Consider the following 144,179-nt stretch of genomic DNA (forward strand, 5'->3'; position numbering starts at 1 on the left):
TGTCATTAGCAGGGGTATAGGCTTCCGGAAAGGCACACCCTAATGGCTAGTTCTCCAGGTGTCTGACACAGCTGTGTGCCGACGACGCACGTGCAGGTGGTCACTTTCTTACGGAAATATTTACGACAGCAGTTTCCGCTACAGAGACAGTCTCATATACAAAATTTCACGGGTCGAGAATTTGCGTTGCAAGTGTGTAGAAACAAAATCCTATGAATATAACAGTGTCCAAAAAAATTTTCGCCGGCGTTGTGATACATTCACGCATTTACACACACATTTCATAACCCTTAAAGTACGATTCTCGGTTTCCAACATCCTTTTTCAAAAGTCAAGAGTCCCTAACCACTATTCATTACTCCTTACCTTATTCGTCGACACTTCTTCAATATTGCATCATAACAGATAAGTAGCATAATCAAATAACTCATATAGCATCAGTCTATTAATCATAAACATGCCTCAGCAGCATAATACACATCGTCGTCGTAATAATAACATCATAACACCTCAGTCAAATCTCAAAATCGTCGTAGCTTTCTGCAATAATTTCAAAACCTAAAGAAAATTCTCTGCTCATTTCAGTAGTGTCATCTACCTCAAACGTACTTTAAAAATCATGATCCCATACCAAATACATCATTCAAAGCTCTCATAGTATCACAATGATTCCGAAAAAATATAAACAGTGCACAAAGTACAGACAAAATACAAATTCTTAAGTGTGAAGTAATCCAACTCTGTAATTGCATAAACATGTGTCACTGACGTAGTAAAAAGATGTTTGTTTCTCTGTTAAATGATCAGATAGCTGTGTAATTTATGTGTTAGAGAAATATGGTACCGATGTGTTAAATTGTATAAGCAAATACCATATTAGCTAGGGCTCCTTGTGCTTGCCAAACACATGGTACACAAAGTAGGCGTGTACCCCCATGAGGATTAATGTAATTATACCATCAGGTGTTACAGATTACAGCAATGGAATGAAATGTATCACGGAAAACTTTCTTTGTAATTCAAAAATCTTTAAAAATAAATGTTTTAAGTACAAAATTAATCACTGAAATGCGTGTCCTGTAGCGCTAAATGTGCGTCTTGTTGCAACATAATCTGTGTGGAAGTGTAGTAGTTATCGTCCTCCGAAAGCTAAGTTCTGCATAAGTCAATGTACTTACCTCATAATACACAAAAGTGAAATGCTTTGCGTATAAATGTCTTAGTTATTACGCTTATTGCCGTGATGAGGAAAGTACTGTGCTGTAACGTATTGTTGTGCTACGGAAAAGGCAGTCTCATTGTAGCTATACCACAAAAGTTACTACTAAAACCTGTTTTACTTTCCAGAAGAATTCAGAAAAACTGTGCAGATATAAAACAGATACACCGCAAAAGCAACATTGTAAATTGTCACTCATTAGTAGCGTCGTGATAAAATCGTGTAGTTGTCACATAAACTAACCACTGTGTCGTCTGGTATCTCACAGAAAGTACTTTAAATCCAGAATATATTTTCAAGTAAACCAAAATGTTGCATTAAAATCTCATTAGCAGTACTGGTAAATGTTCTAAGTATGTAAGCCTTATAGTCGTTCCATAATCGTGCAACTAACAAGCAAGAATGTACACACACAATAACACTGTGACGTCTGTTCACTATAACAATGCATTCTTAATTTCTGTTTAAATAAGTTCTCTTGGTCCTTGACTGGATATTTAACTTCAAACATGGTTGCATATTAACAGTTTCTTAAGTCTGACAAAGCATACTAGTAATGTGAAGTGAAAAGTTTTATGGCAAAGACAAAGTTAAAAAGCAGATTATCTTTCAATAAACGGTTTTACATGTGAAATGTGGTGTAAACCTTTACTCTTCCTAGTACTCAGAGTTTGAACTTGAATGCAATTGTCAGGCGATATACGTCGGTAAAGAATACTGGAATATTTCTCAAGGTTAGCGTCTTATGTTATTTTTCTCGGAGCCAGCGGGCGCACGCGGCTGCCTGCTGTGCGAGTCATTGTCTGTTCCTTTGTTGGCGCGCGTCGTTATTGGGATTTGGAGACCTAACTTCTACAAATTCACCATGACGAGAGGGCCCTGCTCTGTTTGAATCCCGCCAGTTCTGATGCAATTCAGGTCTGTCGTTACGATCATATCGTCTGTCGTCATGTCGGTAGATTCCATAGTTTCTTTCTTGTCGGTCATGTGGTGGACAATTTCTTCCTGAATCGTAACTACACGCTGAACTGTTGCGTCTGAAAGTATTCTGTCTCCCTTGATAAAAATAGTTCTGGTTACCATATTGTCTGTTTCTATGGTTATCTCTGTCATATTCATTTCTACGGAAATGCGATCTTTCTCTGTAACTATTACTGCTCTGCCAACGGTTGCCATACGGGTGGTGTCTGTTTTGGTCACGATTTGCGTTGTGAGAATAGCCTTGTCGTGTCCAGTTATTATTTCTTTCATCGCGGAATCGCGACGGATGTGACCTGTAATTGCTGAGTTCCTGGTTTCGCGTTCCGCGATTGTCAGTGTCAATTTCTAATTCTTGTAAGAGTCCCTGAAATGCTTCAATGTCGTCTTTGCAACGTCCTGCCAAAATAATATGTCGTAAATGTTCAGGCAGTTTGATTAAGCAAATGCGGATGAGTTCTGAGGGGGTGTATGGGTTTGAAAGATATTGATTCTTATGCAACATGTCTTCAAAATATTTGACAAGACTGGAAAATTCAGATTGTTCAAAGTGTTTCATCATCATGATGTTATGTTTTACGCGGTCTTGTGTGGCTTGAGACCAATATGCTGAGAGGAAGGCATGGTAAAATTCTCCTTCACTGTGGCAATCGTGAATGACCGATCGCATTCTTACAGCTGGTTCATTCTCTAAATAGCCACACATGAATTCTAATCTGTGTTCTAACGACCAGTTGGGAGGAAAACAATGAGAGAACTGATGGAGCCATGCTTGTGGATGAATGTCGTTGCCAGAATTCTTAAGTGTTTTGAATTTACGTGTAGTAATGAACAGCTTATAGTCAAAATCGTCATGTCGGCGAGTCGCATGTCGGTCATTGTTACTTCGTTTCGGCGGTTCCATCTCAAAATCCAATGCGCCTTGCCAATTTCTTTCATAATTTCCGAAGTGTCCTGTGTTATTATTTGGTGGTTGTACCTTATTTCTATGTCCCTCTTCCCGTATTGGGGCGCGAGTATCCTCTGAAATACGTAATTCTTGAATTACCTGTGTCAGCTGATCTTGTACTTCCCGGATTTCTCGTTTGTACTGTGTATTGATTTGATTTTGATTCTGTTTGAATTTTCTAATTTGTTCATACTCTTCTGTGTCAGTGAAGGCTACAGGTGTTGTGTTATTCAGATCATCATCTACCTTTGTAGATAAGTTAGTGAACTGATCTGAAAGTTCAGCTACTTTATCCGATAGTGAAATTATTTCCTCTGTATGTTTTTCTGAACCAAGTTTCAGAGTATCTACTGTGTCCTTTAAGTTTTCCTGAGTTTTTGCAAGTTGCGTAACCGAATCGGTAGATGCAACTGAGTCAATTTTAGCTTGCAAGGTGTCGTGATTTTCATGAACAATGGTTTGCAGTTCTTTTATGGCTGCTTCGTGATTCTGTAATACATTTTCATGCCGCGAAAAAATAGGTTGAAAATGCTCACAAATTTGTGTTTTTACGTCATTACAGACTTTTTGACATTTCGATTCAATGTTATGTAACTCAGTAGTTAAATCTTCACGTGTTTGTTCAAGTGTGGTGTCTAACTTTTGAAGATTTTGTTCCATTGCGTCTAACTTTTTAAGATTTTGTTCCATTGTGTCTAACTTTTGAAGATTTTGTCCCATTTGTTTCTGATTTCATTCAAGTGTTGTGTCTAACTTTTGTAGTTTTTGTCCCATTTGTTGCATTAACTGTAATAACAATGCACTGGTGTCTGAAACATGTTCCTCAGTGCTTTTCGGCAGTGAAGTTGCACCGGCAACATTCACATTTTGACAAGCGGAAAATGTGTCTTGACTCATTTGGGAAAACGGTGAGGACCCAAAACCTGAATCTACAGTATTTGCAAAATTGTGTCCTGTCATTTCGGATTCCTGAGGCGAGCTGTTGCCGAGCGATCGATCGATAATGCTTCCCTGTTCACTACCTGTTTCACTGTCTACACCATTGTTTGCAGCCCGCTCCATTTCCCTAAGCACAATTACCAAATTACTACTTTGAACATCAGTTAATTCATTACTCGGTGGCGCTAACACACTGCTTTCATTTTCACTGTCATTTCTCAGTTTACTTTGGAGCCTAGTATTACGTTTTTCACACGCCATTATTGTCACAATATTTCACACGACAACACAGAAAAGCACAATTTGAAGAGCAAAAATAAGAGAACACATTAACATAACACTGAAAATAATATCTAGTTAATTGCAGCTGCGAAATACTTGGTGCAAATCTACATGCATGCCACAACTGTTTTACTGTACAACAATGAAAAACTACAACTACAAAGGAAATTCTCTCTATAATTACGCGCTAGCAATAAACAAAATCTACACTAATTACACAAACTACAAGAAAAAATCAGAAGATTCCAGTGAGGTATCCAGGCAGGGTCGCCATATGAAACGTCCCCTTTGAACAATTTATACAGGACTGTGCTTAACCTGACACACAATATTTTGTTAGCGCAACGCAATCTGACTTTCAAAATTCCCTACAAAAGAATGGCCCTGACTAACATTAAACTATACCTTTCACAAATCACTTACCTCACAAAAATCTTCGCTGCTCAAGCTACTGCAATACAGCGAGCGCCACTACTGCCAGCTAAATAAAAGATTCAAACTATGGAAGGCACTAACTACTGATAGGGATAGTTAGCAAATGAAAGATATTAATAGAGAACAAACAATGTATTTACCTTGATATCATCATATATAAATATAGCAGTTCATGACAAATTACAAATCTCCACCATCTCTCTCCCCACATCCACCACTGCTGGCGGCTCACCTCCAACTGCGCAACGCTACGCGCTGTTCACATCCAGCTGCCGCTGCCCAACACTACAATGGCGAGTATTACAACAATGCAAAGCAGACACAGACTGCCCACAGCACAGCCAGTGATTTTCATATTGAGCGCTACGTAACGTTGCCAACAAGAAAACATAAACAGCCTACTTACATAGAGAAAACATAAACAGTCTACTTAACGTTGCCAACAAGAAAACATAAACAGCCTACTTACATAGAGAAAACATAAACAGCCTACTTACAAGTGTTTGATCTCTCGCCATAACAGCCCTGACTTTGCTTTCTCACTGACGGCAGTGTGCGGCTGTGTCGGATGCCTCCCTGAAGTCAAGGAACACGTCACCAACCTGGCCACCAGTCCAAGCATCGTCGTGGGCCTCATGGAAGAACACAGCCAGCTGACTATCGCAAGATCTTTATATGCGGAAACCACGTTCATTTTTATAGAGCATGTTTCCGTGAGCGTAATACATATTCCATAATTCTCCATTGACGTCAGCGATACATGCGTATTATTATGTGCACTTGTCCTGTGATCCTTCGTGAAAATGAAAATAACTTGACCTTCCTTGCAGTCGCTAGCTACTCTTGATTACTCCATGCGACCTACGATAAACAGCTCTTTCCTGCGACGACACAAACAGGACATGGGTGTCTGCTCCGGACGGAAATTTCACCGGGTGCCAAGTTCGTATTCTAGAAGAAAAAAACATTGTTTCACAAAGCGCCTTAGCATCCAGCGCGTGTTGTCTATCGATCATTCATATGACTTTAAAACGCATCGCAGTTGTTTTTTGAACATTTTTGAACACATTCAAAGTTGATTTCTGAACGAATCATAAGTTGTTTTCGAATGTGTGCATAGTCTCTGTGATGACTAGAAATAAAAAAAGCGGGACGGTGCTATACGAGCTGAGCCGAATAAACCCGAAAGGGTGAATGCCAATCGCTGTTTGTTTATGTGGTTGATTGATGATGAATGATCAGCGAAATCCATAAATTCAGAGTACCAGATTGAGAATAACAGGTAAGAAAGATTAGGTATTATCTCCTGCGTGTATCCAAGAAAATAAAATTTTTACAGAAAAATTTTAGCCAGTTCCCTACATTACATTAGCAGTTGCTCACTCCCCAGTTAGCAGTCGCATTAAGTTCTGTTCTCGGTAGAGTGCGGAAAATGCGTCGTACGAACACGTAATAGCGCCTAACCGGAGAATAAACGCGAGATAACTGAACCTGTGCTGCTGGCAGGGTTACTGAAATTAACCAGAGAAGTTTTTACAATGGCAGCAATAGTTAATAGAATTAGTGATGAAAGGATTGTTTGTTAGAACGAGGAAAGAGAAGAAACGGGGACACCACACAAATTATATGGAAGAATACTGCGATTTCTAATTTATATGATAAATTTTGTACTACTACTTTTCGATCTCATGCTTGAGACATTGGAGCGTATGAACGAAATGTGAAACAATTTCTTAACGGTTCAAATGGCTCTAATCACTATGGGACTGAACATCTGAGGTCATCAGTCCCCTACGCTTAGAACTACTGAAACCTAACTTAACCTAAGGACATCACACACATCCATGCCCGAAGCAGGATTCGAACCTACGACCGTAGCAGCAGCGCGGTTCCGGACTGAAGCGCCGAGATCCGCTCGATCACAGCGGCCGGCTATTTCTTAATACAAGACTTTTTGCTTGTAGTATGCCCTAATAGGCGTTTGATATTAGTACTTCGTGAATTATATACTGACATGTTATTTATTTGAATGAAGAGCATAAAAATCATCATTTCTGCCAAAACAGTGTCACTTATTTGGTGTGTGTTACAATTGCTGCAACATTACAAAGGTCTATTTCGTTTCTTCTAGAAGACAGTGGCAAAATGTAATCAAATCGAGAAACCACACCAGTCTTATGTACTATTCGTATTAACAGCTGCTTCGGTATCAGACAGCAACATTTTGATTTCTCATGTGATAAAACGTTGACGGACTGTGATCAGGTAGTAGAGTGTTTCGCAGAAAAGAAATCGCGCCTTTTAAAGCTGCAGCGAGATTAGAGAGAAAAAAATGCGGGACTAAGGGATGAAGAAATGTGAACAGTCTTGATTGTCTATTGTTTTACTGGTTTTATGTTTCCTGTATTTAACATTGTCACGAAAACGAGAAAGTTATTAGCTATTAGATTGTTTGCAGATGGATGCTGTCATTTGCCGTCTTCTAAAGTCATCAGATGACCAAAACGAATTGTAAAATGATTTGAGTAAGATATCTGTATGGAGCTAAAAGTGGCAATTGACCCTGAATAAAGAAAGTCACAAGCATCTGACGGCTGTAAATTCAACTAAATACGCTTAGAAGGGGCAACAGGTCTACTTAAGAGACTGCTTACAGCTCGCATGTCCGCCCTATTCTGGAGTATAGCTGTGTGGTGTGGGGACCGCATCAGGTGGGACTGACGGATGCCATCGAAATAATTCAAAGAAATTCAGCTCGTTTTGTATTAAAGCAGAATAGAGGAGATAGTGTCACACACGTGATAAGGACTTGGAGTGGCAATCATTAAAACAAAGGCGTTTTTCGTTGCGACGGGATATTCTCATCAAATTTCAGTCACCAGTTTTCTCCTCCGATTGCGAAAACATTCTGTTGGCACCCACCTACATAGGGTGAAAAGATGATCAGGATAAAATAAATCAGGGCTCACATAGAAAAATGTAAGTGCTCGTTTTTCTCGCCCGCCATTCGAGAGTGGAATGGTAGAAAGACAACTTGAAGGTGGTTCATTGAACCCTCTGTCAGGGACCTTATTGTGGATAGCAATCACGAATATGTAGAAGTAGGTAATAAAGAGTGCCAATTTTCTGAAGACTTGTTATTCTCCCTGTCACAAATTACGCCACCCTGTGCTAATTGCAAGTTTTTTTTTTTTTTCTTTTTTTTTAAAGAGAGGGTTAGGATGTCAAACCGGCCGACAGTGAGCAGAAGAGGCACCACTGGACTTTTCAACTTCCACTGTCCTGAATATAATCTTGGTGGCTTCCAATACAAAATATACACATTTGAATTCCATAGAGCGAAAGACAGTGAGGTGCGATAGAAGAATACTGTGTGAAGAGGCGTGGCACTCCACTTTGCAGACGTACGACCGAGTAACATGTATTACATATCCTCGAACGTATATCTTTTATATTTGGAACTCATCAGAAAGATGCGCGCTACAAAATGTTTCAAAAATCGATTTTTTTTTAATTTTTGATGCCCGATCTCACACAGTCGACGGGGTGGATACCACTATCAAGTTTTTGCCCCACTTGGGAAATATCGTAGATCGGGGGCTGGAAAACACAAAGAAGAAACGAGTGCAGTACAAGACGAATGAACCGCTACGTCCTTGCAGCTCTCGTCATGTTGCACGGCTGCGAACTGGAACAGCCTCTGCAGTGCACTGTGGACGCGTCCGCTTTATCGGTGTGACGTAAGAAGGCGTCGATTTAAGGAAGCCGAGGCGCCCCATATCGCTAGCGAACCACTGCCCCAGACCGCTAACAGTCGCTATCAACGTTTATTTTTTTTTCTTTCTCTGATAAGTAATAACCCACCAGTGCAGCTGAGCCACAAAAAAACTGTGGCCCAATGATTTGTTGACTGTTCTTCCAAGAACAGGGCTGCACAGGAGGAAAAGGATGTAAAGGGCCACTCTGTTTGCGAATTTATGATATGTTCAATACTCAGGTTCACGTCAAAATATTTCACCGTTTTACTTATACAAGGTGTATCACAAATAATAATCCTATTTGGCAAGTCTAAATTTTTTAATACTGATCCTATGACTTACCTGAGAAGGTAGGTCAAGGAAAGGCAAATCTACATTTCTAGCATTTGTAGACATAGAGAAGGCTTTTGGCAGTGTTGACTGGAATATTCTCCTTCAAATACTGAAGGTGGCAGGGGTCAAATACAGGGAGCGAAACGCTATTTACAATTTGTACAGAAACCAGACGGCAGTTATAGGGGCTAAGGGACATGAATGGAAAGCAGTAGTTGGGAAGGGAGTGAGACAGGGCTGTAGCCTAAACCCGATGTTATTCAATCTGTATATTGAGTAAGCAATTTAGGAAACAAAAGAAAAATTTTGAGTTGGAGGTAAAATCCATAGAGCAGAAATAAAAACTTTGCGGTTTGCCGATGACACTGTAATTCTGTCAGAGACAGCAAAGGCCGTGGAAGTATAGTTTAGCGGAATGGACAGCGTCTTGAAAGGAGGAAAAGCAAAACGAGGATAATGGAATGCAGTCGAATTCAATGAGATGATGTTGAGGGAATTAGACTAGGAATGAGACACAAAGTAGTAGATAAGTATTGCTATTTGGGAAGTAAAATAACTCATGATTGTAGAAACAGAGAGTATATAAAATGTAGACTGGCTCTGGCAAGGAAAGCGTTTTTGAAGAAGAGAAATTTGTTAACATCGAGTATAGATTTAAGTGTCAGCAAGTCTTTTATGAAAGTTTTTGTGTGGAGTGTAGCCAAATACTGTAGTCAAACATGGACAATAACTAGTTTAGACAAGAAGAGAATAGCAGCGTTGGAATGTGGTGCTACAGGAGAATGCTGAAGATTAGATGGGTAGATCACGTAACTAATGAGGAGGTACTGAACACAACTGGGGAGAAGAGGAATTTGTGGCACAACTTGACTAAAAGAAGGGATCGGTCTGTAGGACATGTTCTGAGGCATCAAGGGATCACGAGTTTAGGGTCGAAGGGCAGCGTGCAGGGCAAAAACCATAGAGGTTAAGAAAGACATGAATCCAGTAAGCAGATTCATAAAGATATATATTGCAGCAGTTACTTGAAGAAGTTTGTGCAGTATAAAGTAGAATGGAGAGCTGCATCCAACCAGTCTCTGGACTGAAGACCACAACAAGAACAACATTTTTGAAACTAATATACATATACGAGGGTCGTTCAATAATTAATGCCCCACGTTATTTGTCTCAGAACATATTTACTGTTTAGAGTCAGAATTAGGTGACAATATACATCAACATGTCTTGTCCATGTCCTATATTTCTACGTAGACTCCATCACGATCAATGGCCATACGCCAATGTGGAAGAGCATTTATTCCCTGCAGGCGTAGCCATGTTTTCACTGCATCACTGACACTCTCGTCGTCTTCGAAGTGTGTTCCCCATACAGAATCTTCAAGTGGCCCAAGGAGATGGAAGGCCGAGGTTACCACGCCTGGACTGTAGTACGGATGATGCAGTGATGTCCCACCTAAGTTTCCCATATGTTCACGTGTTCTCTGCTTTTTGTGCGGGTGTGCATTATTGTGTTGGAGCAATATTTCTGCCGGATTCTTGTCTGATCGAGCACGTCGGAAACGGATCTTGAGTTTGTTCAGAGTCGTTACGTATGCCTCTGAATTAATGGTTGACCGTCTAGGCGTCACATCTATGAGAATTACGTCATTACAATCCCAGAAGACTGTCACGATGACTTTTCTGGCAGAGGGCATTGTCCTGAATTTCTTCTTTTGTGGTGAACGAGGGTGATGCCACTCCATGGACTGCCTTTTTGTTTCAGCTGCAAAGTGGCGCACCCAGCCTTCGTCCCCAGTAACGATCCGTGACAGAAAGGCCTCTCTGTCGGTCTCAAAACGCTCCTACAATTCAGATGAAAAGACCTTGCTTTGAATCTTGTGGTCCGCTGTGAGCACTCGTGGGACCCATCGTGAGCGACTCTTTCAATATCCCAGAGTGTCGCTCACTGCAGACGCGCTTTCAATGCTAACCGACAACTGTAGAGCCAATTGTCGAGTTGTGATGCTCCGGTCTGCACGAATAATGGCATCCGCACGATTCAGCATGTCTGGAACAGTGGCTGTGGCAGGGTGTCCCGAGCGTAGCTGACCATGGAGCTCTGTTTTTGCATTTCCTGAGGCTGTAACCTTCTTTATCCATCGCCCAACTGTACACCTATCAACTGCAGAATCGCCATACACTGCACATAAACGCTTATGGATGTTCACCACGTTTCTTTTTCTGCAAACAAGAATTCAATAAAAGCATGCTGCTTGTAACACGAGTCGTATGTAGACGCCATTTAGATGCTGTACTAAGGCTGCGACATCTGCCACAACTTCATCGGCACACTGAACAAACACAAAATGTGATGCAGCAACAAGGACGTTTGTTTACTTATATTAATGGCTTTTTTTAAATAAAGTGGGGCATTACTTACTGAGCCGGCCGAAGTGGCCGTGCGGTTCTGGCGCTGCAGTCTGGAACCGCGAGACCGCTACGGTCGCAGTTTCGAATCCTGCTTCGGGCATGGATGAGTGTGATGTCCTTAGGTTAGTTAGGTTTAACTAGTTCAAAGTTTTAGGGGACTAATGACCTCAGAAGTTGAGTCCCAAAGTGCTCAGAGCAATTACTTACTGAACTACAATGTTACGAGGTGCATTCAAGTTCTAAGGCCTCCGATTTTTTTTCTCCGGAATGGAAAGAGATAGAAACATGCACATTGTTTTAAAATGAGGCCGCGTTCATTGTCAATACGTCCCAGAGATGGCAGCACTGTACGGCAGATGGAATTTTACCACCAGCGCCGAAAATGAGAACTGTTTTAAATACTTAAAATGGCGACGTTTTCCTTACTTGAACAGCGTGCAATCATTCGTTTTCCGAATTTGCGTGGTGTGAAACCAATTGAAATTCATCGACAGTTGAAGGAGACATGTGGCGATAAAGTTATGGATGTTTCGCAGGTGCGTTCGTGGGTGCGACAGATTAATGAAGGCAGAACATCGTGTGACAACAAACCGAAACAACCTCGGGCTCGCACAAGCCGGTCTGACGACACGATCGAGAAAGTGGGGAGAATTATTTTGGGGGATCGCCGAATGACTGTTGAACAGATCGCCTCCAGAGTTGGCATTTCTGTGGGTTCTGTGCACACAGTCCTGCATGACGACCTGAAAATGCGATAAGTGTCACCCAGGTGGGTGCCACGAATGCTGACGGACGACCACACGGCTGCCCGTGTGGCATGTTGCCGAGCAATGTTCACACGCAACGACAGCATGAATGGGACTTTCTTTTCGTCGGTTGTGACAATGAATGAGACGTGGATGCCATTTTTCAATCCAGAAACAAAGCGCCAGTCAGCTCAATGGAAGCACACAGATTCACCGCCACCAAAAATTTTCAGGTAGCCGCCAGTGCTGAAAAAATGATGGTGCCCATGTTCTGGGACAGCGAGGGCGTAATCCCTACCCATTGCGTTCCGAAGGGCACTACGGTAACAGGTGCATCCTACGAAAATGTTATGAAGAACAAATTCCTTCCTGCACTGCAACGAAAACGTTCGCGAAGGGCTGCGCGTGTGCTGTTTCACCGAGGCAACGCACCCACACATCGAGCAAACGTTACGCGACAGTTTCTTCGTGAAACTGTGTGCCCGACCAAGACTCGAACTCGGGACCTTTGTCTTTCGCGGGAAAGTGCTCTACCATCTGAGCTACCGAAGCACGACTCACGCCCGGTACTCACAGCTTTCCTTCTGCCAGTACCTCGTCTCCTACCTTCCAAACTTTACAGAAGCTCTCCTGCGAAACTTGCAGAAATAGCACTCCTGAAAGAAAGGATATTGCGGAGACATGGCTTAGCCACAGCCTGGGGGATGTTTCCAGAATGAGATTTTCACTCTGCAGCGGGGTGTGCGCTGATATGAAACTTCCTGGCAGATTAAAACTGTGTGCCCGACCGAGACTCGAACTCGGGACCTTTGCCTTTCGCGGGCAAGTGCTCTACCATCTGAGCTACCGAAGCACGACTCACGCCCGGTACTCACAGCTTTCCTTCTGCCAATACCTCGTCTCCTACCTTCCAAACTTTACAGAAGCTCTCCTGCGAAACTAGCAGAACTAGCACACCTGAAAGAAAGGATATTGCGGAGACGTGGCTTAGCCACAGCCTGGGGGATGTTTCCAGAATGAGATTTTCACTCTGCAGCGGATTTTTCGCTGATATGAAACTTCCTGGCAGATTAAAACAGTGTGCCCGACCGAGACTCGAACTCGGGACCTTTGCATTTCGCAGGCAAGTGCTTTACCATCTGAGCTATCGAAGCACGACTCACGGCCGGTACTCACAGCTTTCCTTCTGCCAGTACCTCGTCTCCTACCTTTCATGGACACACTCCGCTGCAGAGTGAAAATCTCATTCTGGAAACATCCCCCAGGCAGTGGCAAGTGCTAGTTCTGCAAGTTTCGCAGGAGAGCTTCTGTAAAGTTTGGAAGGTACGAGACGAGGTACTGGCAGAAGGAAAGCTGTGAGTAGCGAGCGTGAGTCGTGCTTCGGTGGCTCAGATGGTAGAGCACTTGCCCGCGAAAGGCAAAGTTCCCGAGTTCGAGTCTCGGTCGGGCACACAGTTTTAATCTGCCAGGAAGTTTCATATCAGCGCACACTCCGCTGCAGAGTGAAAATCTCATTCTGGAAACATACCCCTGGCTGTGGCTAAGCCATGACCCCGCAATATCCTTTCTTTCAGGAGTGTTAGTTCTGCAAGTTTCGCAGGAGAGCTTCTGTAAAGTTTGGAAGGTAGGAGACGAGGTACTGGCAGAAGGAAAGCTGTGAGTACCGGGCGCGAGTCGTGATTCGGTAGCTCAGATGGTAGAGCACTTGCCCGCGAAAGGCAAAGGTCCCGAGTTCGAGTCTCGGTCGGGCACACAGTTTGAATCTGCCAGGAAGTTTCATATCAGCGCACACTCTGCTGCAGAGTGAAAATCTCATTCTGGAAACATCCCCCAGGCTGTGGCTAAGCCATGTCTCCGCAATATCCTTTCTTTCAGGAGTGCTAGTTCTGCAAGTTTCGCAGGAGACCTTCTGTAAAGTTTGGAAGGTAGGAGACGAGGTACTGGCAGAAGGAAAGCTGTGAGTACCGGGCGTGAGTCGTGATTCGGTAGTTCAGATGGTAGAGCACTTGCCCGCGAAAGGCAAATGTCCCGAGTTCGAGTCTCGGTCGGGCACACAGTTTTCATCTGCCACGAAGTTTCATATCAGCGCACACTCCGCTGCAGAGTGAAAATCTCATTCTGGAAACATCCCCCAGGCTGTGGCTAAGCCATGTCTCCGCAATATCCTTTCTTTCAGGAGTGCTAGTTCTGCAAGTTTCGCAGGAGACCTTCTGTAAAGTTTGGAAGGTAGGAGACGAGGTACTGGCAGAAGAAAAGCTGTGAGTACCGGGCGTGAGTCGTGATTCGGTAGCTCAGATGGTAGAGCACCTGCCCGCGAAAGGCAAATGTCCCGAGTTCGAGTCTCGGTCGGGCACACAGTTTTAATCTGCCAGGAAGTTTCATATCAGCGCACACTCCGCTGCAGAGTGAAAATCTCATTCTGGAAACATCCCCCAGGCTGTGGCTAAGCCATGTCTCCGCAATATCCTTTCTTTCAGGAGTGCTAGTTCTGCAAGTTTCGCAGGAGACCTTCTGTAAAGTTTGGAAGGTAGGAGACGAGGTACTGGCAGAAGGAAAGCTGTGAGTACCGGGCGTGAGTCGTGATTCGGTAGCTCAGATGGTAGAGCACTTGCCCGCGAAAGGCAAATGTCCCGAGTTCGAGTCTCGGTCGGGCACACAGTTTTAATCTGCCACGAAGTTTCATATCAGCGCACACCCCGCTGCCGCGTGAAAATCTCATTCTGGAAACATCCTTCAGGCTGTGGCTAAGCCAAGTCCCCGCAATATCCTTTCTTTCAGTAGTGCTAGTTCTGCAAGTTTCGCAGGAGAGCTTCTGTAAAGTTTGGAAGGTAGGAGACGAGGTACTGGCAGAAGGAAAGCTGTGAGTACCGGGCGTGAGTCGTGATTCGGTAGCTCAGATGGTAGAGCACTTGCCCGCGAAAGGCAAAGGTCCCGAGTTCGAGTCTCGGTCGGGCACACAGTTTTAATCTGCCACGAAGTTTTATATCAGCGCACACCCCGCTGCCGCGTGAAAATCTCATTCTGGAAACATCCTTCAGGATGTGGCTAAGCCAAGTCCCCGCAATATCCTTTCTTTCAGTAGTGCTAGTTCTGCAAGTTTCGCAGGAGAGCTTCTGTAAAGTTTGGAAGGTAGGAGACGAGGTACTGGCAGAAGGAAAGCTGTGAGTAGCGGGCGTGAGTCGTGCTTCGGTAGCTCAGATGGTAGAGCACTTGCCCGCGAAAGGCAAAGGTCCCGATTTCGAGTCTCGGTCGGGCACACAGTTTTAATCTGCCACGAAGTTTTATATCAGCGCACACCCCGCTGCCGCGTGAAAATCTCATTCTGGAAACATCCTTCAGGCTGTGGCTAAGCCAAGTCCCCCCAATATCCTTTCTTTCAGTAGTGCTAGTTCTGCAAGTTTCGCAGGAGACCTTCTGTAAAGTTTGGAAGGTAGGAGACGAGGTACTGGCAGAAGTAAAGCTGTGATGACCGGGCGTGAGTCGTGCGTCGGTAGCTCAGATGGTAGAGCACTTGCACGCGAAAGGCAAAGGTCCCGAGTTCGCGTCTCGGTCGGGCACACAGTTTTAATCTGCCACGAAGTTTCATATCAGCGCACACCCCGCTGCCGCGTGAAAATCTCATTCTGGAAACATCCTTCAGGCTGTGGCTAAGCCAAGTCCCCGCAATATCCTTTCTGTCAGTAGTGCTAGTTCTGCAAGTTTCGCAGGAAAGCTTCTGTAAAGTTTGGAAGGTAGGAGACGAGGTACTGGCAGAAGGAAAGCTGTGAGTACCGGGCGTGAGTCGTGCATCGGTAGCTCAGATGGTAGAGCACTTGCCCGCGAAAGGCAAAGGTCCCGAGTTCGAGTCTCGGTCGTGCACACTGTTTTAATCTGCCACGAAGTTTCATATCAGCGCACACCCCGCTGCCGCGTGAAAATCTCATTCTGGAAACATCTTTCAGGCTGTGGCTAAGCCAAGTCCCCGCAATATCCTTTCTTTCAGGAGTGCTAGTTCTGCAAGGTTCGCAGGAGAGCTTCTGTAAAGTTTGGAAGGTAGGAGACGAGGTACTGGCAGAAGGAAAGCTGTGAGTACCGGGCGTGAGTCGTGCTTCGGTAGCTCAGATGGTAGAGCACTTGCTCGCGAAAGGCAAAGGTCACGAGTTCGAGTCTCGGTCGGGCACACAGTTTTAATCTGCCAGGAAGTTTCATATGAGCGCATACTCAGCTGCAGAGTGAGAATCTCATTCTGGGAACTTTGAAGTGATTCCTCATGCTCCCTACTCACCTGACCTGGCTCCTAGTGACTTTTGGCTTTTTCCAACAATGAAAGACACTCTCCGTGGCCGCACATTCACCAACCGTGCTGCTATTGCCTCATCGATTTACCAGTGGTCAAAACAGACTCCTAAAGAAGCCTTCGCCCCTGCCATGGAATCATGGCTTCAGCTTTGTGAAAAATGTGTACATCTGCAGGGCGATTACGTCGAGAAGGAACGCCAGTTTCATCGATTTCGGGTGAGCAGTTAATTAGAAAAAAAATCGGAGGCCTTAGAACTTGAATGCACCTCGTACAATAAATATTCTTTTTTAATTAACGGGAAACTCACAAAGTCTTTTCTTCATTCCTTTTCTTAGGTGTTCATTTTACACCCCTTAGGTGAATGGTGTATGTCAATCCGGTATTCAAATTGTTCCACACTACAGCGAGCGTGTCCTGAGTTATAGCTTCCACAGCTGCAGTCATGCGATGTCTCAGTTCATCCACTGTTGTTGATAACCGAGGCACTTAGTCTATTATAAATCCCCAGAAGAAATATCACATACAATCAGGTTCGTTGACCTTGGAGGACTGTAATTTGTGGCTGGATCATACGGTCCATCGCGACTAGTCCATCGTTCGGTGATTCTTTTATTTAAAAATTCCCGCAGTGTAGCAGTGCCCCATCCTGTTGGTTAATGAGGTAGTTTGAATATGGGGTACGGAACAACCACATGAAGTTGTAAAACATGAAAAGAATTCTCCAAAATTTTATGTGTTTTGTGTAGGTCCACAGGAAAATGTGTACAGTCCATTTTTCTTTGCCGAGAACACTGTTAACTCAAGCACGTATCTTGACAGGCTTCAGAACTTTCTTTTCCTACAGTTTGAGACTGTTTAGGATGAAAGGGAGGGATGTTACAAGTCACTATTGGTGTTTTTATTATTTATTTTCATTGGTGGAACCCGGACAGCCTACCAGAATTCGATAACAGCGATGTCTGCGGGTATATAAGAAACAATGTTTTGTCATTCAGTAGTAAACAAAAACATGCTGAAGAAAGTGGCTTACAACAGGAACGGAAACGTCGGTAGTTTTATGCATATTGACAATGCGGTCACAAACCCACAAAAATGTTGTTGAATGTGACCATGGCCGCGAAAGCCTACGTTCATAAATGTACCTGAGTACAGGCGTACGTGAAAGGTGGAACTACGAGTGCACTGGGTTTGTAATGGAGGTGGATTGAAAACGTAGCTTTGTAAACAGATGGCGGATAAGCAAATGAATATAACGGGAAAAAAATCTTGAGGACACCATTACAGAAAGACTAGGAGAAGTAGGAGGAGGTGTGATAAGAGACACTATACTGGGATAACAATTTCACAGATCTGTGGATGTCCTAAACTCTAAACAATGAACCTAGCGTAGACGTACATTACTTCTGAAGTATTGAGGCGCGTGGGAGAGCCAGATATGACCAAATTATTCCACGTGGTGAGCAGGACAAATGAGACAGGCAAAATATCCTCAGACATCGGAAATAATGCAGTAAATGCAATAATAAAGAAAGCAGGTGATGGTGTGAATACTATGGAACCATCAGCATGGCTGCAAGATATGACAAGAATTATCTTCTGAAGAGAAGGCCACCTCGGGAAATATCAGTCTGGACTCCTGAGAAATGCTGGAAAACGTAACTTCAATAGAGGCAGCGAATCTATTTGAAAGTGCACACCGTTTTGTATGGAATTAGCACAAGACGGTAGGTCGATGTTAGGACGTGGTAAATTGGCAAAAAGGTGCTATCGTCTTTGTACTTGCCTCTGTCCGTACTTTGAACCAAGCTGGTTTATTTGTACATAGGTATGCAAGAGGAATGGTACATTACACGGAGCCACGCGTTAAGGCGCAAGGACAGTGCTCGTAACAGGGTCCTAACTGACTGGGACCCAACAAGAGGACCACACGTCAGTGGCAGTCGGTTTCACAGCCCACAGGAGTTGCTGTTGTCAGTTAATACGCACCATTCTCAAAAAGTTTCCCAGAGAACATAGAGAAGGGGACCGCACAGAGAGGACAGTTGGAATCTGACACTTGCCAGTACAGACGTGTCATACAGCAGCACTCACGACTGGACACCTCCTGTTGGCCAGCGACCACAGCGATCGGGCAGCTGCTGCCTGGGGCCGTGCAGTGTGCTCAGGCGTCTCGCCGTTTGGCCTCTTGTCAAACGATGCGTAATGTCCGTCCAGTCAACCGACGGCGCAACGTGTGGAGGATGCAGAAGAGAGGGCAACACTGCGTTGAAATAAACACCGTGGTTTTTGTTCGCATTAAAAAGAAAAAAAAATTGTGTCATCTCGGTTCCTGGGAGTTCCACATCCTATAGAGAAAATTGGGATAGACATCAACATAAACAACATTTCCGGCCTTTTTATAGCTCATGAAAACCATACAATGCATGTTGTACCACCATACAGCGAGACCTTCGGAGGTGATGGCTCCTGATTGCTGTACACACCTGTACCTCTAATACCAAGTAGCACGTCGTCTTGCATTGATGCATGCCTGTATTCGTCGTGGCATGTTATCTACAGGTTCATCAACGCACTGTAGGTCCAATTTGCCCCCATCCTCAACGCCAGTTCGGCGTAGATCCCTCAGAGTGGTTGGTGGGTCACGTCGCCCATAAACATCCCTTTTCAATCCATCCTATGCGTGTGCGATAGGGTTCATGTCTGTAGAACATGCTGGGCACTCTAGACAAGCTATGTCGTTATCCTGAAGGAAGTCGTTCACAAAATGTCTACGATGGGGGCGCGAATTGTCGTCCATCAAGACAGATGCCTCACCAGTACGCTGCCGATATGGTTGCACTATCGGTCGGAGGATGGGATTCACATATCGCACAGCTGTTACGGGGCCTTCCATGACCTCCAGCGTCGTACGTCGGCCGCACATAATGTCACCCCAAAATAGCAGGGAACCTCCAACTTGCTGCACTCGCTGCACAGTGTGTCTGAGGCGATCAGCCTGACCGCATTGCCTCCAGCCACGTCTGCGATGATTGTCTGGTTGAAGGCATATGGCCGGCCGCTGTGACCGAGCTGTTCTAGGCACTTCAGTCTGCAACCGCGCTGGTGCTACGGTCGCAGATTCGAATCCTCCCTCGGGCATGGATATGTGTGATGTCCTAAGGTTAGTTCGGTTTAAGTAGTTCTAAGTCTAGGTGACTGATGACCTCAGATGTTAAGTCCCATAGTGCTTAGAGCCATTTGAACCATTTGAAGGCATATGCGAGACTCGTCGATGAAGAGAACGTGATGCCAGTCCTGTACAGTCCATTCGGTCCACCTGTACTGCACTGCATGGTGTCGTGGTCGGAAAAAATGGATCTGCTATGGACATTGGTAGTGTAGTTGTGCATCATGTAGCCGATTGCACACAGTTTGAGTGGTAACACAACGTCCTGTGGCTGCACAAAAAGCATTATTCAACATGGTGGCGTTGCTGTCAGGGAACTTCCAAACGATAATCGATAAATGGCGGTCATCCACTACAGTTCTTCAGGTTAAGGGGGGAAAGCACATTAGGAGGCTGTTTGACACTGATTGTTTGGAACTTTGTTTCGGGTGGGAAGAATTAATTACAATTTAATCAAATTTTGACACCTCTTAATTCATATTTCGAATCGTTTTTGTGATTTTTTAAAATAATTTCAGTCAACCTTAAGAAAGTTACGCTGTGATGTTCGCTGAAGGTTGTGAGTGTAGTTCTCCAATTCCGTGCAGTGCAGCCATTCCGATTTTCATCTGAAATCAGGAAGGTTTTTATTTTACATTAATAACTTATTTAATAAGAATATGAAGCTCAGTGCAGGTGAAAATAATGAATATTAAAATGTCTGCAGGCGTTGGAACAATTTACTTCGATTTTCTGGATTATTTTCTTATTATGCAAAGAAAAATACCCTTAAAATCATGATATCATCTGACACGTTGGTTCATATATTTCGTAAAGAATCATACTATTAGTTTTCATAATGTTCGTTTCTGTACTTTTTGAGTGAGACTGCACGCAAATGTGAAAAAAGTCATATCGATCGGAACTGGTTTGAAAGATTAATTCTCGGAAACTAGAAAATCAAGGAAGTTAACATTAATGTAAAATGCTTACCGATTAATCTGCGATTCCAGCAGACTATAGTAATCCTTCTTCTTCTTCATAGGCTTCGTTTTGCGCTTGCAGCGCCACTTTCCGACCTTTCCGACTTTGCTTTGACTCCAATGCAGTAAGCGTAAAATCCGATGATCCGATGAAAATGCAGTGGAGTCACAGTCACATCTTCACCCGTTGAACTGTCGAGTTTTTCTCGCACTAGCACTTCGAGCTTCGTTTTTAGCACTCTGTTTATCGTCTTGCTGGTTCTCGTGGAACTTTCTGTCATGCGGCTTACTACGGCGTTCTTTACAAATGGTCGCCTTTCGGATGCGAAGACAGTTCTATCTCAGCCATCAATGAGTGTCTTTGTAACTGAGACAAAAATGACTCCAAGTGAGGTACAGCGACGATCTAACGAAATATAACCGAAATAATCCCTTGTGCCGATGCCTCTATTACCTTCTGTACCATTATTTGAAAAGAAAGATACGAAGGCGGAGTTCCGTTTCCAGGCCACGTCAGTACGCAAAGCGCCTGTCGGGGTTGAGGCGGTCAGGACTACCTCAGCCTGCACCCCAAGAGCACTCGGTTCTGTGCTCATAAGCTCTAAACGAATGCGAATTTCGCTTTGAGGGTATTCTTGGTTAGTTAAGCTAACTATTTATGCAATTGTACCTCCTAATGTGGTTTCTCCCTCAATATCAACAAGAGTCGCGACGTTATATTGAAAACTATAGTTGTCCAAATGTCACCTTTTCTTCTGTATCTTCATGGTAAATATAATGTCGGAACTCCCGTTTGCAAAATGACAACAGCCGTGATTACAGGGCTGCACGGACCGTTCCCAGCTTGGCGCACTCACAGGCACCTTATCCCGCCCCGACTGGCTGCATAACGCAGCCACGCCAGGAACTGAGTCCCACTCGACGTCACACAGAGAACTCCACGTAGAGGAGCACAGAGGAGCACAGAGGTGACCAGCTCAGAAGTCATGCCAGGGTGCCCCAGAGAGCTGCAACACCAAGAAGAAGCGCCTCTCCACTTTTGGCAAGATCAATGTGTAATTCTTTTATTTAATATACATCAGAATAAAGGACAGGTAACAGAAAAGGCACTTTATTTCAGTTTCTGCAATAATGTAACAACTTCAATCTTACTACAGTTTAGAGCAACTTTCACCCATACTGACACAGACTCCGACTCGTTTCTTTTGTGACGGTTCCTGGTCCTAACAACTAACGGCATTGTAGACATATAGTAAGATGTAGCGATATCTCTGTTGTACACAACTCTGGAATTTCCGATGACGAATAATTTCTCGACTGTTGAAAGAGTCTACTTTAGGACCTCGTACTATGCCCACAGTAACCCAACCATTACCGTGTTGTGCGGCATCATTCTTTGTAGCCGTACACATCCACAGAACAGTGAAGGGCCAAGCAAAATTGCTTGTGCACCTACACAAATCCCTTTTAAGTGGGGAAACCACATTACGAGCTTCAAAAAATCCAATTCTTTAATTCCATAAATAGTTAGCTTAAATACCCAAGAATAAGCAGACAAAATTTCAAAGCGAAACTCGCATTCGTTTAGATTAGAAGGAAATTCTTCCAATATATGAACATTTATCAAGCAATGAATTATTCGAGAGATGTTCCACTATTTGGCGATTAGCTCCTAAACAGTTGCACTCGTTCAACTGGCATCGAATTTAGCAGCGGGCTTAGTCAGTGAAGCAAATTCATCCCATCTGATGGTCGTGTGCGAGGCAGCAATTGCGGTAGGCACACAAAGCTCCAATTATGCCGAACAAGTGGATAACCAGCACGTGGGCCGGCAGAAACCGCGTAGATCACTGGAATCGAACGAAGTTCCGGAGGCACGGAAAGCGCTGCTGCAGGCACAAAACGAACCCTATGAGGAAGCAGAAGGATGATTATACGGTGCTGGAATCGCAGATTAATCGGTGAGCATTTTACATTTTTGTTAACTTCCCTGAATTTCTAGTTTCCGAGAATTTAATTTCCAAACGCGTTCATCACGAAATGACTGTTTTCACATTTCCATGCAGTCTAACTCAAAAGTATATAACTGATCATTATGAAAAGTGATAGTATGACTCTGTATAAAATTACGAATTATGTGAACCAACTTGTGAGACGATATCACGATTTTAAGGATATTTTTCTTTACATAATTAAAGAAAAAAGATCGTGAAAATCGAAGTAAATTGTTCCAACGCCTGCAAAATTTTTAATTTTCATTCTTTTCACCTGCATTGAGGTTCATATTCTTAGAAAATAAGTTATTAATGTAAAATCAAAACCTTTCTGATTTCAGATGAAGATCGGAATGGCTACACTGCACGCAATTGGAGAACTATACTCATAAACTTCAGTGGACACCACAGCGTAACTTTGCTATTTTTGGCTGAAATTATTCTAAGAAATTCAGGAAAACTGTTCGAAATATGAATGAGATGATGTCAAAATTGATTCAAATCCTAATTATTTCTTCGTACCCAAAAAAATTCCAAAAGATCAGTGTCAAACAGCCTCTTAATACGGTTTCCTCCCTTAATCACAAGATTAACCACAGCTTTATACACTTTCGGGCGCGAACGCCTACTCCTCTTATAGGAAGGCTCTAACAAACGCCTAGGACCATTTGGAACAGCGAGTGAAACGAAGCAGTCATCTTCGCAATCTTGTAGCTGTAAAAAACTAGTCATCAATTATGTGGCGCGTCGCTGGATAGGGACCACTGTCGTGGCTAGATGCAGTGCTGACAGAAAGTGCGAGGCGGCTCCTGAGGGAGAACAATTTTCTATCTGGGGTGCGTATCTCAGAGAAGGAGAGAGAAAGGCCACTGAAATGAACACCTCGTGGTGGGCAAGTACGTCGCTGTCGGGGAATGCAGTGGGCCGAGGCTGAGAATGAACATCATCTGATGTCGCGCACAGGGCTTTCTGCTAGTAAGCGGTTCCAGGTACTCTGTTCCGCGATCGCTTAACTCAGTATCTCCAATTTCAGGCTTCGTGCGATGATTGAAAAATGGTTCAAATGGCTCTGAGCACCATGGGACTTAGCATATGAGGTCATCAGTCGCCTAGAACTTAGAACTACTTAAACCTACCTAAGGACATGACACACATCCATGCCCGAGGCAGGATTCGAAACTGCGACCGTAGCGGTCGTGCAGTTCCAGACTGAAGCGCCTAGAACCGCTCGGCCACACCGTTCGGCGATGATTGAAAGGCGGGCCCTATTTCGCTGTGAAAGACCGAATGCATGATGTTCCATTACGGTGCCAGTATGGCCACTGAGTGACAGAATACGGGACTTCAACTGACTTCCTGGTTTTACGTAAAAGCAAGATTTCTCAATGCTTTGGCTAAGACCACATGGCGGAAATACTTCGAACGTCAGACCTAAGCAAGGGTTATCGTTGGCGGTGCGGAGGGTTGGAGGGAGGAGGAGTGGGGGAGGGAGGGGGTCTCGAGGAAAACTGCGGACCGAGTGGGTGGGAGGCGGCAGCCCAGTCCATGACAAGAGGCGAGTCCCGCTGCCGACCACCACTGCACTGGCTGCCGCGGCGCCCGACGTGTCTGGTGAGTCTCCACGTACTCCCTCCATCAACGTACAGTTTATACTGTGCATGTAACTTCCCTCAATTTGACAGTCTCCCGCTGTCAGTGTTATCCACACTTAAAAGCAGTGGCTATGAAAACGGGGGAAAACTAATGGAAGACCGAGATGTTTTTCTCATTTCGCAATTATATTCCGTGACTGTAGCGCGACAGCTCTTATTATGAGCTCCTATATTGGCTCACGTCAGCTATGAACTTTAGTAAACACTGATTTGTGCTATTTTTAAAAGTTGCATGGTTTTGAAACACATTACAGAACTAACGTTGCTTTTGTTGTACACTTGTTGGATTCAAGCAGGTGAGAGTTCCGAATGAAATTTTCACTCTGCAGCGGAATGTGCGCTGATATGAAACTTCCTACCAGAGCACTTTCCCGCGAAAAGCAAAGGTCCAAAGTTCGATAGTCGATCCTGCACAGAGGTTGATATGCCAGAACGTTTCAGACGACAGTTGCTGGATGACATATGTAGAGCGGTAATGTACGTAAGATCTGTGTGACAGCTGGAAGAACTTCAGATGCTCTGGCTTCATAAATGGTTAACTAAACTAAGAACATGGAGGAAAGTTGGATGACCCATTTATTTCGATGTAGAGGCTGGTTCCAGATGTTTGCAAAGATAATACTGTTTACTCAAAAACGTTGTACACAACAGTAGGTGTTCAGAGCAAATTGGTAAGAGATGGAACTGATCCACCATGGTGCACAAAAGAGCTCCGAACGCTGTTGCAGAGGCAACGGAAAAAGCATGCGAAGTTCAGAAGAACGCGAAATCCCGAAGATTGGCTAAAATTTAGAGACGCGCGAAATTTGGCACGGACTTCAATGCGAGATGCCTTTAATAGGTTCCACAACGAAACATTGTCTCGAAATTTGGTAGAAAATCCGAAGAAATTCTAATCGTATGTAAAGTACACAAGCGGCAAGACGCAGTCAATACCTTCGCTGCGCAGTGCCGATCGTACTGTTACCGACGACTGTGCCGCTAAAGCGGAGTTACTGAACGCAGTTTTCCGAAATTCCTTCACCAGGGAAGACGAATGGAATATTCCAGAATTTGAAACACGAACAGCTGCTAGCATGAGTTTCTTAGAAGTAGATACCTTAGGGGTTGCGAAGCAACTCAAATCGCTTGATATGGGCAAGTCTTCAGGTCCAGATTGTATACCGATTAGGTTCCTTTCAGATTACGCTGATACAATAGCTCCCTGCTTAGCAATCGTATACAACCGCTCGCTCACCGATAGATCTGTACCTACAGATTGGAAAATTGCGCAGGTCGCACCAGTGTTTAAGAAGGGTAGTAGGAGGAATCCATCAAACTACAGATCTATATCATTGACGTCGGTTCGCAGTAGGGTTTTGGAGGATATACTGTATTCAAACATTATGAATCACCTCGAAGGAAACGATCTATTGATACGTAATCAGCATGGTTTCAGAAAACATCGTTCTTGTGCAACGCAGCTAGCTCTTTATTCGCACGAAGTAATAGGCCGCTATCGACAGGCGATCTCAAGTTGATTCTGTATTTCTAGATTTCCGGAAAGCTTTTGACACCGTTCCTCATAAGCGACTTCTAATCAAGCTGCGGGCCTATGGGGTATCGTCTCAGTTGTGCGACTGGATTCGTGATTTCCTGTCAGGAAGGTCGCAGTTCGTAGTAATAGACGGCAAATCATCGAGTAAAACTGAAGTGATATCAGGTGTTCCCCAGGGAAGCGTCCTGGGACCTCTGCTGTTCCTGATCTATATAAATGACCTGGATGACAATCTGAGCAGTTCTCTTAGGTTGCTCGCAGATGATGCTGCAATTTACCGTCTAGTAAGGTCATCCAAAGACCAGTATCAGTTGCAAAGCGATTTAGAAAAGATTGCTGTATGGTGTGGCAGGTGGCAGTTGACGCTAAATAACGAAAAGTGTGAGGTGGTCCACATGAGTTCCAAAAGAAATCCGTTGGAATTCGATTACTCGATAAATAGTACAATTCTCAAGGCTGTCAATTCAACTAAGTACCTGGGTGTAAAAATTACGAACAACTTCAGTTGGAAAGACCACATAGATAATATTGTGGGGAAGGCGTGCCAAAGGTTGCGTTTCATTGGCAGGACACTTAGAAGATGCAACGAGTCCGCTTAAGAAACAGCTTACACTACACTCGTTCGTCCTCTGTTCGAATATTGCTGCGCAGTGTGGGATCCTTCCCAGGTGGGATTGACGGAGGACGTCGAAGGGGTACAAAAAAGGGAAGCTCGTTTTTTATTATCACGTAATACGGGAGAGAGTGTGGCAGATATGATACGCGAGTTGGGATGGAAGTCATTAAAGCAAAGACGTTTTTCGTCGCAGCGAGATCTATTTACGAAAATTCAATCACCAACTTTCTCTTCCGAATGCGAAAATATTTTGTTGAGCCCAACCTACATAGGTAGGAATGATCATCAAAATAAAATAAGAGAAATCAGGTCTCGAACAGAAAGGTTTAGGTGTTCGTTTTTCCCGCGCGCTGTTCGGGAGTGGAATGGTAGTGAGATAGTATGATTGTGGTTCGATGAACCCTCTGCCAAGCACTTAAATGTAAATTGCAGAGTAATCATGTGGATGTAGACAACGAGTAATTGGAACGCCTGCACCCTAATATGTGCAAGTATGTGATGTACACGATGCCACATATCCCAGTGACTGGATAAAATGGAGAGGCCAATTAGCATGGCTCCTTCGCTCCGCTGATCGGATGCCTCTTAGTGTTTTTATCTCGGCTCATACACTATGTGATCAAAAATATCTGGACACCTGGCTGAAAATGTGTTACAAGGTCAGGGCACCCTCCATCGGAAATGGTGGAATTCAATATGGTGTTGGCCCACCCTTAGCCTTGATGACAGCTTCCACTCTCGCTTACATACGTTCTATCAGGTGCTGGATTGTTTCTTGGGGAACGGTGGCTCATTCTTCACGGAGTGCTGCACTGAGGAAAGATATCGATGTCGGTCGGTGAGGCCTGGCACGAAGTCGGTGTTCCAAAACATCCCAAACGTGTTCTGTAGCATTCAGGTCAGGACTCTGTGCAGGCCAGTCCTTTACAGGGATGTTATTGTCGTGTAACCACTCCACCACAGGCCGTGCATTATGAGCAGGTGCTCAACCGAGTTGAAAGATGCAGTCGCCATCCCCGAATTGATTGTGGGAAGCAAGAAGGTGCTTAAAACTTCAGTGTAAGCCTGTGCTGTGATAGTGGCATGCAAAACAACAAGGGGTGATATCCCCCTACATGAAAAATAACACCACACCATAACACCACCCCTCCAAATTTTACTGTTGGCAAATGAAGTTTACCGGGCATCCGCCATACCTACACCTTGTCATCGGATCGACCAATTGTGTATCGTGATTCGTCACTCTAGACAACATATTTCCTCTGATCATTCGTCCAATGTTTACACTCCTTACACCAAGCGAGGCGTCGTTTGGTATTTTCCTGCGTGATGTGTGGCTTATGATCAGCCACTCGAGCATGAGATCCACGTTTTCTCAACTCCCGCCTATCATAGTACTTGCAGTGGATCCTGATGCCGTTTGGAATAGCTGTGCGATGGTCTGGATAGAAGTCTGCCTATTATACATTACGATTCTCTTCTAATGTCGGGGGCCTCTGTCAGTCAACAGACGAGGTCGGCCTGTATGCTTTTGTGCTGTACGTGTGCCTTCACATTTGCACTTCGCTATCACATCTAAAGCAGTGGACTTAGGGATGTTTAGGAGTGTGGCAATCTCGCGTACAGACGTATGACGCAAGTGACATCCAATCACCTGACAATGATTGAATTCCGTGAGTTCCACAGGGCGCCCCATTCTGCCCTCTCGTGATGTCTAATGACTACTGAGGTCGGTGATATGCAGTACCTGGCAACAGGTGCCAGAACAATGCACCTAATATGAAAAATGTATGTTTTTTGTGATTCCGGATACTTTTGATCACATAGTGTATCAAAAACACCGTCTAAAAGAAACGGTGTCTGTAAACGTTCAGTTTCATTAACAAATGTTGCCGTAAAATTATACAAATGGACGTATTTCTTTTACAGTCCATCACTCACGTTGGATGGCATCACTTTATTTGAATTACCACTTTTGATAACGGGTATTTGGTCCTCACATTAAATTATTTGGCAATACTCAATGAGTTTAATACTTCCCGTTCTCTCAAGCACAAAGTCGGTACACGCTCACGCTTTATATCAAAGTCTGCTCCATCGCTGTATTTCAGATTCTCACTTTGTTTCTCAGACGAAACACCGCTCTTATTTACTACACATTATCTCTTAGTGTAACGTATGCTCGTGTTCTGTGGTGACTATTCGTTCCCTCTCGTACTTTCGTTATCTTCATCCTTTTTCTTGATAATCTTATACCGTCCGCGTCGATGCGCCTCTGAAATTTAAGTTCTTGGATCCTGACTCTTTTCTCGTCGTTCTCTTCTGACTTCTCACTTAACCTTTTCCTTAGTCTCTGCGTGCTCAAACAGCTTCCACTGCCCGCGGCTGTAATTCTTTTCCCTGTAATGCACACTCCGACTATTAGTATAAATTTTGAGTAAAATCATTACTTTTTCTACCAATAAAACAAGACTTCCCTTCTCCCCACCTTTACACAACCACATCCCAGATTCAGCTAACTCGCTTTCATCTTAACAAAATTTGCACAGATTAAAATTCTCATACCGGACTATTCTCTTTGACGCACAAAGCAATAGGAATTTTATACACACTGCATTTAATCTAGTGTACAATCAGTAATGCCTACTTGTGTTGGAAACAGGTCATTATTGCTTGTCTGAAATCTCACTTTAAAGTCTCTGGAAGGCAACATATTTTTATGTGGATTAACAACAAGTGTGTGCCCAGTATTCATGTCTTTATGGGACCTCGCACGCCATTTTCCCCATTCTGAGGTCAGTTTCATTCTTGCGACACCGTATGATTTCTATTACGAAGGTCAGACTCCACCAATGGGAAAGGATGCTGTTAATGCCACAGCTAATTGTTTGCCCTCTAGAAGTTTGTGGCCCACACAGTGAAATACTTTCGCAACTTCACAAAATATACAGCGGGATCTTTAATTTTGCTTACCTCTGCATTCATTTAATTTGTGAGGTTTGGTACTGCTTTCACTATACAAAACTCTTTGCGAAAGGCAAACTCAGTGGCTGTTAAGTTCTGCTCAGTCACACGAGCCCGTACTCTATCCGAGCCATTTTCACATAGACTTTTGAAAAGAACTGAAGGACTCTAACAGATCAGTAACTAATTTTGCTTGTCTGCATTTTTACTGATCTCTGTTTCCACACGTCATTGAAATTTGTCAGAAGTACGGCCCCAGTCATTAAGTGATTACATAGAGGCTTAATAATCTTCCTATTAACTCAGCACCAGATTAAAATAGAAATAAATCTATTCCATCTGTATTGACTTTGTTGGCGCTTCGAAGAAGCAACCAGCGTCGGCTATATAGCAGAGATTGACACTGTAGTACATGGTAATCAGGCTGCTTTGCACGGAGTTATTTATTTTAGTGGGCACCTACTACAAAGATGTGGCACTGATAAACTGTTCACTATTCTCTAGTTTCACATCGTAATAAACTGTGCTTCATTTTCTCTGCACATTCTCCATCCACAAAGTTAGTAGGAATTGCACCTTAGAGAGATTTTCTCTGCCTCGTGATGACTGGGTGTTGTGTGTTGTCCTTAGGTTAGTTAGGTTTAAGTAGTTCTAAGGTCTAGGGGACTGATGACCATAGATGTTAAGTCCCATAGTGCTCAGAGCCATTTGAACCATTTGAATTGCACCTTATCTGAGATACTGGGAACAAACTTGGGAACAGCAGTTATAGCTGTACGGAATGCTACTTAGCAACTACGAAAGGTCGACCATTATCTGTAAAAGGCAAGGAAGGACTGAAAACTATACCTCTGATTGCAGATAAACTGAGGAAGGAATGAGGTAACAAGTCCGCATGAGTATTTTAAACAATGTCCAGAACGTGATCACACTGCCATGCATACATGAGCAGGTATGTAAGCGAATTTTAGCATTTGTGTGTTGTTGTAGTAGTAATGGTATTAGTAGTAGTAGTAGTATATCGGACACGTCTTGGTATTACAATTTTAAAACGACAAATTAAGTTAATTCACATATAGAGACCTTTGCAGATTTACAGGTCCAGAATGAAAAGAATAGGACCAGTAGTTATTTGTGGCCTTATGGTAGGACTAAAACTGACATATGCATGAAATGATTTTGGGATATCTCGCGTCCGTCGGTCGTCGTAATTTAATGTATATATTATTATTGTTATTATTATTTTTTGATTGTTGCCGACTTACGTGGTGGGCCTTCATAAAAATGATATTTAAGTTGAACAATGTAATAAACTTTTCATATAAATTTCCTCGGCTAGTCAGTTGACGTTAAAGCAAAAGATCTTTAGTTATTAATTACAATTGCGGCCCACACACGCGCGAGAGTATTTTCTTACCTCCGTTAACCATTGTATTGTAGTCAGAGTCCTGGCTCTGGGTCTCGGCTATGCTACTGAAAATAAGAATCTTAAAGCTAAGTATTTCTGCAACTTCGTGCGGCTGTGGAGAAAAATTAATATTATGCTAATAGCGGGCGAGTTTTCCGCTTCCGCTAATTTTTCATAAGTTAATATCGCCACGTAATGGCGTCGTTGGCTGCATCGGCCGCTGCGATTGTTGAGCTGTAAATTACTTGAATGCAGGTTAATTCAAGGAAGGCGGACATGAAATCGGGATCACCTCTTACAAATTAAAAGTGCACAATAATATTAAATAGTTATATTATATGTTTAACTCATACAAATGTGCTTACATTTGTCAGCACACGCAAGATGTCCCTCTAGACACATTCAAGACAAAAGAAGAAGTATGGTCGACTAAAAAATTAACAAAAGAGTGTAACTGGGCGTCTCTTTAGATCATTCTGTCATAAATTATTTCTTTGCAATCTAAACCTACACAGAGAAATTATTATTTTACGGCTACATGAAAAAAAAAAATCTCTTACAAATTATGAATGTCTTCTTTATAAATATTGTCTTTTCGTAATATGGCACTGGGGACGCTATATTGCCCCCCGAAATGTTTATGTCATAAAAAATGTTCGTGTTTTTTGACATAAATATTTCCACTTTCATGTCCACAGTGTCCACACGCAGAGTTTTCTTTCATAGTCTATATATGTCACATCGTATGTTGTAATTACTGAGGTGTGTTGCACACAAAGTGTAATACAGATGAAGTTATCTACATAACAATATAATATACAATTGGTTACGTGTGCAGTCATGTACAAAAGGACATAGAATACAACTAGTTTTATTTTGGTTGCTTCTTCTTAGGGTTGCAACTTTTGCAGTGTTCAAAGGTATACAATCACGAGTTAGTCCATAAACTTGAAGTCCCAGGGGTGTCAACTGTTCGCTCCCCATTTGGCGCGGCCGTAGGGAAACCTGGGGAAAACCTCGGCGGAGCGACAGACTAACTGCTTTGGTCACTTTCACTTAATTGTTTCTGGAATGTCATTGGAGTACAGAATGTGCATACAAATATTTTTGTTGCACTATGCAAAAAATGAGGTCATTAAAACAATTGATTGCGGTGTCGTTGATGATCTACGCCGCGACGTTTGGCTCGCGACGGCGTCGGTTGGTGTGTTCGGTGCTCGGCGTTCGCGGCGGCTGCGGAGAGGTCAACGCCCGCTCGACGCCAGCGTGTGCCTCGCCGTCGCGGAACGTCAGAATCAGCTGATCGGCTGCACCGTTGGCGATGCGCTTCTGTCTCGGCCGGGCGTGGCGGAGTGGGATGATATCCGCCCCCCGCTCCTGTTGGCAGGAGTCAGCTCTGCTACGCATCTCCGACGTAGTACATGAAACATACACACAACCAACGTAATATTTGTTTCCCGCCGCAGATGGTTACGCTAGTGGGAAAGAAGAATTTATTAGTGCGGCAGAAGTTGTTAAGTTTTCGCCAGTTTCCGAGTGTCAAGCCAGCACTGTCTTGCAGAATACATGACATGGACCTTCTCCCGTGAATGCAGTTTTGATGCAATACTGTTTCCATTACACGCCAGTTTTTGTCTTGACAAAATTATTTGTTTTCGCCGCACTCGCAGGCACTGGTGAGTGTCCCAATACGAGCTTAGCACAAACATTCGCCGTTTCTGCGGTCGCTGTTTTGCAACAGTCCACGCATCGCATTCCAATCTCGCATTATTGTGCTCACTGAAACTACAGTCTGTCCCAAAAATATTGACTGTGGGTTCACTTCACGTTAACAGTTCACATTTATAGGCAAATTCACAGTTTTTCGTGCGTAATATTGGCGTTTGGCGTCCTCACCGCTGTTGAACGTTCAATACTAGCACCTCACTGTCCATATCACAGTTTCACCTTCACAGTTTTTCACACTGCTTAAAGTAACTGTTTCGATTAGTTCACAAACACTAATGTATTTCATTCAGTCTGAACTGGATTTTGGCTAGTGCTGGATTTTACCAGTCTCTCGCACTAATTATCTCTTTTTATTTTCCACTTAGAGTCGTACTTGCCTTCAGATTTTTTTGACTATACAATTGTATTTCCGTCTCATCTGAGGTAAGTCCCCATGTCATGTCTGCCCACTCATTGCGTACTTGCCCTCCAGAGCCAGGCTCGACTTTACAAAACTTTGCCTCTCGCATTATTGTACACATTTTATAATCTAGGCCTAGCGTGCAAGTTCCTAGATTAGTGTTAGATTTGTGACTTTTGTTTACACTACAAATTCGTGCAAATCTCTGCCTTAGCAGATGGCAATATATTTTAACAGTGCTTAGCGGTAGTCGCGTTTACTGATTTGCTTTGTACTTTGTCCACAACACATGAGGTACCTTGGGTGATGTACACCCTGCACTCATGTTGTTTAGTAAATTATGATTGAGCATATTTCAAGATCGGTATAGACATAAATACATAGAACGACTTATACACTATAATATTGAAATTCATAAGTTGCATTACTACTACAGTTCAAAAATATTCATGACACACTAATGAAAAATTCTTTCATCATTACATGTTATTGATTTTTTTTTTAAATATTTTTAAAGCATTTTTCAACATGAAATTTTTAACATATTCTTAAACCTACGTTCATTTTTTTTCTTCAAAATGCAATTGCTTAAAAATACTATTATTCCTTAACATCTACAAAATTGAATCGCACTAATCTTGTGTGCCTCATTGTCTTTAAATGTTACACTAAAATCGGAACATTTACACACAGAAAAAATACACTATAAACTTAACCTACTACACACAAATGTAAACGTTGCTCTACTGAGCGAACTTCTTTAAGTCTTTGTAAGTATTTTTTTCTTATTTCCTTGGTAACTGCCTCCTTATTTGACCACGGAATGGTGTAGTTTGCGTGACAGAAAGTATCATGAGGTACCACTTCGATGTTATAGGTGTAGCCCTCGATAACACCGGGTTTTTCCGAAAACACATTCTCATAATCTGTAAGTAGCTGAGTCAATTCGTTTTGTTGTGCTTCAGTCAAATGTTCTGACTTGTCTTGTACTTAAGTCAGAATATAAATTCATTACCTGTATTCCTTCGAATCTCGATTGAAAGCTCCGGCAATATTTACCGTGCACTTCCCGTGTCCTCAACAACGGCAAAATTACACGTCTATCCTCATTCATAAGGCTTACTTCCCCGCACAAGAGGTCGATTTTTGCGTCCCTCTGGCGTAAAAATTCCATGCCCAGGATGCAAGCAACACCTAATCCCTTAACTACTAGGAACGAGCTTTTCATTGCTTCATTTCCTACCGTAAACTCGACTTGCACCTGGTGCTTTATGATATGAGATTGTGCACCTATTGCACCTGTTACACGACAATTCTTCACTGGCAATACTGGTATTCTATTATTTTGACTCAAGTACTTGTAAAAATTTGCACTCATGACATTGGTTGACGCACCGGTATCGACTATTATCTGTGTTGGTGCTCCATACATATCTGCTTGCAATATAGCCTGCACAACACTTTTGTCGGTTCGGTTACATTTCTGCGGTATGTCTACAAGTTCCTTTTCTATTTTTATTCCCTCATTGTATCTCAGCATACAAAGTTTATGGCTGTCATCCGTGAATGTGCCCTCACTACCCCATCCTGCAGCCAACAACGGAGAGCGTATTGTGGCTGTCTTTAGTTTAACGGATGAGCATTAGTGGGTTGACAGCTGTCTGTCACTTCCACTAACCTCACATTGTGGTTCTGGTTGTTGTTGTTGCTACTGTTGGGTTGGCCGCCCTGCCTCCCCGATGGTGTATTTTGATATTGTGTACGGCTCTGGTTTTGCGGTGGTCGGTTGTAACTTCCTGACATGTTCTGTGATGGACCTGGGTTGGCGTTCCATTGTGGCGCTGTGTTTTGTTGCCACTGTGGTGTCGGTTCGTTACGACCACGCCACTGGTTTCGGTTGTTCCGCCATTGCGGATTGCCGTTACCATTATATCCATTACTCATGCGTCCATCATGATGTCTCTTTCGATTTTCACGATTATAACCGTTGCCGTTATAACCATTGCCATTGTTTGTGCCTTGATTCTGTTGCCGGTGCTCTTGCCTATTCCCGTTACCATTTGGTACTAAGTTACTACCGTTACTGTGGCTGCTATTGTAATCGGCTTTGTGTTGATTATAGCCTGCATGGTTCCACTTGTTTTCGGTTTTCATATCTTCGATCAATAGGTCAACAGAATCCACTATTTCCATGAATTGTTCTATATCGTATTCCGGCACATTGATGAAATATCTTTTAATTTCACTGGGCAACTTCATTTTTATTAATCTGATTATGTCACGATCGGACATTGGCTCGTCCCAGTACCTGGTTTTGTTTATATACTTTTCGAAATATTTGCGTAACGTTCCCATCTTAGGATTGTACATTTCTGAACTGTACAACTCCTTTCGTAGTCTTTCTTGGACGCTATCGGACCAGAATTTTTGCAAGAATGCACCTTCAAACTGTTGCATCGTTAGACATTTTTCGGACACGTCGGTGGCCCACAGTGCCGCGTCACCTTGAATAAAGGAGACCACGAACTGTATTCTTTGTCTTTCCGTCCATGTCCTGGGAAACACATTCCTAAAGCTCTTAATAAATACAACAGGGTGGACATTTCGTTTTTCGCTATTGAAGGGTTGGAATGTCCTGTGTTTTATTACATTGTCCTCTTTTTTGCACATCTGATTGCTACATTCTGGGACATTCATCACTTCGTGATGTACGCTGCACGGTATCGCGTGTTGCTCGTGCTCATAATTCGCATTAGGTTGCGGTTGCGCACTCGCACCCTGGCTACCGTCAGCGTTATTACAGTAATCAGTACGCGGAGTCTGATTCATGATCTGTCCGCCACTGTTTACATTGCTTTCCAACGCAGACAGTCTCCGCGCGACCTCCTGTTGCCAATTTGGCAACTCCGCAGTCACACGGGACTTAATCTGTGTTAATTCGGCATGTAGTGCGGCAGCGCTGGCGTCAATATTTACACTCGCGGCCGCAGTCGCTTGTTCTACAGCTGTTTTTACGTCGCTTTCAATCTTTGCAGATATCTCGCGATCCTTTACTTCTAGCCATTCATTTAATTCTTTTTCTACTTTTTGAGCTTGCACTTCCAAATATGCGTCAATACTTTTCCGTGCATCTATCTCCACATTATCCACGCGGTTGGTTAAAGTCTGGACATTGTCTTCAAGCCTAGCCTGCGATATCTGTAATTTTTGCATCTCTCCGGCTAAGCTTTTCACAAGATCGGGGATCTCTTTGCACGCATCCCGCATCTCGGCTAGTTCGCTTTGGATCCTATCTAGTTTCGCTTCATTGCGCTGCTCTTGCTCACGTAGCATCTGAGCCAGTTTTTCGTCTCTTTGTTTTTCCCTCTGTTCTGACATTCTTTCCTTTTCCCTTTCTTTCAGTTCTCTTTGTTGCTCTTGCTCATGGAGCATCTGAGCCAGTTTCTGATCTCTCTCCCTATCTCTTTCTTCTAACCTGCGCAGAAATTCTGCAAATGGGTCTGCAATCGGTGAGCATACTGGTGCCCCGCTTAATCTAGCACTCGATTGGCCCCCCTGCCCAGGCACTGGAGTTGTTACTCTATTCCCATTCTGCTGTGGAGCGTCATTCACCGTCCACAGATCCTCGCCCCCCGCTCCGGAAATTATGTTATCCGAGGCGGTGGCTTGGGATTCGCTTACGTATTGCAAATGATCCTCACTTTCCATATTAACAGAATTTTGCTCTTTTGGTACGGATGCTTTAGGTTGTCCTATCTTACCCATACTAAATTCACTTTAAGCCACTGACAAATCTTTAACACTGATACACACACAATTAATTATCCCCTCCAAAAATAAACACATAAATACACGAAACGAATAATTATCCCCTCCAAAAATAAACACATAAACACACAAAACACCGAAGGTATCTCATGTGCACATGGGTTCGATATTCCGCACAGAGCTACACAGGATGCTTGCACAATAGGCCTTACCTTACTTATTTTTCTTTCTCGCAATCCTTTTTCTTTTCTACACTTTTTCCTCTCCAGATCTCCTCAGGGTGTGGTTTTGTTGTTGTACATGTAAAAGAATTCATACAAGCATTAATATTTTACAACAATTAGACACATACATAATTACATTCATTACAATAGAATCATATTAATCGGGCCCCAAAGTTGCGGCGCCAATCTCGCGTCCGTCGGTCGTCGTAATTTAATGTATATATTATTATTGTTATTATTATTTTTTGATTGTTGCCGACTTACGTGGTGGGCCTTCATAAAAATGATATTTAAGTTGAACAATGTAATAAACTTTTCATATAAATTTCCTCGGCTAGTCAGTTGACGTTAAAGCAAAAGATCTTTAGTTATTAATTACAATTGCGGCCCACACACGCGCGAGAGTATTTTCTTACCTCCGTTAACCATTGTATTGTAGTCAGAGTCCTGGCTCTGGGTCTCGGCTATGCTACTGAAAATAAGAATCTTAAAGCTAAGTATTTCTGCAACTTCGTGCGGCTGTGGAGAAAAATTAATATTATGCTAATAGCGGGCGAGTTTTCCGCTTCCGCTAATTTTTCATAAGTTAATATCGCCACGTAATGGCGTCGTTGGCTGCATCGGCCGCTGCGATTGTTGAGCTGTAAATTACTTGAATGCAGGTTAATTCAAGGAAGGCGGACATGAAATCGGGATCACCTCTTACAAATTAAAAGTGCACAATAATATTAAATAGTTATATTATATGTTTAACTCATACAAATATGCTTACATTTGTCAGCACACGCAAGATGTCCCTCTAGACACATTCAAGACAAAAGAAGAAGTATGGTCGACTAAAAAATTAACAAAAGAGTGTAACTGGGCGTCTCTTTAGATCATTCTGTCATAAATTATTTCTTTGCAATCTAAACCTACACAGAGAAATTATTATTTTACGGCTACATGAAAAAAAAAAATCTCTTACAAATTATGAATGTCTTCTTTATAAATATTGTCTTTTCGTAATATGGCACTGGGGACGCTATAGATACCACGAAAATCTAAATTTAGATTGGTAGTTGAAGAGTGGAGCTGTTTAAGACAGTTCTGCCTCATTCGGTTTACTCCCTTGCGTACAATACTTCAGGCGGCAGGGAGCTAGATTGGAGACGTAAGGTGCTGGTGGACAAATGAAACACTCTAGTACACAATACGTATTCATCAAAGAAACTCGATGTCTTCAAAAATTACAGAAGTCCGCCATGAAAGAATTTTGCATGTTACATGATCCAAAACATATCAAATGGGCACGCTGAAAGGCGCAAAGTCTCGACGGTAATTAATATTTCTCCCAGAACACAACGAAATAGTTTTGCTAATGTAGAGATTAAAATATAGGATCAACAATTGTACCTGTTGTCATACAGGCTAGCAAGCTGCAGAACTAATTTTTACGCTCTCTCGGTTTCTGCAACTTAGATAATCAAACATCTGCCCCAGAGCAATGGTCTACCATGCGTTTAAAACAATTTCGTCGTAATTCAAAGATGTTGTTTTGGTCTTCAGTACGAAGACTGGTATGATCCAGCTCTCCATGCTACTCTATCCTGTGCAAGCTTCTTCATCTCAAAGTACCTGCTGCAACTTACATCCCTTTGAATCTGCTTAGCGTATTCATCCCTTCGTCTCCCATTTTTACCCCCCACGCTGCCATCCAATACTAAACTGATGATCCCTCGATGCCTCAGAACATGTCCTACCAACCGATCCTTTCTGCTACTCAAGTTGTGCCACAAATTCCTCTTCTCCCCAATTCAATTCAGTACCTCCTCATTAGTTACATTCTCCATAATTTCAGCATTCTTCCGTAGCACCACATTTCGAAAGCATCTATTCTCTTCTTGTCTATTTATCGTCCGTGTTTCACTTCCATACATGGCTACACTCCATACAAATACCTTCAGAAAATAATTCCTACACTTAAATCTATACTCGATGTTAAAAAATCTCTCTCCTTCAGATACATGTTCCTTGCCACTGCCAGTCTACGTTTTATATCCTCTCTACTTCGACCATGACCAGTTACTTTGCTCTCCAAATAGCAAAACTCATCTACTACTTTAAGTTTCTCATTTCCTAATCTAATTCTTTCAGCATCACCTGGTTTAATTCAACTACATTCCATTATCGTCGTTTTGCTTTTGTTGATGTTCATATTATATCCTCTTTTCAAGGCACTGTCCATTCCGTCCAACTGCTCTTCCAGGTCCTTTACTGTCTGTGATAGAATTACAATGTCATCGGCTAACCTCAAAGTTTTTATATCTTCTCGATGGATTTCAATTCCTGCTCCTAATTTTCTTTTGTTTCCCTTACTGCTTGCTCAATGTACAGATTGAATAACATTTTGAATAGTCTACAGCCCTGTCTCACTTCCTTCCCAACCACTGCTTCCCTTTCATAGCCCCTTGACCCTTGTAACTGCCATTTGACTTCTGCACAAATCGTACATAGCCTTCGCTGCCTGTGTTTGAGCCCTTCAGAATTTGAAGGTGAGTATTTCAGTCAGAATTGCCAACAGCCTTCTCTAAGTTTACAAATGCTAGAAACGTAGGTTTCCCTTTCCTTAGACTACCTTCTAAGACAAGTCGTAGGGTCAGTATTGCTTCACGTGTGCCAACATTTCTACAGAATCCTAACTGATCTTCCCCGAGGTTGGCTTCTACCAGTTTTTCCATTCGTCTATAAAGAATTTGTGTTAGTACTTTGCAGCCGTGACTTATTAAAGTGACAGTTCGGTAATTTTCACACCTGTTAACACCTGCTGTCTTTGAGATTGGGATTATTATATTCGTCTTGAAGTCTGAGGGTATTTCGCCTTTCGCTTACATATTGCTCACCAGATGGTAGAGTTTCGTCAGGATTGGCTCTCACAAGGCTATCAGTAGTTCTAGTGGAATGTTGTCTACTCCTCGCGCCTTGTTTCGACTTCGGTCTTTCAGTGCTCTGTCAAATTCTTCACGCAGTATCATATCCCCAACTTCGTATTCATCTACGTCCTCTTCCATTTCCATAATATTGCAGTCAAGTACATCGACCTTGTATAGACCCTCTATATACTCCTTCCACTTTTCTGCCTTCTCTTCTTTGCTTAGAAATGGTTTTCGATCTGAGCTCTTGATATTCATACAAGAGGTTCTCTTTTCTCCAAAGAGCTACTTAATTTTCCTGCAGGCGGTAACTACGTTACACCTAGTGATATATACCTCTATATCTTCACATTTGTCCTGTAGCCATCCCTGCTTAGCCATTTTTCACTTCCTGTCGATCTCATTTTTGAAATGTTTCTATTCCTTTTTGCCTGCTTCATTTACTGTTTTTTATATTTTCTTCTTTCACCAACTAAATTGGGTATTTTTTCTCTTACCCAGGATTTTTACTGGCCTTCGTCGTTTTACCTACTTGATCCTCTGCTGCCTTCACTAATTCATCTCTCAAAGCTACCCATTTTTCTTCTACCGTATTTATTCCTCCCATTCTTGTCAATAGTTCCCTAATGCTGTCTCTGTGACTCCCTACAACCTCTAGTTTTTTCAGTTTATCCTGGTCCCATCTCCTTTCATTCCTAACTTTTTGCAGTTTCTTCAGTTTTAATCTACAGTTCATAACCAATAAATTGTGGCCAGAGTCGACATCTGCCCCTGGATGTGTCTTAAAATTTAAAACGTGGTTCCTAAGTCTCTGTCTTACCATTATATAATATATCTGAAAAGATCCAGTGTCTCCAACCTTTCTTCATGATTCTTAAACCATGTGTTAGCTATGATTAAGTTATGTTCTGTGCAAAATTCTACGAGTGGTTTCCTCTTTCATTCCTTTCCCCCATTCCATATTCGTCTACAACTTTTCCTTCTCTTCCTTTTCCTACTATCGAATTCCAGTCCCTCATGACTGTTAAATTTTCGTCTCTCTTCACTATCTGAATAATTAATTTTATCTCACCATAAATTTCTTCAATCTCTTCGTCATCTGCAGAGCTAGTTGGCATATAAACTTATACTACTGCGGTAGGCGTGTGCGTCGTGTATATCTTGGCTACAATAATGCATTCACTATGCTGTTCATAGTAGCTTACCACGCTCCTATTGTTTTTATTCAATATTAAACCTACTCCTGCATTACCTCTGTTTGGTTTTGTATTTATAATGTTGTATTCACCTGACCAGAAGTCTTGTCTCTCCTACCACCGACCCACACTAATTCCCACTGTATCTAACTTTAACCTATCCATTTCCCTTTTTAAATTTTCTAATCTGCATGTCCGATTAAGGGATCTGACATTCCACACTCCGATCCGTAGGACACCCATTTAATTTCTCCTCATAGCGACGTCCTACTGAGTAGCCCCTGTCCTGAAACATACAACACAGTAATTACCGAGCTATCCAAAATGCAACGGTACACATTTTTAAAATGAAAAGGAGCAATTTAGTACACAAATGTCTAACAGCAAAGGCTTTCTCTAGAGTACAGGAACTTGACAAATCTTTAACCTGTTACCTTGTCTGATCATGGTACATACCGAAACCTTTGACTAACAGACACAGTGAGGTATTCAGATTCAGCGACGCGGCCCACGCGCCATTACACGGCATAATAGAGAAACCCTACATGACACACAGTCTGCTTACAACAGAAATAGATACAGCATTAAATTTCAATAGTATAATATAAAAATCCGAATGCACACGGTGAGAAGACGTCTGGATTGAACCACCACTGACAGCATAAACGGTAATGACACATTTAAACGTTAACTACTCTGTCCCATTAGCAGGAAATTAAAGTACAACAGTAATTACAAAATGAAAGTCTGAACTCTCATAGGATAGGACTACAAGACGCGCGACCGACCAACGCGTCAGTTCGGATCACACTGTAGTTCAGTGGATTTGTGGTAATCTAACAGGTACGACAAACGGCCTAAATGCATGCAGCCCAGCTCGCAGGCAAACGATCATCACAGCACAAGCGCTTCGGCGACACAAACATCAAAACCCGCCTACTGAACAGACGCTGGGACGCTCACTGTAAGGTCCAGACTGTAAAGCGCCTACTACACGGTGCGCCTAAACTGTACACCTATGCTCCAGCGCCCCAAGCGTGCATATGTGTAACTACAGACTGGTTCAAGTAGACCTATTACAGCATCCACGAGGAATGTACAGGGTGTTTCAAAAATGACCGGTATATTTGAAACGGCAATAAAAACTAAACGAGCAGCGATAGAAATACACCGTTTGTTGCAATATGCTTGGGACAACAGTACATTTTCAGGCGGACAAACTTTCGAAATTACAGTAGTTACAATTTTCAACAACAGATGGCGCTGCAAGTGATGTAAAAGATATAGAAGACAACGCAGTCTGTGGGTGCGCCATTCTGTACGTCGTCTTTCTGCTGTAAGTGTGTGCTGTTCACAACGTGCAAGTGTACTGTAGACAACATGGTTTATTCCTTAGAACAGAGGATTTTTCTGGTGTTGGAATTCCACCGCCTAGAACACAGTGTTGTTGCAACAAGACGAAGCTTTCAACAGAGGTTTAATGTAACCAAAGGACTGAAAAGCGATACAATAAAGGATCTGTTTGAAAAATTTCAACGGACTGGGAACGTGACGGATGAACGTGCTGGGAAGGTAGGGCGACCGCGTACGGCAACCACAGAGGGCAACGCGCAGCTAGTGCAGCAGGTGATCCGACAGCGGCCTCGGGTTTCCGTTCGCCATGTTGCAGCTGCGGTCCAAATGACGCCAACGTCCACGTATCGTCTCATGCGCCAGAGTTTACACCTCTATCCGTACAAAATTCAAACGCGGCAACCCCTCAGCGCCACTACCATTGCTGCACGAGAGACATTCGCTAACGATATAGTGCACAGGATTGATGACGGCGATATGCATGTGGGCAGCATTTGGTTTACTGACGAAGCTTATTTTTACCTGGACGGCTTCGTCAATAAACAGAACTGGCGCATATGGGGAACTGAAAAGCCCCATGTTGCAGTCCCATCGTCCCTGCATCCTCAAAAAGTACTGGTCTGGGCCGCCATTTCTTCCAAAGGAATCATTGGTCCATTTTTCAGATCCGAAACGATTACTGCATCACGCTATCTGGACATTCTTCGTGAATTTGTGGCGGTACAAACTGCCTTAGACGACACTGCGAACACCTCATGGTTTATGCAAGATGGTGCCCGGCCACATCGCACGGCCGACGTCTTTAATTTCCTGAATGAATATTTCGATGATCGTGTGATTGCTATGGGCTATCCGAAACATACAGGAGGCGGCGTGGATTGGCCTCCCTATTCGCCAGACATGAACCCCTGTGACTTCTTTCTGTGGGGACACTTGAAAGACCAGGTGTACCGCCAGAATCCAGAAACAATTGAACAGCTGAAGCAGTACATCTCATCTTCATGTGAAGCCATTCCGCCAGACACGTTGTCAAAGGTTTCGGGTAATTTCATTCAGAGACTACGCCATATTATTGCTACGCATGGTGGATATGTGGAAAATATCGTACTATAGAGTTTCCCAGACCGCAGCGCCATCTGTTGTTGAAAATTGTAACTACTGTTATTTCGAAATTTTGTCTGAATGAAAATTTACTGTTGTCCCAAGCATATTGTAACAAACGGTGTATTTCTATCGCTGCTCGTTTAGTTTTTATTGCCGTTTCAAATATACCAGTCAATTTTGAAACACCCTGTACCTGCCGCACATGCGCAGTAGACTGCAGTAACGGGCGAAACGCAAATAGAACTGTCTGTTCTCTTGTAAAGTCGTCCTTTCTACCACGGGAAACACAAGGGGAACAGTGTAAGATATTGTAACATCATTCGTTCAAATTATTTGAGGTCAACGATCCTGTTTAATAACAAGTTGTTTTCTTCTTATTATTTATTAATTGACTGGTATAGATTACTACTGTAGATTATGGTCTCAACAGTTAGTTTTATATTACGACACTTGGTTACACAAGTATAGGTGTATCTAAATTTACATTTACACTGCATTTTGCACATGGAGGACGCGCTTATTTTCGGCCGGAGTGGCCGAGCGGTTCTAGGCGCTACAGTCTGTAACCGTGCGACTGCTACGGTCGCAGGTTCGAATCCTGCTTCGGGCATGGGTGTGTGTGATGTCCTTAGGTTAGTTAGGTTTAAGTAGTTCTAAGTTCTAGGGGGACTGATGACCTCAGAAGTTAAGTCCCATAGTGCTCAGGGCCATTTGAGCCATTTTGAAAGCGCTTATTTTAGGGGCTATTGCCCAGGTAGTGACCGTATTTGTTCGGATTAAGGAACAACGGTGAAAACGAAAAGCCAGACTTTGTTCGACTGTGGGCCAGGGTTCATGCGTTTCTTAAAAGTGTTTAAAAGCCAGTTGCTGAAAGGAAGGAACGAAGGAATTGGAATATATTCACTGCTAATGAAAGAAGTGAGGCCTGGAGATCCGCAGGAATTCCGGAACTTCGTGGGGATGGGCATGGCCTGTTTCTAGAAACTGCTCCCTGTGATAATAGAAGATGGAATTAGCAAGTGTGACTCAGAGATGAGGGGGACTATCTCACATTGTCGAAAGAAAGAATTAAATCATATGTTTGCAGGTTTCGTGACCAGCCAAGATCACTGATAAAATAACGGTACATGCCCTGTTATGTTGAAGGCTGGTTGTAACATTGTGTTTTCTGGAGACTGGGGTATCTTTTCAGAGTTTGGCTTTTAGCCACAGTATAGCAGAGTGCATCACTTCAAAAATGGCTCTGAGCACTATGCGACTTAACTTCTGAGGTCATCAGTCCCCTAGAACTTAGAACTACTTAAACCTAACTAACCTAAGAACATCACACACATCCATGCCCGAGGCAGGATTCGAACTTGCGACCGTAGCGGTCGCTCGGCTCCAGACTGTAGCGCCTAGAACCGCACGGCCACTACGGCCGGTATCATCACTTCAAAAGATCTTGTGGATTTACGCACTGCCATTTTTTAAGGCCTAGTAATTATAGACGCACTTGCCTTATGTTTCCGAGTCTGGAATATCTATATTGCGGTCAATCTGAGGTTTCCAATGAGATTATCTGAAAAACTATACATCGGGTAAAAATAGTGGATTAGACAAGTTCCTAAGCTCAAAGGGGGACATCAAATGATACTACACGTGACCGCCAGCAACCACCCCTTAGGTCGTGCGAGGGGAAACTTTTAAATCTGAAATGGAAACACCCATTTTTATTGCAGATTCCGATTCTCCATAAAAAAGTAATCCAGTTTTGTCTGAATTTCTTTTTTAAAACCATTGACAGATTGCGCTGAAATCGAGAAAAAAGTAAAAAAGTTTAGAATCCTAGAAAGACGCATCAAACCAATAAAAAATATACACCAATTCTTTCGTTACGACAAATTAAGGTACATGGACGTAATAGAATGATGTTCCCGTGGGGTGGTTTATTACTGTGAGTCCCCTTGTATCTCAGTTTGGGGTGCTTAATTAATGCAATTAGCCACCAAGAAATTGTTCAAACTTACCCCCATTTCTTCAATGCATGAAGTCAATCGTCTGCGAAAGTTGCCCACAGTTTTGAGCAGCACATCCCTTGGTATGGCTGCACACACGAATGCGTTGCTCCATACCGTTTCTGGTTGTGGGCTTCAAAAACAATACTTTTTAAATAACCCCACAAAAGAAAATGAGGAGATGTTAGGTATGGTCAACGTGGAGGCCACTGAATTCATCCGCCGCGTCCTATCCACCGACTAGGGTACCGTAAATTTAAGAAGTTGTAAATAGGATACCTCAGTAACATTTCGGTTAAAAAAATACGGTCCTATCAAGTAGCCTTTTAAAATTCCACACCAGACCATTATCGACCATTTGTGTTGATTGTCAACTTTGTGGATTGGCAGGGGACCAATAATGACAACCATGGCGATTTAATTCGCCATTGTTTTTGAATGTGGCTTGGTAGGTCGACATAACGTATCTAAAAAAGTGATTGTCACCTGTTATCATTTCCAAGGCCCATTGGCAGAAATGCATATCTTTCGGCGTTAATCCCTGTGTCAGTGTGATATTTATGTGTCTTCAAAATCCTGAAAACAGTTGATTTCAGTAATCCAGTTTGTCTCCGAATCGCAAGACTAGTAATTTCGGGATCCAGTTGGACACAGGCAAGAATGGTAAGGCTACGAGCGTCATTTTCATTTTATTCGCGATAACGAGGTGGATGGTGCATGTATCCATTCCGGGATAATTGAGTGCAATTTAGAATAACGGTTTCTCTTGGATGTCGTCTGTTTGGGAAACGATCCGCATACAGATACGCAGCTGGTGCGTAATTGTTATGACATTCACCTACAATTAGCATCATATCAACAGTCTCTGTAGGAGGCTAGTGAGCCATGTTTCGCTAAAGAATAATTTACTTTAGTCACTTGATGTTTACGGTTCACAATGTGAAAGTGAAGTGACGTCTGATCGCAGTGCACCTACCTTTACACTGGGCCATAGTTACCAGTTGGGCCACGGAATCACCACAGTCGTGGGAGTAATACAATTGTGAAAAGTTCCCTAACGGGATTTTAATACCATTCCGCCTCCTTCCATCAAAAACTGTGGCGAGTAGGATACATTTTGTAAAAAAATAGCTGAAGTTGGCTTAATGAAAGAATTGGTGCACATTTTTCATCGGTTTGCTGCGACCTCCTCGGATCATTCGAAATGAGAGTTCTTCCCCAATTTTACTTGTTTTAAGATTTCAGCGCAATCTGTCTACGGTTTTAAAAATGTTTCACACAAAGCTTGATTACTTTTTTACGGAAAATCGAAATCTGAAATAAAAATGGGGGTCACTTCTAGAATCATTTGATGTCCCCCTTTGAGCTTACGAACTTTTCTTACCCCCTACTTTTATCCAATGTATAGTTTTCGATGGACCAGGGTGGTCCATTGATCGTGACCGGGCCAAATATCTCACGAAATAAGCGTCAAACGAAAAAACTACAAAGAACGAAACTAGTCTAGCTTGAAGGGGGAAACCAGATGGCGCTATGGTTATCCCGCTAGATGGCGCTGCCATAGGTCAAACGGATATCAACTGCGTTTCTTTAAATAGGAATCCCCATTTTTATTACACTTTCGTGTAGTACGTAAAGAAATATGAATGTTTTAGTTGGACCTCTTTTTTCGTTTAGTGCTGGATGGCGCTGTAATAGTCACAAACATATGACTCACGATTTTAGACGAACAGTTGGTAACAAGTAGGATTTTTCAATTAAAATACAGAACATAGATATGTTTGAACGTTTTATTTCGGTTGTTCCAATGCGATACGTGTACCTGATAACGCATGCTGATTACCTGTAAATACCACATCAATGCAATAAATGCTCAAAATGATGTCCGTCAACCTCAGTGCATTTGACAATACGTGTAACGACATTCCTCTCAACAGCTAGTAGTTCACCTTTCGTAATGTTTGCAGATGCATTGACAAAGCGCTGATGCATGTTGTCAGGCGTTGTCGGTGGATCACGATAGCAAATAGCCTTCACTTTCCCCCCAGAAAGAAATCCGGGGACGTCAGATCCGGTGAAAGTACGGGCCATGGTCCCTTCGACGACCTATCCAACTGTCATGAAATATGGTATTCAATACCGCTTCAACCGCACGCGAGCTATGTGCCGGACATCCATCAAGTTGGAAGTACATCGCCATTATGTCATGCAGTGAAACAGTTTGTAGTAACATCGGTAGAACATTACATAGGAAATCAGCATACATTGCACCATTTAGGTTGCCATCGATAAAATGGGGGTTAATTATCCTTCCTCCCATAATGCCGCACCATACATTAACCCGCCAAGGTAGCTGACGTTCAACTTGTTGGATGCATCGTGGATTTTCCGTTGCCCAATAGTGCATATTATGCCGGTTTACGTTACCGTTTTTGGTGAATGACGCTTCATCGCTAAATATAACGCATGCAAAAAATCTGTCATCGTCCCATAATTTCTCTTGTTCCCAGTGACAGTACACGACGTTCAAAGTCGTCGCCATGCAATTCCTGGTGCATACAAATACGGAAGCAATCGATGTTGATATAGCATTCTCAACACTGAGATTCCCGATTTTCGAGCAATTTGTCTGCTGCTGATGTGCGGATTAGCCGCGACAGCAGCTAAAACACCTGCTTGGGCATCATCATTTGCTGCAGGTCGTGGTTGACGTTTCACATGTGGCTGAACACTTCCTGTTTCCTTAACTAACGTAACTATCCATCGAACGATCCGGACATTTGGATGATGTCCAGGATACTGAGCAGCATACATAGCACACGCCCGTTGGGCATTTTGATCACAATAGCCGTAGATCAACACGATATCAACCTTTTCCGCAATTGGTAAACGGTCCATTTTAACACGGGTAATGTATCACGAAGCAAACACCGTCCGCACTGACGGAATGTTACGTGATATCACGTACTTATACGTTTGTGAGTATTACAGCGCCATCTCTCACAAAGCGAAAAAAGTGGTCCAACTAAAACATTCATATGTCTTTACGCACTGTATGAATATGTAATAAAATGGGGATTCCTATTTAAAGAAACGCAGTTGATATCCGTTTGACCTGTGGCAGCGCCATCTAGCGGGCCAACCATAGCGCCACCTGGTTTCCCCCTTCAAGCTAGACTAGTTTCGTTCTTTGTAGTTTTTTCGTTTGATGCTTATTTCGTGAGATATATGTGCCACTCACAGTTTTGCAGTCCCCGTTCGTCGCACTGGACAAAACTGCACAGCCTTTCTCGCCTATCACTGCCTGTTTCTCTTTCCTGGCATGCTGCAATAAAGAAACAGATTCAATCAGATAAACCACGAATATTCGTAAGCTGCGGCATTGTGATACAAATCGAAAATCAATGCGTAGCGTTGTATGTATATTACTCAGAAATAAACGACTGCCAATATTCCTTATTATAATACAGAGGGTTGTGTGAGCCACTCTTACACATTTCTTCGTTGTGTGCCTAAATTAAGACGCTTAGCGCCTCTTTGCTCCATTCCATTTCGAGAATACGATGCAGTCAATTAGCAAAAATGTTTTCACATGCATCTGGTATAAAACGATTTCTACAGGTAAAAAATATTGTTTTTTTACTGCATTTATGAAAATGTGCCAATTTATTATTGGAGGGCTGCGTGGAGGGTAAAAACCGTAGAGGGAAACCAAGAGATGAGTACACTGATTCAGAAGGATGTAGGTTGCAGTAGGTACTGGGAGATGAAGAAGCTTGCACAGGATAGAGTAGCATGGAGAGCTGCAACAAACCAGTCTCAGGACTCAAGACCACAACAACAACAACAATGAACATGTGCTTACTGAAAAAAATGCGAAAAATCCCGAACACGATAATCTGAAACTAGCCACTAGACACATAACAATAAGCAAATAACTAGGAGGATGCACTGCAGTATCCTCATCTGCGCATGCGCGAGGTATCGCTGCCTAGTGCTCATGCGCGGACTGACTGCACTCGTTCTAGCGGACGGGTAATGCGTCTGGTAATTTTCGTAGCTTCACCCCCTTCTACCGCTGGATGGCTGTCGCGCTGGACCAGTACCGTCCGCGGACCGACGTCACCACGGCGACCGGTGAGAAGCCGTAGCACACCTGTACTGGTGTTGTTATGATCTTGGAAGTAGGTCCTACTTACGTACTGGATATATTATTACTAAGTAATGTTAAATAAAACTTTAACGTATTCAAATGTATTAACAGCCATCAATGTCTTTGTTAATCATGCTTTATCTACGTGAAGTTTATTTCAAAAATCGTGAACGGTCACAGTCTGTGTACTGTTGTGCTCTGACTGTCGTGCTGTTAATACGCAGTATGAAAATGACTGAGGCTGCTTCCTGCTCCATAGTGAAACTCGCGTGTCGAACACGGTCAGAAAGCGCCGAGAAATAGGTTGTTCTTAATGTTTGCCATAAATCTGCAGAAAGAGACTGAGCTTTGACGCTTTCCGAGGGACTGCATTTGATACAGTATAAAAACAAATAGACATTTGCCGTATAACTGAATCGATAGTGTAGTACTGATGACCTGCCGCAGTTCATGGACAGCTCGTTCAAGTCTCACTTTCATTTTTGTTTCGTTCAATTTCAAGCACCTACTTCTTGTAATTGCCAAATTAATCGTCATTTTTATGAGTAATGCACCTCGTCTTTTTCAAATTACATATTCCACGCGAAATTCCTGTTTTCATTTGAAATATAAATTCTGAATTATCGAGTTTTATGAAAGATTGTTAATGAAGGTAGCTTAAATTAACAATACATAACAATTTAATTTTTAGGCCTAAAATAAAAACCGAATACTACTTATTTGGACTATCCCCATTGTTTTACAGCACAGATGTAGTCTCACACGAACCAGAGTGATGAGTGTCGTAGAAACGTGAGAAACAATTTTCGCAACACTGAGAACGCCATAAAAATTCTGCATACTTACATTTGTCGCTGATGCATTACATTATGAACCCAACAGCAGTGATCTGGAGCCAAGTTAAGGGATTTGGCCTCAGAAATAACAAGACCGTTCAACTGCCAGACTGACGTATTGGAACTAACGCACGCAGCTTTTTCACAGTCATTGCCGAACGCTGGCGGGATATAGACTGGCGCCTCACAAAAGATGAGGATTATATGCGGCGGCTGGGTGGCTTCGTGCATTCCGTTGTTGATCGACTCGTTATCAACGTACCAGGTGACAGTTGCAGAACTGAAATGTATCTCTCGGATTCGGATAAGGAAGGAGCTAAGAGATTACGAGACGACTGACTGTAACTAATACTTTCAGTGGCTTCAGTATCCAACAGTACGGTGAAATCCCTGCAGTATGCTTTTGTATCACACATAACTCGCTCAGAATGTTGACCCTGTGTTTAAGTAAGGGATTTTCATCACTCTTGTTTGTAATCAGAATACTGCGTGACGTGAGAACGAGAGCATTTTATGCTTTCCGTCAGATCAGCTATAAAGCGTGAGGTAGTGCTGGAGTTTTTCCGAATATTATTTAGTTCTCTTTAAAGATTAAATGACTTTCGAAGCTACATTGTTTCTCTGTTCGTCTCTTTTTACATCTGAACTGCAACTGCTCACATCATTGCAGGTTAGTTGGACCAGATGGCTGGGCCGGACGGAGTGGCCGTGCGGTTCTAGGCGCTACAATCTGGAGCCGAGCGACCGCTACGGTCGCAGGTTCGAATCCTGCCTCGGGCATGGATGTGTGTGATGTCCTTAGGTTAGTTAGGTTTAATTAGTTCTAAGTTCTAGGCGACTGATGACCTCAGAAGTTAAGTCGCATAGTGCTCAGAGCCATTTGAACCAGACGGCTGGCCAGTGCTGCCCAAGTTTAATGCGCCGCTAAAGCTGTTGTCCCGCATTATCGCTCAGTCTATGTGCAGGTAAAGGCACCATAAAAAGTATCCCTATTATCTTACTGGACTGGACTGTACTGGACACAGCTTGACTTCCGCTCCACGAGACACGACATGCAATGAGATTCAACCGAGCACTGGAGAATATATATCGTGTAATGTTTACATCACGTTCATTCTTACGATGGACGGAGTACACCACACTGTCCTCGAGGTGTAAACACGGCTGAGCTCGGCTCACGCTGCGCGGAACTCTACAGCCTCGTTTTCGGCAGCCTCGCGGCCTCCTCATCGCGGCAAGTCCCCAGGCCGGAATCAGGAAACGGCGCCCTGTTGGCGGATGAGCCGGCGCCTCGGCAGGAAACTTGCGTGCGTGCCAGGCGCAGTACTGTCTCACAAAGGGGTCACTTCACAGTGATCAAACGCTAGTGCTACACTGCCCATTCACTTCTCACTGACACTCACTTCACACTCCAAACACGCTGTACACACGTTGTTTCACAGCACGCACCGTCAGCTGACGTCACGACCACTTAGTGCACCGCAGCTTCGCACCTGCTAACCTGGAAAGCAGAGCCTGCATCCCTCTATAACGAGTGGGGTGCTTAGCTCAGGAGGAGGACAGCGTCTCACTGTTATACGGTGCACAACATTGGCAGGAGCAATCCCTCCAGAAAAGTAAGGCAAAAAAGGAGGTAGGGGAAATGTGGTGTGAAAACGTTTCCTCGAATGTTAGGATTTTATTATCGTTATTTTCTGTGTTACATTTTTTATCAGAATATTCTCTGCATTATCTAAGCAACCCTCCAGTGTATAGACTGTTGGGATTAACAGATACATTTCTATTTTCTGTTTTCCTTAATCACCTTTGGAACTTATTCCTTGATTGAAAATTCTGATCATTTTTTCTTGGTAAAGGCAAGTTCAGTCTAGGTCTTCTTCCAGCTCTTTGTGCAGTAATAACGAATGTTACTTTTGACGTGTGCAACTGATTCGTAAATGTAGATACACGGAGCATTTAAAATCCCCTGTGTTTTGGAAAGATCTTTGCAATGACCTCGAGTACTACCCTTGGTTAATGATGTCGTGGCACTTTTATGCAGTCTGGAAATTGCGTTCCCATTTTTTACATTTAATCCCCAGAAGAGAATACCATAACTAAGAATTGGGTTTATATGTGAACAGTACGTACCTAACAGATGCTGGCTGATTTACACTAAAGAAGAAACTGGTACACAACACGACGTGGCATGGAGTCCACTAATGTCTGAGGCAGTGCTGGAGGGAATTGACACCATGAATCTTGGGGGGCTGTCCTTAAATCCGTAAGAGTAAGAGGTGGTGGAGATCTCTTTTGAACAGCACGTTGCAAGGCATCCCAGATATGCTCAGTAATGTTCGTGTCTGGAATTGTCCTGATGGAATTGCCCAAGACCGTCAGAATGCACAATAGACATGTGTAGATGCAGATGATCTGACAGGATTCTTATGTATGTGTCACTTGTCAGAGTCGCATGTACATATATCAGGGGTCCCATATGACTACAAGTGCACACGCCCACACTATTAAAGAACCTCCACCAGCTTGAACAGTCCCCTGCTGAAATGCAGGGTCCATGGATTCATGAGCTTCTATCTACACCCATTCATGTCCATGCGCTCGATACAATTGCAAAAGAGACTCAACCGACCAGGCAACAAGTTTCCAGTCACAATGTCAGTGCTGAGAGACCCAGGCTCGGCGTAAAGCCTCGTGTCATGCAGTCATCAAGGATGAGTGGGCATTCCGCTCCGAAAGCCCATGCCGATGAATGGTGCGTTCACTGACACTTGTTGATGGTCCAGCATTCAAATCTGCAGCAGTTTGCGCAAGTGTTGCACTTCTGCCTCGTTGAACGATTATCTTCAGTCCTTGTTGCTCCTGTTCTTCAAGGATCTTTTTCCGGCCGCCGCGATGTCGGACATTTGATGTTTTACTGGACTCCTGATATTCACGGTACGCTCGTGGAATGGTCGTACGGGAAAATCCCTCGGAAATGCTGTGTCCCATCGCTGGTGCGCCGTCTACAGCAACACGTTGAAACTCACTTAAATGTTGATAACGTGCCATCTAAAACTGCGCCAGACGCTTCTTGTCTTATACAGGTGTTGTCGACCACAGCTACGTGTTCTGCCTGTTTGCATATCTCTGTATTTAAGTACGCAGGCCTATACCAGTTTCTTTGGTGCTTCATTGTATAATGATGGCGGGTCTATAAGGGCATAGCATGCTCAATACATTGTGTTTGCAAGTACCTTTGCGTGTTCAACTGAGAATCAGTATTCATTCCTAGAAGTTTTCCATTGGTTGCATTGTCTATAGAGGTGCCATCTACATTTAACTGCATAGGATCACTTTCACTCTTCAATCTGAAATTCCTGGCGTTTGTTCTCTTTATTTTCACTGTCACTTTATTGCTTATTGTCCGATCGTAAACCTCCTTAAGGGTCTTGTTTGCTTCCTCTGCAAGGAGTTCCCTAGTTTTCTCAGTGAATATAATGTTGCTGTCTTCAGAAAAGACATTTTTTTCTCCTTAACTATCACTAGTGAGACAGCCTTAGATGTATGTCAGGAAGGGTATTGTTCCTGTATTAATATGTTTTGGCGCTGTTAAATGCTTTACTAACACCTTAGACTTATTTGAGGTATGTGGTATCTGTACAATTCGTACCCTGTGTGCTAGGTAAGAAGACCAGAACCAGTCGTTAGCTACTGCTCTTATCGCTAATGCTTCTAACTCATTTAGTAGAATGTTATGGCCAACAGTGTCAAAATCATATGAAACATCTAAAACCTGTGTGTGACACACTCACCTTTGTCAAGAGTATCAATTGTGAATTCCCGTATGGCTGATTCTGTACTCCTACTACCTCGAAAACCAAAAAAAATGATTCACTCAAAATTTTGTATTTATCCAAGTAACTCATTAATCTGCTTTTCATAAGTGTTTATATTATTTTAGATAATAGAGACAACAGGGAACTGGCCACTAATTTTCTATGCCTTCTGGTTACCTCTCTTTACTAGGGGTACAACTCTTGCCTGTTTTAAACATTCTTGAAACTTCCCTGATGTCAAGAATTCGTCTCTTGTGTTTATTAACGGTGCTTCTGTACTCTCTACGCAATGTCTTAGTACACAGATTGTTGCTACATCTAGTCCTACTGACGCTTTATATTTTAGTTATTGCAGAGTTTTACCAGCTCCATTCTCTGTTGTTGTAGCAACAACAGTGTACTTACGACTTTTTGCTGCAGTTAGCAACTTTTTCTAAATCTTTTATCACCCACGATAGAAATTTAATAACTTTGGCTCATTATTACTCTTTTTAATGTGACTGTGGTACTGAAGGATTTGGAAGGACTTCTTAATACTTGCGGTTATCCGTTTGTTTTTGTAAGACAATTTTACTGAATTGGGTGATTTTCAAGATATCTTTTCAAAATTAAATTTAAACAATGTTGCGAATTTAGAGGATTTTAGATTTACCTTCGTTTCTCTGTACACTTCATCCTCTGTTTGGTTTTCTGGTTCTTTTCGAAAATCTTGTATTTTGATTTCTGATAAATGTGTTTCATAAGCTTGCAGTATACCGAATTTTTCCACACCCAATTTTACTGTTATTTGACAGAAACGCTATCACAGTCCAAGATGTTGTACCGCTATATCACACTACTCTCTGTCCATACTTTTGGCAACATAGTCAATCACGGATGCCGTCATTGCAGTAACCATTTTTCTACTACTTACCAACTGGGACATCCCAAAACTCTGAATGATATTTATGAGGATGCTACCAGTTTCATTAATGATACCCGTGTTTATTTTTATGTCTTTACACAACAATATGTAGACTTGTTTACTTGAGATATTAGCTAGTACTTCTGTTAATTTAATGATAAAAATGTCCACACTATCACTAGGAGATCGATACACACACGTGGTTGTTAATTTCTTGGCGTCATTAGGCCCTGTCCATTCAATAGAGGATATATGAGACAGTTTTTCTTCACTTAGCGTACTAAGTCCATATCTTGATTCGAACTGTGATGCCTTTCTGAAATAATTTCCACAAATTTCTACAATTTGTAGAAGCCATACAATAACTCTGTCCTTTCAGGCAACAAGAATACTACATGTTCGATTTCTGAGTCTCTACACCAATGCTCAGTGACAGAGTACTGTGTAGTTCAACGGCTGAAACTTGAGTTCAAATTGCCCTATTTTATTTTGTATCTATTGCATGTTTTGGTGAACGATTGTTAAGTCTGTGAAGTGTCCTATATTACTTTTCTCAGTGGTCTCTTTTTCCTTACGATGTGTAGAAGGTGTGTTAGAATCTATCTTGTGCATGGTTGATTCGCAATTTTCTAAATTTCTGGAGATAGTATTTAGGCAGGGGAACCTTTTGTATGGACTTACCTAACAAAGACCTATTTCTGCTGCCAGTGACAAGAGGTGTTTCACAACGCGTCGCATCGCCCAAGACCCATCGGTTATACTGGGTGGTCCATTGATCGTGACTGGGCCAAATATCTCACGAACTAAGCGTCAAACTAAATAACTACAAAGAGCAAAACTTGTCTAGCTTGAAGGAGGAAACCAGATGGTGCTACGGTTGGCCCGCTAGATGGCGCTGCCATAGGTCAAACGGATATCCACTGCGTTGTTTTAAATAGGAACCCCCATTTTTATTACATTTTCCTGTAATACGTAAAGAAATATGAATGTTATAGTTGGACCACTTTTTTCGCTTTGAGATAGATGGTGCTGTAATAGTCACATACATATGGCTGACCATTTCAGACGAACGGTTGGTAGGAGGTAGGTTTTAAATTAAAATACAGAACGTAGGTACGTTTGAACATTTTATTACGGTTGTCCCAATGTGATACATGTACCTTTGTGAACTTATCATTTCTGAGAACGCAAGCTGTTACAGCGTGATTACGCCTAAATACCACATTAATGCAATAAATGCTCAAAATGATGTCCGTCAACCTCAATGCATTTGGCAATATGTGTAACGACATTCCTCTCAACAGCGAGTAGATTGCTTTCCGTTATGTTCGCACATGCATTGGCAATGCGCTGACGCATGTTGTCAGGCGTTGTCGGTGGATCACGATAGCAAATATCCTTCAACTTTCCCCACAGGAAGCATTCTCAACGTGCTTCGACAACCAATCCACCTGTCATGAAATATGCTGTTCAATACCGCTTCAACCGCATGTGATCTATGTGCCGGACAGCCATCATGTTGGAAGTACATCGCCATTATGTCACACAGTGAAACAGTTTGTAGTAACATCGTTAGAACATTAAGTATGAAATCAGCATATATTGCACCTTTTAGATTGCCATCGATAAAATGGGGGCCAATTATCCTTCCTCCCATAATGCCGCACCATAAATTAACCCGCCAAGGTGGCTGATGTTCCACTTGTCGCAGCCATCGTAGATTTTCCGTTTCCCAGTAGTGCATATTATGCCGGTTTACGTTACCGCTGTTGGTGAATGACGGTTCGTCGCTAAATAGAACGCGTGCAAAAAATCTGTCATCGTCCCGTAATTTTTGTTGTGCCCAGTGGCAGAACTACACACGACGTTCAAAGTCGTCGCCATGCAATTCCCGGTTCATAGAAATATGGTACGGGAGCAATCGATGTTGATGTAGCATTCTCATCACCGACGTTTTTGAGATTCCCGATTCTCGCGCAATTTGTTTGCTACTGATGTGCGGATAAGCCGCGACAGCAGCTAAAACACCTACTTGGGCATCATCATTTGTTGCAGGTCGTGGTTGACACTTTCTGTTTCCTTAAATAACGTAACTATCCCGCGAACGGTCCGGACACATGAATGATGTCGGCCAGGATACCGAGCAGCATACATAGCACACGCCCGTTAGGCATTTGATCGCAATAGCCATACATCAACACAATATCGACCTTTTACGCAATTGGTAAACGGTCCATTTTAACACGGGTAATGTATCACGAAGCAAACGAATACCGTCCGCACTGGCGGAGTGTTTCGTGATACCACGTGATTATACGTTTGTGACTATTACAGCGCCATCTATCACATAGCGAAAAAAGTGGTCCAACTAAAACAGTCATATTGCTTTAATTACTACACGGATATGTAATAAAAATGGGGGTTCCTATTTTTAAAAAGCGCTGTTGATATCCGTTTGACCTATGGCAGCACCGTCTAGTGGGCCAGCCATAGCGCCATCTGGTTTCCCCCTTCAAGCTAGACTAGTTTCGTTCTTTGTAGTTTTTTCGTGTGATGCTTATTTGCTGAGATATTTGGCCCTGTCACTTATCGATGGACCACCCTGTATATTCATGAACCAGCTGTACCAATCTTCTCGTCTCAGTTCTGTTCAGGTGTAGGACATCCCTAGCGAAACCCAGTCTATTGATAATGCTGGCAGCCACCAGAACAACATGTGCAAAGTCATCTGTCATCAGTGCAGTCTCTAAACCCATATTAATCCACTTCCCAGCAACGCTGAAGTGTAGCCATGGCCTTAAGCCTCGATACTGACTGCTTCGATGCTGCTCTCCACGCTAATCTGTTCTTTGCAAACCTCAACACGTCTGCATAACTCTTCTAGCCTACATTCGTTTCAGTCTGCTTGCAGTATTCAGTATTAGATTTCCCTCTACAACTCCTACCTCCCACACTTCCCTACGTTAGCAGAGTGACGATTCCTTTATGCCTCATTTTTTATCCTATCAATCGATTTCTTCTTCTATTCAAGTAGTGCCATAAATTACATTTTCTTGCAGTTTGATTCAGTTACTCCTTATTTGTTATTCCATCTACCCACCCAATCTTCAACGTCCTCCTGTTGCATCACATTTCAAAATGTACTATGATGTCCTTGTCTGAACTATTTAACGTCCATATTTTACTTTCATTCACAGCTGCACTTTCATTCACTAACTGACACTTAACTTGTTACCAGTAACTAATACTTAAACTGATATCAGATCTTAACCGATTCCTCTTTCTCAGTAATTCCTTTCGTGTTGTTTCCAGTCTGCGTTTTATATCCCACCTATATCGCGAATCAACAGTTATTTTCCAGTCCGTATAACAAAGTATTTCAACTACGTTGACTGACTCATTTCCTAACCCAATTCTCTACTTATCACTTCACCTGATTCGACGACATTTCAAACTGTTGTCACACCTTTACTGATGTTCGTTTTATAACGTCTTTTCAAGACTGTATCCATTACGTTCAACTGATCTTCCAATTATTTGCTGTCTCTGACATAAATAGAATTTCATCAGATAACGTCAAATTTTTTATTTCTTCTCCCTCAGTTTTTGTTTCTTTTACCAATTTGTCCTTGGTTTCTTCTCAAGACGCTCAATGTGTACATTCAATGACGTACGCTATAGGCTTCAAAGCTACCGTTTCATGTCCTTATAACTGCAGTCGAATTTCTGTACAAGTTGTAAATAACGTTCCATTTCCTGCAAAGAGACAATTTCAAATCTAGGAACGCTTCGCTCCTGAAATGACATACGGTACATTGCTTCTAGAAGAGGGTGACATTCTATCAGATCCAGTGGCTAATCCTCTGTTGAGTGATTTCAATAGTTTTTGTGTCCAATGGACATTTATTTCGATACCTGTCATTCAGACGTTCGCTTGACGAATTAAATAAGGAACGACTGTAATATCTTCCTCAGCGAAACAATTTTGTAAAAAAGTTTAGTATGTCGTTTATCTCTGTCATCCCCCATTTAGATGCCATAATGTGGGGACATATCACTTCATCACTTTCACTGTCTTACCCGAAGGAGAAAACTACTTAGCATTTTATTTGAAGTCAGCAGATGTAATGTATCTTTCCAATTCGTTGAGTCATACAGCTTATTTTCTTTTGTCCACAGGACTTGCATAGCAGCAGAATTGAGTTGCTTCATTAAATAATTTATTTTTCCAATTTTGGAGTTCTGTACTGAGAGTAGAAAACTTGGTATTATGCTACTGTCAAAAGAATTCGCGAATTTACGTTAACAAAGCTTTCGGTTCGATGTTCAAAAGAGCTAAATAGTAAACTGTACATTTTATTTACAAATTAGTCTCTTCCCTACCTTCTGGCAGCGGTATCTGCCCGTCGCAAGGCCAGAATATCAGACCTGCACTACGGGCTGGCTCGCCTTTATGTGTCACAGAGGTTGGTCGCACACCAGCGTTTTAATGCGCCAGTACGCAGATAAGAGATGATCCATTTGTCTAACAATTTATAGATTGGTTGGCGAAGTAATGAGAAATGAAACCATAGGGCTAATAACACTGACAAAAATAATAAGACCATAGTTCAACATTCATAAATATTTATTTATATTTCGAGAATGAGGTTTTCACTCTGCAGCGGAGTGTACGCTGATATGAAACTTCCTGGCAGATTAAAACTGTGTGCCCGACCGAGACTCGAACTCGGGACCTTTGCCTTTCGCGGGCAAGTGCTCTACCATCTGAGCTCCCGAAGCACGACTCACGCCCGGTCCTCACAGCTTTACTTCTGCAAGTATCTCGTCTCCTACCTTCCAAACTTAACAGAAGCTCTCCTGCGAACCTTGCAGAACTAGCACTCCTGAAAGAAAGGATACTGCGGAGACATGGCTTAACCACAGCCTGGGGGATGTTTCCAGAATGAGATTTTCACTCTGCAGCGGAGTGTGCGCTGATATGAAACTTCCTGGCAGATTAAAACTTTTATTGATATTAGTGAGAGATCAGTGAATGGTGATCTCACTTCAGTGTGGATTCAAAGCAAAGTTATTAACAAATAATCATAAATAACGAGCAGACGTACAGCATAAACGCAGAACATATGCATGCAGAGTTTTATTTCTCAAAGCAGTGACTCAAAACCTATGTGCAAACATGTGAAGAAATTTAATTTCCTTCACTAAACACGATGCATAACATCGTTCAGTGCTGAAGTTTGGAAGGTAGGAGACGAGGTACTGGCGGAAGTAAAATTGTGAGGACAGATCACGAGTCGTGCTTGGGTAGCTCAGTTGGTGGAACACTTGCCCGTGGAAGGCAAAGGTCCCGAGTTCCAGTCTTGGCCCGGCACACAGTTTTTATCTGCGAGGAAGTTTCATCGTTCACTTCTCTTCATCACATGTAACCAATAACATCAGCTGTAGCAACATAATCTACAGGATGACAATTACTGGACTATATGACAAAAGTCGTAAATTGCTCGCAAACTACTGGCCGTGCACGCACTTTATTCAACATGTAAACGTCACTACAGGTATTCGAATTTAGGTTATGACATGTTAGATACGCCTTCCATCATTGGCGGTGATGTGGTGCACACGAATAGCGAAATTCCGCATGACACGCTAATGTGTCGGAACGTCGATGCTGTCGAAGACCTGAATGGTTGTTTTGAGCTCAGCAATAGTCTCGGAGTTACTTCTGTAGATCTTATCTTTAATAAAGCCGCACAAAAAGGAGTCCCATGTGTTGAGATCGGGAGAATGTGGCACCCAATCGAGGCCCATGCCAGTGGCCTCTGGTTACCGCAGAGCTAGAATGCTGTCGCCAAAGTGCTTCCCCAGGACACCAGACACTCTCCAGCTTCGATGGTGTCGAACTCCGTCTTGCATGAACCGCATCTTATCGAACTCACGGTCACTTTGGATAATGGGGGTGATATCATTTTCCAAAAATTTCATGTACCGTATGATAGTCACCAAACGAATATCACACCGATTATTCTGTGACTGGAGACCGCACATCACACAGTCACCCGTTGAGGGTGAATAGACATCTCGATCGCCAAATGTGGATTCTCGATCCCCCAAATGAACCAAATTTGGTTATCGATGAACCCTAAAAAAAAAATGTTCAAATTGTGAAATCTTACAGGACTTAACTGCTAAGGTGATCAGTCCCTAAGCTTACACACTACTTTACCTAAATTATCCTAAGGACAAACACACACACCCACGCCCGGGGGAGGACTCGAACCTCCGCCAGGACCAGCCGCCCAGTCCATGACTGCAGCGCCTAAGACCGCTCGGCTAATCCCGCGCGGCGACGAACCCATCCAAATGAAATTGGGCTCCGTCGGTAAACCAAACCAATCGTGCCCTGCTGCCAACCGTGTAGTTTGAACGTCCTAAGGCAAACAGTTCATAAGTAATGGCTATTTTATTTCATGTACTTCAATAATTATCACCTTGCAAGTTCACTTCTGCCTTGATGCTCACAAGTATGAAGCTAAAGTTCCAACACCTACTCCAACATAAATGAGATAATTGTGTTCAGAGTATTCCAGATGATACACGAAGGTAAAGTGTGGGGCAGAGCTCAGTAAATTAAGGGAAGTCCAACGCTCTGCACCCAGAAACAGTTCGCGTTAAATCGCACGGCTATATCGCCGACCAGATCTCTTGAGATTTACCTCTCGTGAGATCACCGGAACGACCCTCCAAGACAGAAAGCTGCCGAAACTCAAAGGACGGAATGCCGAAGACTGAAAGACGCAAAGACAACACGCGCAGTGATTCATGCCCTTACTTATTCTCTGTGGCATCGCGTAACACTGAAAAATATTCAGATTTACGGGATGTCCCATATACACACCTTACATTACATTCAAAATAATCTTAAAGTCATCACGGTCATTTTGTAGCCATGAGCTGTGCAATATTACATAACATATTAACGAAAATGTAAATCATATACAAGTAAGTTCTTCTGTACAGACAACAATTGCGCTGAAGCTCTCCTGCGAACCCGGCAGAACTAGCATTCCTGAAAGAAAGGATATTGCGGAGACATGGCTTAGCCACAGCCTGGGGGATGTTTCCAGAATGAGATTTTCACTCTGCAGCGGAGTGTGCGCTGAAATGAAACTTCCTGGCAGACTAAAACTGTATACCGGACCGAGACTCCAACACGGGAACTTTGACTTTCGATGGCAAGTGCTTTACCAATTGAGCTACCCAAGCACGACTCACGCCCCGTCCTCACAGCTGTACTTCTACGAGTACCTCGCCTCCTACCTTCCAAACTTTACACAAGTCGTCCAAAGCAGTCTCGATCTGTGAGATTAGAACGTTTTCAAGCTTATCGTGATATATATACTTCTTGTAACAGAATTATGGGCAAAGAAAACTGCACCGTATACCTTTTCCCGTGAAACTGCACGAAACACATTCAATTTTGGACAGTCCCTCTCATGTTGTACAATTTCATGTGGTTGTTCCGTACCCCATATTCTCACATTATGACGGTCCACCTTTCCATTTAAATCGAATGTTGCCTCGACACTGAACACTTAGTGTGGAAGAAAACAGTCATCCTCCATCTTGCCATGAACGACATTACAGAACTCCACACGTTGTCGTTTGTCACCTTCACGAAGGGCTTGCAGTAGCTGACTTTGGTACGGTTTCGTGTGTAAACGTCTACGCAGCACACGCCAGACGAACATCGGGGTCATGTTGAGCCGTCGAGCTGTGCGACCAACAGACTCCTTGTGAAACTATGGCGGATGCGCTCGACGTCTGTGTCAGACACTCGGCGACGACCCGGTAATTTGCCTTTACACACGCAACCTGTTTCTTGGAATTGTTCACCCCGTTGTCTAACGCTCTGTGGTATAGGATGTTCCACACGAAAGTCGCGCTGAACGCTTGTAACTGACCCGCAGTCCCCAAAACGTAGAACGCAAAGCGCTTTCTGGTGTCCCGACACCATTTTTACTAGAACTGTGAAAGGTGGCTACACTGAGCCACAGCGCCAAAGATCGCGCCAACTGCTTGCCGCTACGTCTCAATAATCACTGCCAGTGGAGGCGGTGGAACAATACTCTCTGGCGCGATCTTTGGCGCTGTGGCTCAGTGTAGCCACCTTTCAACTGTAATGGGCGCACACTGCTGCTTCCCAGCTGAAAGCGTGTCTAACTCGAGAGTTTGCTCTTTCCACTAGTAAGTTGTTCATACACATACGTCAAATAACATAACAGTCACGATAGTTTTGAAATCGGATGACGCATTTTGATTCACCCTATGTTTTTTGGAGCACAGTTCCCGCCAGCACCACACTCGGAAGCACACGCTGGCGTGTCTCTAGCCGCCTGAGGCTCGTCTAGCTGGCTAACGCCCCTGCTGTAGGCGAGACACAGCCCCGTCCTTCTCTCCCTCTGCATACCAGATCACCACGTATAGACATACACTATGGTTTCACTTGAATAAGCGAAGTTGATCCCCGTCTCCTACAATTAATATGAGTATTACAACGGACTACGTCGCTCATACAGCAGTTTCTCGCAATTAATCAGGTGCAAACATCATAACGAGCTCTTAAATGGTTTCGAAAGTGTTTGTCTTAAACAGTGCCGCTGATCAGCCAGTATACATGGTGGTTCTCGAAGATATGCAAATATTTCAATACGTTATTCTACAAGTAAAACTAAAGAAAAAGTCCATATGAACACTGTTCCGCAAATGTTAGTTACGGAGCTACGGCTAATGAAGGATTTTGCCTGAAATTTAGCATCTTCACTAAGACGAAGCCATCGCATGATTTCCATTTCATTCGTAGTTATTGATATGATGAATCTAATAAAATATTTTCCCAGCACGTGTAACTGGCGAGACGTACTTATAATTCCTTCAAGAAGAAAACCCCGCTTGCTCGAAGATGTTCCACTTGCTACGCGATTGCAGTTGTATTTTCAACAGGTCGGCGCGCCTACATTTTCGCCAGCCCGTCAGTACACATTTAAACGAACATTTTCGCCATGAATGGATTGGTCGAGGTGCTACACGTCTGTGGCCACTCAGATCGCCCGATTTAACACCAATGCATTTTTTTTGTATGGAGATGGGTGAAAGACATAGTTTATGAGGACAAAGTCAGTACACGTGAGGCATTACTTGCTCACGTTGTGAATGCAATAGGCAAAATTAACAACAACTCTGTGAAACTGAAACGAGCAACAAAATCATTTCATACATGTGTAGCTAAATTCATTAAACTCAGTGGATACGTTTTTGAACATTTATTGTGAATGTATTGTGAAATTGTATGCGCACTGTACAACTTCCTTAACACTGAGGTTTGTTTTATCCACTGTAACATGAATTCACGTGTGATATGGTATTAATAAAAGCAGATTATCTGACAAATTCATACAGTTTCAGTTAAAGTTATTACCATCATTATTTCAAAATTAAATTCTCTACAAATTCTGCTGAAAACTTTGTGCAGTCGCCTCGAAATTAAAAAACAAATCGGGCCAAGTATAAATTAAAAATTTTGCGAAATTACTTCTTTGCTTCTCTGGATGTTCTGAAAAACTACTGCAGATACACGTCTGGAGAATCTTTTATTAGTTTCACCAGATGAATAACAACAAAATAAATGGAAATCGTGCTTTACTGTAACCTCGTGCAGTTTTGCGATGGCTTCGTATTAGCAAAGTTGGTAAATTTCATGCAAATTTTTTTATTAGCCGTAACTCCGTACCGAAATATTTGCGGACCTGTGTTTACACGAACTTTTTTGTTTAGTTTTACTTGTAGAATAACTTATCGAAATATTTGCATGCCTTCGTGAATCACCCTGTATATTCGGAATAACGGAATGATATCCATCTTGTAAAATGGTGTAATTCAGATTAATTTACGCTTCTTTATTTACTATACAGGTAGTTGCAAAAATTGTGTTTTGTGATTACACTTGTTTGTAAAATTTCAGGTTCTTCAGCAGACTGCAAGTTCGCTGAAGTTATTTTGAGGGAAAACTTTTTTACTTGGCCCGACACCTGCGACCTTCCATGATGTTCCGCAGAGGCTTTGGTTGGTTCATCCGCATTTTTGTGGCGGTGGTCATATGTAGTGACTACAGTCGCCCAGTTTCCGTTACAGGTAAATATTATATTTTTTCGATTCCTATGAGGCTGGGTATGAGAATGGACAGCAATTTTTTGTGAAGTAATGAAGTAAATGTTTAAGTTTTACGTTGAGATTCTTACGAATTTATTTTCCGGAATCGTATACGGAAGTCACCGTACATAGTTGAACAGCCGACAACTCAGGTAAGTGTTTCATCCGCTACTCATGGTCCAAGTGGTTCTTTTTGTGCTAGTTTATTTAATCACGGTAGTCTTATCTCTGGTTTGAGACGTCACCGCCGGCGCCGTGTTGCGGCGAGCGTGTGCAAGCTTCCCTCCAGCTGCCTTGGCCACCTGTTCCCTGCTTGTCTTATTCAAACACACTAGAGTAGTAGCCTACTTGAATATATCGACGTTCTATTTTTAGAACAGCGAGAGAAGATATAAAATAAATATACCTCATTTGTTCAGAAATCTCTCTCGTCCAAGGGCAACACAAACTTGTATTCAGTACAGTTCGTTGCTCCTGCATGATAGGCCATACGTTCGTCAGACGTTATTGCTATGCAAGTAGCATAACTGGCAGAGTCGGACGTGACCCACCCGTGGTACACACCGGCGTGATCTTGTACGGGTAACTGCTTTGGGTCACAGAGCAGTCATAAGAATACTGCGAGGGAACTACGTAATATCGTTGGGTATCAGTGTATCATTGCCTTTGGTATTGCAGAAAGCTCCAGTTGGAATGCCATTTGGTCATCATGTTGCGTAGACTGGGTGATTTTTAGCATCGTGTACAGTCTCTAGGGATTGATCAATGACAGCATACGGAACAAGAAAGGTCTAACGAATTTACGTCCGGAAATGAATGATTTCCTCGCTAGAGACCATTTATTCAATCATACACTGTTACGAAGACTGCAGTCTATTACTCGCTGTATCACGCACCGACAACTACAGTATGTATTGAAAATGGTTTCCGTGTGCCTCAACGCATTCGTGTATAGGCGCCGTAGTGTGCTCTGTCTCTCACGTTCAAATCGGCCAGGCTGCATACGAACAGGGCCATAGGCGGGATGAATACGCTGCTCCAGTGTCTCCACATCTGGAATGTCCTCTGCGTACACGATGCTTATGAGGTGGCCCCATAACCAGAAATCGCACGGGTCGAGATGCGCTAAACGAGCAGGCCATGCAACTGGACCACCTTCTCCAACCCATCAACCATAGAAGACACGATTGAGATGCGGCCGGACATTAACGGCTAAGTAGGCTGGATCCCCATCATGGAGCAGCCACATAACCATTACAATCATCAATAGCACTACCCGCAACAAATGCCAACAGTTGCCGCCAGTTAGGCGACATGGAAGGAACACTGGTCCCAAAATATGGCCGCCAATTATCCCTGTCCACACATTCCGCCTGCACCGATGCTGATGACTCGCTGTGACCATACCGTGGGCGTTCTGCATACCATCCCACAGATGGCTGTTATGAGAGTTGAAGATACCACTCCAACTAAAGGTGGCGTCATCTCTGAATAGGATGGATGACACAGATCCCGAAATCGTGGTTACCTGGTGAAGAAACCAGTGACAAAATTGGTACAGATGTGGAAAGTCTGTCGTTAGTAAGTCCTGCACACGCTGTAACTCATAAGGGTGGTAGCAGACGTCATAGAGGAAGTTCCACACGGTCGTCTGGCTTACCCTGTAGTGGTGGGCCAACTGCCTGGTTCTGATATGGCGGTCGCCTTCCACAGTGTTCATTACATTTTCTTCCAACTCTAGTGTCTGGCCATTTCCGGTACGTCCTTCATGGTTTCCAGCATCCTAGGTCATGATGTGCCAGAAACAGTACCACCCACTAGGAGGAAACCGTGAATACTGTAACTGTAGCTGCATGGTATTACAGTGCAGCTTCTGTAACAAAGAATGATTTAATAAATTGTCTCTGGCATAGGGACCCTGCATTTCCGGACATCATTAGACTTTTCCTTCTTCCTTATCCGCTCATTGATCAACCACTAGAGATTGTACATGGTAGAAAAAAAAATCACCTTGTATATTACATAGACCCTTACAGTGATAAAGGTAATCTGTCTGTGGAACGTATCGGCAGACTTTTCACAAAGGTATACCAACTCACCTTTAGCTCTGTTATGTTCCACACTGTACACCCTTTTCTTTGCATTTTTTTTTTTGAAGACATGTTCCAGAGTACATCTTTGACACGCAAGTGCAAAATTTGACATGAAACCAGCTAAATGGACAATCCGACAGTTCCCATGGCTGTTTACTCATAATTTCGTATACAAACCGACTTCCTCTATTTCCTTCAAGTAAAATCAGATGTGACAGATAATTTCTCCTCTAAGAGTCACGTCCTAAAACTTCACATCAATTTTAAACATTTCAGCTTTATCAACATCCGTGCTTGTGTCGTAGTATATTCCGTATTTTGGTACCTTGTGTGTCATGAGAAACGTATTTTGTGCTATACCATTAGTTACGATCAACGATTTTCCTCGATAAAAATTTCGAAGTAGCCACCTCATTCAAAGAAACGTTTATGCCGTATTTCATTGTGTATCAAAGTGAATAAACGTAAATTTTCGGAAATTTTCGTATGTTACCAATGTTGTGCATAACGTATGTCGTAGAAAATCAGTGTTTGTGTAGCGCTTGTTGCAAGTAACATTTCGTGTTCGATTGGCTGCATTTACCGTAAACTAACGGTAATTTTCATTTTGTTTTCGACTACATCCTCTAAACATTTCACGATATTAGTAGCGTTTATAGAAGGTGCTACTGCAGCTATAAAGGAAACATCTATTTGCGTACGGACTGCTTCAGATCTTAACGGTAACTAGCTATACTAGGAGCTTAACTGGTCCGGAAGATGAAAAAGAACCTGCAGGCTTACTTCAATGATACTTGTTTACTGTTTTGTAAAACATTACACCAGCCACACTGCAGCCCTACAGTGAACACCGTCCTCGAACGTGGGAAGAGTTAGCTGACGTTCATAAGTTAAGATCAGTCGCCTGGAAGCTACTGTATATGGATGTTTCTGGAGAGTTACCAGCAGTCATGTATCAGATATACCACAGATACCTGAGTTGCTATCACCTCCTGCTGTCGCTTCTACAGGCAGTACACGATCTGTTACCGCTCATCCACTTGGCTGTCAGCAGCTTGTACAGGAAGTAGATGATCTGTCGCCACTCATCCTGTCAGTGGCAGGACTAGGCTCCCTGTACAGGGGAGGCAGGGACCAGGGAGGACTCAGCACGTGGTACCCATCACCCTGACCTACGAGTCTGAGGTGCTGTCTTCCACTGAAACCGAAACTGAGTCACGGAGACTCATTTCAGCTGTTGACAAACATGGTATGTGCTGTGTCAAGAAGAGGCAAACGCGAAAGGGCAGGATCTATTAACAGCAGGAAGTTCAAATGGACAGCGAGAGAAGGTATCCCTTAGGGAAATGGTAAAAAGAGATTGGAGGGAACACAAAGTGCACTCAGTTTGTATGGCTGGGAGCCTTATTCAGCCTGCTAAAGAGGCCATTCAGTCAGCCGCTGACGGCGCGGGGTGCTACCGGCTGCTGACTGCGCTCTGTGGCCACACTTGGATCATTCAACTGGCAGAGAACCTTGAGAAAGCTCATCTAATTTCAGTGAGACACTCAATTTGCTGCAGTGCAAAACCGATCGTGCACTCCCCGTTCTGAATCGACTGGAACGACTGACTGAAGAGTTCGAAGCTTCTGTGACAAAGCAGGCTGAAATTTCTTGGATCTGCATCATAGTGTTGAGTACTATAGGGACGTCCTAAATGGGTCAGTTGCTCAGGTAGCTGATTGGACGCGGAGTGTACACACCAGTTTTCAGATTGGACTACTCTTATCCAGTCCAGATGACGATAAGGACCTGAAAGTGTCAGTATAAGTTCCACTGAAGTGTCCCATACAGGCGACAGTACTACATTTCAACAGATTAAGTTCCAAAGCACAGATAACAACGTGCCAGGGTTTGGAGCTGCCCCAGTAGAGCTCGCATAATATTGGGTACATAAAGTGGGTGAAAACGTGGAATTGACAACTGTGAGATACTGATAAAAATTTCAGTCTGTATCAAAAATGTACATGGAGATGGTATGCAATTTGTCGTTCTTCATAGAAAAATAATACCAACTGAAACGAAAACTGAAACAGCAGGCGAGACTGTCTGAGAAAGACTCAGTATCAAAGGTGGGCATTAATTTTGAATCTGGTCCTTGTATCAACTTGTAGACCTACTCCAGATGCAACCAAAAAGTTATAGAGAAAACCCAAGTTCACTAGTACATAAGTTTCCAAGTCATACTCGCATTGCTGAATAGATGCTAATTGTGCAACAGTCAATCAGCCAAATGACAGTTCTCTAAGAGGTGGGCGAGACAAGACGTTTGGTGAAACATTTCTAAATGTTACCGTATTCAGCAGCCACTGATGAAATGAAAGCACTTCTCAACTATCAGTATTACGGCCACATGTACAAAACTGACTTTGGAGATGAATATGAATCAGCGACTGCAACATGATGCATTAGTTGAACGTTTTGCACCACAGTTGTTTTATATTTGGAATGGGAGAATAACAACCGATAAATCCTCACACTGTATCACATTGCCAATGTATTTCCACAAAGTCACAGCAATCACATACAAAATGATCCTCAAATTTTTCGAAATATCCCATAGAATTTAAAAAAATCGTTAGATATATTGTACGCAAATAGTCCTTCAGAGATATTTCTTCTTATTGAATTAGTTGGATCAACCATTTCAAATTAGCTACATGAATAATATTTATGTAAAGGGGCCAAGAAACAAGAGCACTAATAAAAACCTACAAACTAATAATCTGAAAGTAAAATTTAATAATTTCATTGCCTACAAAACTGAATAAAATGATACATGTGACCAGGCCAGGATCGCCACTTGTGCAGAGTCCAGCCACTTGTTGCAAGGCATTTCAGCTGAAGCCACTTTGGCGTCTGTGTGTCAATGGGTGTGAAATGATGGTGAAGTCAACACAACACCCAATCTCTGAATGGAGAAAATGTCAGGTACGCTGCACCGACCACATTTTTTAACACATTCCTCACATTCCTTACTATACGTAGGCCTACAAAGGAAAAGAAGCTAATTTTATCGCCACTCGTACGCTAAACTTAATAAGCATCCCCCCCCCAAAAAAAAAGATTCCACCACTTCATGTGTAGGCCCCAGTTAGTAAGACACCATTAACATCTGCCAACCCTTTTTTTCAAGCCATCTCAGTCGCACCAACACATCCTCACAAAGACTGGGCTTCACCTTGAACATCACTGGGAGAAAATCTGGGTGGTGGAGATGTGTCTGCAGATCACTGATGCTTATCTCTTCAAAAGTGTGTACAAATAACTGATGAGGGAATCAATTCTGTAAAATGGAGGAAAGAAAAGTATGTCAGATGCTTGTTGCTGTTGTGATCCAGCTACGAGGATTGTTGCAGGACGTGCTCTGCAGAAATTTCGATTAATATCGTTGGTACTTAGAGTTGTTCACAACTGCACAATGTTGGTCGTTAAGGTATTGCCAGAAATTGAGAGATGATTTGTCACCACCACCAGACAGGTAGTGGACAGTGTGTCCACGAATTCAAGTTACTGAGTGGATCTTAGTCCACAGAAAATAGTCCAATGCCTGGGAAGAGAAACATTTGTGCTGTGATGATGTCAGGAGTCATGCATGAGATGAACATCAACATCTGGTGGACCAAAGGCTTAACATCACTCGCCTCGCTTCGATGGCCTTCATTGTACTCCACATGTGGTACATGCCACCAGATGTATCTGGTCGAGACACGACTTTCATACTTGCTTCCTACTAACAGTCATATATCAGGTGGACTGAACATCTGACATGAGTGTAGGGGTCCGCAATTCCCTCCACCAGAAGAGGCGGTGTGTTTTCTCAGTTATATTCGGTGAAAGTTGCGATTGCAGCAAGGTATACACTACCTGAGCCATTGGTAGACGTGGAGGGGGAAGTTGGGTCCGGATGTAGCTGTATTGAAGAAAGAAATAGGAAAATAGAAGTAGGAAAAACATGCTGCGACATCTGTCAGTGGCTCTGTAGCGACGAGAGAGATTCGGGTAAGGGTCCTCTCAATAAGCTGGTGAGGCAAGTCAGAATACGTTGCCACATCTTGACATGCAAGCTTGTAAAGAGGGCTGTTCCTCGATGTTGGAGATGACAGACATTGAGGCCTCCTTCGCCCTTCATAAGTATGAGGAACTCATAGCTGACCTTAAATAACATGCCTTGATTCACAAAGGAACCCAACGTGGCCAACATATGTCTAGCCATTGATAGCAGAATGGGAAAGTCTGGGCCATGTGCAGGATTTGCGATGTGACATAAATGTTTGCATAGGACGTCCATTGCAGCAACTTCAGAGCTGATGGTCAAGGAGCTCTGGCCAGATCTAACATAGCAAGTGCCTACTGTTAAGGTCCATAGATCATCACAAATCTCACATAAAATCAATACCTAGATAAGTTGTCATGCCACAGACCTGCAGGGGAGTGACACATTCAGTGGGTAGCCCATGTACTACAGTTAGTGCACGACTTTTAGTGAAGGTTAATTACACTACTGAAGCAGTATCATAGGACCCCACCCACTCCATTGCTGCTTGAACATCGTTGCTGTAGCGCAGGAGGACCAGCTCGCCCACCTAGGCCATGGAATAAGAAGTGTGGGTGCCTAGAGTCATTGAAGTGTTGGAGATGCACCAAAGTAATAGTTCTATGGTGCCAACGTACAGGACTGGGGGAAACAGGGCATCCATTCCATACCAGTCCTTGGACCAGGATGGATGGTGTAAGACGACCATGGTACATAATCCAAGATGTCGTGCCTAAGAGGAGCTGTCTGGGAATTCCATATTCTGGATATTCGCTGCCAGATAACAGTGATCAACCCTATCAAAGTCCTCGCTGAAATAAAGGGAGGCCAAGAGTACCATCATACACCGTATCTGCATAAATGCGGACATGTCAAAGTATCGACGTAAGGAAATCGAGATGTTGTAATTACCTCATGATGACGCCTAGTTCTGGTATACAACAAAGCAGGCAACACTTTTCAAGCGCGCTGCCAAAAGCCAGTTTAGATCTTCACGTCAGAGTTCAGGGCTGACAGGGGTCGATAGTCACTGACGCTAGCTCCTCCATGTGGTTTATCAACAGAATAAAGCAACCCTAAAAGGAAGCCCGGAGGGTGCAGGATGTCCACAAGGCCCCCATGAGCACTTGGCATTCACGAAAATGTAGGAAAGACACATTCAATTTGAAGGGCCTCCCCAATGCCATACCATCTGGCATTGAAAGGTGACAGTACCTATACAGGCTGCATGATAGGAAAAGCCAATGAGTCATGTTTAAGTGACTTGTTTGCCCCAAACATTGGAGCATGAGCGATAGATAACAGTCTATGTGACTGGAGGAGTTGCTAATATGGTGTGTGAAACTCTCCCTATCGACATGTACATATTGACACGTGTCAACGAATTGAAGGCTGATTACAATGGTTGAGAGGGCCACACATTGAGCATAGTGTGGCAGATTGCCCTAAGGCACCTGGATGGAGTTAAAATCACCACCGAAAACGAAGTCATCCTGACGCCCATCAAGAGGGGCATGAAGGCATCCTGAAAGAAGCACACCATTCTTCATGATGGCCCAATCCGGAGGGTGTGTAGATGTTTATGGTTTTCGTGCCATGAAGTGTGTACGCAATGCTGCTCCTGTCAAGGATAAAAGTGATGTCTTTGGCAATTGAGCCATCACAGAGAAGAGCGCCATGCAACTACCAGTGCCAGATGTGTGGGTGATGTGTGTGCCGTATTCGAAAGGCTCTACAAAATCCGTGACATAGACGTCCTGAAGGGTGGCTATGTCTATATCTGCTGTGTTCAGTGTTTCCAGTAACATCGTCAGTTTATGCTCGAAATGGTTGTTATTGACGTTGAGCATGGCCAGTCAGTACTTTTGAGTTCCCATGTCTACCTGGAATGTGATATGCACTCTGTGAGTAGGTGTCTGGGGTGTACCAGCCGTGGCATCCATAGTGGTGTCGTTGCTCTGCCCAGTACCTCCATCAGAACATTATCTTTTGTGGTACAAGGTGGTAGTATGGTGTCATCCTCTACCTTATATGCCCAGAAGCTCATTAGTACAGATATTGTGTCGTTTGGTGATCCGTCTGCTGTACCCACAAGTGGAGTTGGTATCAAAAGAGGGAAGTCAGGTCGGATGAGCCACTGTGTTACTATGATGTGAAGCATTTGTGGGCGAAGGTGTCAGAGGAATATGCGTCAACGAACATTTGATTGTCATCATATAGCCATTTGTTGAAGGTAATCATCTAAGTGTCACGTTTCCACTTCTGGCGCTTCCATGGTGACTTTTGTTTCCAACGTGCAGCTCAGATTGAAAATGGTAGCAGTTATCTGTTGACTCATTGCCCAATGGAAGGAAGGCAGAAGTCGCTACGACACTAGGTGCCCTTTCTGTATTGTTGCCATCAGTACTAGGTAGGAGAGTTCTACTCTCATTGACAACTCTGGTTGCAGTGATGTGACAAGTGCCGGATCAGTCACTGTGACGGCAGTCTTCGTTTGTAATGGATCACGTGAGTTGTGCTGAAGATCGTGCGGTGACCACAGCATAAGCCACAGGACGGACAGTGGATGTCGCAATGAGGGCAGCGTCGTTGAGTGGGGTCTCTCTAAGCTGTCGCCAGAGACAGTTCTGGCGGAATGTCCTTCCTAGTTGCAGGAAGCACAGGTATGGAGCTGCCTGTCATATATGGCCCTCCATCGTCCTATAACCAGGTATAATGGCACATGTTTCACTAATTCAGTTTTCAGTTAATGGACACTGTACAGAAAAGAATAGGTATCAAAGGTTTTCCATTTGTCGGCCTGGTGATTGAGTACATTGGCATATGGCTTGGAAGCCAACATGACGATGTCTGGTGGGACCTCAAATGGACGGTCAAAGACACTGATCGAATGGAGGCCTCTACATGTCCGTCAGGTTGAGGTGTTGCACGTGCTGATTCTCAATATCAGTACACAATTATGACACCTGCAACGTTTCCGATAATGGAAAAGTGAATGCCAGTCACGTCGCGTGGGTCCAGGCAAATATCATCCCGTGCAAAGTTCTCGATTTCAAAAGGTCGTAATTGTGCATATTCAACTTGAAATGTTATTTTGATCGCTACCCAGTGTTATGTGTGCGCCATGGCTCGCTCTTAAGAGGGAAGCAGTACTCGAAACCACGGCAAGAGGTAAACAAGGAAATGTCGCATGTGCACTCCAGAACAGGCGGGACGCGAGCAGACGTCCGCATCACACGGCTGCGCGAGCCGAACTTGGCCATAGAGGCGGGGTACCAAACTGAATGACCTTCAGAAACAAACCAGAGTGCACATTTCTACGACTTTTTTACATGCAATCTTTTTGACACACAGGGCTGAGCGTTTTTAGTTTTAACCTAGGCCTTTACTTGGGAACCCGGGATGTGGGAGGCATTAAAGATGGAAGTATTCTCCTTGCCACCAAGAGTGAGTATCTGCTTTCTAATTTTCTTATCTAACAAGCCCTAGAAATAGAAAAAAAACTAGCTCTTATTAAATATATAAGTCTTAACACAGGAAAGAAATGTTTAGATACAGGTACTGTAGACTGAGGTGAACTAAGTGAACTAAGGGAACAGTTTCTCTCTTCTATCCTACCCAGTTGGCACAGTTCGGAAATGGAGCCTGAACTTAAGTAACAGAACTTCTAACCGTGTCCTCCTCTAGCATTTCGTTTTCCTCAACAGTATTTGTCGATACCAGTATTATTTTCCGAATTTAGGACAGGTCAGTATTATCTCAGTTGATTTTCTAAAAACTTTCAGATAATTTTATATACAGTATGTTATATTTCGAGCTAAAATTTACGAAAAGGAACTATTTTCATACGATATTTTAGTTTAGATGTTATAACCGATATGTACTACTTCTGGATATATAGTTAAAATAATTTTTTTACAAACACTTCAAATTGATAATTATTGGCACACTTAAAATTTCTATAATTAATTACATAGCCCTGTACTTTTTACAGTATTTGTTTCTGGATTCATTTATGAAATAATAATACAAATTAATAATGTAAATAAAACTACAAGGGATTCATTTGTTAAGGAAAGTAGTAAAATATTGTTATTTCCGCAGAGTAAGAGAGTCGTAAGCATGCCTATGACGTGATGGGAGGTATTTTTGTGAGAACAATTTAATTTCGGCTTTGTTAAGGTGAAAACTCAAAATACTGTATGATATACTTAAATGTGAGAAAATACATCTACATAAAATAATTTTTCCAACAACAATATTCAAATTTATTTGGTTTAAACCAACTGCGAGGATCTGATCTGACATTTACATCTTCAAGAATCAGACCCCTAGACAAGAAGAACTGGAGCCAACTCAACATGGCACGCTAAGCATACTAGAAAGATTATTGTAAACTACGCACGTCTCAACTCCTGATAAAAAACTTTGCTTAATGTGGACAATAAATGGAAAGGGAAAGGAGGGGTGAGATTGCAAACTGACGGAATGGTTTCAGTCTTCCAGTCAGATGCCATCCGCACAGTCCACCATTAGGATGTCAGGACTAAGGACACCTAGTTCGTGGGAGTCGGCTGCGCTCAGTATCGAGGGAGGGGAAATTCGTTCTCACGGATTCTAATTTCCAACATGTAGGGGAAGGCAGAAGTAAACGAACTACATGTTAGTAAGAGAAAGGACACTTCTAACAGATCTCTTCTAAGAGTAGTTCATTTCAAAAAAATGGCTCTGAGCACTATGGGACTTAACTTCCAAGGTCATCAGTCCCCTAGAACTTAGAACTACTTAAACCTAACTAACCTAAGGACATCACACACATCCATGCCCGAGGCAGGATTCGAACCTGCGACCGTAGCGGCCTAGTTCATTTCAACTAGTTCGTGCATGAACTACGGATCCCTAAACATACCTATTCATCGATGCCAGTGCCGTCACCGTCTGCGTTTAAAACAAAGTATCAGGCAAAGCGACTGTATTTCTGTGTATTGATACTGCAATGAATCAGAATGAAGTTCTTGAAAATTCAATCAAGTTCCTGAATTCGTTGATTTGCCAGGCCTTTCGCTGCACGGTTTAAATCTGAAAATTTGCTTGGCTGTCATTCCTCTTCGAAACATAAAGAAACTACGATTTTTCAGCGGTACCACGTTTTCTGCAAGAAACGATGATAATATCATTGAAGCCACGTTGTTAAATGGGAGCGTGGCAGGAGAAGATATACTGCTACCACGCATCCCAACGGTCCCAGCAGATATGCCGTTCAAGTTGAAAGGTTTGCTGTTCCCGATGCGTCTCACATTTTCAGAGACCACCAACAAAGCGTCGGCCGAAGTGGCCGAGCGGTTCTAGGCGCTTCAGTCTGGAACTGCGCGACCGCTACGGTCACAGGTTCGAATTCTGCCTTGGGCATGGATGTGTGTGATGTCCTTAGGTTGGTTAGGTTTAAGTAGTTCTAAGTTCTAGGGGACTGATCACCTAAGATGTTAAGTCCCGTAGTACTCAGAGCCATTTGAACCAACAAAGCACAGGGATGTTCGCAACAAGTCTGAGTACTAAATTTTGGCGAATCCGTGCTTCTCAAATGCTGCACGTCGCCTGATGAGACGTTGGAAAGTGTTCTGATTTATTCGTGTGTGCACCAGACAGAAAAGGAGAAAAAAATTCAGTAACCAAAATATTTGACTACACAGAATTTAAACAGAAATACTTCCTTTGTTTTGAGCGGCATGAATCACATGCCCAGTACTCGGTATAACTCGAAAATCGAGTCTTAAGTAATTAACGTGGCTGAAATAAAAGTACTGCGTTGGTCTGTGTATATCAAACGATAAATATGAAAAGAAGACGATTGTCTGTGATCAGTACTTTTAAAGGAGTACATGTGTGTTCACAGGGAGACATAAGAGAAGAACATTTAATGACTAAGCCTGGTAAGCTATGTCTGGATATAAATACGAAGCTACATAACCACCGGAACGTTTTCCGCGTTGTTACAAGTGTGTGGCAGGAAAAGCCAACGGGCAATACGCAAAGAAAGTACTGGAGTACTGGTATAGTCCTGCGTATTCAATCACAGAGACATATAAACAGGTAGAACACGGCGATTCGGTCGGCAACACCTGAAAAGGCAACAAGTGTCTGGCACAGTTGTTAGATCGGTTACTGCTGCTACAATGGCAGGTTATCAAGATGTAAATCAGTTTGACCGTGGTGTTACTGTCGGCGCAGGAGCGAAAGGACACAGCATCTCCAAAGTAGCGGTGAAGTGGGGATTTTCCCGTACAATCATTTCGTTGAAAGTGACAGAAGTCCAACGCTTCCGCAAATTGCTATATATTTTGATGCTGGGCCATCAACAAGAATCAGGATGCAAACCATTCAAGGAAACATCATCGATATCGGCTTTCGGAGCCGAAAGCCCACTCGTGTACCCTTGATGGCTGCATGACACAAATCTTCACGCCTCAGCTGGGCCTGTCAACACTGACGTTGGACTGTTGATGACTGGAAACATATCGCCGGGTTGGGTGAGTCGTTTCAAATTGTATCGAGTGGATGGAGGAGTACGAGTATGGAAACAACCTCATCAATCTGTGGATGCTGCATGTCGGCAGGAGACTGGTCAACCTGGTGAAGGCTCTGTAATGGTGTGGGGCGTATGCTGTTGGAGTGATATGGGTCCCCTGATACGTCCAGATACGACTCCGACAGATGACGCAAACATAAGCATCCTGCCTGATCACCTGCATCCATTCGTGTCCACTGTGCATTCCGACGGACTTGGGCAATTCCAGCAGGACAATGCACCACGCCACACGTCCAGAATTGCTACAGAGTGGCTCCAGGAGCAGTCTTCAGAATTTAAACACTTCCACTGGTCACCAGACTCACCAGACATGAACATTACTGAGCATATCTGGGATGCCTTGCAATGTGCTTTTCAGAAGAGATCTCCAACCCCTTCGTACTCTTACGGACTTATGGACAGCCCTGCAGGATTCATGGTGTCAGTACCCTCCAGCACTACTTCAGACATTAGTCGAGGCCGTGCCACGTCGTCTTGTCTTGCGGCACTCCTGCATGATCAGGAGGGGGGTGGGGCGCTATACGAAATTCCTTTCGTTCTTCAGTGTATATAACATGCAAATGCTTAGTGTGTGTAGTTAGTTATACGTTCAAATCATATAATTTGCTACAGCCGGCCGGAGTGGCCGTGCGGTTCTAGACTCTATAATCTGCAACCGAGCGATCACTACGGTCGCAGGTTCGAATCCTGCCTCGGGCATGGATGTGTGTGATGTCCTTAGGGTAGTTAGGTTTAATTAGTTCTAAGTTCTAGGCGACTGATGACCTCAGAAATTAAATCGCATAGTGCTCAGAGCCATTTAACTTCCTACATATAGACAGACACACATGGTGCAAGGTGTATAAGTACAGATATTTCTATCGGTGAGTGAGAACAGTCTACTAAACAATACTATATCAGTACTTACACCATTTGCAGACTTATAATTATAGCTGTTACAGAGCGTATGTTTTTATACCTGTTAGCATTTGCAAGTACGGATGGCACAAGCAAGTCATTAAAAATGTACCTTCCTGTGGTCAGTAGGTCAGGTGCTGAAGTGTGGATGCATAGAGGCGAAAAGAAAGTTTGTAGCGACAGGGGTAGTCCACTTTGAGGTATAATTACGATGGTGCAGTACGTAAAATATATAAAAATCTAGACATGGTTCCTAAATACTTAAATGCCTATACAAGTAAAGTTAATCCTATTAATCTCTAAATTCTGTGTCAGAAATCTTTAACATTGTGTCAGAAAAATCTGGTAACAAACAGAGGTAATATGTATACAGCAGAGACATCCGTCGTTATTCAGGAATGAGACCAGATATTATAGATAAATCCTAGAGACTTAATAAAATGCATACAACAGTATAGTGTTCACTGACGAATGGAAGGCGTAGACTGATGCAATCGCCTGATCTGTGCTGACCCCCCCCCCCCCCCCCCCTCCCAGGTGCAGAAGCCCCAAAGGAGGAACGTAAGAGAAGAATTGTGAGTGCATTTTGAGCATCGAGGAACACGATCTGTAGTCTCCAGACAGACTTGCATAGAGAGCAAAACAACTCTCCAACCTTGATTCCGCGGCGACCAAATTGTTTTGACATGGCATACGACGATCGTGGTGCACTATAGATCGACGTTCGCAGTAGGGAGTAGTGTATCACCTGTCCTGTAGGTGTGGCGGCCGTAGGGAGACATAAGAGAATAACATTTAATGACTAAGCACTGTCAGTTGTGTGTGCATATTCGTACAAAGAGACATAACCACCTAAATGTTTGACAGAACACAAAATATAAACGTTCTTCGTGTGGTTACAAATGTGTGAAAGGAAAAGCTAACAGGCAATGCACGAAAGATATGTATGTGTGTATGCAGTGATTCTGTACAACTGTTTCAATATTGCCTACGTGTACAAGGGAAGTCCATGGTGTAAGCTGTTCTGAATCAGCAGCTTAAATGTCCAAACCCCACCTTTATTAACCGTTTACCGACAGGTAGACGCGAGTGCATATTTCGTCCAAGCAACCCCTTTCCATGGTCGTAGACTTCGCACACGGCTCAGCTCCAGAAACAGGTGTTCCTCCAGCAGCAGTGCGTGTCTGCGGCCAATCACGCACTGAAGACAGTTGACGGTGATCAAGGACAGCGACAGGTCATACATAAAGCACGCCAGTGGCGAGACATAATCAATACCTTCACTGCACGATAACAACGGGGAAGTCATTGATGACAGTGCCACTAAAGCAGAGTTATTAAACACGGTTTTCCGAAACTTCACCAAAGAAGACGAAGTAAATATTCCTGAATTCCAATAAATAACAACTGCCAAGATGATAAACATAGAAGTAGACATCCAGGTTGTAGCAAAGCAGCTAAAATTAATTAATAAAGGCAAGATTTCCGGTCCAGATTGTATAGCAGTCAGGTTCCCATCAGATTATTCTCATGCTATTCCTCCATATTTAGGAATTATATACAGCCTCTCTTTCACAGGGAGTTCCGTACCGAAAAGCTGGAAAATTGCTCAGGTCACACCAATACCCCAAAACGGAAGTAGGAGTAATTCGTTGAATTACAGGACCATATCACTAACGTCGATTTCCAGTAGGGTTTTGGAACATATATGTGTTCGAACATTATGAATTATCTCAAAGAAAACGATTTATTGACACATAGTCACCTTGGATTCTGACAATATTGTTCTTATGAAACACAACTAGATCTTTATACTCATGAAGTAGTGAGTAATGGGAGCAAGTGACAGGGGATGGCAAATTGATTCTATACTTTTAGATTTCCGGAAGACTTTCGGTAGCATTCCTCGTAAGTGTCTTCTAACCAAACTACATGCCTATGGCATATCGCCTCAGTTGCGCTACTGGTTTCTTGATTTCCTGTCAGAAAGGTAACAGTTCGTAGTAATAGACTGAAAGTCATCGAGTAAAACAGAAGTTATACCTGGCGTTCCCCAAGGAAGTGTTATAAGCCCTCTATTGTTTCTGATCTATATTAACGATTTAGGAGACAGTCCGAGTAGCCGTCTTTAGATTATTTGCAGATGATACTGTCATTTACCGTCTTGTAAAGTTATCAGATGACCAAAGCGAATTGCAAAATGATTTAGATAAGATAGCTGTATGGTGTGAAAAGTTACAATTGACCCTGAATAAAGAAGAGTGAAGTTATTTACATGAGTACTAAAAGAAATCCGCTAAATTTCGATTACGCGATAAGTCACACAAAACTGAAGTAAGTAAATTCAACTAAATACTTAGTGATTAAAATTACAAATAACCTAAATTGGAACGATGACATAGATAATGTTGTGAGTAGAGCAAACCAGACTGCCATTCATTGGCAGAACACTAAAGAGACTGCTTACACCACGATTGTCCCCCCTGTTGTGGAGTATTGCTGTGTTGTGTGGGTTGGACATCAGGTGGAACTGACGGATAACATTGAAAAAGTTCATAGAAGGACAGCTTGGTTTGTATTATCGAGAAATAGGGGAGATAGTGTCACAGACGTGATACATGAATTGGAGTGGCAATCATTTTTTGTTGCGACGGGATCTCATGAAATTTCAGTCACCAGTTTTCTCCCCCGATTGCTAAAACATTCTGTTGGCGCCCACCTACACAGGGAGAAATTATCATCAAGATAAAATAAGATAAATCATGGCTTGCACAGAGAAATTTAAGTGCTCGTTTTTCCCCCGCGCCTTTCGAGAGTGGAACGGGAGAGAGACAGCTTGAAGGTGGTTCATTGAATCCTCTGCCAGGCAGTTTGTTGTGAGTAGCATAGTAATCACGCAAATTTTGATGTAGACATGGACCTTGCAGCAGCAAGAATTAACGACCAGCCCCATGCATCCTTCCATCACCCATTTGATCTAGGTTCCAGGCATCGCCATTGCAAGCCAGGTGGCTCCCTCCAAAAGGACCCACAGGTAGTGACACGATCTGCCTCCCTAACTCCTTGTGTTTCTTACGAACTACACCCTGGCTGTCAATTCTGTGAGCCTGTTTCAATGGTATCTGTATGCGATAGCTCTGTAGTTAACAAAGGAACACTATCCATGGAAGTAAGACAGACAATGGTTGCGTCAAGGCTGCTCCTGCGACCACTGGGTAGTTGTGATAACCTGTTTTTCCGGCAGACTTATGGTCTCCTGTCCTGCACTCACAACACTACGTTCGTTTTTCATTTATAGTTGTGTCTTGCCTTCCAAAGTTGAAGAAAGTGTATTTCCCTAAGGTGAATGATGTAAGAGCAAGACACTGGCGTATGTTTATGATTATATGGTTTATTAACGAAAGGCAAAACCTACGTTTCTAGCATTTGCAGACTTAGAGAAAGCTCTTGACTATGTTGGCTGGCATACTCTCCTTCAAATTCTGAACCTGGCAGGGGTCAAATACAGGGAGCGAAAGGCTATTTACAATTTGTACAGAAACCAGATGTCAGTTATAGGACTCCAGGGCATAAAAGGGAAACAGTGGTGACGAGGGGAGCGAGACAGGGTTGTAGCCTATCCCCGATGTCATTCAATCTATATATTGAGCAAGCAGTAAAGAAAACAAAAGAAAAATTCGGAGTAGGAATGAAAATCCATGGAGAAGAAATAAAAACTTTGAGGTTTGCCGATCACATTCTAATTCTGTCAGAGACAGCAAAGGACCTGAAAGAGCAGTTGAATGGAATTCACAGAGTCTTGAAGGAGGATATAAGATGAACCTCAAGAAAATCAAACCGAGAATAATGGAATGTAGTCGAATAAATCGGGTGATGCTGAGGGAATTAGATTAGGGAATGAGACACTTAAAGTAGTAAATTAGTTTGTAACTTGGGAAGCAAAATAACTGATGATGGTCGAGAGGATATAATATGTACACTGGCGGTGGAGAGGAAAGCGTTTCTGAAGAAGAGAAATTTGTTAACATCGAGTACAGATTTAAGTGTCAGGGAGTCGTTTCTGAAAGTATTTGTATGGAGTGTAGCAATGTATGGAGGTGAAACATGGTAATAAATATTTTAGACAAGAAGAGAATAGAAGGTGTCGAAATGTGGTGCTACAGAAGAATGCTGAAGATTAGATAGATCACGTGACTAATGAGGAGGTACTGAATAGAATTGTTGAGAAGAGAAATTTGTGACACAACTTGACTAGAATAAGGGATCGGTTGGTAGGACACGTTCTCAGGCATCAAGGCATCACCAATATAGTAGTTTGCGGTAGGTACTTGGAGATGAAGAAACTTGCTCAGGATAGAGTATTATGGAGAGCTGCATCAAAGCAGCAACATGTTTATGATGGAAATCAGGAATTTACGTTATTCATACCGGATGACAATTTTTGATCTACATGAAAAGAAGCCAGCCGCGGTGGTCTCGCGGTTCTAGGCGCTCACTCCGGAACCGAGCAACTGCTACGGTCGCATGATCGAATCCTGCCTCGGGCATGGATGTGTGTGATTTCCTTAGGTTGGTTAGGTTTAAGTAGTTCTAAGCTCTAGGGGACTGATGACCACAGATGTTAAGTCCCATAGTGCTCAGAGCCATTTGAACCTTGAAAGAAATCGTCATAGCTTCTGAGTGGTTTGCGTTATGACGTTCAAACTGTACGGTTAGCCGCGGGGCATGATTGTAATTGGTACGTGTATGCGCGCGCGCCTCTTTGTTGTCGTCTATTTGCGCGAGAAAACGTCACGGTACAGCGTACCTGAACATAGAGCGCTTGTGAAGGCCTGCTGTGCTAGCAATAACAGCCCAACTGCGGCTCAGAGGAAGTGTTGCGACCGAGTTCAAGCTGAAGACAACCGGTCCAAGTGTGCTAACGATCGAGAATATGATTCGCAAGTTTGAGAGACGGGTAGCGTTCGTACTGACTGAGTTCGCAATGTCGGTCGTCGAAATAGGATGAAAACGCCTGAAAACACCAAGAAGACGCTTGCATTGTTTCAAACTAGCCCCAGGAAATCGGTGAAACGAGCTGCATAACAGCTTTGAATCAACTGGGACACACTGAAAGAAATTGTTGTTGAAGACGCGCATTTCTTCCCATATAAAATTCAGACCTATCAGTCTGGTTCCAGGGCCATTGGACAGCCGTTATGTTTTGCCAGCACTATTGTCTACAGAACTGACGAACAGTGCTTTGATGTGAATACAGTTTGGTTTAGCGGCTAAGCCCACTTCCAGTTGGGTGGATTCGTCAATAAGCGTAATTGGCGCATCAGGGGGGACTGGGCGTCTACATTTGGCGGTCGAAAAGTCTCTTCACTCTCAACAGAAGACTGTGTGGTTTGCAATTTCCATTCACCGAATAATCGGTGGATATTCCTTTGGTGAGTACGGAATGGTGCGTGAAGGTGTTGAAAAATGATTTCATCCCCATTATCGAAAGTGCCACTGATTTCGACGAGATGTGATTTGTGCAAGAATGGGCTCGACCCATATCGAAGCAGTAGAGCGTTTGATGTCCTCGAGAAGCACTTTGGAGACTGCATTCTGGCTCTGGGGCACTCAGATTCAACTGGCATGGGCCTCGATTGGATTCACTTTCAGATAAAACAGCTGTGCCATGCTTACCTGTACATGTAAAACCACTCTCACTTTCTACCTATTCGTTGAATAGATTAAGAATAATTGTTTATAGCACACTTCCTTGCTGGACTCATTTCTGAAAATGTGTATAACCTGTGTAGAGCGCACACCAATAAAAGTCCTTTCTTTTTGTATACAGCTTCCACAGAACATATCAGTGTCTGTGCATATTCCTACATTCTTCTATAACTCAAAGTTTATTTAGCCATTTTACGTTATGAAACATTTTCTGCATACCTAAATAAGCTGCCTATTTACATTTTTAAATTAAGTTTAAAGATATTATTCCTCCTTCGATACTTCGGGTTTTCCTGAATCCAAACTGACTCTGATAATATTATGTCAACTGTTCGAAGATTCGAAGACAATGGAAGCTTTTATTTTATGAGGCACTTACCACTAAGCTAAGACTTCGGCAATTTTAGTATTTTAAGACATTCCTCCTTTTAGGATTAATATTATGATGTTTCTCTAGAATCTAAGGACAGTTTTCCCTCTTCACATATGTTACACTTAGGAGTATATAACACACTTCTGATTTCGATTCCTCCGGGGATCGAGAAATTCAGCAGGAATGTTGTCTTTCCCTTGTGCTTTCTTGTTTCTCAGGATTCTCAGAGCTAGTTGATACAAAATAACTGCAATAAATAATAATCATTTAACATGTCATTTAAAGGATCAACCTGATCGTCTAATGTAGTAACTGGAACTATGACTATCTTCAGCACTAATTATACCGTGTAATAAAGAACTTATATCAAGAAAGATTAGTTATCAATACCACCTGGAACAATGTGGTAGCATGACATCAGTTATGAAATGATGGCAAATATGTTAGTTGAAAAGGTGGCATACTCTCCATAACTGACCCTGACATATCGCCCTGCAGTAATAGCTTCCAACCATAGTACCAGAGTGCAACCAGATACTAGCTAGGACTTGCAAACACATACACACACACCAAATCATCATCTTTACCGATTAACTGAACTTTACAAAGAAGAATATTTTCTTTGGTAATTTTTGTTTCCCAAATGATGAAACATAAATTATACTCAGCTTTTGTAGACGCTTTATTAAACCTCAGACTAATGAGTCAATGACACAATTTGTACTTCTTATTTGTAACAACCATTTTTTATAGACTGATGTACCCTTTCTCACTGCATTTACTTCTCCTCAAAAACGAAAGTTAGCTACCGGTCTGCACTGACGGTATACACTTGTTAGAAAACATGTTTCCTCTACACCACTTCTCTCTCTCATGACAGTTGCTTCACCCTCTCGCTGCAGCTTTACTTAAAATGGATGAAGCTAAAATCCGCGCACTATACTTACTGCTTCTAAAGCACATGATTGCGGGAAACCTTACTTCTGAACTGTTAGAAGTCGAACGATTTCAACTTGCCAATGCTTTTTGGATGAAGTGAGAAATGAAGAAATATCTGGTCTATTGCAAGAACCTTTATGAGATATTTAACCATACATGATTTATATGTCTCGATTTATCTATCATAGGTGCATGGTAAAAAGTACAAACTATTCTGTGTAGCAGGAGGATTATGTGTGGAAGATGAGGTTCATACATTCATTTGACTAGCTCTGTCTTCACCACATTGTGTCATTCGTTAATGCTATTATTTGAAAGTAAAAGTTAATTAATGGTAACCTATGTAATAACTATTATACTTTTATGAAGCAGTAAGAATAAGCGCGACGTTTTTTAAAATAATTTAGTATTGTGATCGAAACACAGATAGACACATTTGTCTTTATCCCTCACGAAATTTAATTTTATGCATTGTGGGTGGGGGTAGGGGGTGTAACAATGCCACTTCTGTACACAACGTTGTGTGTTGTGATATTGCACTATGTCAGAAGTTGCCATCCAGCTATGCCCGCCACCTTGACGTAATGTTTCTAGAAAGTCATTCCAGACTGTGATAGCAGTTAGTTGATCCCCTGTGGGTATCAGTTCCTGCAGAGAAACATGCTGGATTGGCGGTTGAGGACAGTGTGATACAGATTTCAGGCGTAAAATATCATTTTTTTCTTAAATAACTTTAGAAATCGGAACTTTGTGTTGAATAAATTACGAATTCAGTACCTTCTGACGCTCTTAGTAATCTGATACATCTCCATTTTGATATTCTGAGCAAATAATTGTAGAAAGAGACTAACGATAAGAGGTCTCTATTCCTTCTGGGGCTTTTTGTACTAGCAAATAGGAAAGTTTTAAGGGGAGATTTTGGTCCGAAAAATCGATTTTTCAAAAATATCATTTTGTTGATCTACACAGTTTAATCTAAGTTGTGTGCGAATTTTATCATGATAGCAGCTTTAGAAATACCTTTATACTGTTAAACTGATTAAATCTGCACTGCAGGCCACTCCCACCTCTCCCGACAATTGGGGAATTGGTGGCTTCAGCGGAATTTTTGTCAGTGTTGAAGATATTTTCTTTCAATATCTTTGGCTCACATCTATATCTTTGCCTGAAAACTTGGTTTTATGTGGTTTATTTACGTTTTGACAATACTAACACATATTAGTAGGTGGGAAGTTGAATTCGCGAACCTTTATGTGGAAGTCTAGATTTATGTATAATGGGTGGCGGAAAAATTGTGTTTAGCTGATGGAAGTTTCATGGAAATCGGTTCACCAACAAAAAAGAATAAGTAGCTAGAAATGAAGAATATAAGCTCTCAGCTTATCCACTGACCAAGCACCAATGCACAATCTGTGTCCGAAAGGCGATTGGTGTAAGTTAAACAACAGAAATGAGACGTATTTACATAAACACTGATAACCAGAACATGTTATGAATGCATTTAAACCCACATTCAGGTTTGTTGTAAAACCTTCTTTATTTAGGAAGTGTCTTCATGGAAAGACACAAAATGCAAATGAAAGCCTCAATTATTTAATTTGGATTAGATGGTCAAAAGGGACATTCTGTGGACTCAAAGTACTCAAAATAGGTGTCTATTATGCAGTTATATGTCACAATAACGGAAATAATGGCAGAATTGAAGTTCTGAAGAGTGTTGGTATATATCTTGATGTGTTTACAAGAAAAGCATTTTACACCATCGAGAAAGCTAACAGATCAGTGTCTTAGCTGCAAATGCAGGCCAGGCAGATTCGAAGAGGAGAGAAGAGAAACCTGAAGGATGAGGAATATCAGTATGGAGGATTTTAAAATTGAGGTAATATTATTGCATGTTTAAATATGAGAAGATAAACTTTGAACATCATTTCGTCTGTTTCACAATTTTTACTTTATTAGAAGCCTTTTATCAAAAAGTATATGCTCTAATGCTTTGAAATTTTCGTGAAGTGTTCGCCACGTACTGCTGTCTCCTCGGAACTAAAAAATTCGAGATCCTCCAAATACATTCGGAATTTTAGATGATTATATGTAGAAAAAGTTAATTTTGGATGTGCAAGATTAAAAACTTTCTTAATGACACAGTTTGTGCCATAGATTAATAACTGCGGTTCAATGGTCTTATAACCTTCTTAGAACACTACAATAAAAGTTTCAGATTAATTGCATGGTTAGAATATAAGTTACGGCTTTTTATAAGAAAACAACAAAAATTAAAAATTCAAATTAATTGCAAATTATTAATCCTGCTTATTTCAATATATTTTTCTGTTAAAACGCTGCACCTTTGCTTTATGCACGGAAAATTTTAGATTTCTACATTAATAAATGTGGGTGTAATGATTTTTTAAATAAACATTTTCTGTTACATACCTACTGAAACAGTTTTTTTAATGATTTGCATCTATTCGCTTGTGGCATCAGCCTGACACAGAAAGTATATCATATTGTTGCAAATGGCGTGTGATTTGAAACATATCCCAACTGGAGGTTTATACAGATTTGATTGTGGCTCATACAAGTATAGAGGGTACTGAATGAGGGCAAAGGACTGCTCAGTGACACCGTGTTCCAGAAGCCCTAACAGTGGGACGAGTTCATGAGGCTGAGGAGGCCACGGCCGTGGATCTGGGTGCCCTGCTGGACGCCGGGGACGGCGCTGTGGTGACTCTGCTGGCCGGGGACAATACGCAGCTGGTGGCTCACAGGGCTATCTTGGCCGCCAGGAGCGCCGTGTTTGCGGGCATGCTCCGTCGTCTCACCTTAGAGGCGAGCAGCAACCAGCTCGCACTCTCCGACATAGAGGGCCCTGTGCTGCGCCAGGTGCTGGCACACCTCTACACCCTCCAGCCCCCACAGCTGCCCAGCATGGCGCCACAGCTGCTGGTCGCCGCTGACCAATACGGCTTGTCAGTACTGAAGGTGCAGTGCGAGCAACAGGTGGCCGCACAGCTGTCTGTCGAGACTGCATCAGCCACAGGTGTTCTCGCGATTAGGCACTCCGCTAACATGCTGAAGCAGGCTGCCGTCGCCTTCATAAAGGCCCATTTGCTCAGTGTGATGGCGACTCAGGGCTGGGATGAGGCTGTAGTCAACGACCCACAAACTTTTATAGAGTTGGTTCACCTGATTGCAGAGACACCGACAGACACCAGGTAAGCATGAGACAAGCTCCTCATTTATGTTACACAGCTCTAAGTGTGCGTACTGACAAGCCTACAATGTCCACCACTAAGTGTAATTAGATGTGCCTGCGTCGTAAAATACACTACTATTGGTATTGAAACGTACCCTTAGAAAAATTATACATGACTGTGCTTAAACTGACACACAATATTTTTTTAGCGCAACGCAATCTGACATGCAAAAATCCCTACAAAAGAATGGCCCTGACTAACATTAACCTATACCTTTCACAAATCACTTACCTCACAAAAATCTTCGTTACTCGAACTACTGCAATACAGCGAGCGCCAATACTGCCAGCTAAATAAAAGATTCAAACTACTGAAGGCACTAACTACTGATAGGCATAGTTTGCAAATGAAAGATTTTGATAGAGAACAAACAATGTATTTACCTCAATACTGTTCAAAAGTCATAATGTATATAGCAGTTCATGATGATCCAGTATAACAAATTTCAAAACTCCGCTATCTCTCTCCCCACATCCACCACTGCTGGCGGCTCACCTCCAACTGCGCAACGCTACGCGCTGTTAACAGCCAACTGCCCAACAGTACAATGGCAGACAACAATGCAAACTAGCCACAGACTGCACACAGCACAGCCAGTGATTTTCATACAGAGCGCTACGTGGCGTTACCAGTATAAAAACCTAAACAGCCTACATACAATATCCAGTTTCTTGTATACGCTATGTGATGAAAAGTATCTGTACACCTGGCTGAAAATGACAAACAAGTTCGTGGCGCCCTCTATCGGTAATGCAGGAATTCAATATGGTGTTGGCCCATCCTCAGCCTTCAAACAGCTGCTGGAAGGTTGCTTTGGGCCCATTTTTCACGGAGTTCACGGCGTTCCAAAACATCCCAAAGGTGTTCTATAGCATTCAGGTCAGGGCTCTGTGCAAGCCAGTCGATTACAAAGACGTTATTCTCGTCTAACCAGTCTGACACAGCTCGTGTATTGTGAGCAGGTGCTCGATCGTGTTGAAAGATACAATCGCCATCCCTGAATTGCCCTTCAACAGTGGCAAAGGTTCTTAAAACATGAATATGGGAGTGTGGTATGATATTGCCACGCAAAAGAACAAGGGGTGCAAGAACCCTCCACGAAAAACACGACGACACCATAACACCACCGCATCCGAATTCTACTGTTGGCGCGACACACAGTGGCAGATGACGTTCACTGGGCATTGACCACAGCCACACCCTGCCATCGGGTCGCCACATTGTGTGCCGTGATTCGTCACACCACACAACGTTTTTTCCACCGTTCAATGGTCCAACGTTTATGCTCCTTACACTAAGCGAGGCGTGGTTCGGCATTAACCAGCGTGATGTGTGGCTTATGAGTAGCTGCTCGACCATGAAATACAAGTTTTCAAACCTCCCACATAACTGTCATAGTACTTGCAATGGATCCTGATGCAGTTTGGAATAACTGTGTGATGGTCTGGATAGATGTCTGCCTATTACACATTACCATCCTCTTCAACTGTCGGCAGTCTCTGTCTGTCAAGAGACGAGGTTGGCCGCAACGTTTTGTGCTGTATATGTCCCTTCACGTATCGCATCGGAAATACTGGACCGAGTTATGTTTAGGAGTGTGGAAATCTCTGGTACAGACGTATGACACAAGTGACACCCAATCACCTGACCATATTCGAAGTCCATGAGTTCCGCATAGCACCCCATTCTACTATCTCACGATGTCTAATGATTACTGAGGTCGCTTATATAGAGTATTTCGCAGCACAGTGCACCTGATATGAAAAACTCATGGTTTTGGAGGGTGTCTGGATATTTTTGATCACATCGTGTAAGTAATGTATTTACAGCTGCAAGTAGGATGAGACTCCAGCTGTACAGTTCTCTGACGACATATTAGAATTTGTGTTGTAGTGGAGCTCGAGCTTAGGCTTGCCACTTTATGGGACAGCTTGCCTCAACCACTGCGGCTATCCAAGCACGCTTCTGGACCTCCAAACTTCACCATGTGTCCACATCCAGCATTTGCACAAATGCTTTGATTCTCACTCAGAAAGAGACTTACTGATTATTGCCATAGTCTTTCCTAGACATGTAAAAATTTTCCAGTTTCTTTATTTGTTATGGAATATCCTCCATACATGCATGCATATCTGAGGGAACACACACTGCTATGACCGACAGCTGTATCAAATACAATAAATGCATTCGCAACTGCTAATACAATGACACGCCAAGTATACAATATAGGGTGAATCACTGGAAACTTGCAAATGATGTAAACATAGAAAGCACAATTGATGTGCGGTTTCACAAAATTGATTAATAGTGAGGGACTCGTGTTATTCACTTATCAATAGATTGTAATAATACATAGAATGGGTTTTCTTGGTGAAAACATTCAATTCCTTAAAAGGAACAATGCCAGTGATACTAATCAACAAAAAGTAAGGTAAATTAGAATGTCGATGCTGTTTGGTGTAGGATTCTATGTGACTCAATTACGACATATCGTATTTTGAAAAGTCCCCACGCCAAAACTTGTACCTGTGGTCATCATCATCATCATCATCATCATCATTGGGTTGTCTGCCTTGCAGCAGGTTTTAACTGCCTAGCCCTCCATGCTTATCTGTCTGCTGCGTTTCTCTTCATTCTTTGGTACCCACCTTGTGGCTTGCAGACATCATTCGGCAACTGAAACCTTCTTCTGCCCTTCCTTGTCTTTCCCAGAAGGAAACGTTCAGTTGTCTCTACGAGAAGGCAATCTCTTCTTAGATTGTGGCCTATCCAGTTTAGTTTCCTGTCCTCCATCGCTAGAAGCATCCTCCGTTCATCTCCAACTCTCCTCCGTATATCTGAGTAATTCCTAACTTTATCAGTCCAGCTGATCTTCGTTCCACGCCATATCCACATTTCACAAACTTTAATTCTCTTCTCATTCTGCTTTATCAAAGTCCACGTTTCTGCTCTATACAAGGCAATGCTCCATATTAAGCACTTAACCAGTCGCTTCCTTAATTCCTTGTTTAAACAACTAGTTAAGAGTCTTCTCTGCTTTTGAAATGCCTGTTCCGCCCGAGCCATTCTCACTTTGATATCTTGTTGTCAGTCCGTATCTTCTTTAATCCAAGTTCTCAAATACTTGAATGCTCTTACCTGTTCTATGGTTTCTGACTCCAAATTAATTTTTACTTTTCTTTTCTTTAGGCTTATGGCAATGCTTTTGGTTTTCTTTTTATTAATTGTCATACCATGTACTACAAAGACTTCATTCAGGTCATTTAGCACTTGTGTCAGCTTCTCTTGATTTTTTGCGAGGATCGCCATGTCATCTGCAAATCTTATACATTCAATATTTTGTCGACCTATCCTGACGCCTCTTGTCGGCTTTCCAGTACATCCTTCTGACAGCTGTTAAATAAGATCGGCAAGAGACAACAGCCCTGTCTAACAACTCTCCCAATCCTGTTGTCTCCAGACATCTCATTACCTATACGTACCCGAGCTTTCTTATCCAGGTACAGATTTGCCATCAGTCTTCTCACATTCCACTTTACTCCCATCATTTTCTAAAGACCTAACAGCTTATCAAACTGCTCTCTATCAAATGTCTTTTCAAGGTTTATGAAGGCAGCATACATTTCTATGCTCTTTTCTATGTATCTTTCACTGATGATTCTTAGAACCCCAATGGCATCTCGTGTTCACCTTTCCCCTTACGAAACCATAGTGTTCTTCACCAAGTGTTTCTTGCAGTATTCCATATAGCCTCCTATTTAGAATCCGAAGAACTACTTTTGCTACCTTCGGTATGAGGCTGATTGTCCCGTGGCCTTTACACTTTTTAGGATAATTAGTCTTTGGGATTGGGACTATTATACTTACGAGAAAGTCTTCTGCCCATTCACATTTGTCGTAGATGTAGTTGCAGAGAGAGGTCAACTCATTTTTGCCTGTTTCTTTTAAACTCTTTAAGATTTCCGCCGGAACGTCATCTACACTGCATGCTGTGTTGCTTTCAAGTTCTCCCAGTGGCTTATTTGGCTCTGAACGTAGGATAAAATCTCCTTTATAATTTCATTTACTCATTCTTCCTTCTCAATCTACAGATCAGAGTGTCTGTGGTAGCACACAATAAAGAAAAGCAGAAGTGCATACAATAGTTATGTGGATTCTGGCCAGCAACGAGGCAGTTGACCATCACAGGTTGGGTTCAAAATCAGCACCAGCAACGACAAAACACAGTTCCGGTCTGGTTTCAACGACCTTTCCATACATGCTAGCATTTCAGCGGAGATGTCCAAGAAGGCTGCAGTAATACGTCGCTGCATATCATCGACTGTAGTCTGTATGTCCCCGTAGACAGAGACTTTCTGCTTTCCACACAGAAAAATGTCTACAGGCGTAAAATCTTGGGAGTGGGACAGCCAAGGTACAGGTCCGCAGCATCCAATCCGGCAATTTGGAAAGAATTCGTGAAGATATACTGCAGTAGTTCGTGCGCTATTGGTTGAACAGCCATCATGTTGGTACCACAGGTTCCTCCTAGTCTGCAGAGGAAGAGCAGAGCATCCATGGATGATGGCAGCTGTGATACTTGTTCGCATTCAGATTGGCGTATATGAAAAACGGACCTGTGAACTGGCAGTTCACTATCCCACTATATGTTTACGTTCCATGGATGCTGACGCTCCATCTGACGAAGCCGACAGCGATTGTCAACAGACCACAGGGTATGTGTCGATGATTTACTTGGCCATGTTTATTAACTGTGGCTTCATCACTGAAAAAGATACATGATACACCTGGAGTATTCTGTCTTAAGGCCCATGTATAGAAGGTAACACGTTTGTCATAATAATTTCCATTCAGTTCTTGATGGAGAGAGAGATGTGGTGGTAATGGAACATATGTCGAGGGACAATACGTACGACAATTGCCTGACCCATGCCACGTCCTCATGCGATTACACGGCAGCTAATCTGGAACATCAGGAAGCACATTAAATTGCCCCTCTTCTGTCGTCACTTTTTTTCTTTCTGTTACGTTGTCTATGTGTTACATTACCTCTTTCAGTTAATGAACTTGGAGGTTGATAAATAATTGCTAAGATGCAAATTAAATTCCTTTCGAACAGGCCACGAAAGCCCAACGGTACCGACCGGCCGCCGTGTCATCCTCATCCCACAGGCGTTACTGAATGCGGATATGGAGAGGTATGTGGTCAGCACACCACTGTCCCTGGCCGTATGTCAGTTTCCGAGACCGCAGCCGCTGCTTATCAATCAAGTAGCTCCTCAGTTTGCCTCACAAGGGTTGAGTGCACCCCGCTTGCCAACAGCTTTAGGCAGACTGCATGGTCACCCATCCAAGTGCTAGCCCAACCCGATAGCATTTATCTTCGGTGATCTGACCAGAACCGGTTTTACCACTGCGGCAAGGCCGTTGGCCCTAATTGCTGAGGTGGCTGATGTTTATTGGGATATCTCTCCACATACACTGTATGAGAGAGAAATGCATTCTTCCTACACTCTCCATACGTCATACAGATGCCGGCATTATCTGCATTGGTAAATCCCGTTATTCACTCACGACCTACTGCTTGGATTCTCAGACACTACCTCAATAGCAAGTCGAAATGCACTCTAGGTACACACAAGCACTCAGTAAGCAAACTCAACAACATTGTACCTAGCAACGAAGCAGGTTGAATATCACAAATAAATGTCAGTGTCGAAACTTTTCAGAATATTGTATCTCGAAAACGACTCGCACCATAATCCTCAACAAACACCAGTGACATCTGATTTGTTCTACTTCTAATTTGTTAATGTCAATAGGCGTTGATCTATATCGAAAAGTGTAATTTTTCACTAATAATACACTTCCTAGTTACTAATACAATCTTTTGTATGGCTAACAATACGAGCCCCGCAGTTCCAATCCACTCTATGAGAGCAGCACATGAATAGCACTTCCAATATCCGCCATTCTTTTCAGTCGAAGTTTTAGGCGATTCATCCTGTATATTTGCGTCATAGTAAAACTTCTTCCAGACTGAGACTCGAACCCAGAACCTGGAAGTATGCTCGAATAGCAGAGGTCGTTAAAGCGACTGCTCGCATGAAGTGGGATATCCATGTTGGGATCCCAGTCTGGCACAAATATTCATACGTCACCAATAAATTATAGAGCTGTAATGTGATCGTATTCTCAACTTGAACACATTTCGTCTGTTGCTTCAGACATGAATCCTTTTTCTCAAGGACATGCTATAGAAGGTTTTTAAACACAGGCACTGTAAGTAGTATTTACATGCCCAGGCAAAGGCCGCAACAACAATAAGTGTGTTTCTTCCTGTGTGAGTGTTACAGTGACTGTTCTACAGCAAGACATGGAAACTCACTGTGATGTCTCGAGTTTTGGGTCGGTCACTGAAGTACGCTCGCATAGACAAAGTGGTTACGGCGACCACTCGTGCACAGTGGGAAATTCTGATTCCAGTCCAGTCCAACAGTAAACCGTACAGTTGGAGTGAAGTATTCGCCATTGTGAATAAGCTTCCTGTATTTTACACAGCTGTAGATCACAGCAGCATCTGTTTTTTCAGACATGCATGCATGTCTGAAGGACATTGCATAGTAGGCTCTTAAACACAGACACTGAAATTAGCAATAGCATTTTCTGATGGCTCACGTTGCTTTCGTAAAATTCTCATAAGAGTTTCATCAAATCACCGTACTAAACTGAGTATGTCAGCACGTAAGCTAGCCTCCAAAAATCCTGCAATAGCCAAGACGTTCATATCTTTGTGAATTATTTTGGTCTTATTTGCAGTCGTCATTTGTATTAAATTGCATGTGTACAGCAAGCTGTTATTTACGTTAGCCTATCAAGTGGTTGAAGAAAGACGAACATTAGCTGTGGCCGCTGCAGGTTCCGTTCTAGTGACGGACACAATGATGGGCTGCTCAGATCAGAGACAGACACAGTGACATGTGCTGCTGGCAGCTAGGGCAAGCACGATCTGTTCTTTGAGCTGTAGATGCTACCCTGAACCTCTTTATTCAAAGTAACCTTATGAAGCAAGTGTCGATCAAACATGTGCCCCACTATCCTCCAAAGTCACGGAACGGGGGCCTACCGTGACCGGTTCAAGTTGTCTCGCGTCGCGATGGCATCGGCCTCTGAGTTAGGTGTAGCTTCCACTGTGTGGAGTGTTGGTGTTTGATTACACCACTTAGTATCCTGTGAGGCTTTCGACTGAAATTCTCTTTGCCTCTGAGCGTTATTCAGCATATTTGCGTTACATTTCTGGCGGCATTCCGCTGTCTGTGGGTTATTTGGTTGTCTGCTATTGTTTTGCGTTTGCCAACGATCGGCTGACTGTTGCCGGTGGCTTGTGTCTGTACATACTGTACAGGCTGGCCTTACGCTACGCGCTTGTTGTAGTTGTTTTTGCTAAAGTTTTTCCCATTTCTCTTATGTGCGCCTTTACATTTACGACTTTCTCCATTGCCGCTGTGATTATCGTTACCATTATCCGTAAATCTCCGTGACGCTATCGGGGTATTAACAGGCTTGGGTTGTACTGGTATCTCTTCGTTTATCAAATCTATTGAGTCCAGTAGAGATAGAAAGTATTCGGTGTCGATTTACGGGATGTTAATGAGTTTTTCCCTAACGTGGGCAGGAAGACGGCTCTTTAAAATTTTTTGAAAATTTAGCTGGTTCGTCCAGACCTAGTTTTATTCAAATATTTTTCAAAATATCCTCGTAAGCTTCCATACTTGCTATTGAACGGAGCTGGGTTGAATACTTCACGTCTGAGCCTCTCTTGTACGGCCTCAGACCAATACTTACTCAGAAATGCCGTCTCATTCCGTTCATAATATTGGCAAGTTTCTGATTTGTCCGTAGCTCACAGTAGAACGTCACCCTGTGTGTATCCAAGAAGAAATCTAATTTTCTGGGCTTCGGTCCAGGTACGAGGTAAAACATTTCGAAATGCTCTGATAAAGACCACAGGGTGTGTTCCTTTCCATTCATAAGCAAATATCGGGAATGTCGATGCGTAAGTAATCATTCATCTGCAAGTAATGTTGACAAACAGGCCGCGCTGTCAGTGACAGTCGTGTTTATGGTCGCTTGTGGCGTATCCATGGCAACTGCGCCTGCTCGACAGGTGCAACTGCCGGCAAGTTGCAAGTTGCATTGTCCAACCTTCGCTATTTCCCTTCTAAGGGCTAATCCTGAATTGTTGGTAACTAGTGAATGCATCTAAGAGCATAGCTTTGTTTTCTGTCATATGCTGTTTTGGAATGTCCGTAGTTTTAGCAACACTGCCTCGCAACCTTTCCTCTGCTTCCTATAACCCTAGTCTGTTTTAGCAAGAAGTTGGCTTTACGTCTCTTTTAGAGCTCTAAAGAGCCCTGCAGGATTTACATAAGGGCCACGCGGGTAGCCGTGCGGTCTAAAGCGTCTTGTCACGGTCCGCGCGGCTCCCCCCGTCAGTGGGTCGAATCTCCCCTCGGACATCGGTGAGTGTGCTGTCCGTAGCGTAAGTAAGTTAGTTAAGTGTATAAGCTTACGGAGTGATGACCTAAGCAGTTGGGTCCCATAAGATCTTACCACAAATGTACAAATTGTACAGTACCTACATAGATTTTGCATTCTGACACTACCTTTCCAGCAAGGGTGCTGCACTTCTCCAGCATCCCGGCTTCAGCTTTTTCAGTTACTTCCTTTACATCTACACATAGCACCTCTCTGTTTTTAGCAAATTCTGACTCTAAAATGATCTACTCTTAGACTCAAGTTTTGTATTTCTGTAGTTAGGTTTTTGCATACGTCTTGCAGCTCGTTGACTACGTTCGTCACATTTTTTACCGACGCATCCACATGGGATTGCGTGTCCTGAACTTGACAAAATGCTTTACTGAGGTTTTGCAACTCACCTGCAAGTTGTTCCCGATTACAATTTGCGGATCTTACCTTTTCCGTTAACATATTTATATTGCGGGACATGTCGGTAATTATTTCTTGTTTTAGTTGTTTACCGTGCTCTGTTAACTTACCGGTTAAATTCGTCAGATAATTCAGTGCGTACATTTTTGCCCACCTCTCTCAACTGTTGACTAATACTATTCTTGGAATCGTTAAACGCCTGGTTTTGCTGTGCAAACTGTTGTGTTATTAGCTGCATTAGCTGTGTCAGAGTGTGTGTTTCACTGGTATTTGCATTGCTTTTGTGAACTGTTTCCTGTGCTTGCGTCCGCGACGTCGTGAGCAGATAATCAAAGAAATTTTGCTATTGCGCACTTCAGATTCTCTATTTTAGAAAATGTTTCCCGGTGAGACCTGAGAAATTGGCTCATAGAGCGGCATCATGACTAGTTATATTACCAGTATCACAATTTTTTAATAATGGAACGCCAACCTCGTCGTTTTGGTAGTCATTGGCCAGTTCACGAGTTGGTGCGTGACCTTCAAATGTTGACAAGCTCGAATTTCCGCCATCTTGGCATATTGCATTTTGTAATGAATTTTCAACAATGGCCATTTCCTTTGACTCCATTCTGAACAGTTTTTATTAAAATTATGAAAGGAAAATAATTTTAAACATGAAATTTTGTTTGAATCGTATCCTTCAATTAAATGTTGACTTTACACGTATCTTCGTCTTTTCTATAGAAATCCACTTTCCGTAAAGGATATTAATTGGAAGGAACAAGGATTTACTGCGAGAGAGACGGCGCCAAGCGCTGCCATATAAGCATACAGCGTAGCAACTTCCTACTTTAACCGCTGAAATTCGCATTCCCATCACGTCTCGTTCGTAGGCAGAATTTCATTTTAATTTGCTCCTTCAAGTTGTTAATAGTTTCAACCTCAAGGACGTGTAAAAATCCAACAAAGGCCTCATTAGTTCTTTGTAACGATAAAATGGATTTTTTTTTTTTTTTTTTACAATCGTATTGACTTACTAGGATCACGTTAACAACTTCAGTTCCTCTTCTTCCATTGTTGTTGTATCCTATTTTTCCAGGATTCCCTCATTTCATCCCCATGAAGTCTCTTCTTCTGTCCATGTTAATCACGATTTTTTATTTCTTCTCCTTTGAAAGCCTTCCAAATTTAGTATTTTGTTTTTAAAATGGTTTCTTTCTGCTATTTCTGATTCTTTTATGTTGTTTCTTTCAAGATTTTTTCTTACTTCTGTAATCCATGCTACTGTCGATTTCTTCTTCCAGAAATATAGCAGTATTTGTTTTGTTGGTCTGTTTCCATTCATTCGGTGGAGATGTCCAAAAAAGGTTAATCTTCGTTTGGCTATTACTGCAGATATTTTCTCTATATTTTTGTAGATCTCCTCATTACTTCTTATTTTCCAACCATCTGCGGTTTTCATTGTACCCATTATTTTTCTAATAATCCTTCTTTCCAGTACCTCTAGTTTGTCCATCTTGTAGTTCATCGTTAGGCATTCAGATCCATATAAACATTCTGGTTGTACCACTGTGGTGTAGTGTTTTAGTTTTATTTTTCTAGATATACATTTCTTGTCGTAAATATTTTTGGTCAAACCATATGCTCTTTCCATTTTCTTAATTCTTACATCTATTCCAGATTATTCTAGTCCAATCTGTTGTATAGTTTCTCCAAGGTATTTAAATTTATTTACTCGCTCTATTTTACCTATTTGTGTTTCTATGTATTTTGGTGCATTTTTTGTATTTGTCATGAATTTTGTTTTTTGAGCTGAAATGGATCATTTACCTAAATAAATTTTTTTCTTCAAGAATTGAAAGATCTGTTCACATTCCTCTCGGCGCCGTCGTGTCACGGTTGCCATTGAATAGTGGCGGGGGGACTAGAAATGTGATATATATTGGAAATCTGAATAAATATTTGCTGTTTAAATAATTAAAAAGTACATTTTGAAAGAATGATTGAAAAAAATGGAAGGTACACATATCCTGTGTGAACTTTAACTGGCTCTAATAGAAACAGACCTTCAATATTCAATACATGTATTCAGCATTCGTAAATTTACATACATCCTTTTCTTGTTACCGCTATTGTGCATGAATATTTGTATGACAAAACTGGTTCGGATCGAACCTCCTCTGCTGAAGCGAATTCTTGTTGTTATCTTCGATCCTCTTGATGCAGAATTCCCGGCGCGTCACGGAAAAGCCACAGCGACCTCTGACTGTGTTCCCTGTATGCTTCAATTTATCTGTCAGGCAGCGAATTATTAATTATGGAACAGTGACTCGTAACAGCACACTTGTTTCAATCCGTGTCTTCGCTCTTCTTGGGATTCACAGAATGAATAGCGTTCAGTTTCGAATTGGAATGTCGACACTTTTTATTTCACAGATAAGAGAGACATCAGTAACTACCGACCTATATCACTGCTGATATCATTTTCCAAAATGTTTGAGAATGAGATGTATTCTAAAACAGTATTACATCTTGGCAACAATAATGTCCTCAGCAAATCAAAATTTGGGTTTCAGAACGGTTGCTTTACTGAGAATGCTGTTTACATGTTCACACACCAGATATTACAAGCATTACATAACAAAATAGTACTGGTAGGTACTTTCTGTGACCTATCCAAAGCATTTGATTGTGCAAATCATAGTATACTCCTTGATAAATTGAAGTTTTTTGGGATTGATGGTGTAGCCAACCAATGGATCATGTCATATCTGACCAAATGAATGCAAAAATTTGTACTTATTAGTAATTCAACAAACAGAATCCAGGGACATAATTCTGGCAGGGGAGAAATCACGTATGGGTTTCCCCTAGGTTCAATCGTACGTCCACTAGCGTTTCTCACATATATAAATGATCTACAGTCTAATGTACAACAAGCAGAACTAGTTCTTTTTTCAGGTAACACCAGTATGGTAATCACTCCCAATATACGTGCAGAAATTGGAAAAATGGTGAACAAAGTTCTCAAAAGTATCATTGACTGGTTTTCTGCGAATGGTCCCACCCTGAATTTCACAAAGACACATATTATTCAGTTCTATACCTCCAGGGGTACTGCACCAGTGATAAGTGTAACATGTTGTGATGAAATAATTCATATAGTGGGAAATTAAAAATTCTGTGGTGTCCATATTGATGAGAATTTAAATTGGAAAAAAACACAAATTTCGGAACTCCTAAAACAATTTAGTTTAGCCACGTTTTAACTTAGTCATTGCAAATTTTGAAGAGATAGAAATCAGTAAGTTTACATATTTTGCTTATTTACATTCAGTAATGTCATATCGAATAATCATCTGAGGTTACTCATCATTAAGAAAGAAGGTCGTCACTGCCCAGAAACGTGCTGCGAGAACAATATGTGGTGCTTACCCGTGATCACCTTGTAGACATCTGTTTGAGGAGTAGGGTATTCTGACCATTGCTTCACAGTATATTTACTCCCGTATGAATTTTTTTGTACAGTTCAAAAGCTACAATGAGGTACATAATTACAATACTAGCAGAAAAATGACATTTATTAATCAACATTAAGGTTGTCTTTAGCACAGAAGGAGGTGTACAAAGCTGCAAAAAAATTTTTGGCAGCTTACCCAGTGATATAAAACGTCTAACAGATGGCAAGGTGAAATGTGAAATTAAACTGAAAAAGTCTCTCCTTGACAACTCCTATTCTGTAGAAGAATTTCTATGTTTGTAATGTGTAAAAGATGGTGGGATAACTCAATCTGTATGTATTACTTATATTTTGGAGAAAAAATAAGTGTATGGTGATGTTTAGAGTACAAGTAGAAGTACAAATTAATTTGCGATATGAATGCACCAATAATCTTAGGAACCAACATCCCTCGAACTAACAACACTGCACAACATCATATCACTGGTATAATTTCCCCTTTGTAATTTGTATCCCATTTCTTCGTGTTCTAGGTTTATTTTCGTATCATTCTTACACACAACAGGGACAAAACAACCGAAAAAGATTTTTAGCACACGTCTCTCCAGATTCTTCCTCCAACAGTCGGATTCCTGACTGCTAAGGGGAGAATGTCAAAAATTTTAGAAAATTGATTTTTCAAAGATATGCGTATTTTGTACCGCATATCTTCCTGAATAGTACGATGTATAAAAAATATACATTTTAGTGATTACAAGCCAAACCCCTTTGCACAGCTTCAATCCTACACAAAGTCACCAGGGCAACAAATACAGAGCAAAGGGTGCTGCAACAAATGTGACAGCAATGGCTCAGGACTTTAATGGAAGCCACCAAACCTATATCAGGGACCTTGCAAATGAAAACTTATTGAAGAAATGTGTTCATGGTGGTACCCAAAAACCAAATGAAAGTTTTAACCAATGTGTATGGGAAATATTGCCTAAAACCATTTTTGTTGGACAAAATGCAGTTGCTATTTGTGTTTATGATGCGGTTTCATGTTTTAATGATTGTGTGCAAAGCAAGAAATATGTTTTAGAGAAAGTGGGAATAAAGACCGGAGTGAACTGCATCAAAGCTTTGTATGCGATAGAGAGTGTGTAGTGAAAGGAGATAAATTATTTTTGGAGGTGATAAAATCAGGAATGTGAAAAGAATGAAAACCGACTAAGAAAATGGAAAAGAACTTGCTTATGGTGCTTGGCAGTTCTAAAGGAATGATACATACAAGCAGAAACTTTAATGGCCATTTTCCGCAAAACAGACATTTCTTAACTTAGGTGCATGTAACATTCATAATAAGTATCCTATTACTTTCAAACTTGGTATGCTCATTAAACACGAACTCCTTAATGCAAATCTCTATAATTTTGCAAGTCGATTAAAAACTGTGCTAAAAATTGAGGTAATATAACTATAAAACTTGAGTTTTCTCTAAAGATGAAGTTAAAAATGCTACAGCACATTCATTTTTTCATAAATTAAATAAATTCTAGAGTTTCATGTACCTGTAAGCATGGTTTGTATGCCGTGCAAGATTCATCGAAAGATCTCTCTTACTTATGAAGAAAGGTGTACCTATAGCGACAGCTGCAGCCGATAGGAAGAGGAAAAATTATGAAATTTCACATGTAAAAAAAATTTTTTCTTTATGTTTTTGCAGTTCCACTGCTATGAGTGTGAATACTGAATCCTTCCTGGACATTCTGACGAAGTTTTATGATTTTATTTGTAAAAGTATAGACTGTGGAAACTAAAATGTCCTCTGGTCTCTCTCCTGCTCCAAGTCGGCCGGCTTGACATCCTACCCCCCATAACACACGAGCTAGGAACACCATCCCATAACGACAGCACTACATTAAGTGCATTGGAGGGATACTGTCATTCAAATTTCTTTGTGATTTATATTGTTATGTATTGAAACTATGTTGACTAATAGTTGTCATAAGCATAATTGTTGAGCTTAGTATGAGCCTTTCATTTGTGCTTTATTTTGCACCAAATACTGTGTAGTATGCTAGCCTACAAGTATGAGAAAATTAGGAGATGCAATGTGTGAAGTGGTTAGCTGAACGCCTTAGTTGTCCCACTACTGTCTTTGGTAGTGTGTGTTCCATTATCTGTGTGGGGACAGTACCTCAGCAGTACTGTCTGTGGTAATCTGACCACTGGTTTCGATGTGAAAACCCTTCTCGAAGCAATGTTCCTTCTGCGCAGCACGCCAAGCGCTGGAGAGAGCAGGACCGGCCCCTCCTCGCAGCCGCACAGTGGCCACAGCGACGACGGCCGAAGCCCAGCCACAGCTGTGCCCCACACCACTCCCCAGGCCACTCCACAGCCTGATGACGCTGCCGTCTCTCACCTGCGGTGAGTTCTGTCACAATAACAGCGTTACGCGTTGGGCAGTTAGCCCAGTGTTAAAGTGAAGAAATCGAATGTTGCTATTTTATGTTTTGACGAAGCAGATGTTATAGTTCTGGTATTAAGTTATTTCTTTTATAAATTATGCTGTTTGACGAGGCAAGGATCTACAGGTCTGCATCGTGACGTATTTTCAATTCCTAACACAACTGAGCCACTTAATGCAGTTACTTGTGTAAGATACTTCCCCAAAGATAGCGACTGTGTTGGTGATTTAGAGGCAATTTGTGTTTTCGGCGATGATTTGCTAAATTATGAATTAATTCTGCAGAGAATGGATCTTGTTTGTTTCTTCTGACTTGCAACCACATTCATTATTATTCAGTATTGGGCTGCCTCACCAAATAACCAGGAATCTCTGAAACTCCCACCGTCACTTGCATTTCCGCGATTACTCTCCCAACACTATAATGAGATATTCTCTCAAGGGTCTGTGGGAACCCCACCACTGGGAGAGGAGAATCAGTTGAGATCCATGTCTTACCCTACTACGAAAGATGTACGTGAGAACCTCTAGTGGCAGTTTTTGGAAATCATTCGTGACAACATCAGCCTCTACTAAACTGTCGATATCTTGCTGATTAACGCAGGCATGTTGGATCAATAAAAATCAGGTCAATTGTAATGTGTGGGGATCGTTGAGTGGAGATGGACACAGCAGCCATATCTCGCCAGCTGTAAAACCCTCTGTGGCTCAGGGAGTTTTACAGCTGACATTGCGAAAGTTTTCTTTTTATTCACTGCAGACCAGCTTCAGCGTAAATTCGTCATCACGTCACTTTTCTTCTTTGAAATTATTGATCTGTAGTGGTAGTCACAGATATTTGACTGTCGCTTCGTGAAACAATGATAGTCTGATAGTGAACTGATATTGTTGCAAAATGCATTTCAGTGGCTAGCTGAATTCTACACGCCCAAAAGTGGCAATTCAGAGTATTCAACATGCTTTTACAATTAATCAGAGTAGAATCCAACAAGTTATTGGACAATAGAGGAGTCTGTACCTATTCAAGGGGAAATAAGGAAGGTTACCCAGTATTTTAACGTTGAAAATGGGATAAGTAATGTTTCAGGTGACTTAAGAAAACATATCTCTCCCAGTTATTCAAGGATTTCGGGCTTTAATTACCTTTCATGGTCAGCCACAGATGTACAATGTCATTAGATTTAATGTCTGTGCCAAATTGAGCAAATACTTATAAGAATACTTATCCCAATCTGAACGCCTTTCGCAGCACAAGCAGTCAACAAAAGTTCATCCATGGGTCTGATAATGTTGAACGATACAGAGAAGGTATGGTGAAATTATGTAAATAAGATAGCCTGACGGGTATTTACCTAATTTCTCGTACACAAATAGCATCAGCCATTCAACATAAGAAGACAACCGACGATAAGGAAGTGTAGCAGGAAAGATTAAAGATAGAGAGCACAGGGAAGAATACTTTGTGGATAATCCAGAAACTCATTATGCAGCATAATTAATAACGCTGAATACAATTTCAGGGATAGTCTTTAAATTACGTTGCACATACTGGACACGAAATTAGTACAATCTCAGTAGAAAAGCAGCAGAAAACAAAGTAGAAAATAAATTATTGTGGTTGACTTAGAAACAAGACATGGAAGGGAAGAATGTTTCAGCATAAAAAGACTGACATAAAAAGTTAAGAAAGCTGGCTAAAAATCGAGAGGGAAACAACAGCATGCGGAAATAAAAGATAAAGAGCAGGAAATGAAATATATTAACAAAATACTTGATAATGGAGTGAAAAGTTTGTTGACAGAGAGTTAAGAAAACCAGGCTGGGGAACAGATCGAGCGTAACATGGTACTGATGTGAATAACAATGTACAGGGCGAAGACAGTGAAGGCTTCCTTTTTTCTTGGGCATCAGACAGTTGTGGTGACTAATAAAAGGTCCTACATAAAAAAATACAGTCTTTCGAAGACTAAAAGCGACAACTACTTTAAACAAAAATAGTTTACAATCATAAATACACTGATAGAAAAGAATCACAAAACCAAAAACTTGTCAATACAGAGTAGTGAAACATCAAGGATACATTTGCCAGGGTAACATATTTAACTGATTATCATTGCAAGATCGCAGGTCAATGTAGGTATGAGATGAGCCACTGGAAACGTGAAATGGTCATACACTGTGAGAAGGTCGAATTAAAACATGCAGACATGCATGAATTGTGTTGCACAAGTATCGGACGAGAGTTTGTGGAATGGAGTTCGATGTCAGATGCACTTGGTTGGTCAGTACAGGGACTGTAATGCTGTTTGTGAATGATGCTGGAGTTACTGTATGATGATGTCCCATATCTGCTCGCCTGGGAACGGGCCTGATGATTGAGCATGCCAAGAGACATGTCAACACTCTATAGAGCATGTTGGGCTACAACAGCGGTAAGTGAGCTAGCGTTATCCTGTTGGAAAACTCCCCCTGGAATGCTGTTCATTAATGGCACCAGAATGGGTCGAATCAGCAGATTGAAACAGATATTTACACTCAAGGTGTGTGGGATAACAACGAGAGTGTTCCTGCTGTCATATAAAATCGCACCCCAGACCATGACTCCAGGTTTAGGTCCAATGTGTTAACACACAGACAGGTTGGTTGCAGGCCCCCAACTGGCCTCCTTCTAAATCAAAACATGGTCATTACTGGCAGCGAGGCTGAACCAGCTTTCATCATAAAATACAACAGAGTTCGACCATTCCCTTCAGTTTGCCACCACTGAAGTGCCAAACGGTGGTGGTGTGGGATCAGTGGAACACACGCTACAGAGCATCTGGCTCGGAGCTGTCCGTGAAGTAACCGATTTGTAATACTTCATTGTGTTACTTGGTGCCAACTGCTGCTCAAACTGCTGCTGGAGATGTATTACAGTGCGCCAGAGCCATACGGTGAACACGATGGTCTTCCATCTCAGTAGTGTCACGTGGCTGTCTGGAACCCAGTCTTCTTGCGACGGAATATTCTTGGAATCACCGCAGCCAGCAGGCCTGCATAGTGGCTACATGCCTGTCAAATATTTATGCATCGCGGTTGGAACATCCAGCTTCTCATAGCCCCTATTACAGATTTCGTTTAATCTCTGTGAGATGTTCATAACGGCGTCTTTGTCGTGTCGAAGGAAATTTTGACTAACATCAGCTTCCTGCATCTAATCTCAAAGGTAACTAACGCTCACGCTCGTTACAGCGTGTAATTACAACAAGCTTGATTTGCTTCCTCATAATGGTACTACTAGCGCCACTCCTAAGCGACGCGACTGCCACAGAAAGTCATCATCATTCAGATGTAGAAACACACGTACCAACTTTCGTTTCTGTCACACTACTTCTTCGTGCTGCAATATTTTTCCGTTAATGTATATACCACTGCAAAGGGAAAAGACGTTTTTTAACATTGTCACCAAGAATCTCAAAAAGCTCTTAAACGACTTACTTCACATTTTTACAAGATAGTCAAATAAATGCTGGGACAGTGTTTCTGTTATATACCAATGGTTTAGGAGTGCGCCATTGATTAGTAATGAAAACATTCGAACACAGACGCTGCTTAACCTCTGAAAAAAACTAAGAGCAGTGGCAGCAGAAGTCATCCAGTATAAGAAGTCGCCATCTTTCTGACAAAGGCCAAAGAATGTGTGTGTGTGTGTGTGTGTGTGTGTGTGTGTGTGTGTGTGTGTGTTTGGGGCTACAGGCGCTCATCGTCGAGGTTATCAGCTTCCTGACAACCAATAATAGAAGGGTCTAATAGGGAGGAGGAAAGGATAGAGCTTCAAGGAACTCTATTGCCCTTCAAGTAGTAAACTGCCCCTAGAAAGCTGGAGAATCAAAAGTGATCAATGACATGAGGATGCAGAAGGCAATGGAATCTAATAAATTAAAACCACGTAACTTGCAGCCACAGGAAATATAACAGTAACAGGAAAACGGTTATGATGCCATCTGCATTGTGGAAAGATTCCGGACAAGTTACCCTCTTGGATCTCTGCAAATTGACTGCCAAGGGGGAAGTGACTATGAAATAGAGACGGAATAAGTTATTGTGGGATAAGATTCTATGACTTGGAGCTTTGAATTCAGAAGTTTGATTGTAATTGGAAAGCTAGAGTCTAAAAACGGAAGTGCAAAACCCCAGTCTAGATACATTGGGGGTCACTGATGTGAACTAGGAAAAGGCTAAGCATTTATCTTAAGACACATTGAGGTATATCATCAGCAGCAGAAAATGGTATGGTGGGAGCAGGGTTCGTTATGAATAGGAAAATAGGGGAGAGAGCGGACAACTGTGAACTTCTCAACGACAGAGTTTCTCTCACCAGATTCGACATCAAACGAATTCAGACAGCGACAGTTCAGGTACACATGCCAATGACACAAGTAAAAAGGAGAAAAGAAAGTATGAAATTAAAATGCGGTTGCATGGGAAGGAGACGCAGAAAGGGTCATCAGCTATATGGGATTGGCATTGGGATGACAGAGATGAAAGTCTAATTGAGTTGTGCAACCAATGTGAGATGGTATTTACGAATACTCTGTTCAGGAATCGTGTGACGAAAAAATATACTTGGAAGAGACCCAGAGACACTGAAAGAGTCCTGCTGGATTACATCATGGTCAGAGATTTCGAAATCAGATATTGGACTGTAAGGTGTACTCAGATGTAAATACAGATCTAATAATTATGAAGAGTAGAGTGAAGTTCAAGAGAATCGTCCAGAAGAATCAGTGTAGAAGGATGTATCATCATGCACTACTGAGAAATGATGAGATGTATTTGAAGCTTACCAATGATGTGGATATGGCGGTAAGGAACAACACAGTAGGCTGTTCAGTTGAAGACGAGTGTACATCTCTAGAATGTAAAATCACCGACGGTGGACAGGCAACACAGATAAAGGTAAGCTAACTTCGAAGAAACCTTTAGTAACAGAAGAAATACTGCAACTGATCGACGAAAGAAGAAAATATAGAAATGTTCAGAGAAAGACAGGAATACAGCTACATTCACTGATGTGGCAAGAGTCGTGGGATACCTCCTAATATCGTGTCAGACCTTCTTGTGCCCAGCCTAGTACGACAACTCGACGTGGCGGGGACCCGAGAAGTCGTTGAAGTCCCTTGTAAAAATATTTTGCTGTGCTGTCCCTGGAGCCACCCACTACTGCGAATGTGTTGCTGGTGGCGGATTTTGTACAGGAACTGACCTGTCGATTATGTCCCATAAATCTTCTATGGAATTCATGTTGCGCGATCCAGATGGCCAAATCATTTACACCAGCTGTCCACAATGTTCCTCAAATCAGTTGCGGACAGTTGTGGCTCATTATATCGTTGTTTGAGAAAATGGAGTCCATTATGGAGCCAACACCACAGTGCCTTGTTGTCAACTAGGGTCCACAGCTTTGTGGGGTCTACGTCACACTCGAACACCACCATCAGTTTTCACCAACGGAATTCGAGACTTATCTGACCAGACCAAGCTTTTCCAGCCGTCTCGGATCCTGCCATTTTGGTCACGAGACCAGGAAAGGAGCTGCAGGTGATACTATACTGTTAGTAAAGGTACTAGCATTGGACATCTGTTACCACAGCCCATTAATCCCAAATTTAGCCGCACTGTCCTCACATATACGTTAGTCGTACATTCTATATCGATTTCTGCATTTAGTTCACGCAGCGTTGCTTGTCTATTAGCACTGACCACTATGGTAGACGAAAATGTTCTTCGTTTTTTTTCCAACTTAACAGAACTGCACACTCAATTCGACTACTGGTTTAATGCGCTCAGCATAGTTTGTGACCGCCTGTGGCTGATACTACCCTGACAACAACAGGGCAAGCTGCGAATGAAGTCATCACTCTCATGTGGAGGCAATAACATCATTCTTCCTGCAGAGCAACTCACAAGATTTATGGAATTGTTTGTGGATGCTTATGTGATGCAACCCGTCTCCCTAGTGTATCTGCAACATGCTCAATGGGATTCAAATTGGGATCTCCCATGTGTGCAATATCTTCTATTTCCAAGAAAACGTCAATCACCCGATCTGTATGAGGCATATCCCTATGAGGCCACAGCACCTCGCAACAATGGCATATGAGTTCCCCAGATCTCGTTACGATACCTGACAGGAGTTAACCCTTGCCAATTCACCCATACAGTGTCATGAAGAGGTGTTCAAGGTGTCAACGTAATCGCTGCCCACACCATTAAAGATCCTTCTGGATAACAGGCTTGTTAATGTTTGGGCTCGAAAATCCTGTTCCACGTTCCCTCCATATGCAAATCTGTCGATAATCACTCTCCAGTCCATACTGGGATTCACCTGTGAAAATAACATTGGCCCATGGTTCGGCCATCCGGTTGGCGTGTTGATGACTTTACATATTACTCTCTGTGGAGATGTGTCAGGGGTTCATATACAACAGGTCTCTGACTATATAGGCTACTCTGCTGAGGCCTTCTGTATAACGTTTGCCTCGATACAACACATCCAGTGCATGCTGCGAGGTGTGATGCCAGTTGCCATGCAGCAGTAAGGCAGTACCGTGATGCCCTTTAGCCAGAAACTGTATCTCGAAGACGAGGGCAGGATCCAACACATGTGTGTTGGATCCTGCCCTCGTCTTCGAGATACAGTTTCTGTCTCTACAAACTATCGCCACATCTGAGAAACAACAGTAAGATCCACATTGAGCCACCAGGCCACTTCAGTTTGTGATTGTACTCCTTCCATTCATCCTATGGCCCTCCACTGCAGAGAGCCTGGCATGCGTCTTCTCTGTACCATACTCCACCGTCTGTGACTGTGCCTACAGAGATTGTGGATGTGGGACTGACTACCCAGAAAACACTACCCCATTTCATAGGTGCACTGACTTTATTGTGAGCTTGGTTGTCTGTAGACTGGAATGCTGTCTTCCGTGTAGAACACGATGGTGCTGACATCTGTAGATAGTATGCATGATCACATCGTGAATTACACACAGGACAGGGAAATCGCAGTTTGTTGCTTTAATTTTGGACACCAGTGTATTGTGGTAACCTTCTTGGGGACATGAGTTCTTGGAACTCATCACAGTTCTGCTTCTGCGATAGTGTTTCGTCCTCAGACGTGCGTCTTTGAAGAAATTTGTTAGTATTGTCCTTTTGTTGCAGAAATCTATCTGGAGACATGAAGGGCGAGATGCTGATTGCGGCAGCTAAGGAGGGGTCAGTGAGCAAAGTGCGAACGTTGCTGGCAATGGGGGCGGACGTGGAGGCGAAGGACGAGAACAAGCGGACAGCACTGCACTGGGCAGCAGCCATGGGGCACGGGGAGGTGGCGGCCCGTCTGCTGGAGGTAGGAGCAGGCGTTAACGCCAGGGACCGCTGGCAGAACACGCCTCTCCATCTGGCTGCATGGAAAGGCCATGCAGCTGTGGTGCGGCTGCTGGCAGCTTCCTCTGCCGATCACAACGCCAGGGATCAAAGTGGGAGCACGCCACTGCACGATGCAGCACGGCGTGGCCGCACAGAGGCGGCGGCTGCACTGTTAGAGGCAGGGGCCGACAGGGAAGACAGGAATTATGGTGGGGACACGCCGCTGGACCTAGCCGAGCGGAACAACCAACAGTCGCTCATAGACATCCTAAGATCAAGCTGAGTGTAATGCAGACGACTACGGAGTAAAATAAATAAAGCTTTCTGTGTAACCTCTGCTACTTTTAAAATAAACAATTCAGAAAAGTTAATCCTGCAGTCTTGCTTTGCACCCATATTTATGTAGTACATACAACAGATCCATTACCGTTACAACTAGAGTGAGAACTGTAGGTAGAAGGAGGGTGGAATGTGTGTTCTTATAGGACAACTATCCACGGATTTCCGCCCAATAATATCCAAACAGCAGACTTTGTACACAATTTATTAAATTGCCAATGCTAAACTCCTTTAAGTAACAACATATTCATGTAACTTACAGAGCTTAACAAATAGTTAAAACAAACAGCTTTAAAAACAATAACGGCGTCTTGCCACCATAAAATCAAACAACCTTTTACAATAGTGCCTTTGGAGTTTACCCAAGAGACAAAATCCACTGATATGTTAACTTGGCATTACAATTTAAAATCATTTATATAAAAAAAACCTTGAGAAAGATAATGGCACTTGGCACTATAAAATCGAAGAAGCGCAACACACAACCAATAAATATAACAACAAAATAATAATTTGATATAACCAAAGGGCAAGGCCAACCCCCAATGCAATCACAAACGAGCGAGCTCTCAACACTTCAAAGCCTTCCCACTAGAAACAGTCCCCGAAATAAACCACTGAGAGCTCCCCGACATGCCTCCCACAACTGCCCACTACTTATGCACCTTGGTTATGTTCTGTAACACACGACAGATAACATCAACACAAGATAAAATTTAAATAATCAAATAACAATATAACATCCCGACAGCACATGATAACCACGGCACCGTTAACTGGGGCGCTCTTAACAAGTGCCGGAAGCCAACACATACAAATATTAATAAGCAATTCTCGCTTCTTAAAACAAAACAATAAAAGCCAAGAACACATGAACAGTTAAACCACAGTCTTAGAAGTGCCTTAACGATACCAAACACGACTATTCCACCAAGTTAATAATAACACAGTGAGGAAAAAAATACAAAACATACCACTAAATTCTGTTACACAAACCAAATTGACGAGATCATGTTGTTCAGGTCGCAGAAGACCACATATACCAAGCACCAGTAAATCAGTATGCATATACTTTCCAAAAACGCCTTTCTTAGGTAGACTTTACCTAAAACATCAAATGCCAAATATACATGAACACAACTCCGGGTGGGTAACAGGAACCACCTACGTGAATTACTTCAAAAAAGGAACAAACAGATACCACCAAAGGTAACGCTGAGCAGACTGGGTGGGCAACGCCCCACTCAGCGGGATAACCAAAACATACTCCAGTTGAGCAAACAAATTAGTACCAACAAATATCGTTACGTGCCACACACGCACACAGCACAAACTTCCAGCAACGCCATCCCACATCAGAATGAAGTTCAGAAACCGGTTCTGGAGCTTCCAGCGGAAAATTTGACTAACCAACCGAGCTCACATTGCAACCTAGCAGACGACTCCAAAATTCAGCAGCTAGTTGTCTCCAGGCCAGAGTATCACAGGACCCCACCCGACCTCCACATCAGACAGGTAGGCTGAATAAGTACGCCAACTAAGATTAATCACCACCGCATGGCCGGAACAGCGGCGAGTCGCCTCCGCCCCAGACCACCTTGCTCATATTGCGAAGCACAACAGCGCTAATCACCAGCAGGTCAGGCATAGCGAACTTCACGTTCCGTGCAATACCCGGAAACCGACTACCCTGTCACATTCCGCCGGCCACTGCAATTACACGCCAGTGATGTAACAGCAAATCACCACTGCAGTGCCACACGCACCAGGACAGTGAACTATAATCGATTATAGTTTGTGCTGTAAACATCACAGGATAGCGGCAGGCGCCTTATCAGAGGGAATCTCCTTTTGCTGAAAATTCAAAAGAAATTCAATAATTCTCGATTACTAATAAACACCAGTTTTCTCACAATATTTATTAATAAATACTTGTTCGGTAAATGTTTGGTGCTATTGGAACTTGTATAAAACTCCACATTCCTGACACAAAACTTCTGTACTTAAAACACGTCTTCATTTTAGATCTTCGACCGAATTTACTTCTGTATCTAATGTGCTGACGATCCCACATCTTTGGTGTGTAGTTTCAAAGTGGTATTATCACCAGTACTTACAGCACATTAGTTTCGATTACACGCTGAATTTTGTTGTATCCTGCCTATTTGTCGAATATGGTGTGTCTAGGAAATCCACTTCTCGGACTGGTAAACAACTCAAGCAAAACGTATAAAAGACTTTTATTACAAAATGAGTAAATGGCAGTACCTAAGTTTGACAACAACACAGAAGTGTCGCAAGCAAAGGGTGACATTCAAATAACAATCTCGTCAGCATATACAATTCCTAAATCGGTGGTCTTAATGTACCCAACCTCGATGCTGCTATAGAAGTGGCCGCTACCAGTCAGCAGCGGCGCTTGTGTTCTCTTCGGCGATAGGCCGCTGCTGTCGGTCGGTCAGCGTGCTATTGGCTGACGTCCTCTTCACAGCCCTCGCTGCTCTAACGTTCCCGACTGGCGTGCCGGCGCTTGGCTTTCTGCCGGAACTTTCCTCCCCTCCCAAATCGATGGACTGCCGTCTGGAGGGGAGGGGAGGCAGGGTCGTGGTCGCTGCGATGGACTGGAAGCTGTGGGTGCAGGGGATGTCAGGCTTCAAGTGGTACCCCACCATCCGGCCTTCACTCTGGCGGAAACGTCCCCCAGAAAACGACCAGAAGGATATGCATCCACCTCTGGAAGCCAATAACCAGATGTAGAAGGCGTCAGATGCTGCGGTGTGGGTGGTTCCAGCGCCATCGGTAGGACTAGTGGAGGTGAAGGCACCATCTCCATCATTGCGTCCCAAGAAGTGATGACACCCACTGATGGCTGCTGTGGCCGCAATGTCCACGGGATACGTGAATCTTGAGGAAGAGGCACAGAAGAGTCACTGTGCACTAACTGTGGCGAATTTGATTGCTGTGCAGCTGGTCGCGGTGGAGGTTCGAGTCCTCCCGCAGGCATGGGTGTGTGTGTTTGTCCTTAGGATAATTTAGGTTAAGTAGTGTGTAAGCTTAGGGACTGATGACCTTAGCAGTTAAGTCCCATAAAATTTCACACACTTTTTTTTTAATTTGATTGTGATGTCGGCCCTGCAATCCGTCTCAGCCTGAAATCAGATACATGCAAGCGCCAAGTCGACGAACGATCTCACCTCGCACCCATCCTCTGCGTCCTTACTTGGGCGCCGGATGTTGAGGAGGGTGGAGCAGTGTCCACCAGCGATGTTCCATCTCGTGGACGTGAACGATAGGAGACGAGAAACAGTTGCATTGCTCGATGCCTAGTGTGTGCCTTGCGATGTTTAGCCATCTGCTGGTTGAAAGTTCTGACAAAACGTCCCACCTTCCAGTTTGACTGTGGATGGAACAGTGCACTAGTTAGTTGCTCTATGCCATTGCGTACACAGAATGTTCTAAATTGATTTGACATGAAATCAGGGCCGTTGTCCAACCCTAAGACAGCAGGCAAGCATTCGAGGCAAAACATAGACTTTGTGGGATCTTTCTGAAACACTCGTTGGTTAGTTGTGGTATACGCTAATAGCAAGTTTCCTTTAGCTGTGCCAATGAACTCGACAACATCAAGTAGCACAATTCAGGTGTTGTCCTCTTAGGAAAATATTGTGTGGAGTGACAAATCATAGTACACAACGTGGTGATTCGATGGCAGGGTGTGTATTGGGCGAATGCCCAGTGAGCGTCATGTGTAAGCGTGTGTGGTGCCAACAGTAAAATTCTGAGGCGGTGGTGTAATGGTTTGGTCGTGTTTTTCTTGGAGGGGCTTGCCCTCCTTACTGTTTTGCGTGGCACTATCACAGCACAGGCCTACATTGATGTTTTAAGCACCTTCTTGCTTCCCACTGATGAAGAGCAGTTCGGGGATGGCGATTGCATCCTTCAACATGATCGAGCACCTCTTCATAAAGCACGGCCTCTGGCGGAGTGGTTACACGACAGTAACGTCCCTGTAATGCAGAGAGTCCTGATCTGAATCCTACAGAACACCTTTAACATGTTTTGGAACGCCGACTTCGTGCCAGGTCTCACTGATCGACATCGATACCTCTCCTCAGTGTAACACTCCGTGAAGAATGGGCTGCCATTCCCCAAGGAACCTTCCATCATCTGATCGAACATATGCCTGCGAGAGTGGAAGCTGTCATCAAGGCTAAGGGTGGGCCAACACCATACTGTATTCCAGCATTATCGATGGTGGGCGTCAGGATTTTGTAAGTCATTTTCATCCACGTTTTCGGATACTGTCGATCACGTAGTGTATGTTCTCACAATCGCATGGTTGTAGCACAGTGAACGCTACAGTTCGTGTATGTGAGTGATACATTGCAGGCAAAGTACATTTTCCGAGAACATGAACGTCTTGTCCATTATAGGCCATCAGGTGCGTGCTAGTTTTAGACAGGCATGGGGAGCCAAAAAGTTCACATGTGTTACGATTCAGGTACGTTACAGAGGCACCCATGTCTAACTGAAATTTCACACGTTTTTCACTAATATGCAAATTAACAAAACGTTTGTGGTTGCTAGTTATGCTAATACCTGCAGCAGGCTTTGAGTACACTGCATTGATTAGATGGGTCTTATGACTAGAATTTTGTGAGTGAACAGAAATCTTATGGTTGTTCCGTTGCAAACATACTGACTGTTTGTGACCTTTCTTTCTCCAGGCATACCACTGTACTCGTCTAGAAGGGCAATCTTGGCGTTTGTGCTGTGAAAAGCAATAAGGGCATGACTCAACTCTCATTACCTTATAGAGAGCTGCTTACACTGAGTAGAGAACTGTTTACGAGGCGTGGCGTGCGCAGGCAGCCGCCACCTGACGGGCCGCTCGTGAGCAAGACACTCAGCCCGACAAACAGGTGGCCGCTCAGATTTATCAGCCGACATGGCACCTGAACTGCAGTGATCTAGTATTTGTACTACTTGCTGAAATGGTGGATCGGCCAGTTTCAAAATTTGTTCTCTAAGTGTGACATCAGTTACATTGTAAATGATCACATCACGCAACATAACATCTAAATATAAAGCACCAGAAGCACATTTTAATTTGAATTTCTTCATCATACCCTGCAAATCTGTTAACCACTCATGATAAGTTTGTTCTGACCGTTTCTTGCAGTGAAAGAAGTGATACCTAGCTTCTACAATAGTGACTTGTTAGTCATAATAGTTAATTATCGAATCTACAACTTGATCTCAAGAAAGTTCTCTCAGAGCTGTGGTAGGGAATAATCTCTGAGTGAGGCGAAACACAGCACTTCCTACTGCTGATAAGAAATAATGGAGTTTCACAGTACCTGGTATTCGTGACCAGGTATGTGGGCTTCAAACTGTTGCAACCATTCGAGCCCTTCCTCTTGTTATTAATTGAACTGGCGAAAAGGCAGTATGGCACTCAAAGCTAGAGTGCGGGTATTTTGGGCTGCATTAGTGACTTGAGCGGTGAGCAGCTGCTGTACTGTAGAGTTGCGATTTGCTGAGTCTGCAGCTGAAACATTTGTGATCTGTGTCAGCTGCGTTGCATCTATAACTTGCCGCTGTGGCCCTGGAGCAGGGGCTGGGAGAGGTGGGTTGTTCATTTTGGAAGAGAGAAATGCAATAAACAGACAAAGCAAGCAAAAAAGTAAGTACAAAAGCAAAGAAAATTTCCGCAACGCCCTCCTGATAACACTGATTAGCAGAAACACTATAAGATACACTATTGAATCATGTAAACACGCCTCTGCAAAGAAAAGCCAATGTAGATTTAAAGCGGCAGCAAAACACGAAAGAGAATCAGTGGCCGTCATGCACTGGGTTCCTCTTAATACTCATCGCTCATGTTGTATCCTCCCTCGATGTCGCAAATGGGGTGCCTAGGAAACCTGCTTCGGGGGTTTCTAGACAGCAATTGAAGCAAATAGTATTAAAGAGACTTATTACTAAATGAATCAATGACAATACCTAACTTTGACAAAAACACAGAAGTGTGGCAAGGAAAGGGCGACATGCAAATAAGAAATCTCTTCAGTATATACAATTCCTAAGTCGCTGGTCTTGATGTTCTTAATCTCGATGCTGCTGTAGAAGTGACAGCGACCAGATGGGCGCGGCGCTTACGTTCTCTTCGCCTAGAGGCCGCTGCTGCCGCGTTGTCGTCCTCGAGAGGCGTGCTATTGGCTGACATCTTCTCCACAGCCCTCTTGCTCTAACGTTCCTGACTGGCGTGATGGGGTTTGACTTTACATCAGAACAAATTTACTCATGTATGTGAAAACAGATGGTTCAGTGATTAATCTGCATAATTACAGTGTGGCAACTGCAGCAATAATCAGTTATGTGCTGATCATTTGAAAAGCGCAATAGGTTATCTTAAATTAAAAAGAATTGTAGAACGACGTATGATCAGAAATAAAACTCACAGATGTAATACTCCACTTAGGAGATGTATTACCAGGTATCATGTAACATTGATATCACACTTCAGGAAGCCAGAGAAATTATTCTCTTTTTCCACATATTCCATTTGGCCGTCCTCAGTGCATTTTCCTCTGTCAGGCATCACGTCTACAACGCGTCTGCAGGGGCCGCCCTGCTACCAGCTGCACAGCAGCCCTGGCCAGACAGCCGCCCCTGCCGATAGCATCTCCATTGCCTCAGGCATCAGTCTGCCCAACTACTGCTTGCAGGAAATGTACATGTGAATGAGGAATTTGTGTAGGCGATTGTGTCAGAAAATTTAACATGTCAGACGGTGTGCAAATGCCACTCCACTCTCAAGGGGTGAAACCTGAAACCAATCAGGCTATTTAAAAAAAATGGCTACAAAGCTAGAGAGATCTTTCGCTTTCATCAAAACAGACAGTAGAAGATTACAGTCAGCAGAGTCAGTTCTCAAACAGAGGACTGCCCAGGACTGCCAGTTAACAGCTAACAATCTTTAATATAATGACAATGTAACACAATACTCTTTGAGATTGAGTATCCGAAAGCAAGTTATATTCAATGAAATATGAACAACAGATAAATTTCGTTTAGAGTAAAGAAAGGTGAAGGGGTGACGAGATGCACTAATACAGCCGTGAATGAAAGACGGCGAATGCGAAAAATAAAATTAGTATAATCTTAATATTGTCCTGCCTATTTTGTGCCACCAAAGTACAACCGTCAAAAGAACTGAAGTTGCACTTCAGACAGAAGGCAGACTGTCAACTATGAGCACAAAACAGCAACACATAGTTCACAATGCTGGACACACGCATCAGCCACAAGGGTGCAATTACGGTTGCAGTTAGAGTACTTGCAATAAAATTCTCTACTTTGGCCTATAAATCAAGTACATAATTGAAATTAAGTTAGTGTTTCAGTAAACAAATGAAAGGTCGATACGTTTATTGATCGCAATTATAGAGTGGCTCTGACTGTTGCAGGATGCTAAAGCAAAATATTTCTTCTCAGTTTTTGTAAAAGTTAAGGTGTCCAATACGGCTCCAAGCAAAATCAGCTGCAGTCTATGAATGTCTCATACTACTCTATGTAAATGTTGTGTAAATTATACCCTCCACAATAATCAGTCAACCATTCCACGTTCAACAGTGAATAAGGAGATTTCATTGCAAACATGTTTTGGAGATGTTTATCTGCAGTATTCATTGATAAGTATGTACAAAAAATTAACCTAATCCATGTCAATTTGCATCGACTTTGAAGATACTGGTCATAAAAATTCCAGCTCACGGTTTCCTCGCAAGATACCCTTAAGACCATGGATAAAGGCAGTTAGGTGGAGGAAGTGCACAAATCGTAACAACTTGATAACGTTTAATAGCGGTACAAAAAGTGGCAGCTTGCTTTAATTGATCAGAAATATAAAACTGTGCATTATACAAAATTCGAAAATGTTGTGTTCTATGATTTGAATATCAGTGAATAAAATCTAGAATCAGTCAACCCATACAGATACCTAGGGATAACTGTTTGTAGGGATATGGCCATACGACCACAAAAGCACAGTCATAGGTAAAGTAGATAACAGACTACGATTCTTTCGCAGGATATTGGGAAAATGCAGTTAGTCTACAAGAAAACAGCCAACAAAACCCCTTTGTATCCATTCTTGAACGTTGATATAGTATGTTGGACTTGTAGAGAATAGAACTAACAGGAGATTTTAAAAGCTTACGAAAAGGACATCACAAACAGTATTTCACTGTAGTATTTAAATTTACCATTCTTTCTGTGTTCCACATGGGAATGGAAAGAAAACAGAAGCTAAGAGTACCATATGGTACAGTTGTAATGGTCCACTGCCACCTACCTGTAGGGTTTGTACAGTGTGAGTATTGGTGTAGATGTGTTGAGGAACCCAACAGAGCAATGCACAGTAAATGGCAGACTGGTGTAAGGTGATTATACATGTACAGCCTATGTTTGCTTGATAATTTAAGTAAACACCTTGAAAAATTGCTGTGTCTATCCTATAAATACAGTAACAACTACTGTCACCAGATTCTTACTGAACAATAGGCACACATTTATAAAACCGCTGCTGGGACTCGCTGCTCCGCCGATCTCTCGTCTGCTGATGCTCTTTGTCGCTGTATTTTAACTTCATCCGCTTGTAAACTATTGAGGCAATAGTGTAGACAAATATGAAACAAATTATTCAAAAAAAATTTTGTAAATATCTCTAACAGTGATATCACACACGTGGAGGTTTCTCAAACCTTCTTTGTAAATCTCCCCGCACACGAAAAAGAAAGAAACCATGAGCCATGTGTCATAGTTTAACAGTTATGTGGTTGGTATTGTTGCCATTAGCTTGGAGATAATCCATAACCGCCTTTTTAGCTTTCTCTATGGTAAAGTGGCAAACAGTCAGAAGGCGTTGATTTTAAAACAAATTTGAACATGTTGGATCATGGTATGAATCTCCCAGGGTTTTTTTCGATAATACTTCTCAAAGCTGCCCGTTACTAAAGTCTGCGGTTCTTCAATGAAAACAGACACTTATATATCGCGTGCTGACACTTAGAAATTGCAGTGCAGATAGTTAGGAACACGAAGCTGCTACTACCATGTACTGTAGGGGATATATTAAAATGTCAGCAACTAATATAACATCACTCAGAATTTTCTTATGTTTCTGGAACAAGAACAGCTGTTCATCTTTCCTGCTATCCTGATACACTGTTCTAAGTCGTTCCCTTAGTCTGCAGTGGGTGGCGTGCATGTTACACCATGGTCTGTTCTGCACAACAAACTGATTCTCTCAGAGACAATAAGCTCAAACTTGCCACTTGAATACAAGGCCTATTTCCTCAGTCTCCTCAACAACAGCAAAAGTAATATTGGTAATGCCGTGCACTTGGCTGTTGGCAGCACTGTCAGCGAACTTCAATCGAAACGAATTTCAGGCTGTGGCAGGCCCAGCTGTCAGGCATTGCAGTGATCTGACGGGAAACTGTGTAACCACTGCGGCAAGGCCATTGGCGCTCTCTGCGTACACCAGATGAAAATAACATACTTTACCAATACATTACATACTGTGGTATGCTGTGGAATACTGCAAATGTTCTTGTGTTGGGTGAAAACTTGATACGAATGTAAACATACTGTGTTGCAAAAAATCTGTCTTGTATAAAAGTACATGGTGAGCCACATAAGCTCTTTGTACAAACACACAGGCCATGACGCTAAAGTGCTAATACATATAAATGTGCCTAAGTGATAAATCCATGTTTCGTTATGTTTCATTTCGAATTGTTACCTGATAACTATACATTCAATTCATCAAGTATAAGTGTATGAGTTCAATCTCTGAATTGAAACTGTAGTAGAACGGAAACAGTATGTTTCCAGATGTGGTTTCCTATTCAAGATATTATGAACTCACCTCTGTAAGTCCTAGATTTGTAACGGATATTTCCAAACACCCTGTATGCATACGAGTTATATTTCTGAGAGAAGAATCAATAATTACTTACCTACCAACACAACTTATTAACGGAGTCTGTTGAAAAATCAGACCAGTTCTCATTACTTCAACTCTTAACTACACAAAAGTGAGATATACATTTGATGAGGCTGCAAAACCATTTTAATTAGTTTTGTGCCTTTACAACGCTGCATGGGTCATAGCCTTCTCAACAATTTCCTCCCATTTACTTTCCTTCTCCATCCTCTGATTACTAGGGTTCTGATGTTTCCTTCCACATCATCCCTTGGTATCAACATCATAACAATAGAGCCACGTCACATCACAATTATGATTCTCTTAAAGAACATCTCGTTCTCATTTGTGAAATCGAAAAAGTCTTCAGAGGCTACAAGGTAAAGATCTTTCTTGTTTTGACTCATGAGCCGTGGGACGAACATGACAGCAACTAAGAGCATTCCAAGATGCTGTGTCAGGATTTCGTGACATGATCCAACTGAAATGCTACATTCTACTACAATCTCTCGGACAATCAGTCTTCTATTGACAGGACAATTTCGTTCACGTTCCTGACAGCGTCTTCGGTAGACGTCGAAGGGCGTCCTGAACGAGGGTCATCTTCAACTTCTGTCCGGCAGGTTTTAAACCATGTGGAACATTCGTAACGCCGAGTACGGCTTAACTACTCATCAGCGTAGGTTTCCCGCATCACTTGGTGGGCCTCTGTAAAGGTTTCCTTGACTTTCACGTAAAATTTAATGCAGACGCCGTGCTCCTCTAACTTTGCCATCACGAAATTCGCACAACTTTCTACTCACTACAGCATTGAACCATAACTAACGGAACTTCCGGTAGTTACAAGTTAAAATGTAAATGTAGAGTGACTAGGGCCTCCCCTTGGGCAGACCGTTCGCTGGGTGCTAGTCTTTCGATTTGACGCCATTTCGGCGACTTGCGCGTCGATGGGGATGAAATGATGATGATTAGGACAACACAACACCCACTCCCTGAGCGGAGAAAATATCCGACCCAGCCAAGAATGTAACCCAGTCCCTTACGACTGACATTCTGTGGCGCTGAACACTCAGCTAATGGGGGCGGACAGTTACACGTTAAACACAGGCGTTTTCAGGGATACTAACCCAATTCGTTCCAACACACCATTGGTCCGAAATTACGAATGCTCAGGAAATTTTTTAACAGACCTCGTACACTATAAAATAACAGAGAGCGACAGCTCAACAGAACCCATGTCCCACTGTGTGTGTGTCGGAAGACACTACAGAAGAACCCCTAGTTATCTCGACTCACATAAACCATGTGTCAGGCAATGTGGATTCTCAGCCCCCCAAATGCGTCAGTTTTTATTATTGACGAACCCAAGCAAATGAATTGGGCTTCGTTGCTAAACCAAATCGGCATGCGCATATTAATTCCCATCTTGCCCGGAGGCCAACCGTGCAGTTCGAACGTCTTAAAGCAAACCGTTCAGAAGTTCTGACGATTTTGTTTCATGTATTCCAGTAAGTGTCACCCTCTACCTATATTTCCTTACATGTCGACTATACGATTTCAGACGCTTTTTCAAGGTCTGCAAGTCCACTGAAAACGTGCTGTTTAGCTCTAATTACTTTCCACTACTAAAGTAAAAGCCCGAATTTCCTGTGTGGTACTTTTTATCTCTCCTTTAATAGTAAATTGTATAGATAAATGATTTTTAATCAAGAATTGGAAAATGGTCGTTGGATAAGCAGCTGGCAGCGGAAATCTCGAAGAAAACTTATGGCCAACTAACTAATGTTGGTGTTGGCTCACTCAAACGCATAGAGCGCAATCCCCGGCTATACGGATGCGCTGTGCAGCCTATGCCCGACAGCAGAGCACCGACCCGAGCGTACGAGAGTCATACGGAAGAATGAGTGGCAGAGACGGAGAACATTCGATGACGAGTCGCGCGTTTCGCCACGGGATCGTCCACTCGACGCAGGAGTCTTACAGAGATTTTCAGCAGACGGCAGTGGCAGTCGCTACAAGACAGATGCTTTGTACCATGGAGAGGTCTTCTGCTGAAACGAGAGCGTGCGATCAAAGAAGAGACGGGAAACGCATCACTTCCTCTCACATGTGACTCGTGAAACCAGCACAACCAGAAAATCAGAGAAAGCAGGGCCAATGCGAATGTTTATAGAAAGCCGTTCGGTCCACACCGTTCGAGAATGGAACAAGCGAGGGGGGGGGGGGGAAGGAGGAAATCACAGTGGTAGCAGAAATACCCTCCGCCACACACCATAAGCAACTTACGGAGGGCAGATGTAGATATGGAAAGGCAGGCGCTGATCGCATGGAAGCTCAAGACAGGAAAATCTGCCCAGGCTTTGACGAAAACTACAGAGTCCGCAAGCAAAGCACAAACGCATGTAATAGAAGCAGCCTCATCAGTCACTTCAAATCTGCTAGTGACCACAACTCATCGTACTGAATTTGCTAGTATCACGTCGTCATTTGAAATATGTATGTCAGTTTGACAAAAGCACTTATTAAATACACATATGGTGCCAGTTCTTTAGGACATGTCTGAAAGGACGGACACCACTTATACACTGAAGCGAAAAAAGCAACTGGTATAGCCATACCTATTGAAACACAGAGATATGTAAACAGACAGAATACAGCACTGCTGTCAGCAACTTCTACACTACTGGCCATTAAAATTGCTACACCACGAAGATGACGTGCTACAGACGCCAAATTTAACCGACAGGAAGAAGATGCTGTCATATGCAAATGATTAGCTTTTCAGAGGATTCACACAAGGTTGGCGCCGGTGGCGACACCTACAACGTGCTGACATCAGGAAAGTTTCCAGCCGATTTCTCATACATAGACAGCAGTTGACTGGCGTTGCCTAGTGAAACCATGTTGTGATGCCTCGTCTGAGGAGGAGAAATGCGTACCATCATGTTTCCGACTTTGATAAAGGTCGGATTGTAGCCTATCGCGATTGCGGTTTATCGTATCCCGACATTGCTGCTCGCGTTGGTCGAGATCCAATGACTGTTAGCAGAATATGGAATCGGTGGGTTCAGGAGGGTAATACGGAACACCGTGTTGGATCCCAACGGCCTCGTATCACTAGCAGTCAACATGACAGGGATCTTATGCGCATGGCTGTAACGGATCGTGCAGCCGCGTCTCGATCCCGGAGTCAACAGATGGGGACGTTTGCAAGACAACAACCATCTGCACGAGCAGTTCGACGATGTTTCCAGAAGCATGGACTATCAGTTCGGAGACCACGGCTGCGGTTACCCTTGACGCTGCATCACAGACAGGAGCGCCTGCGATGGTGTACTCAACGACGAACCTGCGTGCACGAATGGCTAAACGTCATTTTTTCGGATGAATCCAGGTACTGTTTAGAGCATCATGATGGTCGCATCCGTGTTTGGGGACATCGCGGTGAACGCACATTGGGAGCGTGTATTCGTCATCGCCGTACTGGCGTATCACCTGGCGTGATGGTATGGCGTGCCATTGGTTACACGTCTCGGTCTCCTCTTGTTCCCATTGACGGCACTTTGAACAGTGGACGTTACATTTCAGATGTGTTACGACCCGTACCTCTACCCTTCATTTGATCCCTGCGAAACCCTATATTTCGGCAGGATAATGCACGACCGCTTGTTGCAGGTCTTGTACGGGCCTTTCTGGATACAGAAAATGTTCTACTGCTGCCCTAGCCAGCAGATTCTCCAGATCTCTCACGAATTGAAAACGTCTGGTCAATGGTGGCCGAGCAACTGGCTCGTCACAATATGCGAGTCACTACTCTTGATGAACTGTGGTATCGTGTTGAAGCTGCACGGGCAGCTGTACCTGTACGCGCTATCCAAGCTCTGTTTGACTCAATGCCCAGGCATATCAAGGCCGTTATTACGGCCAGAGGTAGTTGTCATAGTTACTGGTTTCTCAGGATCTATGCACCCAAATTGCGTGAAAATGCCAGTTATGGTATAATATATTTATCCAATGAATACCCGTTTATCAACGTCATTTCTTCTTGGTGTAGCAATTTTAATGACCAGTAATGTATATAATTTTATTAAACATTGAAAAACACTTGTGCACTGGTACAAATATATATATATATATATATATATATATATATATATATATATATATATATATATCAATAAACACAATAATATTTTTTTAAATTCCAGGCCTGAAGGGCGACTGAACATTCACAACTGTAATGTCAGAATGACAATCTTAAGATTCAACATAAGGAGATAATCACGGTCTGAAGGACCCAAAACTTTTGATTAATTATTCACCAATACAATAAGTTACTCTAAGGAATGACTTTAATCATTAGGCCAGAAAGGCTAATCAAATATAACCACAAATGCTGTTTTGATAATGCTACACGAATGCAAAACCAACAGTTAATTTACTTCCTCCAAAGGAACAGTAAAGACAAAATGACAAATTCATATTCCAAAGGTGTGTTTTTTTTAATGAAACAAGCTAACAAGATAAAATTAATAACCAAAAAAGGGTAGTGACGTCGCTACTCGGCCTGAAGGGCCTGAATATCAGTAGTAATAAATATCTGAGAATGGTTGAAGTTAGTGAGTTAGCACTTAAAACCAGCCCGTGCTCCTCACAACTAGGAAAAATTTACAATCAGCTGTGCTAGGTTCAAATGATTCAAATGGCTCTGAGCACTATGGGACTTAACATTTGTCATGAGTCCCCTAGAACTTAGAACTACTTTAACCTAACTAACCTAAGGACGTCGCACACATCCATGACCGAGGCAGGATTCGAACCTGCGACCGTCGCGGTCGCGCGGTTCCAGACTGAAGCGCCTAGAACCGCTCAGCTACTCCGGCTGGCCAGCTGTGCTAGGACTGCCTGCTTTAGCAATATGACGCAGACCAGCAGAACAACTAGAAACTTCACCTACGTAGCGAATCGTTCACATAGGGCACCACAGCAATTCTCTATAACACATAAAATAAAAATTACTAAACATTGAAACACATGGTTCAAAATATAACTCCTATCTAGGGAGGAGCTGTTGATGATGCCCACTGGCCTTCGTAAATCTTCGACTTAGTAAATGTGACAGCCAGACCTAAATAATAATACCACCCAACAAATTGTAAAATACAAGATCGTTATTTCACTTGGGTCAGAATAAAATATCAACCACAGATAATATTTTAGGTTCAGTTATTAAGGCACAGAGAGTTAACACTCTTTTCTAGTGATAGCTACACTTGACAATATAACAGCAGATCACTGAATCGGGATTCCGGGCACGCCTGAGCCTACTAAAATTGCGAAACCCCATGGCACATGACCTTAGAGCGAAACACACCCGACGACACGGGCAGAAATTGAGTGAGACACCTCAAGTCAAGAAATTCTCACCGTTAGTCCAGAAGGCAGACAAGCATTCGGCGACAGGTTACAACCAGCACCAACTTGGGTTATGTCAACCGCCCCATATCCGCCATAGCAACGTGCAGCGCCGCGTCAACAGTTGCCACGCCGAGCTTCCTTATCACACAGCCCGTCCAGAACGACTGCCGCCTTCCCGAGTACACACGCTCGTAGCAATCACGTGCGGTCACAGGAGGTTGTACCACCTTTCCCGCAACATTGCGCTGCCACACAACCGGAAACAAAACTCCCCGTCTCACTCTGGCAGCAGCACTCGATACCCTCGTCGTCAGCAGGTCTCTCCTCGCACGCAGCGCCCTCCGTAAGCAAACGGACCAATCGCGGCAGAGCAAAGCCGAGGCTCCGGAAGACGACACACCAAACCTAGGCAAAGATGAAGATGATACGGTTTAATCTCCGCCCCCCCCCCCCCTTAAAGGCTGAAATTGGGGTGGAAAACCTGCGTTTGCCCCCTGACATTCTCAACGGCGATCAATCGTACTCAATTTGAGCTGACTCAGGTGCGCCTTCAGCCTTCTTTTTAAGGTCCTGCAGTAGAAGGTTCACCGGTGAGAGTCTCTTAATAACCTTATATGGACCCTCAAATCTAGGCAGCAACTTACGAGTGATACCTTGACTGGCCTGACTCTGACCCCAAAAATTCTTAAGGTACACTTCCTGCCCCTTCTAGACTTGCGCGGGTTGCCTACCCTTACTGTAACGCAGCTGCTCCCGGCGATGTACCAGCCGGATGTTTCTGCGTGCTGCCTCCCAGTTCACTTTACTTTCCTCCGGGTTGACCTGCTCTGGTAGCAGATCATTAAGCGAACACAAATTGGACAAGGGAGAATTCAACGGGAAGGCAAACATTAATTTAGCAGGAGAAAATTTGTGCGCTTCGTGGTGAGCGGTATTAAAAGCAAAATATAACCAGTGGAGAGAGAAATCCCACCGTCATTGTGACCCAAAATGGTACGCGATGAGCGCGGACGTTAAATTCCTATGGACTCTTTCAGCGAAGGACGGTTGGGGATAATAAGGTGTAGTGGTAATATGAGAAATACCCCGGTCAAAACAGAATTGTTTAAACTGTTTAGAAACAAAAGCGGGGGCGTTATCGCTCACTAGCAACGTTGGCGCGCCAAGGATAGCGAAAACACTCTCGAAATGTTGAATACTAACACTAGCAGTAGTACCGCTGCTAGCAATTAACCACACAAACCTGGTGAAGGTGTCTACCATGGCGAACACGAAGCGATTGCCTCTCTGGGTACGCGGTAAGAGACCCAAATAGTCAATATAGATTTTATCTAAGGGTCGAGATTCTCGAGTAGATTGCAAGAACCCTTTCTTGGGCCCAGTATCCGGCTTCGACATCTTACAAGCCTCACACCCCTTAAACAAGCCTTATTACATCGCGGACCAATCCCTTCCAAGTTAACCTTTCGCTCACCTTGAGCAGGGTTTTATGGAAAGCTAAATGTCGGGGAGATCAGTTTGGATTCCGTAGAAATACTGGAACACGTGAGGCAATACTGACCTTACGACTTATCTTAGAAGTAAGATTAAGGAAAGGCAAACCTACGTTTCTAGCATTTGTAGACTTAGAGAAAGCTTTTGACAATGTTGACTGGAATACTCTCTTTCAAATTCTAAAGGTGGCAGGGGTATAATACAGGGAGCGAAAGGCTATTTACAATTTGTACAGAAACCAGATGCCAGTTATAAGAGTCGAGGGACATGAAAGGGAAGCAGCGGTTGGGAAGGGAGTAACACAGGGTTGTAGCCTCTCCCCGATGTTATTCAATCTTTATATAGAGCAAGCAGTAAAGGAAACAAAAGAAAAATTCGGAGTAGGTATTAAAATCCATGGAGAAGAAATAAAAACTTTGAGGTTCGCCGATGACATTGTAATTCTGTCAGAGACAGCAAAGGATCTGGAAGAGCAGTTGAGCGGTATGGACAGTGTCTTGAAAGGAAGATATAAGATGAACACCAACAAAAGCAAAACGAGGACAATGGAACGTAGTCGAATTAAATTGGGTGATGCAGAGGGAATTAGATTAGGAAATGAGACACTTAAAAAGTAGTAAAGGAGTTTTGCTATTTGGGGAGCAAAATAACTGATGATGGTCGAAAGCAAAACGGGGATAATGGAATGTAGTCGAATTAAGTCGGGTGATGCTGAGGGAGTTAGATTAGTAAATGAGACAATTAAAGTAGTAAAGGAGTTTTACTATTTGGGGAGCAAAATAACTGATGACGGTCGAAGTAGAGAGGATATAAAATGTAGACTGGCAATGGCAAGGAAAGCGTTTCTGAAGAAGAGAAATTTGTTAACATCGAGTATAGATTTAAGTGTCAGGAAGTCTTTTCTGAAAGTATTTGTATGGAGTGTAGCCGTGTATGGAAGTAAAACATGGACGATAAATAGTTTGGACAAGAAGAGAATAGAAGCTTTCGAAATGTGGTGCTACAGAAGAATTCTGAAGATTATATGGGTAGATCACATAACTAATGAGGACGTATTGAATAGGATTGGTGAGAAGAGAAGTTTGTGGCACAACTTGACGAGAAGAAGGGATCGGTTGGTAGGACATGTTCTGAGGCATCAAGGGATCACCAATTTAGTATTGGAGGGCAGCGTGGAGGGTAAAAATCGTAGGGGGACACCAAGAGATGAATACACTAAGCAGATTCAGAAGGATGTAGGTTGCAGTAGGTACTGGGAGATGAAGAAGCTTGCACAGGATAGAGTAGCATGGAGAGCTGCATCAAACCAGTCTCAGGACTGAAGACCACAACAACAACAAAATGTCCCCCGCACAAGGTCTGGTGAAAATATTCGAAAACTCCAGGCACTAAACTCCGGGGTACGTATAATTTAGGAACCTTATGGCGGTTAGCGCGAAAGCAGAGAAACCCCCGTTCCAAGGAGTTACCCGGAACAGTTTCCCCGGCACTACGTCTGTATACCACAGTTCGCAATTCGGGGTCCTGTCGTTGTTCCTCCTTAAGTTTACTGAACAGAGATGGAATTTCAGTTAACACAGCCATATTACAGGTGGCTAGCTCGAAATGATCGTCTGCTTCCTCGAAACATGCGACTGAGAACGTCCGCCACTTGATTCTGTCCCCCTCTAATATGACAAACATCGAACTGGAACGGCGAGATTCTAACGGCCCAACGCGCTATTCTTCCTGTCTTCCGTGGCCGAGCAAGCACCCAACTCAGGGCCTGATTGTCTGTTTCTAAACGAAACTGACGATGTCCCAAGTAGAATTTATATTTTTCCAAGGCGAATATGAGCTCCAAAGCCTCTAATTCGTACACTGAGTACTTGGCTGGTGACAAAGCTCGTGATGCGTAAGCAAGAGGACGCCTTTCCCCGTCCTGCTCCTGCAGCAAAACAGCCGCCACCCCTACGTTCGACGCCTCGGTTTCAACACGGATTGTACGATTGAAATCAGGGATCCCTAATACTGGAGCGGTGCTTATTGCAGCTTCCAAGGCGACAAAGGCTGCCTGTTGTGAGTCGCCCAATACAAACCTTTCACCTTTCCTGCGCAACTGGTTAATAGGCGTGGCCAGTTGACCGAAATTCGGTACGAACTTCCTAAAAAAATTCACCATGCCGGCGAAACGCGCGACAGCCCTTTTATCTTTAGGAATCGGAAAGGCATGAATAGCATGCGTCCTGCTATGATCAATAGTTACTCCCTTGCATGACAATATGTCCCAAAAAGGATATTCCGTTCTGGGCGACTTTCCGTGGACGGTTAGACCTGCCTCTTTCAATTGTCCAAATACCTGACTTAGATGTTCCAGATGTTCATCGAAGTTCACGCTATGTATGACAACATCGTCCAAATAATTGAACGCAAAGTTGAATTTAAAGTCGCCTAACATCGAGTCTAAGTGTACGTTTACACTGCCTGCGATGCGATGCGATGCGAAGCATAATGCGAAGCATAATGGCCAAAGCGATGCAATACGATGGAGCGTTCACATTGCACACGATACAGCGCGCGCGCGTGATCTGGCCAGCAACTGAGCAGTCTCGGCACGATGTCGTGTTTCCTCGAACCAGTAAATTCTTTTTTATTAGAAAACAGTGCTCTGAGAATTCAACGCAGTCGTGAATGGGTGCATGAAATCAACAAGGAGAGGAGGGCTTTAGGAGAATTTCATCATTTGTACAGTGACTTGAGAAAAGATGAGGATAAATTTTGGAGTTATCCAGAATGCCGTCTGTTTCAAGTAGATTACAGAAGCAAAACACAAATTTCAGAATGGCTATTACCCCTGAAAAAGTTATGATCACCATTAGGTAAGTACAATATTAAGTTTACAGCAATCATTTTATTATGAAAAATTTACAAATTGTGATAGATTCAAACTTTCTTTTAATTAATTTTGACATAGATGACAATGAGAAGTAAAATACATCACAGATCACTCACTTAAGTATCAAAGTTTTCAGAATTTTGGTGGCTTGAAATAATTTTGCGGCCTAAAAAAACCAAAACAAACAAAACAAAAAGCTTGAAATAACAATGTCATCAGGTTCAATTTCAGAAATGACTATTTCATTCTGCGGATTTCCAGCCATTACGATTTCAACTGGATTTTCAGGTGCATAGGGTGACACCAACGAATGTGCAGTGGAAGTGGTTGATTGTTCCAATTCTTCCAAAATAACCTGCTGAATTTTTATCCTGGCTCTCAACTGAGCTGCTGGTGATAGTTTTCGCATTGCTGGCAGCAAACTCACTACAAAATGATAGCTGTCATCTTGCGTTTCTGATTTCGACATTTGTTGCTCAATTAGCTTCAACACTTGCTTCTCTATATTTAGTAACTCAGAGTTTGTCGATTTGTTGGATCTCTTGTTTTGGTTTGTGTGTAGGGTGGGTGAGGGAGGAGGCATCGAAACGCTACGATCTGAACTTACAGACGGTCTTGAAAACCTGGCTTGGTTGGTTTCATCAGGTGAAACACTGTTTCTCTGTAAGAACAATGGTTCAAATGGCTCTGAGCACTATGCGACTTAACTTCTGAGGTCATCAGTCGCCTAGAACTTAGAACTAATTAAACCTAACTAACCTAAGGACATCACACACAACCATGCCCGAGGCAGGATTCGAACCTGCGACCGTAGCGGGCACGCGGTTCCAGACTGAAGCGCCTTTAACCGCAAGGCCACACCGGCCGGCTTCTCTGTAAGAGCTGGTGAAAATGGTACGTCGTCGTGTGCGTCGTCGTGTTGCGATGCTGTTCTTTTACTGTAATGAACATTAGTCTTGGTCTTCCGTGGCGTCATTATGTCAGTCAGGAATGTCATTAGCTCGTACCACGGCCAATTGGATTGGAAATGCGGCATGCCACCTTCGTCTCCTGAACTTTCAGCACGAGGTTTTTTGAGTTCAGAGCGGAAAGTGTGGCGTAGGTGCTTCCATTTATTCTTCAGTACCTCGTCTGAAAATATAGACGTGAAATTCCAAAATGACAGAGGAAACAGTAGTGCTTCAAGAAGAGCGAGGAGTGTCAGAGAGGCCTTCAAAAACTATGTCAACAGTCATTAACGCAAATATATTTCATGTCGAAATTATCAAATACTGTAACTATTGTGAACGTCATTTCATTATCAAAATACTGTAATAGTATCTATACACAATTAAAATTAGAAAATAAACGAAGTTCTTTGTGTTACTTATTTCTTGGAGTCTTCTAGCTATTTATTTTACTTTTTTGTACTTACTGTCTGTTCCACCATCTTCAGCTATTTCATTCCATGCTTGACGAACAAAATCCCTATTGTGGTGACATTTATTTTTCTGCTCCCACAACACGGAGTGTTCACGCACACTGTTAATTAGTCTTTCGATGTCCATTGCAAGCAAACAATTACTTCAGATGCAAGCGCAAACAAGCAATCGCTCCAAACACTCGCGCCAAACTCGGTTGCGACTACAGCGGAGTCATCGCATCGCACCGCATCACATCGCTCGGCCCAGCCTGCAGTCTAAACGGGCACCGCTCTGTTGCCACAGTTAAACCAAGCCTGCCCATTGTCACGCGATTTCAGCGCTTCATCGCTCCGCTCGGCTCGGCATCGCATCGCATCGTGGGCAGTGTAAGTTTAGCCTAACAGGCGTGATAAGACTGCCGCACCTGCTGCTGGTCCGAAGGGCCCCCTATTAAACTCTGAAAGGTTGCAATCGGTACTAAATGCCGTTACCGGCTTAGATTCCTCAGCCAACGGTACCTCATAGTACGCTTGGTGCAAGTCCGGGACAGTGAAAACTTTGGCTCCCACGAACCAAGAAAAACAACTGTGCAAATCCGGGAGAGCAATAGACTCCAGGACAACCTTCTGATTTAAAGCACGGTAGTCAACCACGGGTCTAAACCCTTCCCCATAGGGCTTGGGCACAAGAAATATAGGTGCTGCATAAGGTGATACGGAAGTGGTTAAAGGTTTTACGGAGTTCCTGCATTTTGGATGGAGATAAACGTCAGGGAGTTTGCCGCACCGGAATCTGATCAGTAAGCTGAATGCGATATTCGATCTTATTAGTGACCCCAAGCCGGTCGGTCAACACCTCCGGAAATTCATCCAACGCCTCTAATAATAACCTAGCCTGTTCTTGAGTAAGATGGTAAACATTAACCTTGGCTGGCTGTGCCTCGACTCTACACACACCAGCCCCCAACCCATGAGCACAGAAATGAAAACTAAGCTCTGGTCTAAACTTGAAGTAAAAACTTTTGTTCTCATAGTCTACCACACACTGAGTTAATTTCAAGAAATCACAACCCAAAATAAACCTCACAGATAAATTTTTATCCACCAAACAGACAAGTGGCCAAGAGAACCTTTGAATGCCATGCTTGAAAGTGCCTTGCGACCACTTCAAGGGTTTACACACCAGCAGAATAACACACATGATTAACAGTGCTTAATTTTGGCAACTTAGGCAAGCCTTTGTAACGTTCGTACAAATCATGATCAATCAATGAAACATTACTGCCAGAATCTAACAAGGCGCAAATAGGTTCACGTCCTAGGCTAGCGCAAGCATATGGGAGCCGCCCGCCTTTCACCGCACGTACTCTACGGCATCCAGGAGGGAATGTCCTGACCAAGGCTGCACGCTCCCATTTACGCTGGCAACAGCTGTTCGTATGCCAGCGCTTCGGTACGGTACATTGCTTAACCAAATGACCGGACATCCCTCAACGGTAACACAAGGCCTTCCCGCGGAAGTTACTTGGCTAGACTACACTTTACGCCATGGACGTATCGTCGTTCGATCTCAAGTCTCTCCTGTTACAATCTGTGTAACGCACACTTTCAATAACAACCTGAAATTTATTTAAATCAGAAAACGATGTTGGTTTCCTTTTCTTTTTTTTTTTTATTCAGATATTTCAGCACACAATGCGAGTATACTACGCCGTACCTCACTGACCTTGCCACCCGCGCCGCCCCCGCCAGTAGGCCCGCACGCTAATCGATTAAAAAAGAGATACAAACAAACGAGCATAAATGATACTGATTCTGTTATGTAAGCGTTGTGTGTCTGTCCGAGATTTGACACCCCTACTTTGCACACGCTGTACAAAATATTTACTTGTCTACCTGCATCTGTCGCTACAGTAGAAAGAAGTTTTTCAACACTGTGGCGTACAGAGAGACGGCAGAGGGCGACAATGAAGGAGGACCGACTTGACGGCTCAGCTCTCTTGAACATCCACCCTCACAGTGATTGTCCTGCTGACGACGTGATTAACCAATTTGCCAGTAAGGATAGGCACATAGAATTCATCATTTAAGGAAGACAACCACAACTGTAACTTTTTTATATCATAAGATGGTATTCCCCTGTATATGTGTATAATCAGTTTAAGTAAAAGTTTCTTAAACTTTGCACGTGACTTGCTTATTTTTTATTACAGCAAAAGTGAAGGTAGCTCAAGATAACTTTAGCGCCCCCTCCTTGAGGTTTTTCTGCACAGAATCAAATGGTACAGGAAACTTACGTCTGCAGATACTTAATAAAAATTACGAGCAGAGTGCCCTTTAGGAATAAACGCCTAACTCTCATTTAATACAAGGATGTTCAGAAGAAAAAGAAAAAAAAAAAACAGAACAGATGAACGACTACAGCTAGGACGCTCATATTCACATGACATGTACATTACTATGTTCTGCAGAAATGATTAGCATTTGAACCGTGTCCGCCCTCGGGTTCCAGGTCGACAAAGAAATCACAGCGCGACACCACCTGCCGGTACAGTACGCCTGCGGCTCTGGTTGTCGCTCTGAACCGGAGGCAGTGGCTCGGTGTGACTCGGGCAGACGTGCAGCAGGCCTCGCAGACGTGTGCGCCAGCCGCACCGTCACATCAGTCAGTTTGAAAGAGCGCACACTGTCGGCATGAGAAAACGTGATGCACCCACACGGGAGACTGCTGCTCGTGTGGCACGAAGTGTTTCGGCAGTGGAGCGGGTGTGTGCGGAATGCCGTGGAACACGACGAGGTGGGTCAGGCCGCACCACCCAGACCATCCCCGAGAGGACCGACACCTCATCCTAACGGCTGTAACACAACAAACTGGTAGCCACGATCGCGGGAATTGTTCTTGTTCCACGATTGCCGGTTTCGGTGAAACTAAAGCCGCCATCTTCGGGTCTTAGGACACATACAGGTTACAACATCGAGGCAGACATCCTAACGGCGTTGCAGGACAGAACTGGGTGACACATCGTACAGTATCAGCGTTTATTACGGCACGGGTTACGTGCACGTCGTCAATTTCTTCGCCTACCATTGACGAATGTGCAGAAACATAGTGGCGGTAATTCTGTTCATGTAAGATAATAGTGTCACTTTGATTTATGTATGTTATCGCTGTGGATGGCAGGAAGACATGAAGTTATGTTACTGTTAACGAGTCTTTGATCTTGTTCTGGTACTGTCTCTGCCTCAGAGCAGTCTGATACATCCTCAGCTGAGGGGTGGAAGGAGATGGACGTACTCGGTAGTGCGTTGTTGACTTCTGTTTTTATCAGTTAGGTGAAGAAAGATTTGTTGTAAAGGACAGCAAGGATGAATATGACATATATACTGGAAGGCGAAAAGAATATCAATTTTGAATAATATTATTATTTTTAAGGGAAGAAGTTTGAGGTAAGACTGCAACACTGCGCATCTAGTTTGTCCCAATAATTGTTGTCAGCTAGTTATCTTCCGCAGAGCTAAGAGAAATACCACCGCACTTCTCTGAGTCATGAGTTAACATACAAACTGATTAAGCTGTTTAATTTTATCGAAAATCTCTACTAATACTGTACCCTTTTCATATAGTTATTCACTTGGTTGAGCATACTATTGTTCAGATCAATTTTATGTGCTAAGAGCACGCGAAATTTCACTCCGTCTTATTGAATACTACTTCATACATTCAAAAAAAGTATTTTTAATTATGTTCCCATAGATTTTGTTTTGACGTGGCACTAACGCGTCTTACCTGTCATAGTTTCTGTTATGATTATTACTCTGTCTGAAACGTCCCCTTAGAACAATTGTACACGTCTGTGCTTAAACTGACACACAATAATCTTAGCGCAACGCAATCTGACTTTAAAAAATCCCTACAAAAGAATGGCCCTGACTAACATTAAACTATACCTTTCCAAATAACTTACCTCACAAAAATCTTCATTACTCGAACTACTGCAATACAGCGAGCGCCACTATTGCCAGCTAAATAAAAGATTCAAACTACAGAAGGCACTAACTACTGATAGGGATAGTTAGCAAATGAAAGATATTAATAGAGAACAAACAATGTATTTACCTTAATAGTCATAATATATATATAGCAGTTCATGACAAATTACAAAACTCCACCATCTCTCTCCCCACATCCACCACTGCTGGCGGCTCACCTCCAACTGCGCAACGCTACGCGCTGTTCACATCCATCTGCCCAACACTACAATGGCAGACAACAATGCAAACTAGCCACAGACTGCACACAGCACAGCCACTGATTTTCATATAGAGCGCTACGTAACGTTGCCAATAAGAAAACATAAACAGCCTACTTACATAAAGAAAACATAAACAGCCTACTTATATAAAGAAAACATAAACAGCCTACTTACATGTCTTTTCGTTAAACAGTGTCACTCTCCAATCCCAGTTCCTGCAGTAACGTTTGCGATGCTTCTAAATCGTCATTACATGTACAGGCCAAAATTAAGTGTCTCAAATGTGTAGCTTACTTTCTTTAAAAAATGTGAATTACGTCTGACGGGCTGTATGAGTTTTATATAGCCCCCATGCTCCCCACAAAAAATTTTACAAATTTTTTTGGGTAGTGGCCAATAATGATTTGATAAAATTTTTCATAATTACAATAACCAAGAAATCAAATGGACACACTTATTCATACAATGTTGGTCAAAAGCTAAAATTTTCTCACAGTCCATAAAGACAGTCCTGATCATTCATAACAGTGAAACTGCCGTTTCTTTTCTCAAAGTCTGAGCAGTAAAAGACAATGCACACGGTAGTGTGCAGTCTTGAAGAAGTAGTGTTATCCTTCCAACAGAAAGACAGTGCTGACTCTTGACATGCTGACAGGTAATGGGCCACAACAGAGCAAACCCAGAGCAGAGTCATTCGACGTTTTGAAGAAGATTGGTAGGTAGGTCATCACAGAGTAGACCCACTGTAGTCATGGTAGAGAATGTGGTATTGGTGGGCCACCAGAGGTGCAGACCCACTGTAGTCCTTGTAGAGATGGCCAGCAGCCATCTGTTGCAACTGTGCAGGTGCACCATCACCATTGAAGAGTCTTGCGGATAATAGAGCAAGTCCATAACCACCACTTGTGCACTCACAAAGTTTTTGGAATTGTCCTTAGAACCAGCAATGCTGTTATCCAGTCCCTTGCTGAATTATTAACACACGTGCAAACACTAAGAGTCCCTACTGCTCACATATTGTCCATATACTATGACCAACAGAGAAGTGTGCAGTGAAATGTAACTAACAAGTTAATTAATTTGATGAACTGGTGTCAATTACAATTTTACAACATTAGAATACAATTACAAAGGTACAAAATACATCATTAAAAACATAACAATACAGATAACATTTGTAGTACAGGCTTTACAACAGAATAGAAATAAACATATACATCAATGTTACAGGAATTATGACATGAGTACATACATAAAGATCAGAATAACTTTTGAAACATCAACTTTACACATGAGTATTAAAACAAAACAGAATAAATAATGTCTAACATCTTTACAAAGTAAATAACATATTATTAATGCAAATTATATTTGAGGATAACAGTATTCCTCATTATAGTGAACGTAGCTTAGTATTAGAAGAAAAAAATCTATGAAACTACACAGAGTCAGGAAGAAAACAAATACACAAGGGTACACAAACATATAATGGGATAACACAAAAGGAAAGGACAGGGTTCGTTTTCAGTGTAACATTTGGTACTGCAGTCCAACCCAAAACTTCATTCGATAGATCTTTCGTCTTATTGCAACCTTTGCTTCCACCAAAAAAAGTCCTATCCAAGCATGCTTTCTGTATTTTTCTCACATAACCTCTCAGTGCATTTCTTCAAATTCATCGCAACTCATTCTCTTATAAGCTACCACCTCTTAAGCTAACTTAAATCTACTGCGCTCAGATGCTAAAATAAGGGATGAGGCAATGCAGCAGCACAAAATAAGTAACACAAACAGCAATGACGAAAAAAAATGGAAAATTGCAAAGCAAGCTACAGTAAATCTAAATTACCAAGCAATGCAACTTTACAACTAATATGAGCCAACGTGCAGCAACAAGAAAAATAAATGAGTAGTAAAACTGGCTTAACAGCGTAATACAACGTCAAATTTAGTAACACTATGCCTGGCAAACAGCAGCAGCAACTTATATCTAAACATGACATAGTTCAAGCAAAAAAATATTGCAGTAAAAACAACAATGCAGAAAAGGGAAATGTCTATTCACATCTTAATGTCTATGTAATTAAAGTGGTGCACCACAACAACTTATTGTAAAAAAAAATATTGCCATGTACTTGAAAAGAATATTATGTATGTAGTTACTGTTACTAGTCCCTTCTTATTGTTCTTTCCTTTCCAAGTGCTCCTTTTTTTTAAGAATGTGGATCATAAAATAATTATTTAATAGATCTGTTGACAGAAAGTGTTCACATTAGCAATGCATCTAAGTTTATTTTATAAAACTAATGCTGCAACACAGCTGGAAACCAGATATTAAATGAAATAAGCAACTATGTAAAGCAAAGCATAAAAATATCATTCAATAGCTATGTGGCATTTCGTAAGTCAGTAGCTCTCAACTCTCGTAGAAAAACACTTGTCATAATCAGGTGTGCAGATGTACGAATATTTCCCATCAATTCATAAGCATTTCAGTAATTTGCACAAAGTACAAGTAATCATATGTTTTCAAGTAATGAGCGTGTAATATTTGCGATGCTTTCTACAAAGGAATGTCAATAGCGAGGTTAATGGTCTCTTTTTTTTTTCTCCACCTCTGTCTCTGAAAGGCGCACACACTAATGGCTTTCTTTTGTCAGACGACTACCTCTCAGCTGGCCGCCCAAAACGCATTACGTGCAGGTGGTCACTTACCTTTCTTACTGAAATATTTACGACAGCAGTTTCCGCTACAGTGACAGTCTCATATAAAAATATTTCACAGATCAAGAATTTGCGTTGCAAATGTGTAGAAACAAAATCCTATAAATATAACAGTGTCCAAAATGTTTTCCTCGGCATTGTGATACATTCGCGCATTTACACACATTTCATAACTCTTAAAGTACGATTCTTGGTTTCCAACATCCTTTTTCACAAGTCAGAGTCCCTAACCACTGCTCCTTATTCCTTACCTTATTACACATATACATATTCATCAACACGTCTTCAACAATTCATCATAATAAATACATATCATAATAAACATTCCTCGACAGCATAATACACATCCTCGTTGTAATAATAACATCAAACACCTCAGTCGAATCTCAAAAACGTCGTAGCTTTCTGCAATAATTTCAAAACCTAAAAAATATTCTCTGCTCATTTCAATAGTGTCATCTACCTCAAATGTACTTTAAAAATAGTGGTCCCATACCAAATATATCATTCAAAGCTCTCATAATATCACATTGGTTCCGAAAAAATATGAACAGTTCACAAAGTACAGACAAAATACAAAATACAAGTGTGAAGTTATCCAACGGTGTAATTACGTAAACATCTGTCACTGCTGTAGTAAAAAAGTTTGTCTCTCTCTCAGTTAAATGATCAGATAGCTGTGTAATTTGTGTTAGAGAAATATGGTACCGATGTGTAAAGTTGTATAAGCAAATACCATATTAGCTAGGGCTCCTTGTGCTTGCCAAACACATGGTACACAAAGTAGGCGTGTACCCCCCTGAGGATCAATGTAATTATACCCTCAGGTGTTACAGATTACAGCAATGGAATGAAATGTATCACAGAAAACTTTCTTTGTATTTCGAAAATCTTGAAAAATAAATGGTTTAAGTACAAAATTAATCACTCAAACACGTGTCCTGTAGCGCTAAATATGCGTCTTGCTGTAAGATAATCTCTGTGGAAGTGTCGTAGTTATCGTCCTCCGAAAGCTAAGTTCTGCAGAAGTCAATGTACTTACCTCATGATAAACAAAAGTGAAACGCTTTGCGTATAGATATCTTAGTTATTACGCTTATTGTTGTGATGAGGAACGTACTGTGCTGTAACGTATTGTTGTGCTACGAAAGAGGCTGTCTCATTGTATCTATACCACAAAAGTTACTACTAAAACATGTTTTACTTTCCAGAATAATACAGAAAAACTGTGCAGATATGAAACAGATATACCGCAAAAGCAACATTGTAAACTGTCACTCATTAGTAACGTCGTGATATAATCGTGTAGCTGTCACATAAACTAACCACTGTGACATCTGGTATCTCTCAGAAAGTACTTTAATTCAGAATGTATTTTCAAGTACACCAAAATGTTGCATTAAAATCTCATTAGCAGTACCGGTATATGTTCTAAGTATGTGAGCCTTATAGTCGTTACGTAATCGTGCAACTAACAAGCAAGAATGTACACACACAATAACACTGTGTCGTCTGTTCGCAATAACAATGCATTCGTAATTTCTGTTTGAATAAGTTCTCTTGGTTCTTGACTGGATATTTAACTTTAAACATTGTTGCATGGTAACAGTTTCTAAAGCATACTAGTAACGTGAAGTGAAACGTTTTATGGCAAAGACAAAGTTAAAAAGCAGATTATTTTTCAATAAACGGTTTTACATGTGAAATGTGGTGTAAACCTTTACTCTTCCTAGTACGCAGAGTTTCAACTTTAACGCAATTATCATGTGGTATACGTCGGTAAAGAATACTAGAATTTTTTTCAAGGATAGCGTCTATGTTATTTTTCCCTGAGCCAGTGGGCGCAGATGGCTGCCTGCGGTGCGAGTTATTGTCTGTCTCTTTGTTGGCGCGCGTCGTTACAGGGATTAGGAGGCCGAACTTCCACAAATTCGCCTTGCCGAGAGGGCCCAGCTCTGTTTAAAGCTCGCCAGTTCTTATGGAATTCAGGTCTGTCGTTTTGTCGGTAGTTTACACAGTTTCTTTCATGTCGGTCACGTGGTGGAGAATTTCTCCCTGAATCGTAACTGCGCGCTGAATTGTTGCATCTGAAATTATTCTGTCTCCCTTGATAATAATAGTTCTGATTACCATATTGTCTGTTTCTACGGTTATCTCTGTCATATTCATTACTACGGAAATGCGATCTTTCTCTGTAACTATTACTCTGCCAGTGGTTGTCATACAGGTGGTGTCTTACGTTGTAAGAATAGGCTTGTCGTGTCCAGTTATTGTTTCTGTCGTCACGGAATTGTGACGGATGTGACCTGTAGTGATTGTTTTCCTGTTTTCGCATCCCGCGACTGTCTGTGTCAATTTCTAGCTCTTGTAACAGTCCCTGAAAAGCTTCAATGTCGTCTTTGCAACGTCCTGCTAAAATAATATGTCGTAAATGTTCAGGCAGTTTGATTAAGCAAATGCAGATGAGTTCTGAGGGGCTGTATGGGTTTGACAGGTACTGATTCTTGTGCAACGTGTCTTCAAAATATTTGACAAGACTGGAAAATTCAGATTGTTCAAAGTGTTTCATCATCATGATGCTATGTTTTACTCGGTCTTGTGTAGCTTGTGACCAATATGCTAAGAGGAACGCATGGTAAAATTCTCCTTCGCTGTGACAATCGTGAATGACCGATCGCATTCTTACAGCTGGTTCATTCTCCAAGTAGCCACACATAAATTCTAACCTGTGCTCCAATGACCAGTTAGGAGGGAAACAATGAGAGAATTGATGGAGCCACGCTTGTGGATGAATGTCATTGGCAGAATTCTTAAACGTTTTGAATTTACGTGTAGTAATGAACAGCTTATAGTCAAATTCATCGTGTCGGCGAGTAGCATATCGGTCATTGTTACGTCGTGTCGGCGGTTCCATCTCAAAATTCGGTGTACCTTGCCAATTTGTTTCATAATTTCCGAAGTGCCCTGAATTATTATTTTGTGGCTGTTCCGCATTTCTATGTCTCTCTTCCCGTGTTGGAGCGCGAGTGTCCTCTGAAATATGTAATTCTTGTATTACCTGCATCAACTGATCTTGCACTTCCCGGATTTCTCTTTTGTACTGTGTATTGATTTGATTTTGATTTTGTTTGAATTTTCTTATTTCTTCATACTCTTCTGTGTCAGTGAAGGCTACGGGTCTTGTGTCATTCAGATCATCATCTACCTTTGTAGATAAATTAGTGACCTGTTCCGAAAGTTCGGCTACTTTCTCCGATAGTGTACTTATTTCCTCAGTGTGTTTTTCTAAACCAAGTTTCAGAGTGTCCATTTGTGTTGAAATCGTATCTACTGTGTCCTTTAAGTTTTCTTGAGTTTTTGCAAGTAGCATAACCGAATCGGTAGATGCAACTGAGTCAATTTTAGCTTGCAAGGTGTCGTGATTTTCATGAACAATAGTTTGCAGTTCTTTTATGGCTGCTTCATGATTCTGTAATGCATTTTCATGACGCGAAAAATTAGGTTGGAAATGCTCACAAATTTGGGTTTTTACGTCATTACAGACTTTCTGACATTTCGATTCAATGTTATGTAACTCAGCAGTTAAATCTTCACGTGTTTGTTCAAGAGTTTGTTCCAATGAGTCTAACTTTTGAAGCTGTTGCTGTGTTTGTCTCTGGTGTTGTTCCATTGTGTCTAACTTTTGAAGATTTTGTCCCATTTGTTTCTGATTTTGTTCAAGCATTGTGTCTAACTTTTGTAGCCTTTGTCCCATTTGTTGCATTAACTGTAATAACAGTGCACTGGTGTCTGAAACATGTTCCTCAGTGCTATTCGGCAACGCATTTGAACCGGCAATATTCGCAGTTTGAATAGCAGAAAATGTGTCTTGACTTATTTGAGAAAAGGGTGAGGACGCAAAACCTGAATCTACAGTATTTGCAAGATTGTGTCCTCTCATTTCGGATTCCTGAGGCAAGCTGTTGCCGACCGATCGATCGATAATGCTTCCCTGTTCACTACCTGTTTCACTGTCTACACCATTGTTTGCAGCCCGCTCCATTTCCCTATGTACAATTACCAAATTACTACTTTGAACATTAGTTAATTCATTACTCGGTGGCGCTAACACACTGCTTTCGTCTTCACTGTCATTTTTCAGTTTAATTTGGAGCCTAGTATTACGTTTTTCACAATATTTCACATGACAACACAGAAAAGCACAATTTTAAGAGCAAAAATAAGAGAACACATTAACATAGAACTGAAAATAACATCTAGTTAATTGCAAGCGCAGCTG

At 42.5% G+C, this 144,179-nt stretch overlaps 1 protein-coding gene across 2 annotated transcripts; it reads left to right on the plus strand.

Moving 5' to 3' along the window:
- The first annotated feature begins 23,993 nt into the window (after positions 1-23,993).
- LOC124720319 (ankyrin-2-like) lies at positions 23,994-111,728 on the plus strand. Of its 2 annotated transcripts, none has more exons than XM_047245624.1 (5): positions 23,994-24,063; positions 65,041-65,210; positions 88,536-89,115; positions 103,808-103,957; positions 111,198-111,728. In XM_047245624.1, the coding sequence occupies exons 2-5, from the start codon at positions 65,120-65,122 to the stop codon at positions 111,682-111,684; spliced, it is 1,308 nt and encodes a 435-aa protein (XP_047101580.1). In that variant the 5' UTR covers positions 23,994-24,063; positions 65,041-65,119; the 3' UTR covers positions 111,685-111,728. The 2 variants fall into 2 exon arrangements, with proteins under 2 accessions (XP_047101580.1, XP_047101581.1); XM_047245625.1 differs by having other exon boundaries at positions 88,539-89,115.
- The last annotated feature ends 32,451 nt before the right edge of the window (positions 111,729-144,179 follow it).

The sequence above is a fragment of the Schistocerca piceifrons genome, chromosome 11 (genome assembly GCF_021461385.2).
Source record: "Schistocerca piceifrons isolate TAMUIC-IGC-003096 chromosome 11, iqSchPice1.1, whole genome shotgun sequence".
Classification (NCBI taxonomy): Eukaryota; Metazoa; Arthropoda; class Insecta; order Orthoptera; family Acrididae; genus Schistocerca; species Schistocerca piceifrons.

Coding starts and splice junctions, on each gene's coding strand:
- LOC124720319 (XM_047245624.1), top strand. CDS start 65,120: ATGATGTTCCGCAGAGGCTTTGGTTGGTTCATCCGCATTTTTGTGGCG. Junction 65,211..88,535: donor TCGCCCAGTTTCCGTTACAG/GTAAATATTATA, acceptor ACCGTGTTCCAG/AAGCCCTAACAGTGGGACGA. Junction 89,116..103,807: donor GAGACACCGACAGACACCAG/GTAAGCATGAGA, acceptor CCTTCTGCGCAG/CACGCCAAGCGCTGGAGAGA.